Source organism: Diadema setosum, chromosome 19 (genome assembly GCF_964275005.1).
Source record: "Diadema setosum chromosome 19, eeDiaSeto1, whole genome shotgun sequence".
Classification (NCBI taxonomy): Eukaryota; Metazoa; Echinodermata; class Echinoidea; order Diadematoida; family Diadematidae; genus Diadema; species Diadema setosum.
The window spans coordinates 10,503,203-10,634,345 of record NC_092703.1 but is presented as its reverse complement, the minus strand read 5'-3'; the positions used below and the strand labels follow the sequence as shown (position 1 = coordinate 10,634,345).

The 131,143-nt window shown below is 38.3% G+C and overlaps 6 protein-coding genes across 6 annotated transcripts; 3 read left to right on the top strand and 3 right to left on the bottom strand.

Moving 5' to 3' along the window:
* The first annotated feature begins 1,968 nt into the window (after positions 1-1,968).
* Positions 1,969-20,092, top strand: LOC140243140 (tyrosine--tRNA ligase, cytoplasmic-like). The gene is made up of 13 exons (XM_072322868.1): positions 1,969-2,054; positions 2,961-3,110; positions 5,261-5,436; positions 7,199-7,409; positions 8,300-8,351; positions 9,448-9,488; positions 11,073-11,211; positions 11,672-11,757; positions 12,390-12,525; positions 13,606-13,700; positions 14,818-15,011; positions 15,590-15,728; positions 17,202-20,092. Exons 1-13 carry the CDS (start codon positions 2,007-2,009, stop codon positions 17,310-17,312), a joined length of 1,578 nt encoding a protein of 525 aa, XP_072178969.1. The 5' UTR covers positions 1,969-2,006; the 3' UTR covers positions 17,313-20,092.
* A 1,356-nt stretch (positions 20,093-21,448) lies between these two features.
* LOC140243008 (centrosomal protein 43-like) lies at positions 21,449-40,560 on the top strand. The gene is made up of 14 exons (XM_072322750.1): positions 21,449-21,579; positions 22,503-22,611; positions 23,932-24,020; positions 25,127-25,282; positions 26,020-26,040; positions 29,456-29,512; positions 30,227-30,297; positions 32,998-33,059; positions 34,019-34,119; positions 35,354-35,541; positions 36,270-36,421; positions 37,997-38,147; positions 39,397-39,520; positions 40,318-40,560. Exons 1-14 carry the CDS (start codon positions 21,499-21,501, stop codon positions 40,411-40,413), a joined length of 1,458 nt encoding a protein of 485 aa, XP_072178851.1. The 5' UTR covers positions 21,449-21,498; the 3' UTR covers positions 40,414-40,560.
* A 4,054-nt stretch (positions 40,561-44,614) lies between these two features.
* LOC140242549 (importin subunit alpha-5-like) lies at positions 44,615-48,407 on the bottom strand. Its single transcript, XM_072322290.1, has 3 exons — positions 48,031-48,407; positions 47,098-47,285; positions 44,615-46,296 (listed from the first exon to the last, which is right to left on the bottom strand). The coding sequence occupies exons 1-3, from the start codon at positions 48,180-48,182 to the stop codon at positions 46,205-46,207; spliced, it is 432 nt and encodes a 143-aa protein (XP_072178391.1). The 5' UTR covers positions 48,183-48,407; the 3' UTR covers positions 44,615-46,204.
* A 7,784-nt stretch (positions 48,408-56,191) lies between these two features.
* Positions 56,192-63,497, bottom strand: LOC140243007 (uncharacterized). Its single transcript, XM_072322748.1, has 6 exons — positions 63,489-63,497; positions 59,240-59,437; positions 58,424-58,555; positions 57,888-57,976; positions 57,054-57,150; positions 56,192-56,362 (listed from the first exon to the last, which is right to left on the bottom strand). Exons 1-6 carry the CDS (start codon positions 63,495-63,497, stop codon positions 56,192-56,194), a joined length of 696 nt encoding a protein of 231 aa, XP_072178849.1.
* A 1,607-nt stretch (positions 63,498-65,104) lies between these two features.
* LOC140242778 (xaa-Pro aminopeptidase 1-like) lies at positions 65,105-89,054 on the top strand. Its single transcript, XM_072322537.1, has 21 exons — positions 65,105-65,164; positions 67,625-67,688; positions 68,672-68,776; positions 70,079-70,210; positions 71,214-71,384; positions 72,502-72,630; positions 75,094-75,175; positions 76,016-76,116; positions 77,803-77,954; positions 78,725-78,811; positions 79,513-79,578; positions 80,316-80,386; positions 81,015-81,092; positions 81,802-81,873; positions 83,458-83,554; positions 84,011-84,080; positions 84,934-85,038; positions 85,644-85,709; positions 86,841-86,938; positions 87,525-87,623; positions 88,842-89,054. The coding sequence occupies exons 1-21, from the start codon at positions 65,105-65,107 to the stop codon at positions 89,052-89,054; spliced, it is 2,118 nt and encodes a 705-aa protein (XP_072178638.1).
* A 3,378-nt stretch (positions 89,055-92,432) lies between these two features.
* LOC140243003 (adhesion G-protein coupled receptor G6-like) lies at positions 92,433-126,538 on the bottom strand. The gene is made up of 24 exons (XM_072322743.1): positions 126,312-126,538; positions 123,621-123,692; positions 122,957-123,034; positions 121,047-121,124; positions 119,177-119,248; positions 117,677-117,840; positions 116,136-116,218; positions 114,446-114,635; positions 113,249-113,329; positions 108,183-108,414; positions 107,459-107,562; positions 107,088-107,325; positions 105,202-105,361; positions 104,503-104,649; positions 102,525-102,716; positions 101,413-101,459; positions 100,492-100,594; positions 99,232-99,359; positions 98,579-98,608; positions 96,313-96,587; positions 95,612-95,681; positions 94,768-95,168; positions 94,253-94,366; positions 92,433-93,761 (listed from the first exon to the last, which is right to left on the bottom strand). Exons 1-24 carry the CDS (start codon positions 126,536-126,538, stop codon positions 93,700-93,702), a joined length of 3,348 nt encoding a protein of 1,115 aa, XP_072178844.1. The 3' UTR covers positions 92,433-93,699.
* Between the last annotated feature and the right edge of the window lie 4,605 nt (positions 126,539-131,143).

The window sequence follows — 131,143 nt, the reverse complement described above, 5'->3', positions numbered from 1 at the left end:
AGCATTTGACTGGGGAAACAATCCTTATCGGGAACACCCAGATAGATAGTAAGGCTGTGCCTGTATCTGCAGATTTTCCTCTGTACTTTGGAGGGTGCTCTTATCCCCGAGAAATCTTGTAAGTATTCACATCTGTATTCACCTGTATCTTGTCGGGCCTCTCTCACTGGATGAAAGACTGGAATACAGTGGAAAGTACTGCACTGCACTTTTGTGTAAAATTTTTATACTTTATAGAGTCTAATATTTTAGAATCTATGTCAAACTTGAAAACCTTGATTTCCTTTACGACAGTATTGACTGCTACTAAGTACTAATTGAGAAACTTATTCTAGTCTACAGTCTACAGAGTATGCGAATCTGTTGTAGGTCCTAAATCACTTCTAAATAAAATAAATATCAAAGGAAAGAAAAGATAGCGTGATGGCAGTATTGGAGCTACGTCAGACGTGTACCGTGCGTACGGGGGGGGGGGGGTTGCATAAAATTATGCATAAATTTATCAGACTCTTCATAGAAATAATGTAAGAATGGAGATTCGAGTGTTGATTGCAGAGCTGCTTGCATGCTTTGCACCATTCGACCCGTGAAGTACTCGAGGTCAGCTTTTTGTAACTGATTGTTTATGATGGCATGTACCGTATGCTGGAAGTTGACCTTAACAACAGCTTAGAGAAACAACTTGCAAACAGTAGGATCCTACCGAGTAAATTTTACTGGTATTGCATTTATCTACTGGCAGAAAGGTGATCATCATGGTCTCAAAGGCATTTCAAATCACCCTGTGAATAGCGTTTCAAATCTGTGTTTCTAAACACGTTTGAAAACATGCAGTTGCATATTATCGCCTAGCCTGACCAGACACCGTGCGAAACATGGCGTCCCTGTGCACCAGCACGTGTACAATCATATTCATAGTTAATTATCACCCCAAAATGCCTCAAACACATTTTTGTTGGGATTATGATTCTGCCTCAGAAAAATCTTAGATAAAATGCAACTGAAGTGATTAGATTCTTCTACTTGTATAACTTAGCTGTATACAGCACTAATCCATGATTAAGTAAAGTAAGATGAATTTGCACTGTGGCACCCTGTGCTGAAGATGGTGCAAGAATATGGGGTAGATTTTATGTTCGGAAACTTTTCTTTTCCTGAAATGGGTAGAAATATTCTCTTCAATAGCTCATTGAAAACTTGTTAATTTTTTTTTTCTTAGTGACATTTCCCTGACTTCTAAATAAATAGATCTCTATACTCAAAACACTCTTTGTTTTAATTTTTTAGTTAATGCTCAGTGGCTAAGTACTTAAGATGACCATGGTTTTTGCGAATTTGACATCCCTAATTTGAATCCAGTGGCAGCAGCAACTGTGCCCAATATCCATAGGCAAGGCACTCAATTCCTCATTGCCTGGGTTCCAGTCATTCTGAATCGACAAGATTTCATGCAGCTACAGATAGTCCCATGGTTGCTTGCTTGCAATATCATATTTAAGCATTCGATTGCATTCTAAGCACCCGCACAAAATAATTTCAAAACTGACCACATTTGAAAATGTAGCACAGGCCTGCAAGAATAGAATTGCCTGTCAACAAATGTGTGCATCAAAGCATTCAACTCCAGTGGAGGTTCTTTGGTTATGTGTGTACTTACATAGGGTAGATCAGTGAAAAAACAAAACAAAACAAAAACAACAACAACAACAAACACTCCACAAAGCATGAGTTATTACAGCAATCTCTACATATCAGAAACTGGCGAGCTTTCCGATTGGATGTTCTCCCCACACCACCAGGCTTTAATTGGGATGCAGGTTGCTGACCAGAATGTCGGTCTAGAATTGACCCGGTCATATGTGTCCTTTACCAATTTCTAACTTCTCTTTACAACTTCTCTAACTTGCCCATCTCTAACGTTTTTCTTCTCATTTCTGTATGTAATAAACAGGTCAAAGCTGAGCTCAAAGAGTCAGATAAAGAGAGAGAGGAACAACTAAAGAGAGATGGCATCTCCTGAAGAAAGGTTGGAACTCATCACGAGGAATCTGCAGGTGAGATGAACGATGATATTATGACATTTGCTCCTGCGACAATTGCTCCGGTCTTAGTTTCTCCAAGGACTTATGGTTAGGGTAAGGGTTGTGTTAGGGTTCTACTGTAGGTTTCGTTTGATGTGAGGATTAAGATTGAGGTTAAGGTTAGGGTTATGTTGGAGGTAGAATCTATGTTTCGCTTAGTGTGAAGATATTTCATGGGAGCAATTGTTGCATAGTGAGCAAATGTCATGGAACCAAGATGAATGGCATGCTTGCAAGAGTTATTCTTTGTACACCTGTTAATAGGAGAAATGGGCAGTCGAGTTTGCCTCAAATTCACTGCAAATTAGCATGCATTGATATAATATGCAGTAATATGAGCTGTCATCTTCACGATATACCATGCATTTGTAGTGTGATATTTATTTTCCTGCCTTGTGTAGTGTATGGCTTACCGCTCAGAGCCTACAATTTGTAAATGGAAAAAAAAAATCAACTGTTGCCATCAATTTTGTTTTGCCCGCTATATTCCCAGCTAATGAAGCTACACATGTATGTCCGCAAACTTTCAGAAATCACAAACCTGAGAAAAACTGGAAACTGATAGTTTTACATGTGTTGCACATTGTGTTGTACAAGGAACACCCGATAATGGATTTGTATACATATTACACCCAAGCAAGATTTGTTGTTGTTGTTTTTTTAACCCGTTGAGGACAAGTCCCTAATATACTCGGGCAGGGGTCTATGAAAAATGTGTGTTGTAGCAAAATCAGCCCGTCCCCAATGGGTTAAAGCATACAGCTGTTTTAAAAATATATGAAATTCATTGTATCGTGTCTTCATGCAAGCCAGCACACACAGAAATGCACACATACACACTTGCTTACTCTTGCATTCTTCCATTCTTGGTCTGTGCAGGAGACACTTGGCCGCGACAAACTAGAGCAGCTGGTGAAAGAAGGCAAGGACATCTCAGTCTACTGGGGCACTGCTACGACAGGCAAGCCTCATGTCGCCTACTTCGTTCCCATGAGCAAAATCGCTGACTTCCTGAAAGCGGGCTGCCAGGTAAGAATAGCTATGGTTTGGGAGTGTTATCTTTAAACAAGATGAGGTTTTAATCTTGAGATTCTCACTTGTCATGCAGCAGACAGTGGAGGTACAGCTGAGCATTGACATTTATCCCCCTCTCTCCACACATTGCAAGGTGAGATAATCATCCTACATCTGAACAAGCTACCAACTCTTACTCTTCGTATTGTTCATATGTGTGGATGTGATATTAATTGCTCAAGGTATTATTCTCCTCTTCTTGATTAGACACCCAAACGTGCCAAAATTGTCAGGCAGGGACTAGGGGAAATTTCCCCAGTGAGGGGCTTTCTCCCGCAAAATCTTTGTGACTAGTGTGAACACAGAATCTGATAGCATTATATATAATTTTATTATAATGTATCTGTAGACAAGTAGTGTTTACATGTATATTCACTGTTAATGATTTCTACCATAGAAAATGCATAGTACTTGCAACTTGACCTCTGTGGCATTTTTATACTGGTGGTCTTGATAGCGTTGATTGTAAAGAAATTAAATTACAGTGTGGAGTCTAGGCCTAGCTTTATTCCTGGATACCAGAAGTCTTGTGAGATAGTGATATGGTCCATTCCCATCTATTTACAGTGGAGTTTATCAAAATCATGCTGAGAAGAATGCTGTTTCCTCTCATCTCCATCTGTCAATACACTTCTGGTGCTTCCCCGTTAAAAGTCTTGGGATTTTTAGCATACCAGAAAGTTATTGATAATACTATGTTGTGTTCCTATCTTTTCCATGAGCATACTTCAAACGGTGCTCTCTCTTCACCACATTTGTACAAGAGTAAACTAGCAGAATCTTTATGGAATAAAATTACAGTGTGAAGTCTAGGCCTAGCTTTACTCCTGGATACCAGAAGTCTTGTGTGATAAGGATATGGTCCATTCCCATGTATCATCAGTGGGTTTATCAAAATCCTGCTGAGAAAAATGCTGTTTGTCCTCATGTGCATCTACGAATACATTTTATTGCTTCCCCGTCAGAAATCTTGGGATTTTACCAGAAAGGTTATGGATGCGTTATCTTCTCCATGAGCATATAGTGTACCTTAAACGATGCACTCTTTTTGTACAAGAGTAGCAGAATCTTCATGGTACACACATCAAGTAGATGGTGATGCTTCCCTTTCATTTTAGCAAGGGGAGATCTGTGTTGTGTACAGTGAAACTCGCATAAGTCGATCTTCTCGGGACTGAGCAAAACATATCGACTTAGGCGATTTTCGACTTGTGCGTAAGTCGAAAAATATCGACTTAACAACAGTTACACCACACGTACATTATGTATAAATGTACATGTATGTTGTCTACTCTGGAGCTAGAGCTGGACAGGTGTGCCGCAGCACGGGTTGCCCGGCAGGGCCGCGGCTAACTTTGCGTGGACAGTGCATTAGTATTGGCACAGGTCCGATTACTTTACACCCTTGTTAAACTTTGGGGAAGTGAATATATGAACGATATTTGAGCAGTGATTGATTCCAGTTTACCATACCGTGGCTTGAAATGCGTGTAGAGTTGTAATTCTGATTTACCCGTGCCCGTAACTTTCCCCCGACTTTCCGCTTTGAAAACTCGGCAGCTTCATCCATCCACTGCACAGCGCAGACTGCAAACATACACAGACTATACACAGCCCAGTCGCTGTACGCACAACTATACACAGCCCAGTCGCTACAGGTACGTACGTAGCGCGACGGGGCTGTTAGTACATGTGTACCAGCGGACCTCCAAACACGAAGAGAGTTCAACAATCGCATGCGATCGCTTTGGATTTTGATACTTTAGATCATTTTTTGTCACCTGTCTGGTCGGGCTAGGTCTTATGTAAACAAAAACTGACGTCTCGTGATTTTGATAGTGATTTATTGCACAATAAAATCTTATTCGACTTAAGCACAGTGAATTTTATGGTTTTTTCGTGAAAGTGTTCTTGGAATTTCATCGACTTAGGCGAGTATTCGACTTACAAAATTCGACTTGTGAGTGAATTAATACACGTAAGTCAATGGGGAAAAATCGGGACTTTTTAAAATCATCGACTTGCGCGATTATTCGACATATGCGATGTCGACTTAGGCGAGTTTAACTGTATATGCAAGCTTTTCTTTTCTTCCTTCGTGACAGGTCACCGTTTTGCTGGCAGATCTCCACGGTTACCTCGACAACATGAAGGCCCCGTGGGACCTCCTGGCGCTGCGTACGAAGTACTACGAGAGAGTTATCAAGGCAATGCTGGAGTCTATCTCCGTGCCAATCGACAAACTCAAGTTTGTGCGCGGCACCGACTACCAGCTGAGCAGGTGAGATGGCAGGGGTGGGATGCAGTCTGTGAACAGTTTACAGTTGCCTCCTCTTTGATGGGACACTTGGTTACAGTAGGGATTGCTTCACCAGGATTCCCTGAGTAGTAGATGCTCTTGAACGTCAGTGGCTGACAGGGTCTGTAGCAGGGTCAATGCATTTTTCTGTCTACAGTGCTCTTTGAAAGGCAGTAAACAAAGGGTTGATGCAGTACAGTAACTGTGTACAGTTGCTGTTTTTTTATTGGATACTGATTAGCATTATATAATTAACCCTTCACAGGGCTTCTCTCAATGGGAGATGCACCAGATAGGCTGATATGTTAATATCTGTAGCATGGTTACATGTTTATCGTTATAGCTCTATCTCTTTTTTTTTTTTCTGTAACTCCTTGTCTTTCTCTCTGCAATATGGTCTATGAAAGATATTTAACATTGTGTTGACAGAGTCTTTAATCTCTGTTTTGTGAACCAAACGATTTTTCATTGATATGACAATGTCTCCAATTTGAAAACCAAATACAGTTGAACCTCTCGTATCCGGACAAGTAGGGACCGGGGCTCATCCGGATAAGGGATTTGGCCGGATACGGGAGACTCAATGCTTTATACATGTACATGCATATACATACACATGTACTAATGTAGCCCATTGTAGTACCACATGTAGTAATGTGTATACTGCAACCTTTTCATTGTTACACTCAGTAACCAGACCCCAAAATAGAGGTGTATGTTAATGTTGGAAGTAATATGTAATTCATGTGTGTTTGTGTAGGAGTTCTCAAGGAGTTGGGAATCCCCCTTTCCTCCCGTAATTATTTAAAAAAAAAAAAAAAAAATCACGGCGAGATTGCGTCCGTATAATAGAGAGATCCGGATAAAGGGAGGCCGAATAAGAGAGGTTCAACTGTAGAAACATACACTATGTGACTGGCCTGAATGATGTAGGATATATCACGACTCAAAGAATTAAATGAACACATGTAACATTCTCGGGCAATAAAATGCACTCAAGTTTCATTGCTGCCACGAAACAAGGAGCACATTTTCAAATGTAGTGACCAAAGTGTCCCTTTAAATCTATTTTTAAAAGTGGTGTTTGTTTCCCATTAGTGTGAAAATTAAGATATTCATACTGGGATAATACTGTAAATGCTGTTATTTTTGCAAGGGTTCAATTTTCACAAATTTTGTGAATCACTGCTGGGCCAAGAATTTGACAATATGACAAAATATCACCACAAGATTGAATATTATTTGTATTTTTGTACAATTATAATTGCCTTGGTGTCAAATCACGAAAACTATGTCTCGCCAAAACTTCAGTTGTGAAAATATCTGTACGAGAAAATAACAACTTGTACAGTAATGCAATAATGCTTAGTGGTTAGAGAGCTGTGAGAAGCCACGTGTTTGAAGTGATGAAATGGCATTCATCCAAACCATCTTTCGGGGCTGAGCAAAGTTCTGAATGAGAAAAACGCTTTCTGATCAGACACATGACTTGCAGTACTCGTATGATGCTTTTTTTTCAGCAGGAAAATTTAAAGTCTTTCTTTTAATACATGATAATAACTTTGACTGATGAGAGTATGTCTTTCTACATTTTGATGTCTTCCACCAATAACCTGTGTGGTCGTATATTTGTCCTTTGGCAGTTCAGCAGAGCACAAAATTCACACAAAAAATTCCCATGCTGCAAATAATTTGCACTGTCAGTAACGCACAAGGGTGCTATACATGCAATTCCCACTCACAGGGAGTATACTCTCGACGTCTACCGCCTCTCCTCTGTGGTCACCGAGCACGATGCCAAGAAGGCCGGAGCTGAAGTGGTCAAGCAGGTTGACCATCCTCTCCTGAGCGGTCTGCTTTACCCTGGTCTGCAAGCACTGGACGAGGAGTACCTCAAGGTCGACTGCCAGTTTGGCGGAGTTGACCAGAGGAAGATCTTCACTTTTGCCGAAAAGGTGAAGATTTTACGATTCTATGCTAATCGTGAATTTTACATGTAAAAAAATAACCGGTTGAGGACGGTTTGATTTTGCTACAACACGCATTTCTCACAGACACCTGCCCGAGTATACTCGGGACTCGTCCTCAACAGGTTAAGCTATACAGGAATCAGATCAAATTATCTTTATTTCACAGAGTGCTAACTCACCATCCTCATACATATGACACTTTCTCACTGTAAGCGTCAACATTCTTCATTGAAATGCTTAAACTGCCCTTTTTCAGAAAAGGTTTGAATGTGCTTGCCTTTGTAGATTTTCATGTATTTAAATGTAAACTGAAAAGACTCTATGGCATGGAAAGCCTTAATGAAATCATTGCAAAGTCTCTATTACTAAAGTACTCTATTGTTAACACTTGTGGAGGTCCTTGTAACGATTGTTGCTAAAGGCATCTGAACTCCTATTATGCTACAGAATTATAAGATTTGTGTTTTGTGATATATGTCCATGTCATGATGGTAGTCATCAAAGATTTGGTATCCTTTGACCCATGTCACAGTGGCTGTGAAATTTTGAGGACCATCAGAGCACTTTAGCTTTATTGTTACCTTTGTTCACAATATGTACAATATCAGCTGTGCTTTGGAATGATAAATTGTGCAGAAACAGAACGCACTCTGTCCCTGCATGCAAATGTCACAGAACAAGAGTGAAGTTTATTCTTCTCTCTTCTTTTGTCTGTCTTACGTTTCCCAGAATCCTACAATGACCAAAACAAACAAACAAAGACCTGTGCCAAACAAAGGCTGAGTTGTCTGTGTTTAATATTTGTTGTGTGATTAAGAATACTTGTACCTCATATACAATACAACAAAAACACACCTAACTCTTCTCTAATACAGTATCTTCCACAACTTGGCTATGCCAAGAGGATACACCTCATGAACCCAATGGGTGAGAAAATATTCCCTTCATCTTTCAGTTGGTGTTGGTGGTGTTAGTTGTGTCATCTCGTTCACTCATCAGATCCTTGTAGTATCTTTAGCTCAAATACATGAAGCTTCAAGTTAGTTTTCAGAATACCAGCAGGAAGAATTTAATGTAGATTTGGGTGTGTGTGGTGTGTTTGTTTGTTTGTGTGTGTTTGCTCACATTTTTTTTTAATTTTTTTTTTTTAGAGGGATCATATAGTTTTGGTTGAGACCTAATTTCAGGTTTCTAACATTTTTTGGTGAGATAATGAGAAGCCTCTTATGAAATATGAAAGAGCATGTAATTCTATGAGGAATTCAACATTTATTTGATGAAAATTGGTTTTGAAATGGCTGAGATATCCAAAAAAGAGCGACCCACACTTTATTGCGATTGCTTTGTTTTACTTTGTTTTTGGATGTTTCAGTCATTCCAAGCCCGATTTTCATCAAATAAACTTTGAATTCCTCTTAAAATGGTATGCTCTGTTCTATGTCATAAGTATTTTCTTGGTATCTCGCAAAAAGTTAAAAGCCCAATTCTCATCTCCACTAATACTGTACCATCACTTAATGTGTGTATGTGTATCAGATGAGAGCAGGCATTGATAGTAGCAGTGAGGAGATCGTTGGTTCTAATCCAACCTGAGTATATATGCCCATGATTTTTCATCTGGGCTACTACTTAAACACTGAATAATCAGTGCTTAATTACGTCATTGTCAATGAAGTCCAGTTTATTACTCAGTTGCAATGCCAAAAAAAAAAAAAATTGCAATGGCAGCCACATTGCTCTAGATAAATCTAGGAGGCAGTAGTAAAACGGGGTGAACGACACGCTGCTACATCTACAATACAAGGAGAGAAGACTATATGCAGTAAAGAAAGAAGGCCAAAATCTTGAATTCAAAGGGAAAAAAAAAATGGCCAGTGTCACATTCCACTGCTTTTAAGTAAATGTGGCTGCCATAGCCACTGGGATTGCATGTCGGTTTAACACAAAGACTTAATAGGTATATTGATGTAATTGTGGTTGGTACACAGTTTTCACTCTGATTGCGAATGTGATCACTTTACAGTTCCCGGTTTGACTGGCACAAAGATGAGCTCTTCCGAAGAGGTGAGTCTTTAATCTGATGTGTGACACGGGTTCGTTTGTTTGTCTATTTGTTTTTGTACTGGAACCAAGATGCCTAACTATCTATTACTTCTCCTTTTTTTTTTTTTTCCAGTACCGGTATTTTGTGCTGTTCAAAAGTAATGCAGGGTTCATTGAAAATACTGAACTTTCCAAATTGTATTACTTCACACATTTATTGTAGGAAAGGTAGATATACTGTGTGTCCCCCCCCCCCCCCCCACACTTTTTAACCCTCAAAATGCTGCAATGCTGTTTACGAGTTTGGCATTCCAGCTGGAAGCCTAATCCTCATTTTAGCATAGTGCCACTCGGTATTGATATTGATATTGTCTCTGGTAGAAAGAGTAATCTAAGATGAACTAACTGGTAGAGGCATAATCAAAACCGGACATACAATGTATTTTAAGATGAGCAAGTTGCGGTGTTGTAAAATCTCACGTTTCATCAGATGGTATTGAATGTTGGTTGCAACCAATTGCAAAATGTCATGCAAATCTTGATGTGACCAATGATTTTGCATCCAATAATTCAGCACCCACAAATCCTTGTCCTGGGCCTGAAGTAATAATTGATGGGTTATTGTAACAGCAACAAAACAAAGTTTATACAGGGAATATGTGGTTACTGCAAATATCACTGATTAAAAGAAACATTTGAAACTTTGAGATTTATTTCGAGTTGATTTTAATTGAAAAAATTCACATATGTCTGTATCATTCGTTCTGCCAAGTAACATATTCTATTAAACATTGTCAAGCATTGTCCTCCCTCATGTTCAGGTTGAAAAGGGGAGTACTGTATTCACCGAATATTTCGTGAGGTTTTATTTTTGTGAATTTCAAGAGTCGGGTGCTATTCGCGAATTTAAAGACATGCAGAAATATTTACTCTGATCCCAACATGAATGTAACATGCGCGCATACGTTTCGCGTTCAGTACTGTAATCCACGATCGCGAATTTAACCTCTTGCGAAATCGTGTCCCAATTTGCAAAAAATTAGTGTCGCTAAATATATGGCGTATATAGTGCATCAGCGGCATATGATGCATCATGTATTGACAAGATTTCAGGTATTATTTCATTTTCTCAATTTTATTTCTTTGCTCATAGCTTTGTGAGCTTTGAGTGGTCAACTGTTGTGCCTGTATAAGCTGTTATTTTTGCAAGGGTTTGATTTTAGCAATTTTGAAATTGCGGTTGACCCGCGAATTTAACAACATGCAAAAATGTCGCCATGCACTGGAGTAATAGTGCACTTACGAAAGCATCAGTCTCCATACGCGAAAAGAACATCTTGCGAAAATGTCTGTGATCTCCTCTTTTGCAAAAATATCTGAATTTCAATACCTTGTTATGAAATCAGTGTGATTGTTCGTACTTTAATTTTCTCTAGAGACCCCCCCCCCCCAAGCTTATATTTTTTTATTCCATTTCAATAGAATTCATGACCGTATTCTAGGTTTGGATTTTTAAGGTACCATCAATCATGATCATTTCCAAAGTCACAACGAGCTACATGTAACTGTCATTTGTCCCTTGTCCCTCTCGTTGTTCCTTGCAAGGATTCCAAAATTGATCTTCTTGATGATGCTGCAGCTGTGAAGAGGAAAATCAAGAAGGCGTTCTGTGAGCCGGGCAACATCGAAAACAACGGAGTGCTGTCCTTTGTTAAATTTGTGCTCTTGCCAAACATCAAGACAGGTATGACTTTGTTATATAGTGGTGTGATGATTTTATATAAGTCCAAGGTCCATACATGTATTTTTCTTGGAGAAACTCTGTACGTTTAATGATTCTCATTTAAAAATAACTGAAATTACTAACTTGTGTCATCATTTATGTGGTCAAATATATGGTTATGTTATGTGCAGTAGTTTTAGCATTTTCATTTGCAGGGTAGGTGACATGGCACAATGAATGAATTCCTTTGACTTTAGCTCATTAGCCAATCATAATTATGAAGTGACTTTGTCAGCCATCTTCAGTTGACATGTAAACATTTCCAATTGCAATGTAAAATCTGTAGGTAGTCAATATTGTACTATAAGGACATAAACATCACTATCTTGTGCTTGACCATGTGAAAGTAACTATCATTTTTAAACTAAAATATGAATGTTCGTCCTCATCATTTTGTTTCTGATCCGTCGTTTTTATGCAGACTTTGTCGTCGAGAGAAGCGAAGAACATGGAGGAAATGTTAGCTTTTCGACTTACGAGGGTCTGGAAGAGGCTTTTGCCAAAGGAGTAAGTGGAAGTGGTCGTGAAATTTGACACCGTGCTAACATCACTCTTTTTCTTTCGCATTACACTGATAAGTTAGATTAATAGCTCAAGGATATGAATACTACCATGAATTGTATTATCTTTGTGTTTTAAAGCAAAAGATCATATTCAGTTTTGACATAATTCTATTTATGCCATTTGTGCAGTCTGTAGTCTAGCATACCAAGTTTGGAAGATCATCACTGGAGAGCAGATTTGTCTCTGATTACCTTTGGCAGACAAGCATTTTTAGAAAGTGTTGGCATCTTGAGATTGTGAGCAAATACGTCTCCTTGTGTTTGGGTGTATTACAACTTGGATGATATCTATTTTACTTTAAGTAATTAATAACTTTTCCTTCATTAATAACTTTCACTTGAATTTTACGTAGGCATGAGTGTGTTCTCCTCAAGTGTTTCCTGTGAAGATGTATTTGTGGTATTGATAAAATTTTGACGTTGATATGCTTTCATTCTTATGATAAAAAAGAATGAATTAAATGTACACAAAGATTTTGAAAAAAAAAGTGATTAGGGAAAAAATATAAATAATTTATTAAATCTTTGGTATGCTGATTATTTTTGGAGTGTCCCTTTGGTTGCTTACTCTTACAGGATGTCCATCCCGGTGACCTGAAGGTGGCAGTGACCAGAGAACTCAACAAACTCATGGACCCCATCAGGAAGAAGTTTGACACGCCGGAGATGAAGAAGCTGACGGCACAGGCCTATCCTCCGCCTCCAAAGAAGAGTAAGAACTTGTATTCCTGGCTACTGTTCTAGGATACTTGATTTTCATTGGTCTTTGTTAACCTGTTCTTAAGCAGTTGGGATCCAGTAGAGAGAAAAGAAGTGGGGTGGGGTGGGGGGGGGGGGGGGGTTGGGAGCCAGGATCCCAATTACAGGTACTGGATTCCAATTGCTGTAAGTCCTGAAACCTTTATTTGCATTTTTGGATGAATACTGCCAAATAGGTATAGATTGACATAGACAGTGAAATAAATAGGTGGACAGATGAATGGAATAATGCATAAGTGTGGATGCATTGATAGGGACTGGGAGCATATCAGGACCATTACCCCCCCCCCCCCCCCCCCCCCAGCTAAATACTGGTTTAAGGTTATAGTAAAGATTATGGTTAGCATGAGGTTTTGGGATAGAATTTGGGTTAGGGCTAGGATTAGGTTCAGGATGAGGATTATGGTTAGGGTCAGGGGAAGTGTCTGAGGTAATTGTCCAGAGGGTAATTGTCCTAGAACCAGAGAGAGGGAGAGAGAGAGAGAGAGACAGTGGTATTGTTCCTGTCAGTTATGCCTTCAAATTAATTTATAGTGAGAGACGATATTTTTGAGACGATATTTTTGAGACGATATGTGTGAAGTGATGATATGGCATTTATCCAAACCATCTTTCGGGACTGAGCAAAGTTTCTGCTGAGTAAACTGCCGTCTGATCTCACATGTCAATTGGCTCACGTTGCTTCCCCCATTAATAGTTAATTTTGGATGGTGTAATGAGTGGCTGGAGTAGAATTGTTTCCTCTCTTAGAAATTCTGATGCATCCTACTGCTACTACTACTACTACTACTACTACTATTAAAGCAAATATTTGAATTCTCTGTTCTTTACCCAACTTACTTCGGCCTTACTCCTTACAACTTTATCATGGATATGTGGGAACCCAGTCACATGTGTCTCTGATAGTCAAACTAAAGGCCCTGGGGATATCAATCTAAAATTTTGTCAGACTACACTACGCATTTTTGTATCTGATTAAAGAGGACTAATGTTGGTAATGATGGGTATCTTCAATTTGGTTCCTCTTCCACAGAGGGGGGTAACAAGGGTGCGACGAGCCAGGCCGAGGAGGAAATCATCCCATCGAGGCTGGACTTGAGGGTCGGCAAGATCCTCTCGGCTGAAAAGGTGAAGATTCTTTCTTTTTTTCACCCCATTCCATAACTTCTTTATGTGTCCCTGCACCAAGAAATCATAACAGTCTTTGCTAAATTGCTCTCTCTGAAATGGATGCAGTAAGAAAATGTTATATCCTATACTTTGAATCAGTGTAAAGCTGAAATGATAAGGTGGAGTGTAGTTGTAGCTGCCAAATCATTGACAAAAAAAAAGAAGTGATTTCAGTTGCATTTTGTAGTCATGGCAATATTATTGCATGATCTAATTTGCATATGGTCACATTAGGAATAGCACTGTTTGTGAAACCTCACAAGTTTTTGAAATTCCATGACTGTTTTATGAAATTTTCATGCCACTTTTGTCTTCCCTCCCATTTGATGTCATTCTATGAATAAAAAGTAATTTTAACTATGGAGTGGAATTGAAGTATCTTGAAAAATTCTCAAATCAAATTTGTCACTATGACAATGAATATATTGTGTTGTCACACTTTAGGGCAGTAGTCTGTTGATTATTCTGCCATGACGCATTGTCTTTGTAAAAATCATTTTCATTATTTAGCAGATTGTAGACACGGTCATACTGGGCAAAACTGTAGTAGTCCTCCAAGTTTGGCCAGTCTGAATGCAAACTTCTCAAAAACTTTTGAGAAACTTCCCACTAAAACTTGGGAAATTTCTGGAACCCCCTGCAAATCTTCTGGAAGTTAGTGCAGTCTGAGTGCACGCAGCTGAAACTTTGCAAAGTTTGTCATGTGACCAGTCCACTTCTCATCTGCAGTGCCTCCAAAACCATCAGACGGCGTGTGCTGTCTTCTTTGTTGTACATGCGCACAAGTGACCCAAATTTTGAGAATTTATCAAGAACTGAAACTTCAAGAAGTTTGGCTGCCAATTTGAATGGACAAGCAAACTTTGTGAAGTGTTCTCAAAGTTGAACATCTTCAAGTTTTGCCAGTGTGATCTCGGCTGTTGTGAAGGTTCCAAATCACCCAGAACAGTGAAAAACTAACAAGTAGACATGTACATTACATGTACCAACCAACAAAACTTTGCCAAATGTCAGGGATGGCGATATGTTCGGTGTAGACAGAAAGCTGTGACAGTATTTCCTTGTTGTTTGATAGCACCCAGATGCAGATTCTCTCTACATAGAGCAGATTGATGTTGGGGAGGAGAACCCGAGGACGGTGGTCAGCGGCCTGGCGGGCGTCGTCCCCTTGGAGAGCCTGGTCGATCGCACGGTAGTGATGTTATGCAACCTCAAGCCCCAGAAGATGAGGGGTGTGGAGTCGCAGGCCATGCTTATGTGCGCGTGCAGGTAGGTTTGATGCCAGAAGTTTGGCTCTGTTACATTGAAAAGGAAATTTCATCCTGATATGTTGCTTTTGTTAAAAAACATGTCAGACAGAAAAATCAGAGAGTACATTAGTCATTATGAATGAGGGGATTGTTGGATGTAGGATTGTTTTGTCATGCAAAGGTGCATTATGTTGGTAAGGTGACAAGACCATGTATTTCAAATTTTGGCGAAAATCACTCTTTAGATTAAATGTCAGATAATTATTTAAGCGATATCCTGTGCAAATCCTACTTTTCTTACCCCCAAAATGAAGCCACAACAGCATGTCAAAGGAAAGGATATTCCATTTGTTAAAGTTCTTTTGATAGCTTGTTTTTTTTTTTGCTCTCCTGAACATTTTACATTTTTTTAGATATGAGGTTTTGTTACTCCGACAGTAATTAGTTATCTGAAGTAGTGCCCAATGCTGTGCACAATTTTGTAGAACTGTTGTAATTTGAAAATTCTCTAGCCTTTTCCAACATTGAGCTCAAAATCCTTTGGGGGAAGATAATCTGTTTTATCTCTCCTTACTCGCTTACATCTTTCAAATGCAGAGAAGAGCCAAGGCAGATTGAACCACTTTGCCCTCCAGAGGGCAGCGCTCCCGGGGAGCGAGTTTTCTTTGAGGGGTACGAGACAAACACACCGGATGAGGAACTGAAACCCAAGAAGAAAATCTTTGAGAAAATCCAGGTGAGAGATTACTGACTTTTTTATGCCTCCGCAACGAAGTGGCCGGAGGCATTATGTTTTCGGGTCGTCCGTCCGTCCGTCCGTCCGTCCGTCCGTCCGTCCGTACGTCCGTCCGTCCCGTTTTGTTTTTGTCGATATCTCAAGAACCATGTGGTGGTTTTACATCAAACTTGGTATGAGGGTATATCCTTAGGGGATAATACTTTGTGTGGATTTTAGGGTCACAGGGTCAAAGGTCAAAGGTCACAGGTTATTTTGTGAAAAAAAAAATTGAAATTTCATGTTTTTCTCCATATCTTACAAATGGTTCAAGGTATCTTCATGGAACCTAGTATATATGCTTGTACCGATGGGCAGTGATTATCTAGGGAAGTTGGGGGTCATGGGTCAAAGGTCAGGGGGTCAAAGGTCAAGGTCAACTCCTCAAAATATCACTACTTTCCTTAAAATGCTATATGCCTGAAGGTTTTTTTTTTTAACTTGATGTATGGCATGTATTACCCAATATATATTTTGGGGGAAGTTTCTTGCCAAAAGGTCAAAGGTCAAAAGGTAAAAGGTCAAGTGGAAGTGCTAAATTGCACTTTTTCCTCCATATCTTGAAAGTAACTCTAGGTATCATCATGAAACTTACATATTTATGCATGTTCAACCTAACAGTGATTCTCTTTGGAACTGTGAGGTCAAAGGTCAAAGGCCAGGTTTAGATAATGCTATTTTCCCATTTGATACTGAAATTATACTTTTTCTCAATACCTTCAAAATTACTCAATGCATAGACTTATAAAAGGGTCAAAAGTCAAGTAAAAATCATCAGTTCCCCAAATACCTGCACTCTGACATTTTAATCATTCATCCAATTGAACCTAGTTCTAGGAAAGTGAACATTCAGCACATTTGTGTCAAACCTGTCATTTTAATATTTTGCCAATTGTGTGAAACTGTCATCACACATTGTCAAGACATTGTACTATAGACCTGTACGTGTATTAGGAGAACCATGCATTATGGCGGAGGCATATCAGTAGCCGTAGCGATATATCTAGTTTGGTAATGAAGAGCATTTCCATCAATGTTCCAGTGATTTCCTTTGAGCCAATAGCGCAAATTTTTGAATTTCGAAATTAATTAAGCTCTGAAAATAAAAGTGTACTTCAGAACTGGTATTAAATGATATGGACAAACAATTTACATCGTAGCAAACCATCTTTATGACAGTGTGCTTTTTGCAGAAGTATGCAATAACAAGTGCCATTGTTCATTACTTTTTCTTTCCAACTAGAGACACATCAAAACTTCTCTTGAGGTTATACAGCAAGGTTTATGATTATGTTTTTATTTTGTGTATCATATTCCTCCATTTTACTCATGCTGTCTCGAGATGCATCACACTGCAAAATCACTTTGTCTCCATTCTTCAATGTTTAATCTTTCTCTGCTGGTTTCTTCTTTCCCCTGGTGAAAAATACACAGGTTGACCTCAAGACTTCGGATGATGGCACAGCGGTGTGGCAAGACAAGCCGTTCCAGACCAAGCTGGGCTTTGTCAGAGCACCGACCCTCAAGAATGCAACAATACGCTAGAGAAAAACATCTCAATTCCGATACTGTGTAATGTAATTAGAATGAAGAGCTTGCTTTGTGGATTCCAGTGCATTGAAGCTCTTGAGGAAACAGAAGAATCTTAAGCTGTAAGGCTTGTAAAAATTATCCAATTCTATGTGGGTTACCGGTATTTCTGCTGTCGCTCAATACTTAATATATTTATATTTTCATTTTCATTGCATTTGGTCATTTCTGTACGAGCCCCATTTTTGGCGGGATTGATTTATTGACGGATGAATTACTCACAAAGGCATCTTAACCCGTTGAAGACGGACAGATTTTGCTACAACACACATTTCCCATAGACTCCGGACCGAGTATACTCGGGACTCGTCCTCAACGGGTTGAGAGACTAAAACATGCATTCATTCATGTTGGAAATGGAGTTAGTTCCTTTGAAAGTAACACAAGGCTGCAAGAAATCAAGTTTTGAAATTTGTGTCGAGTGCACATTGTAAGGGTGAATTTGAGGTACTGTAAAAGCTTTTATTTTCTCAAATGAGGAGATCGCGGACGTTTTTGCGAGATGTTGATTTGCAAATTGACACAGATGGTATCATAAACTCCCGGGCGTAAAGTGCACTATTAACCAAGCTCATGGCAACATTTTTGTGTGTTGAATATGCAGTCCAACAGTGATTCTCAAAATTCACGAATATTAAACCCTCCAGTGAAAATACCAGCTTTATAGGCACCCTATATAGTAATGTGTGTCTGCAAAATTTGAACCACCATGCAGCAACTGCAACTCTATGCACTTTTTTTTTTTAAGCACAAGGGAGAGGACAGAAATATTCATCATAATTTTGTCTTACTATTGGAGCAAGATTGGCAACTCTTTCTCTGCAGAGGGATTGTATTCAGGCAGCTTTGATGCTTGGTTTTGCACTTTTGACAGTTAGTGTGTAATTACTCTCAGTGTACCATGGTAACATTATATTCTGGAGGGCACTTCAGCCCACATCTCGTTAGACACTGCTGCCATGCTGGTTTGAGTCCAGCAGCCACAGCTCTCGTGCCTCTAGGCCGGGCACTTTGTCTTTATTACCTAGTCCTTCAGAGGGAACTGAAAGTCCTCGGTCCATTGGTTGGTTGGTTGGCTTCTTATGAGCATTCATTGCTCTCTTTGCGGTCACAAAAAGCATATATATTAAAATCAATCTGTCAGTCAATAATACTGGAGACCTTGTGCCGTCACTTAAATTTCCAAGCTATATATCTTTTAACTGATGCGTGGTATGACAAGAACAAGAATGTGTAGATTCTCTCTTGTCACTTTCCAGCATAACGAGCATGCAGAAAGAGACAGACACTTATTCACACACACAAAAAACTCAAACAAACAAACAAACAAGCAAATGCCTCAACATAATGATGAAGAGTGAACAAATCAACATTGTAGATAACTGACATACTTCTGTTTCTTGTCCAGGGTGTCTTTTGGTAAGCTTGAGGTGACGGTGAGAAATATCTGAAGGTCATGATGTGCTGTGAACATTTTTTTTTTTTTGTTCTACCTGTTTTCTTCATCATTTTAGCGCTTTAATTTTCAGTTACTCCAGACAAGTTATTTTTTGTTTTGTCTTTTTGTGTGTGTGAGTGTGTTGGTGTTGGTGTTGGTGTTTGGTTTGGTTTGGTTTTGTTTTTGTTTTTTTGGCGGGGGAGGGGGGAGGAGGGGTGATGGAAGGGAACTGTTGGCTAAAGCCACTTTATATTAACTTCAACTTGATTTACATTTTTTTATCCTTGGGATTATGCTCGTAATGGCACTGGAGAAATCAATTACCATGGTATGTAGATTAACCTGAATGTAAATATGTAGAAAATATTCAAAAAAAGGACCAACACATTTGATGTGCTACAAAGGTGAATGATATGTTAGGACCTATGATCAAACAATGATCATGTGATCACAGATATATGATGAGGAACTCATGTTTGTTTCATGGTTACATTTCATTTATACAGTCAACCTCGCCTAAGTCGAATCTATTTGGACTGAAGAAATAGCTTTGACTTAGAGAAAATTCGGCTCATGAGGGATTAAGATCAATAGACTATAAAGAAAAGAGGACTTGAAAAGACCTTGGATTTATGCCATTATTTGACTTTTGTTAGGTTGACTTGAGCAAGGTTGACTGTACATGTATATTGAAATTATCTAATGTTAAGTCAATCACAAAGTTTGAATATTAAAATGTTGTGCAATATTCCCCCATCCCAGGATTCTATGGGTGATTTGGTATAATGCTTAAGTAAACACAGAGACACATTCTCTTTTTCATTTTCCTCACAAAATCATAGGAAAGTCTGAGTGATATCTGATAAGGGGCTAAGACTATTGTATGGTATGAATGCTACATATTGTACATACCAGGAGTGTGTACCACCATGCAACTTTGAAGCTGCCCAAAGCTGAAAGAAACAAGAAGTCAGAGTTCTGTGAATTTCGAGGCAAAAACCTTTGGGATAGAACATAAACATAAAAACATGCGATTAGAATGTTTTTTGATTAGAATAGATTATATAAAGGAAAATTATGTTCTCAGAGAAAGATATTGGGGAAAAAAATCAACTTTATTATGTGGTGAATTGAGATAAATACTGTGCATGATCGATAGAATGTTACAGGGTTCCAAGATGTGACATTTACATGTTGCACATTGTGTATCTATCATGTAGAGATGTTAAAATCTCGAAAATAAGATGACCAAGTGAAATGAAAATATCAAAATACACAATAGCTGTGTGCTCTCAAATTGATTTATTGTCTATGTGTGAATTTGTGTACAGTATTGTCTTTTCTGTATCTGTTGGTCTTAATATTGGTAAGCCAGACCTCTCTATGGTGTACAATGACTTACTGAACACAGTGTCTATTAGTTTGTCTGTCTGTTAGTTTGTTTGTCCGTGTCTGTGTTGCGGATGTTGAATAAGTGAGATGTACATGTGTAATGTGCAACGAGTGTGATAATGAGCATTGTGCATACTAAGATGATTCAATGATCGTAGGTTGAGAAATGGACAAGACATAGAAGGATCAAGTACAAGAAGATATGGACAGACATTCACGTCTTAACGTAAAACATGCAGATGCTTTTAGATGAAAAATCTTGCTGAGGTACCAACTGCTGTTTAAAGAAAACAAATACAAAGAGAAGAGTATAGAACACTTAGAGTTTATGCAAGCAGGTTGAAGTGTCATTGGATGGTGTTGCCATGTGATGTTTGGGTTTTGTTTGTTTGTTTTTTGTTGTTCTGGTGCATGTGTGTGGATGTGCGGGGGGATGAAAAGGAGGATGGAGGTGAAAAAAAAAGTAGGCATTGAGAATACTTGAATAGGAAACACCAAATCAAACAATAATTAAACACAAATATACAGGAAGAAATCTAATAAGTTTTGTTTTGTTGTGTTGTGTTTTGTTTTGCAACAGCAGGTGTGTATCTCTGCGTGATTAATTAAAGTTAGATTGTGATACTGCTTCACATAGCATCACATACTTAGTACTTGACAATATCAAAACACAAACATACAAAACATAATGTAAGCCTATTGTGCAAATATATGGAAATATGAAATGCATGCATACACTGTGAAATGAGTAATGGTGTACTTTGTATATATGCCAGGAATTGAGGAAAGAGAAACTCAGAGCTTTGAAATGGAACTGTGAACTATTGAATTGCACTGTCCTTCAAATGCATAAAAAAGAAGAAAAAAATTAACAAAACAAATTAAACATGTAAGCTGAGTCATAAAAGATGTCTGTATATAATTGTAAAAATATGTGACGTGTGGGTAAACACACAAAGGTTTTGAGACTACGTTTATTTCGAAGATAAGCGTGTAATTTTTTCAGACCCAGCACCACTTAATGCTAGTGTCAAAACATGATATTTATGGTACCTGCACGCTGGCTACATTCTGAAAAAGGCCCGAAAACGTTTTATTGCTATAGTTTGGGCTGCCATGACAGCAGAAAACCGGGGATAGATGCATGTAACCACTGCAGTAGCTGATTTATTACAATCTATGAAACAGAAAAACACCCAACAAAACCCACCTGAAACCCAAGACTAGACTGTTATTCGCCGCTATTTAGCGCTTACGGAGATTGTGAATGGAGAAGAACACTCTGTGAGTCAATACCAAATTTTCTCCAAAATGTCTGCAGACGAAGACACAGAACTGAGAGATCTCGTTGCTCAAACCCTCGAGAATAATGGCGTTTTGGGAAAAATACGAGTAAGTCTTCATTCTGTCCAATATGACACGGCAGTGCAGTGAATGATGTTACACCGGCAACTGTGTGCTGTATCCATGTATGTGTGAGATGTTGCCAGTCCCATACGTTCAATAATGTGTTAAGTGAATAGACACTAACGTTAGACTCTACGTTCCAAAGTTTTATATTGCAGATCTATTTGTAATAACTCATAACGTCACAACTTACATTTGTAGATAAATTTAGGGGCCAATTTAGGTACCCCTGCCGTGTCCTGACTTGACCCATTGACGGCATTATCGCGAAATAGGTCCCCACTTCATTTACCGCCATCATTTCGTCATAGCCGGGCCGGGGACTTCTTTCATTAAATTACAACCTCCATAGACTTTGCAAATACAAATTTGTGTAGGTCTGTTGTATAGACTAGTGGAAACGCACACGCGGAATTAACAGAACGAGGGGGACCCATATTATCATGATTTGGCCCCCATTGACAATGCACTGCGAAATCAAAATGTTTAAATTTGTGTCTAAACTCTTCTAGTCTAGATCCCCGTAGATGGTAAAATCCAGCATAAAAAAAGACTGGCTTAGCTAGATCTACTCTTTCTTTTTGGATAGCAGCATCACAGCAGCTTTGTGAAAAAAAAAATCAAAACATTTGATTTTGCAAAAGGAAAAGAGGAAAAAATGTCTTCATTCCAGGATATTCTTTTTTTTTTTTTTTTTTGTTGTTGCAAAGACTACTGTTGGAAAGTAACTCAAATACCAGGATTTGCCCGGTAACTGAGAATTGCATGCAATTACCGCAATGTATCATTTAATATGATGCCATGTGATAATCCTCATTTCCTTTTATATTCAGCAAAAAGCTTACTGAGACTAGAATTTGGATATACACGTACATGTATATAAACATCATCTTTTCTTTGTATCTCAGGCAGAGCTCAGAGCCAGCGTGTTCCTAGCACTTGAGGAGCAGGATGCGGGGAAGAAGAACTCGCCATTTGCGAATGAAAATCTGAAGAAGTTCTTGGCTACAAAAGAAGGTACAAATGTAATCCAATTCAAATTTTCACACAACATACACTGTACCAGGGTAACCCTGCAAAAAATGTGCTCTTTGCTATTTATACCTACATGTGTATTTCCACCATTGTAATTTTCCTTGAGATACCACCATTCCCTTATTTGTAACAGTGAGCTCTTGTATCAATATGTTGTTTGTAGACAAAGACAACCCACTAAGTTTTTATCTTGTCAAGAGTGAGGCAATTATTCACATGTTTCATTTATAGTACACCTCATTTGGACGCAGACACAAATTAGATGATTTCCTTCAAGTGAGAATGTTTAATATTACTGTAAAACACAATATATTCGCGGCATGAAAATTTCGAAAATTGGAGCTGATGGCCTTTCTGACAGCATGAAATTTTGTGCGCCTTGCCACTTGCATCCAATGCATATTGTGTGGCCAAGAACTTCCATGTGCATTTTAATTTCGCGAATGTTGCCGCTCGCGAAATTTGCGAAATTAAAATGCACACGAAAACTCCTGGTTTTACAGTACATGGTTGTGTGTATCAGCATAAACCAAAATCTTCCTCTTATGTCCAATACTCTGAGATGAAAATGTCACATGCAGCACAACACTGTCAGCATGCTGTAAACATTTACGAGCCTCAACAGATGTATTATGGATGTACAGCATTCTCTACTTTTTAACATATTAACTGTTGCTTGACTCATAGAATTTGTAGCTTTGGGATGTTAGAGATTGAGTGAGAATTGTACATAACTCCATTGTAAGCTGAAGTTATGCAAATGAGTGGATCATGTGCGATGATAGAATATCAGAGCCCAGATCAGAGAGCCCTAGAATTTCCACAGATGTTGCTGTGATACTTTGGATGACAAGAGATACTAATTAATACTCAAATGCAATTTCTTGTGGATGAGGAATGATTGAATATGCAGTCTAGAGATAAGAAGACTTTTCACAGATGCTGCTGTACTATGATTGAAAAAGGTTTTTTTTTTCTCTCTCTCTCTCTCTCTCTCTCTCTCTCTCTCTCTCTCTAGTATATGTACCAGTAATGAAATGTGTGTCTCAAAGTTTTGACATTTTGGTGTTTGCACATTTGTTAAAGAAGCTTTACATATCTATGTGCATGTGTTTCAGTGCATGTACTTGTAATTGCTATCAGCTATTGCATCTGAATATGGGCTATCTAGCCTTCTTCTCAGTTGGAAATGAAACAAACAAAAATTACTGTACACTGTAGTAAACAGTTTATGTGTGTGTGAGATATGGGTTTAAGCCGATTATTCATTCTGTCATTCTTTCTTTTATCTACAAATGGTAGGTTTCCAAACAGCTGCCTTGGTGAAGGAATTCCTAGAATACTTTAATCTTGATTTTACTGCAGCTGTCTTCAACCCTGAAACAAACATTGTAAGTATGCATCTGAAACATTGTAGGCTTCTCACTCAGATTTGTATGCTAAAACCCGCAAATCAGAAAAGAGTAGTTTCTGCTCTGTGGTTTGTATTTAAGGTATCCCAAGGAATTCATGTTGTTGGTAAATTGCCATCACTCTGTTCCATAAACTTTTCTTTTATGTTATGTTGAATATTAAAGGTTATTGTCAGGATGACTGTATGTTTAGCTTCACTCTGAGTATCTACCCCTGTAGGCTATCTAGAATGTGATTTTCATGTAGGGGGCCTAAGACCTGTTCGAGAAAATGTCCCCAACAGCAAGATTCCAATTGAGCCAAGGAAAAAAAAAACAAACAAACAAACAAGCAGCAGTTTCAGATGATGAAATACTATTGCTGTGATCTCACTTGTCTCCACATTTAAAGAAAAGGCATGTTGTCTCATAACATCTGATGGTCGATGATTGTTTAAACAAACAAACAAAACAAAAACTAATAAACAAACAAACAGAAAAAATAAAAGTACACACGCACCTACACTGGGGGCCTGTCGATGATGAGTGGTGTTAAAAGTCACTGTGTGACAATGTAGTCTTCACTGAAACGAGCTATGAACCCAGTTTACAGGAGAAATGATTCTTCTTTCATAATGTATGAAAATGTGCATGTGTGATGTTAATAGCCATACATATGTGTGTTGCCCTCTCATGATTAAGACTTGTCATCCAACATAGGGCGTTTGCAGGGGACAAAGGAGGCTGTGCTTTAAACTATGTGTAAATTCTCCATTTGAAGCATCCACACAGTCTAGAAAACTTGAGGAGAAAAACTCCTCAAGAGGTGTTATCCCAGACCCAAAACAAGTGTTCACATCCCCAAATTTATGGAGAAAACCCCTCATTCAATGTTCTCCTAAGCTCAGAACAAGCACTCACATCCAAAATCTGTGGAGAACACCCCTGAAGAGGTGTTCTTTTTGAGGTGTTCTTTTAGACTCAAAACAATATCACACCTATAAATTTCTTAAAAGGAGAAAACCTGTCAAGAGGTGCTGTCACAGACTTGCGAACCAGTATGAATGCACTATTAAACTTTCAGCTCAACTCATTCCTACATCTAGGGTGAGGCCTATGAGGGGAGGGATGCCCTGGCAGCAGAACTGAACATCAAGGGGGAGGACAAGGCGCGGGGGAAGCCGCTGCTCTGCGAAGTCCTCCGAAGGAGCCAGGATGGTGGCGAGCCCCAGGGCAGACCGAGGGCTGGGTCAGAGGCGGAGGTGAGTTGTGTAGTCTGGATGTTGGGCATACTCAGAATGGGTTGATATTGGTGCCATGGCAATGGGCCGACATCCTAGGAGCATTTATGTGCATGGGATATAATATATTAGTTTAAATTGTTACACAGTACAGTTGTAGGCTCTTGCTATGAAATGTGCGATATCACACCCAGTAACAAGAATGCAGATACATTTTCAACAATTGCACTGCAAACAGAACTACAAACATAAGCATGAAATATTTTGCATTATGAATATTTTCTGTGAATTTTGTGTCTGGCTGAACTATTAAAATCACAGCACAGAAAATATAAGGTGGTAATATTATGTTTGTATAGAAATACTCCCATCTACAAAGTTCTAAACATGTGGAGCTCACTGAAAAAGATCCAGGATGAAACATTTTTCTCTCATACCTGTAAGTTTTCACTTTTCGGTAGCTTATGATATTCAAGTTAAGTTGAAATAAAGTTTACTTGATTATCTATAGTACATCAGATTGTATGATGCTTAAAAAACAGATGTACGCATGATGCTGTTTGAAAAAGACAAAGCAGTGTTCACCTCTTGGTATACCAAAGTCCCAATTGTAATGGTGCAAAATGCCAGAAGTGTATTTATAAGTTAAGGCATCAGTCCTTTATTCAGATCAGGTGAAATGTTACAAAATGCTGGAGTTTATGTCATGTTGGTAAATGATCTATTATACAAGCATCAATAATCTCTTGTTTTTGCAGGATGACTTTGTGATTCCAAAGGTAGACCAATATTTCATGTTTGCCTTTGGCCCATAGTGCATTTTGCCACATCATTTTTTTTTTCTTTCACTGGACATTTAGTTGCATACATTTGCAATTTGCATAATATGATACACTTTGCATAATCCCATCTGCAAATATGCATGCTTCCCTGCTCATGTTATGCTTAAAGTTCAGGCTGCTCAGTGAAGCTCCATTCGAATTTTCAAGTCGAGATATAGTCGAACCAAACAAGGAGGAATAAATTATTTACAGAAATGCTGAAAAGGATCATGTTTTAGATCCCTAGTCTTGAGAAGTTTGTGTGATTTGGCAAAATCTTTCTCCTATTTATGTTGATTTTAATAGGTTAAAATTGATGTGAAAGCTAGTGGAGTTTCTTTCCAAGCTAATGTGAGGCATGTACTATGTAGCGCATTGTCTTCCATCCTTTTGAAGTGAATTGAAATACTGCCTTTTAATTTAAAGCTAAAACTGAAGCAGATGTAAGAGTTTTTGAAATATTTTTTAGGCACAAGGTGTCATGAATCTTGATTTAGCGATTTGGTGTATGATGCATGCTTCAACATTTCAATGGTGAAGCAGTTTTGATGATGCCCTGTCAAATTCATGTATGTTGTTTGTTGTTTGTTTGTTTGTTTGTTTGTTTGTTTTTTTAGTTAAAGTAAAAATCCTTGATAAGTTGAATTTCAGAGACTCGCTCACCTGTTTCATCAATAATAAATTTATAAGAACCACAGAATAATAATGAAATAAAACGTACCATCAAAATTGTGATGATGATCAATCACATCCAAATACACATCATTTTCAATCATATTAGGATCTTCACATCAACACTTTATGCAGTGGATACCATTTCATTTCATCATCTTTTTGTTTCACAGCAATTACAGATGTATTTCTGCACAATTGACACTACTGTATTCTTCATTCCAACCATATTCATTATTCATGGCACTACAAAAGACCTATTCCCACAGAGATAAAAAGTCAAGACCCTCATGATAAAGAAATCAATCAGGTGATAAGTTCTACAACTGTACCTCTAAAGCAGAGCGAGAGTTGTCATCCATACCAAACATTCAGTCCCTGCGATCTTGCAATCCTCTTAGAAGTAAATGTATTTAAAAATGTAATGGATGAAAAGCCACTGTTTGTTTTTTGTTTTTGTTTTTGTTTTTTGTTTTTGCTGTCAATGCGCATCGGTTGATTATCAAAAATATTTTTGCTTGTGATTGCAGCTTGATAGGGCATCACCTTGCTTGTGACTTGGTCAGTTTTGTATTTTTAGTGATGCAAGCAAATGTACGTGTATGTGAAATTGCTCTTTTTATGCATGCATTGTAATGTTTCTTAAATTTTTCCGCCTCACAATTTGTTTCGCTGCAACGCCATGCCTACATGTAAAGCAGAGTGATCCGCAAGTCGCAGTATACACTGTATTTGGTCAAGATGAATGTCACATAGGCAGCCTGCACTGTGGATGCAAAAATTGCATGCATGTGTGTTGTATTATGCCAGTTTAAAAATACATGCATGAGATCCTATGCGGCTTGCAGTAGGAGCTTAATGTTTGTCCTCCTTGTGCTTTACAATGCACCTGTTTGCGTAGAAACCGTCAAGACGGGAAGTCTTCCCACCCCCGGTAAGGCTGATGCTGCCATCTCCTTTAACCTTTGAATTGAACCTCTGCAGACCATAGTAACATTAAACGTGTGATGTAGTAGAGTGGCCTACAGTAATCGTAATGATACATGTAGGTTTGTTGTGATGTGGAATTTCATTTCATATGATTCAATAACCTTTGAGCTTTTTGAAAGTTTGACGCTAAGGTCTAACATATCTTGCCAAATGAAACTGAGAGCCCTGCAACATCAAAGAGGTGGAAACCTTTTCTTGTATTTTCATTACAAAAGCATTAAATGGCATAATCATGATAAATTTACTTTTCTGACACAACCTCTTAGTTTAGTGAAATAATCTGTATCATGAGTAGTTTAACAGAGGTAACTAGATAAATGTAAACATTGAGTGTATTAATTGCTCGCCTTTTGCAGCACACTAAAAATTCGATGTTGAGGATACTGATTTGATAAGTTTGTCTGTCAAAAAAAAAAAAATCCTGATTCAATACTCAATAGGCAATGATTCAATACTCAATAGGCAAGCAAAAGATCACTCATAAGCCTGCTCTCACCATTAAACACAGCTCACTAGTGCTTAACCCTTTTTATGCCAGGAACTTTGGACAATGTGTACAAGGCTGTGGGGCTTTATGTGCCAATCATGATTCAAAATCACACGTAGAGTTAATTGTCTGTTGAGTTTTAGGGAAGTACAAACCCAATTGCCTTTTGGGCAGCTATAGTTACATTCAGATGGTGATCCTTAAGCTTGAGGATAAGCTGACGTCGAGGATAAGCTCTATGGGGTGCCAAGTGTTGCACAGTTGATTCATCATGAAATTGACTGCACGACAAACGACATCAACTGTGCGAGACTTGGCTCCCCATAAAGCATATCCTGGGAGTTTAGGTTGTCCTCAAAGTTTGGGATCACAGTCTGAACATAACTTGTGTAACACCCACTGTAGGGGCAACTGCAAGGAATTAATTTTTGCATGTCAGAGGTATGGGGTTCTTGCCCAAATACCAGTTTCTTTTGAGGGCAAGTGGGAAAGTGTATAGGTTTTCTGAATGTCTTTAATATGCCTGTTTTTACTCGTTCTGATGGATGATTTTGTGATTATTTGTTGTAATTCATTTTCACACCCTGTGTAGCTTGAACGTAGACTTCGAGAAACTTTAGCTACATGTACATACAGCTGTATGCGAAAGTTATGCTATGGACTAACTGAGAATTTCACTTTGTGTGACCTGCACGGTAACATGGGTGATGTAAAGCTGTTGGATTTGACTCCGGAGTGCAAAAACTTTACCTGTGAGAAAAGTGGCATTTGCATTCATGAGTTGTATTCAAATTCAATTCTTCCACAAAGTCTACAGCAAATAGCTGCGATATTTCTTTAAAAATTAAGACCGTTGGTACAGGAGAGATGCTTAACTCCTTATATAGGAGATAGCAGCTGTTAAAACGCTCACATAATATATTTAAGCAAGCCGAAACTGACTTCCCTTAGAAAAAAATACAAGAATCTTCCTATCTGTGATTCATCATAAATCTTACCATTGCATTTAACATGTACCTTTATGTTTTCTGTTGCACATTGTTAGTGTAAATTTATCAACATCAGCTACAGTATTGCTTGACAGAAACTGACTGTTCATTTGCTTTGATGTGTGAGTGTGAGTATGCTTGACATAACAGAAATGGTTCAATTTCTAATTCACTGATATATTGTGTAATCATCGCATTTTTTGCTAACATTTTCTTGTGTGTTTCTCTCAAACAGGACCTAACAGCTGCTCAGATCGCAGATGCCAGAGACAAATTCGAAAAATACGACAAGGTGAGAAAGTTTGCCGGATAAGTTACACTGCAAGGATGCATTGTCTTTATTCAGAGATTTCACAGCAAAGTCATTCCTGTAGTATGTCTTTTGAATAATAGCAACAAGTGAGCCAAATGTTGTACTCGTTAAAGGGGTGGTATAGTTTGGGTTGAGATGAGGGATTCAATTTTATTTTTTTATTTTTTTTTTTTAATGAGAAAAATAGAAACCCCAGAGCATAAAGTTCTAAGAGGAATTCAAAGTTTATTTGATGAAAATTTGGTTTGAAATAGCTGAGATATCAAAAGCACAAAAGTGGTCCAAGGTGGGTCCTACCTTTTTATGAGGACCTCTGTGGCTTTGGATATCTCAACCATTTCAAAGCCAATTGTCATCAAATAAACTTGAAATTTTTCTTAGAATTGGATGCCCTTTAATATTTCACAAGAGGTTTATCATCTCAAAAAAAAAAAAAAAAAAAAAGGACACCTGAAGACCCATCTCAACCAAAACTATACCATCCCTTTAACTTCATCAGTAAGAACAGCTCTTTGTCCTGCCAATATTTACATATCTTGTATTTGTATCATGCCATGTATATACACTGTACATATGCATCTAAAGAGCACCACAAAAGATAATAATATTTGGATAACATGATGAATGACAATGCATTCTGCACCATCTTCACAATAATTTGTGCGTGTATGTTTTGTTCGTCACTTTCCCCAGGATAAAAGTGGATCCATCGACAAGAATGAGCTGCGGAGTCTGTTTGTGGACATGTTCCCCACCTTCCACAGGTTAGCATGTAGTTCTAGGTGTAAACACTGAATGTCAAACACTGAAATAAAGACCTAGATGAAGGCAGTAAGGGAAGGGGGGTGAAGGATATTGGCATTACTGCAGAGTCTTTTTCCTTTGACTACGGAAGGCTTTCTGAAAACTTGACTATGTCTGCATGCTTGCCAAGAGAAGAGAATATAAAGCCCCCATTCAGGAATTATTTTCACCTTCCGAGATGCATGTAACAAACAGATAACTTGCTGATTCTTTTTTGCTACCTCTGTGTTTTTTTCGCGTGTGAATTTTGGTAGCTGCGCAGTAGCAGCCAGATCTACAGCAGATGCAAGATGTACCAAAGTTTATCAACCCCTATTTAATACATGTATGTGTCCATGCCTTAATTGCCAAGCTTTTTCATCAGCATTCTCCAATCCATCCAACATTGGCCTACTGTAGGTTTAAATTATCAAGCCCAAGCTGTTTCCGCCGAGGCAGGAGTACTGTCCATCAGATTGTCAACCTTACCGCTGACATTGAGGAAGCCTTCGAAAAGGGCTACAAGGCAGGCGTGATCTTGGTGGACCTTACAGCTGCTTACGACACGGTATGGCACCAGGATCTTACCCTGAAGCTACTTCGCACCATTCCTGACCGACATCGTGTGCGGTTCATCTGCACTGTCATCTCTAACCGCAGCTTTATACTGAAGACAAGCGATGGGCAGGTCAGCCGATTGCGCCGTCTCAAAAATGGGGTCCCCCAGGGCTCAGTTCTGGCTCCAACACTCTTCAACATCTACCTCAGTGATCTCCCCTCAACCTCATCGTCCAAGTACGCCTATGCAGATGACCTTGCACTCCTGTACTCTGGCAGAAACTGGAAGACGGTTGAGAATACACTGTCAAATGACATGGATGCTTTCTCCAAGTACCTGAGGACATGGAGACTAAGACTGAGCCACGCAAAAACCACTGCGACACCCTTTACCTTGAACACAAAGGAAGCTCACAGACAGCTTACAGTCAAGCTGGATGGCTCAACACTCCCGAATAACCCCACCCTGACTTACCTCAGGGTGAAACTGGATAGGCAACTCACCTTCAAACTGCACATCGAGGCACTACGTGGCAAAGTGACATCAAAGAACAACCTTCTACACCGCCTTGCTGGTTCTTCCTGGGGAGCCCACACAAGCACTCTCCGAACAGGTGCCCTCGCACTCGTCTATAGTGCTGCAGAATATGCTGCCCCAGCATGGTGTGGGAGTTCCCATGTCAACAAACTGGATGCTACTCTCAACGACACTATGAGAATAGTCAACGGTTGCCTACGACCAACCCCAGTGAAATACCTCCCTGTCCTCTCTGGAATTGCCCCACCTGCACTCCGTAGAGAACACCACATGGCCATTCTGGTGAAGAAGGCTCTTCCAGACACCTCACACCTCCTACATGCTCGCGTCACCAGAGCCCAAAACCTCACCCGCCAACGCCTACGCTCTCGTCGACCCTTCAGCCGTCATGTAAAATCACTAGCAACCACTTCAACCTTATGGAGAAATGGCAACATGATTAGCAAGAGACGACAAAGCCCACACAGTTCACCATCCCCCCTGGCATAATCATCCCACCAGGAGCTGATCTCCCTCGTAGAGAGTGGGTCACCCTGAACCGCCTCCGCACTGGAGTAGGTCGCTTCGGGGCCAACATGCATCGCTGGGGCCTCAGTTCCTCAGCAGCTTGTCTGTGTGGTGCACCTGAGCAGACAGCGGACCACATCCTGCTGGAATGTACCAAGCTCGGACCACCTCTAGGATCCCACACTAACCTGACCAACCCATGCCCAGCAACTGTGGAATGGCTGCGGCACCTCCAAGACGTAGCATAGCAGCAGGTCTCATACGCAAGAGAGAACCCCTATTTGATAGATGTATGTGTCCATGCCTTAATTGCCAAGCTTTTTCATCAGCATTCTCCAATCCATCCAACATTGGCCTACTGTAGGTTTAAATTATCAAGCCCACTCAGGTGTAGCAATGTGCCTATGTTCAAGAGGAAGGCTATGCTGACACAATAAGGGATTAAAAGGATTAGGTAATCCCTATACATTGGCTGTTAGTTCCCACACATCTGTGCTAACTTGCTAAAGAAAGCCCTTCAGCATGGATGCCAGTCAGTGAACAGAGCACAAAATCACAGAAAAGCACTGTGAGCACCATGCTGTTTCCATGTTTAACTAGACTCTGTCTCCCAGTCAGATAATGTCAAACCTGTCTCTGGCAGCCACCCAAGGGAGACAAAAAAGTGGCCATTATAGACAGGTGGCCACTATAGACAGGTTCTTTAACCTGCTTTTGCCCTCAGACGGAATTGTTTTTAGTGATCGTATACGGCAGGTGGTCGCTAAGACAGGTTTGACTGTATGTTGTGACATGGTTGCTATCAGATTCAATATGCTTGTTTCAGATATGAATGATATTATACAAACAGGAGGATTATAAAGCTTTGTGATTTTAAACTGGGATTCAAATACAAAATCTTTTTACCCCGTCCCTCCAAACATTTACTTCTCTTTATTCCCACATGATTGAATGTGCAGAACATGGAAAACGACTGAAGGAGTAAAGAATACCGTAAAGTGATATTTCTGGTGCAAAGAGATTGATAGAGGTACAACTGAATTTATGAGAGAACTATCCATTTTTTGTTGTTTGATAGGAACATGCTGGAACGATACGTCAATGATGAGTTTCGCGCAGGAGACCGAGATTTCAGTAGTGGTATGTATTCTCACAAATGATTTTAAAGCTGTTATTTGCATGGTGCTTTAATTTTCGCAGATTTTGCAGAGCACTGTTGGCAGGGCCGTAGTATGGACAACATGCAAAAATATTGCCACTTGATGCACTCAGTTGTATACTATTGTACATGCACACTAATGTTGCGGAGTGAACAGACAGGCATTAGTGTACTTGTGATAGCCTTCGTGTCAAATCGGGAAAATGACATCTCACCAAAATGTCTTTGACTTCCTCATTAGAGAAAATATCTACTCAAAAATAAACAGCTTTTGCAGTATGTTACTATTTTTTATCTGTCTGACACATGAGCTTTGAAAATAACTATTTTTTTTTTCCATGACAACCAATGCTTGTAGACTTCTCATAATGGTCTTCTACAAGTTTGCTGAAAATTTTCTGGAGTTCGGTATCGCGACATTACAAAGTGGACCAAGTTTGGATTCCAGCAGCTAAGATGCAGTTATGCTCTTTAATGACGGTAATAATTTGAATGATTATAGAAACTGGGGGTATAAACCATTCCCACTCTATTTTGATAATCAGTTCACAGGGAGGCACACAAATTTGTAGTGTGATTGCACATTTCTGAAGAAATCTTATATATCATTTTGGATATTGTGGTGTGATTTTGATCTTAAAGTTTTTCCAGGTATACCTGTGCACAAAACCACAATTGCTGTGAAATCAAAGTTGTATAAATGTGTGATGGCTTGTAAGAAGAAACATTCTTCTATCATTAGGCACATTCTAAATATATGGGTTGGAGGACAACTATCCCTGGATATATCCCTGGCAGTACTACTGATGTCCTGGTACTACCCTCCAGGACAATTATCCCTAGAACAAAATGTTCCTGGACAAGTTTCCCCCTAAACAAATACCCAATGACACCCCTTTCTCCCAAGTGATCTTTGTGTTTTTCGCCGTCCACATTTCAGTCATTGACTTTGACGAGTTCCTGGCCATGTACCGGAGACTGTTTGTCACATGTCGCAGCGTGGTGTCACATGACATCAACGACATCGTACCATCCTCAAAGGTAAGCATCTAGTGTGAAGGTTCTTGCCTGGTTTAATGCAACTCATTTATTCACATTTATGAGAAAGGGCGTGTAGATATGAAGAATCCGAGTGCAAAATGAGTTATTACTCCACTCTTGTTAATTTTAGGTTATGATGAAAGCTGCTGAAAAAGCAGAGAAAATAACAAGAAAGTATGGAATATTTTTAATCATAACTTCAAGAATATCCCTTGTTAAGTAAGAAGCGAGCTGTCATTGGATAGGATTTATTCTGCTCTATCTGATAGTGGACTTGCATTGTGTACTTTAAATGTAAAATATATAAAATATAAAATCAGAAAAAGAGAAAGGAAAAATTCAAACCTGCTGAAGCCAGGAAGCTCAGAGTCTCCATTTTTATTTTTTCATGTCAATTCAATATTTTTTTTACCCTTCATTCAAATTTCCTCTCAGAAACATATTCCTTGTCACTCTGTTCAGGTATATCAAAGGCTGTATGCTGTCCTGCTACAGCTATGTCTTTATATTTCTTTCTTTTTAAGACAAATCATTTCTTTTGATAACAATGTCTGTGTTGGCTTTATTTCTACATTTATGTATGGTTAAATGCCTTCACACAAATAGTGCTTTTGTCGCAGGTTCTCCTTTAGTAAAATCTCTTGTTTGTTTAAAAGTTGTAGGAGTCCATTTGTTTGGTTTTGTTTTTTCGTCTATCTTTGGTGTGATATACTTCAGTTGTTATATGTTATCTGTGCCATATATTTGAAGAATAAGTGTGTGAAGGAGAACAATAAAAAGAATGGAAATGAAATTGCTTTGTGGCAGTTCAGCAAATAGAGCTGTAATATCAAAGCTGAAAGCCTAAATTCTGCACTCTGAACTATGAACAATTTTGAGTAGTAACAACACGTGTATAAGCTGTTATTTTTGCAAGGGTTTAATTTTCATTAATTTTGCGAATGGCTGTTGGACCACGAATTTCACAGCATGTGAAAATATCTCCAGCTGACAGGCATTAGAGCACTTTCATGTATGATAGCTTGGTTGTCACAATTGCAAAAACAGCATCTCACAAAAATGTCCATGACCTCCTCATTTGCAAAAAATATCTGTACACAAAAATAACAGCTTATACAGTTTGACTAATCACTTGATTTTTAGTGATATCCTCTCATTGGAGAATGGACAATCCATGTCTACATGCTGGTCCTTATCATGAATCTATTTGTGTCCCATCTGACACCTCATCCAGCCAAGCCTGGTGCCTGCCACTGAGACCAAGAAGAAAGAGGACAGCATCAAGAAGGCGGATGATGACATCTTCTCCCCTTTGGGCAATAGAGGGCAGGCTTCAGCATCCAAAGGAGGCAGTCTCAGCGACGACGGCGATGCATTCTTCGACGATCCCTTACCTTCAGGCAACAAGGCATTTGGAACGAGGTACTGAAGCCAACAGGAGCAAGTGTCTTTGCATTTGTGCAGAGTCTGCTAGTAAATGATAGTCTTCCTGCCCACACTTGCTATTGTTCTACCTTGAATTTTTGACAGCTGGGGCCTGTTTCATAAAGAGTTGCGATTGATCTTACACTCAAATTATTGAGCATAACTCGTTGAATCGAGCATAAGCTCAATATTGAACATAAGTCCTGTTTCATAAAGACACTTCCCCGTGATTTCAAGAAAAATCAAGCATAACTTTCAGTAGATTGAGCGTTACTAGCGATCAATCGCAAAGTTGTTTGTGAAACACAATATGCCATTGATTTTAACTTGCACTCACTCTTTAAGAAAGAGGCCCCTTGTCATGGAGAAGAAAGATTTGCCTTGGCATTGGTCTTCCTTCTCATTAAAAGATTTCACTTTGAGGAAGTCAGTATTGTTTGTATATACGATGTCATTATAGAGTACAGTATGTGTGGTTTTGTGGACTCTGACTTTTTGATGAAACTTTTCATAATACAGTGCACTCCCATCATAATGAACATGGTTATAACAAAACTCTTGTTACAATGAAGTAAAAATTCAGTTCCTAAAATAATTACATACAATATCTAAATGTACTATACTGTTCGGATATAACAAAATTTTGATATAATGAATGAAACCGCCTGTCCTAAGGACTTCATTATAACAGGAGCCCACCGGACTCTTCATTTTCTTCAATGCAGGAATTCCAAGCAAGCCCCACCCTCATCTCCGCCCCTCAGCCCATCCAAGGCAGGAGCCCTGAGTTCACTCAGCAATGCCCCGCCCCTTGTTGGGAGTGGCCTGGGATCACTGACAGGAGCTCCACCAGTCAGCCCTGTCGGAGGTGCCAAAGGTCAGCATACATATTCATGGAAGATTCCCAGTTGTGGATTGCTAGTTTGGCACCAGTTTCTATCATAGGCTTATTTCTCTGTACATCAGTCATTTAGCACAGCCAGATTATTTTGACATTTTTCATTTTGTCAAGCTGACGTTTGCAATCAATCTCAACTCCATTAACAATAGATATGAATAAATGCATCAGTCCACTTATGCCATCTGTTTAATTGGATGGTTGTTCATTTTGCTGTTTTAACTGGCAGTCACCTGTCGAATCATTTGGTTTTACTTAGAAAATGAGGTGTAGGGTAGGAGATGGTCACATAATGTACCAGCCCTTCCAAACAACCTGCTCTTTGATAGAAATACCATGCTGAGTAATGATTTCATTATTCTCATTATAGACCCTCCTATAAAATTCAGCATCAAAGGAGAATGTTACTGTGCACTAGCAGTAGCAGGGGATGAGGAAATCAGGGAATAGATAGTAGAAATAGGATAATGCCTTTGCAGGTATTAACTCATGTCAGATCGTATCAGGGCAGTTTAGGGTTAGAGTTTGGGATAGCGTTAGGATTAGGATTATGGTTAGGGTCAGGAGAAGGGTCTGAGGTAAATGTCCAGGAGGTAATTTCCCCAGAACCATGCCAGATGATGCCAATGAGAGCCCCAAATATTATTCAAATCATGGTTGGCATCAAGTCAAGGATAAATCAAGTTAAACAATGGAGAAAAGAAAGAACAAACACTGAGAACATTTGTCAAGCATCTACTCATCTGAGTGTTCCATCGTATAAGATTAACTATTTTTTTATTTTGATACAGATAACGAAACATCTCATTGCAACTGATCGACAAATTGCCCTTCATTGACATAAATAATAATTCATCAACATCAGCGAAATGCAATTTGTCAGTCAGTTGCAATAAAAACCACTCGCCACAGGAATTCATTACTTTGAAGAAACGTGATGTTAAAGGACAAGTCCACCTTCATATATATGTGGATTGAGTGAATGCAGCAATATTTTAGTAGAAGACATCAGTGGACGTTTGAAGACAATTGGACAATCCGTTCAAAAGTTATGAATTTTTGAAATTTCTGCGCAGTCACTGCTGGAAAAGAAGACTACTATATAGCTTGTGATGTCACATGTGTACAATGATATAAAGGAAATATAAAAATTCAACATAATTTCACTTTTCTTGAATAATAAAAGGACACTTGACTTCCCTCTTCCAGAAGGCAAGGGGAATAATTTTACCATAGCATACGTCAGTGACAAGTCAAGGAAATGTACCCTTTTTTCAAAAAATAAAATTTTGTGAAATTCTGTTTTCCTTATATTGTTCTACGCACATGACATCATACACTGTAGTAGTCTTCTCACCCAGCAGTGACTGCACAGGTACTTGAAAAATTCATAACTTTCATAAAAATTCATAAATTTCATAACTTTCGAACGGATTGTCTGATTTTATCCAAACTCTCACTGATGTGTTCTATTAATATTGCTGCAGTCACTCGATCCACATGTATATGAAGGTGGACTTGTCCTTTTATGAGCATCTGGTCTCTTGATTGCAGGTTCCCGCAGCCCAGACTGGGGCGATCTGGAGGAGATCGACAACAAGATCTCCAAGCTTGGCTTTGATCTCTCTCAGAAGAGCGAGGCATCGAACAAGGGCAAACCACTGCAGAGCGATGCCAGCCAGGACTATGAGGATGACTTTCAGAGGTGAGACTTTTGGTGTCTGTCCAGCAAAGTGCAGTGAGTTTGCTTAGTCGGTAGGGTGTCTGCCTCACGATCCAAAGGACCTCAGTTCAATTCCCAGGTCCCACTGAGCAATGTTGTGTGTAATCATACCCTCCCTTCTAGTAAGAGGCAAAACACTCTGTCCCTCGGATAAGGACATAACATGGAGGTCCTGTGTGTGACAGATTCACAACTGATGCATGTAAAAGATCCAGCGTCATTTATTTATTACAAAAAGCAGGGTATTTTACCCGATGATGTGGTCCCGCCTTACATCCAACGGGACCCCATGGAAGACCAGCTATTGCAGATGAATATGGGCTATCCAGCCAACTTGTCAGGTGGAAATGAAACAAACATCACTGACTGGCATGGTCACCCTTGTCCTTATGCATGCACACATAATGCCTTTACAATCATTCAGTCACTTGTGACCACTGTTTTTGACTGAATTGTTAGTTTAGAGACAGAGGGTGTTAACTCCATGAACATTGTACAGCAGTATGGCCCTTCTGGTTGTCAAAAGGTGATGTAGTTACTCATCATAAGTTTGGTATGTGGATTAGGTAATTTCATATCAACATGAACTTCAGGCTGCATTCACTGGGAAATGGCTGCATAGACTGTCCTCAGTGTAAGTACAGGAAATGCATATTTCATGGGGTGATAGGTCATGGAGACAAGTTTATTGGACTAGCTTAAAAGATCTACATCTGTATTGTCACATATTACATTGTGGATCTTTAGGAATAGCTTAATACATGTAGGTCTACATGTGTAATTGTCATATTTCACACAGTAGATATGTCAGAGCTTCAGGATGGTCATTTTTTTTTTTTTTTTGGTGGTACAGGTAGTGAAACTATTGTCCTGTAACTTTGCCTCGCAAGCTGTGTTAAAGTGCATTATATGTGCACAAGGAGTACTGTAAAAGTGGAAATTTTTGCGGTGTTGAAATTTTAGTGCATTTTGCGCAACCAGAAACTAGCTCGAAAATAAAGGCACGCAAATATTTTTGCTTGCCATATGTTCCAGTAGTTGATGTCTTGATTCCGCGGAATTAAAAACAAGCGAATCTCTTCTTACTCAGCCGAGCGCGAAAAATTAGTCGTGTGAAAATATCTACTTTTACAGTATTGTATTACATATTTCTTCTTCTTACCCCTGACGGATGTATAAAACACCCAGACACCAAGATCATGTTTCTCGCCATAAAATAATCTAACAGCAGCTCACAGGATAGTCCGAGCCAGACGCCGAGGGGGACGAGCAGCCAGAGAACGAACAGCATCACGGAGGAGATCTCGGAGGAAATCTCAGGAGATGACAGCTTTCTTGCCAGCAGTCAAGAGAATGTGAGTTCATACTTCAGATGGTCTTTGTTCCACATGATGCATGGTAAAACCCAAAATGCCAGTGGCAATTTGCAAAAATTTCATGCTGTGAAAAAGCCATCAGCTCTAATTTGCAAAAATCTCATGCCGGGAACTTTTTTTGCTTTACAGTGCACTCAACATATGCCAGAGGTCATGTTGAATTTGAAGGGTTTTTTTGCAAAATGTTGCTTCCTCCATTCTTGTTAGGTTGAGATATTTGCAGTTTGATTTTTTTTTTTTTAATTAATAAGCAAAGAGAATGATAAGAAAATGCCAATATTTTTAGTCATAACTACAAGAATATTCTTGTTCTGTTACCAGTGAGGTATCACTAGAATGATTTTATTTAGCTATATCTAATTATAGTCTAACTTTAAGATGCGTAAAATTAGCACTTGGCCTAATTTGCAATTAAACTCTTTATTTGTTCATAAAGCCAAGTGTTCCAAGAGGTTTATTGCGAAAGCATTGACTAAACTACGTTTCTAAATATCCCATGTCATGAGTGACAGCAGTGCCAAGGTTTGATGTCAAATTCATACTTTGCTATCACAGAGCAAAGGAGCTGTCTCTATGGGGTATTTTTTTTTTCTTTTTCTTAATGTAGGTGAAATGTATAAAATATTGATAAAAGGGTCAGACAGTCCAAAAGCTGGTTTTGTATTACTACTCACATAAATGACCAACTGGACAATTTTAAAGAGCCTTTGGGATGACCATGTTGAAGGTTGCAAGATCCTAAGACAATTCACCTCTCTCTTTGTCCACATCTCCAGTTCGATGATCAGACTTCGGATCGCACTGTCTCGCAGCTGAGCCAAAGCGGACCTTTCGACTACATGGAGGAGGTTCGGCCGCCCGCCGAATTATGACAGGTGCCGGAAGGGAGCCCTAGTGAGGCCAGCCCCCGCAGCAGCAGTCTCTACGGTTGGCCAGTGTGATGGCTGCGGTGTATCAAGAACCAACTTGCATCAAGGTGTGGTTTTAGGGGCCATGGCTAGAAGTGATGGGACTTTTGCACTGAGTGAACAGCACCACCATGTGCCCCAAGCGAGTGCATGAACATTGTGAATTTACATCCAAGCACCCATGATTCCACGATATATAGATAATTTTTTAAAATAATTCCGATGAGATACAGTTGTTGCGATAGATGCGGGTCGTGTTATTTCAGCAAAACTTGCGCTCCGTGATGTGGATATGTCATGTTTGCTTATATGTCATGTTTGCACATATGTCATGTTTGCACAGGATTATGGTAAGGGTTTGGTCAACCTTCATGGCATTTTAGGTGGAAGTGGAGAGTAGTCCTACTCAGGCTTAGAATACCTTGATAATGTAAAGGAAGTTGGGTTAGTCAAATGTCTATGGTAACCATAGTTAGATTAGCGCACAAGCTTGAATTATCTCCCACAATCTTATTTTATGAATGAGAACGCTTGCCGTAAACTACTTTTTAGATGAATTATATACAAACCCAATATGCTCTTAATTCCATTCTCCATGCATACAATACAAACAAGACTATGGTGAATAGAAATCTTATATGTGATCTATGACCAGAAAGGGTCATATTGATCTTCTTAAAGTTTATTTACATTAGATACTTATCAAACCATTATGTCCACATGATGTAGTGTTGTATCTTTAAATCATGTTTTTACTGTTCAATTTTTTATTGCTATAATTGTTTCATATTGTTGAATAAACAAAATTCTCCTCTATTTGGGCCCCTGGATAAATTTCTAAATTCATACCCGGTTCTAAAATTGGCAACACATTTAAGAAAATAAAAATGTCTTCATATGGCAAGCTACTGTAAATTTCCTTCTGATGTTGTCTAGATGTAATGAATCTAATAAGTTTTATCCAATCCCTTTCCAGTATAAGATATGCAGTAAAAATTGAAAGCTGCCAATTTGAGGATGGTTAGATGATAAATTCTGTGGCCAAATTTGATTAGATGGGTTAAGTCGCAGGCTGGTGCCAATTTGATGATGATATATCTGCAGCCAAATTCTCCTAGTGTTTGTTATGCTCACTCACAAGTTGATGAGCCGAGGAGAAGCGTTCTGCATACATGGCTAGATAGTACTACATGTTGCAAGCTATATAGCAGTTAGGGACCAACATATATTAAAGTATGGTGAACGAGAAAAAAAGGACGATAATCATAAACAAGGTGATTTATACATTTCTGGAAAGCTTACGTCTCTAGGAATATGAATTATTGACTTTCAGAAGGTAAAAACGTCTCCAGAACGATGAAGAGATGGTGTTTTGAGACTCTTTTTAGACCACCAGAACCCGATCTGACGGCGAAATTTTGGTGACCAAAATTATGACGTCACGAAATGTGTGCTGTGCTACCACTCCATCCACACAGTGGGCTCTGTCTATGGAGGGCCGTTGCGAACGTGGTTCGTTTGTGGCATACGTATGGAGAGGCAGTGTGCCCGTTTCCATGTACGCCCCAAACGAGTTGTGTCCGCGGCGGCCTTCCATATCCGTCGCCTCTCCCTCGCTTCTTCTGCCACTCCGACTTTGCCACTGTCACTATCAGTGTCATTGTCACTCTCATCACTAAATTCACTCTCGATGTCAAACTCAAAGTCTTTCCGTACAATATAAGGTAACAATTGGACGTTTTAATGTCTCAGCCGAGAAAGCAGAGGCGACTAAATACAGGTCAGATATTGCATCCGCTCACCACGAAATACGTGCTTTATGAACGGCGGCCTCGATATCCCGCTGCACTCGTAAAGGGTTTTGTTCATTTCGTGACGTCATATTTTAGGGCTCGAAAAAGACGGCTGTTCTGGAGCGAATATCGGTGAAGCAAATCAGTCAGTTTAAACTCACAATTTCTCAGTGGGGCGAATATCTTTTAATAAGTCACATTAAAAATCTTTTTTAGGAGACATTTCCCTCTGCTTTGACACCTTCTCTTATATGATTTTCTCGATTTTAATGTCTCGTTCACCATACTTTAAGCAAAAACCATTTATGTCTGGAACAACACTGATGCGGGCATTACCATCTGTGTGTATGATGCATAAATCATCTTTAAAGTTAGTGTGTATTCATATTTATGAAACCATGGTGACCGTTGGCTGTAGAATATACGTACATGTGCTAACACTGCTTTGCATGAATTTCCATCCAGCATCCAGACTGTGTGATAAGAATTCCTTTATACCTGTCTAAACATTTTGCAATCAAATGTGAGCTCAGAAGGGTTTGATATGCACGGAAGTAAAGATATTTATATGTATTTGATTTATTCACATGATTTCTATGAATGCTTCACCATTGTGTCTTCCACGATATTACATACATGGTTTCCGGTATCTGGAACTCACAACAACATGGATTGAAAATTACATTTGTTCCTAAAGCCTTCTTGTCCCCTTTGTAGATCCCTTTTGATGATTTGCGCAAATGATGTGTTTGGTGACCTCATTTTGCGTGACCATACTAAGGAAAAATTGCTCATGTGTGAACATCATGCAACCACTGGATGGACAGTTTTAGAACTCTTCTATTCTTCTAGTCAGTGACACTAAAACACTGCCTTTAGAGAGCATTACTGTGGCCACCTGTAGGCTTAAACCTGAAACGTCAAGAGTGAAAGTTTGTGGTCCTGTCTAGTGAACCACAGTAACTATTTTAAAAGGCTGTCCATTTTTTATGTACTTTGGTTTTCATTACTCGACTGTAAAATTAGAACTCCACAAGAACTTGTATAAATGGTATGCTGTAAAGATGGGCTTATGACATAAACTATGGCAAGTGTGATTGTAACCTTGCATCATTAAACTCCACACACAAAATCATTCACAAGGGTTGATTTTCCAGTGTGCCTGAAAATATGCTTCGTGGGGTTTTGGGTGGTTTCTGACAGAATCACTATCCCTGTACTTAATTTTAAGGTTTGAGTAAGAAGTGACATATTCTAAATATATGTTTTTTAACTCGTTCCATACTGAATTCTGAAATTCCCATATACTTAATACACAGGCCACCAGGTTCCCGTATGGAACGGGTTAATCTGTCTCAAGTTTGTTTTTAATATGTAAAAGTATTTTTTTTTTTAAATCTATAAGAACTTTAGAAGCTGTCAGCAGTAGCTTTGATACTTTGATGTAGATATGAATACAATGTTATTAATTGGTGCATGATGTTTTAGGTGAATCTGATAATACTTTCACAGTGGTTACAGAGTTCTAAATCTTTTTTTTTTTTTCTCTTTCTTTCTTTTTTGTTCAACACATAATGATTGACTCAGTACACTTGAATGAACCCTTAACTCCCTTCTCTCAAAGGTATACGACACATTTGGTTTTCTGCCATGTATTAGAATGGGTCAGGAACATTTAGCATTTGAATGAGTTGTTAATCCTAAGAATCTTTTCTTCATGGATTTGACCTTGATTATTTAAGTAAAAAAAAAACAAAACATAATCCAGCGACACTAATTGATATTATGATAGCAAGGTTCCAGGTGCCCCCATTCCAAATTACTGATGACTGATGGGACACAAACGTTAGGCTGTTGATAATATTGAACCTTTATTAGCTGTGGTTGAGTTGATCTCTGTCTGGAGATAAAAATGCCACAGCCGATGCTGTTAAATGTATAGTGTGCTTGATTAGAGCTAACAAGGAATCAGCTATGCAGATGTTGCATTGGGGTGTTAGGTGATATACCCGGTAGTTTTCTTTCCAATACAACATATGCTTGCCAAATTTAAGTATTTACTGTACACTAATTTCACATAAAAAAAAAGGAAAATGTTTGTGTCTTTGTCTTTTCTTTCTGAAGACTTCAGTAAAGATACTTGGAGAAGTGTACTTTATGTGCCAAACAACCATATCTCCTCATTCACAATTTTTTTTTTTTTTTTTTTTTTTTTTTTTAAATGTAACATCAAAGCTCTTTGTCTTATTTACCTGTATTCTGGGGTGCAGATTCTACCATTTTAATAAACTGAAATTTGATAAACTGAAATTAAACTGTTGTGATAGACACTCTTCAAACGTACCCCCCCCCCCCCCCACTGTACCACACCCAGCATCCCTACACAGTGGGTAAACATGAAAAACTAAAGCAATCATCCAGACATTGGTGGAAATTATTTCTCGTTTAATGTCATGTACAAATCATCATCTTCTTCTCCTTGTAAAGATCATAATTGAATGAATTAATGTTGAATTTTTTTTATTGCATTTTTAAAAAGATACAATATTTATAATTATTTATCTTTTTTTTTCTTTTTTTCTTTTTTTTTTTTTTTTGGGGGGGAGGGCTCAAATTGGACCCAACCACCTCTCACCCTATCAATATGAATTATTATTATTATTTTTATTTATTTATTATTATTCTCTTTACTGCATTTTGATATGCATGTAAGTAGGTAGCACACAAACATTTTCTTTGTTGCTCATTACAATCTAAGGGCCTTGATAATATGTGACTCGTCTGCCCTTGACCACTTACATACAGAAGATTTCATTCATTTAGATATGTTAGAAGCGCAATAAAGGAAAATAACTGTTGCAAAAGACATGCAAAAGAATACACTTATTACAACAAAGAGAATCTTCACCTACATTTATGACTGTCTGTATTTATTGTCTGCACACAATACAGTGTAAGCACGAATGATCGTACATGTATTAAATATTGGCGAGTTCTTAATCTTTCTTCAGTTCGTTGCCTTTACCAGTTATCGTGAGTGTTGTGAGTAGATATACAAGGAAATCTGTTTGTATGATATTTGGATTTCTTTGGTCAGCAGGATTGACTGCAGTTTTTTACTTTCTTCTCTTCCCCTACACCTATAGATCATTTTACTTGAATAAAACATATATACATACAAGTAATATTAATAATAACACACATGTCGACATTTGCGCATAGTCGACATACATTTTCTCCGCTCCTGTGCCTGCCGACAAAACTTTACAGTTGTCGCAATCCACACGTACTGGCCGGTCATTCATTTCACCAACAGTATTGCACAATTTTGTTTTACTGTCCTACTAATACTTTCGAATGGCCTTTGATCCTGTGTTTTACAGATTAGCTTTGCAATGTACATGTACATCAGAGTTTTCGAGGCAGGCTCTACATATGAACTGCATTTATAACAACAGATTTGCGAAGTTCATGTAGCAAGAAGACGAGCACCCAAATGACCACTGCATCTAAGTATAAGCTCATCGTTTTAATTGTTTATCTAACTGCAAACGCGATCAAAATCAAGAGTCATAGAAAACGCCATAACTCGTGATTATTCGCGGATGGTTTAGACCTCCCGCAGCCTATAATACAATAACGAAAATTCGGTTCATTTCTGTAAAGCTCAAAACAAACACAAAGTAAAATTATTCTTGACAAGATGATCTTACATCAGAACATAGTCTCTCATGGACCTATAATCCTAGTTGCAAAGTCCAAGCACAATTTGGAATAAGCAATTCAACTGTACCATCAAGTTCTGTTTTAAAGGAAGATTCTTTCCTCTCTCTTTATAATGTAATGTAATGAGTTTGCAAGACCACATTCAATGCCACGACCAAATACGCAGTGCTGAATATTGCTTGGCGCTGCCCGACATCTCATACTATTGTTGGTGTACACAATTATTTGCACTTTTTTCATGGGAAATAAGTCTTTAAAAGAGTCTCGATCCTCGATCTGGTTTCCTCGCCCTTTGCTCCTTCCTTCAGAGCAGTCAGCTTTTCCACTCCTGGAAATAAAAATGAAGATATTTGGTTATAAATCCACATTTATCCACAGAGTAAAAGATGGAAAAGAAAGTGTGACAATCATTACGACGGTAACATGTGTCCAATTTTCAAAACAGTCTCTCTTCTCTTCTTGGTGAACATAAACTGCAACTAAATTAGAGAGTGTTGTGTTAATAAGCACTGAAGCAAAGATTGTATAGAATTATTAGAATAGAATTAATGAATGGACGTAATCATACTCGTGTTGTCGGTTCACGAAGTAGTATAACATTTATATAAACCTTTCACTTTATACAAAGGCGTGCGCAGATACGGCCAATATTTCGATATTCTCTCGCAAAGTGCTATTTTGTGATCGCCGATTAACGATCAACGCGATTTAATCTTTGATGTTACTCCTATAAGGCAGTCAGATTTCCTTTGTATAGCATTTCGTGTTGGCGGCATGAATATAAATACATAGAGACGGTGGTTCTAATTATTTCATAATGAACCATTTTTGTACCACTGCAGTAGGCATAATATGACGGCAGCATTGTAAATTATGTAGAACTTAATAGCAGCTGGTCTATCACAACCAAGAGTTGAAAATGGGGGAAATGGCTCTTCTGTTGTTGTTGTTGTTTTTTAAGAGTCTTAATATGCGATTTTCACTGCAATATCGGCTTTAGAAAGCTAAAATGATAAACGTGTATGAGAACCTCGATTTTTCCCAAGGAGGTACTAGGTGAGCCCCTAGTACCTCCCAGGGACCGCCCCTCTTCGAAAAACGTTTCGGGGTTTCTTCCTCCGTGATTTACCTGCACTCTTCTGGACCATCTGGGCGTGGGCATTCCCCGTTCCCGACCTCGTGGCGTCCTCCTGACCTATTCTAAGTATTCTCTCCATAGCATGCAGCCACGCCCCACTAAAACTCTCCTGCTCCAATAATAGTTCCCGATCCAGAACTTGGCAGAGACCGGCCACACCTCCTTGTGCAACGAGATATCTGGAATTTTAAGTTTGGATTTGATTACATACATTTTAGTTTGATTTCTGCATTTTACAAACAGTGCAAACTAAAATAATAACACAATGCACAATTGAAAAGAAGAAATATTGTAATCACGTGAGTCGGTAAAGACAAAGTACTTGTATATTCAGCCCGCTTTGATTACACTGTGTACTATCCTTTTTTCTAATTGTAACATATTATATGATTCATCGACACTTGCTAAAATGATTTCAAATTGAAAGATGCAGAGAATCGCTGTCCATAGCAATTGTTTGACAGTAATGAAAATTCAACCGTATGGAAATTATACGTGTGGAAAGTTTACTTGATAAATTTACTGTGTTTTAATGGAGCAAACTTTGGATTACATTGTACTTCGTTGCATATTCACCTATGTTTTTTTTAAAGAAAGAGAATAGATGAGTAGCTAGAACGTGGAATTATAGGACATTTTGGTTTCACTCTTTGAAATGTTTTGAGCTGATTTTCACACAGAAGAATAATGTTGGGTGTGATGAGTTGTGCCTTCTTCTGTGGGAATATCGGCCGATTCTTTATACAGTGGACTCCCGTTATAACGAAGTCCTCGGTACCGGCAGTTTTCTTTCTTTGTATCGAAATTTCGTTATAGCCGAACATGTTGCGGTTATGAGAATTTTTAATTCGTTGTAACGGGAATTTCGTTATAACCGTGTTCGTTATAACGGGAGTGCACTGTAATGTAATCGACTAGACCTACCGCACATGGTCTGCCGTTCCCTTGTTGATGATGTTAGTGATAATTCGGAGAGTTTCGCACAGCGTCTTCGGGCCAGCTATACCGTGCAATTTGATGGCATGCGGAACTACTTTAGAATCAATGAGAGCCTGCAGGAGTGAACAAGCGAACATGACTTGAACAAGTAGAAAGGAATTCAGAGATATAGTTCAGCACTGCTCTTAACCAGAAAGCAACGCTTTTAAATGTTTAAACTGTTCTATATTATTTCTCACCTTGGATAACTTTATAGCAAACATCAGTGATGATGATGATGAAACAGCATTTATATAGCGCCGTTTATGACTGTGTAGAAACATTCAAAGGCACCCGGCTCCCACAATGTGTCACACATCATCATTCACAAAGTTCACAAAGTATTGAGGTTGTTGCAATTCCGAAGCGGCACTGTGCACGGAATGGTAATCATACACTTCATAGTCCGATACATGTGAATAACACATAGGCTATTATTTTGCAGCTAGCGAGGACATTTAAGGAAAAATATATATATATCTGTATAATGTTTGAATGTTCACAATAAACAACACTGATCACACATCAGCTGAATTTGTGGTTCACGTTTACTGTGACTGACCAAACACGGTCTCCATGTTGTTAGCTTCTGCTTAACATAGCGATACATTACGGAGTCGTGTGCATACATTACTGGGTCGCGTGCATACATGGTATGGTATCCTTAAAACAACAAAACAAATTGAAACAAATAACACTTGCGATACTACATTCCTCCTCACCTTGGATAGAATGTTAAACCTTATTACAAAAAAAAAAAGAATTTAGCTAAGGAGCAACTGACTGTTATTAGTGACTCCTTAATTGCCAGAATGTACTCAACAAATTTAGTTACCAAAACCCAAATAATTTTTCTTTGTAATTAATGGCAAAACACTTTCAACAATAAACCAAAACTGCTGATCAAAACATCCAACCTGTCATTATTTTTCTTTTTATGTGTGTTCATTACCAAATATGTATTTTGAATACATATACACCATAAATAATATATACTTTTTTTTAACTTCTTGAGTTTCACTGAACTGTGTTTTCTTCCTTTAAATCTTAGTAACAATGCACTATACAAAAATCAGCCTCATGCAAACTCAAGGCTGCATAAACAGGTTTCTTTCAAAACTCCAAATAAAACATATCACCAGCTAACTTTCGCTTATGTTTTCTTCACCATAAAATTACAGTGGGACCTTTATCTTTTCACTCATAGTTCTCTGCTACTTCTACTTCCTTTTTTTTTTTTTTTATCATACAAAACAGGTATTTGTCATCTAATCTACTGAACTTTCAAAACACAGATGAAATTTCTTTGTCAAGTTGACAAATGTAACCTGAGAACCATGAACACTGGAAAACTATGTAAAACCGTTTGGCACATAACAATCCATATATCATTCACTAGTATAATGATGGAAACCCACAAGATATGAAAATCCATGCATGTACAATACATCTGGTCTCTGATATGAGTGACTGACAGAAAGAATACATGGCTGTACTGCCAATAAACTTTTCATCTGCATGTATCACAGTACGCAAAAAAATTACAGTATGGGTACACCTTCTGAAAAAAATAACAAAACGCAATGTGAAAGGTGGTTAGGTTATTATCATCACCATGAGTGGACTAACACCCAGCTGCTTTATAACTGTGTGAAGAAAAAATAAACTTGCATAGTTGCTTTATGCACATCTTAATATCCATTCAGTGAAACACATTACTCTTTTTCAATATTATACTGTCCATTATAACTTTTACAATAATGTGGTCTGTCAATCAAAAAAAATTTGACTATATGTTCTGGTAAACATACTTCAAAAAAATAAAAATAGTTGGTCACACAATGTCATCCGAATTGTGATTTTCGTGACATACGTTGTATATACTTTTATACAAAGTATGATTGTGGAGTAACATAAAAATCAAACAAAGTTAAAAATCATCTCGTTATGTGTCTGCCACTCTTAGACACTTTCAAAATCATCAAAAAAAAAAAACAATTTGAATAAGCAGTAGAATACACTTTTGTCTTTTTAGTGTCAATTTTGTATCATCAGGTAAGCGTTATTTCACTTTTTGACAAAAAGTCAATACACAAAATCACGAAAGCGTAATGGAGGACGGCGCTCGCGACGTGGATTGCGCCGTGGTACAGCAGGTGGTGAATGACCTGCTGGCAATGGGACATCACGTGCGTTTGGAGCAATATCTGTTTCGATGTCATCATCATCATCATCATGACGATTGGAAGGGACTGGACCGCTATACAGCTTGAAACGCGAACAGTTGCGTGTGATGTAATGATTGGCACAACGAACTGTAATGCGAGATCCACGCTTTCTCACAACTTTGTATGGCTGCGGAAGATATGGCGACTGGTGCTTTGGAACCATTCCATCTCTACGAACAAGCACCGTATCGCCAACAGCGATTTGAGACGTTTGAGTCTTGCCGCGGCTGTCTGCATAGTTCTTCATACGTTGTTTCTTGTCTCCATCGCGATCGCGAACAGAAGCATCGAGGTCAGTGCGATGCTGTTGGGATGGTGCTTCTGGAAGACGCGTGCGTAGCGGTCGTCCGAAGAGAAGGGTCGCTGGGGGGACCCCTGTAGTAGAGTGTGGTGTTGCACGATAGTTACGCAAGAACTTGTATATTTCTTGCTTCCAACATTTGCGTTCCGCGATAGCACAGCGATAGACTTTCTTGAGTGTCTTCATGAATCGTTCGACCTCACCATTTGCTTGAGGCCAACGCGGTGTAACTTTCCTGTGTCTGAACCCCAAATAGTGGGCAAACTGGCTGAATTCCGCTCCATTGAAGGGTGGGCCGTTATCAGTACGGACCACAGTGGGAACTCCAAAGCTTGAGAAGATCCGGTCAAGTTTCGGAATGACCAGACTTGCTGCAGTAGAGGAAACAATCTCTACCTCAACGAAACGCGAGTAATCATCAATGACGACCAACATATGGTCACCGCTAGGAAGGTCGGCGAAGTCTACGCTGACTTCTGTCCAAGGTTGTTGCGGAAGCTCAGTCATTCTAAGTGGTTCCTTGGCATGCTCAACTGTATTCATCTGACAAGACAAACAATCGCGAACTGTGTGTTCAGTCATACGATCTATGGAAGGGAACCACACCTTCTCACGCAACAGAGCCTTTGTCTTGGTTATGCCTTGATGGCCCTCGTGTGCTATGTCAATGATACGCTGTCGAAGAGAGCGTGGGATGACAATACGATGATCACGAAGAAGCATGCTACCGCCATCCGATACTGTGAGTTGATCTCGTACTTCATGCAGGCTTCTATATTCAGACTGTAATGACGCATCTGCAGACGCTGCAAGGTCATTCCAGCTGTCCTTCTGGATAGCTCGAATACAGTTCTGAAGGACATCATCTGTGCTTGTTGCAGATACTAAGTCCTCATACGTGACCGTCTTGGGAATCGCGTGTGCTGCAATGAACGAGACTTGTTGTTCAGCGATTTCTTCTTCTGCTGATGATCCTGTGCTCTGGGCGATACGTGGGTGACGCGACATATAGTCGGCTGGGTTCAATTTTTCCAGGATGGTATTGGACCTGGAAGTTGTACGCTTGGAGCCGCAGTAACCAGCGTTCTATGCGTATGGGTGGCTTTGAATTGGCGTTGTTGAACATTGCTAACAGTGGCTTGTGATCTGTGGTAACAACAAATGATCCACCGTACAGATAGATGTGGAAGTGTCTGACAGCCCATGTTATGGCAAGTGCCTCCCATTCTGTTTGCGAATAGCGTTGCTCTGTTGGCGTCAATGACCGACTAGCCAGTGCGATAGGGATGACCGACTATGTTCGCGAGTCATGCTGGACGAGAATGGCCCCAAGGCCAAGGGGGCCTGCATCCACGATAACCTCTGTGGGATTTGCTGGGTTGAAATAGCCCATAGTACAATGTTTGGAGACAAGTTCCTTGATGCGATTGAAGGCTGATGTTTGAGATGGTCCCCAAGACCATGGCACGTCAGCCTTTGTTAGTTGTCGTAGAGGAGCAGAGATGGACGCAAGGTCTGGAATGAAACGAGCACAGTATGTCACCATGCCTAGAAAACTGCGCACCTCTGAGACGTTCTGTGGCTCTGTGACAGCGTTGATTGCGTCAACCTTTCGCGGATCAGGGCTGATACCATTGGCTGTGAAGACATGCCCAAAGTACACTACGCGATCTGTACTAAAGACACACTTAGCGGGGTTGAGAGTCAAGTTCACCTTGCGAAGACGTTGCATGACAGCATCAAGTCGTGCGTCATGTTCTGCTTGACTGCGACCGAAAACAAGGAGATCATCACTGATATTCAGCACACCTGGTAGGTCCTGAAAAGTAGACTGTATTGCGTGCTGAAAAACCTCGGCCGCCGAACAAAGACCGAAATTGAGACGTTTGTACCGGAACAGCCCAACATGTGTAGAAAAGACTGTGTACTGACGCGACTCTTCATCAAGCTCTATCTGGTGATAACCTGAATTTAAGTCTAACGTGCTGAATGTTGTTGCTCCATTGAGGGCTGCGATAAGATCGTCAACAGTTGGAATGACGTGACGTTCGCGTTTGATGGCGGTGTTGACATTTCGCATATCAACGCAGATGCGAATGGCCTCGCTATTACGCTTGGGTACGACTGTGATGGGCGAGACCCACGGCGTTGGTGAGTTCTCGACCTTCTCGATGATATCGTTCTCCAACAATCGATCAAGCTCCTGTACCACTTTATCGCGCATGTGGAACGGGATTCGACGATGAGGAATGGCTGTAGGAGTTACTGATGTGTCCGCCTGTATGTGATAGCGATAATTGTTCAGGTTGCCTATGCCAGTAAAACGATCTGGATAGACCGACTTAGGCGAAGCTGATGACGTGGCATATGCGAGTTCTACAAGACCGAGTGCAGTGGCCGTTGCAAAGTTCAATAGCGTGTCACCATCGTGGGAGGTAACATAAACTTCAGTGGTGGCAGATGACGACTTGTAGCTGATCGTAGCTGTGAAGGTACCTTTAACATGAAGAGGAGTGGAATTACCATATCCATACACAGGAATAGAATGCGCAACCAAAGGTGGCTGCGGCCTGAGCTGTGCGAATGTCCGCTGAGACATCATCATGACTGATGCTCCTGTATCGATGACAGCACTGATGGGGGTGTCGTTGACGTGTACAGTTACAGTCGGTTTAGGCAGTGGCTTTGCCTCGATATGAAACTGGTAGTGTTCATACTGGCCTGTACTGGCATGACTGGGAGGTTCTGGGTCTGTTGTCATGGATGGGGGGTTTGTATCACTGCTGATAGTGGTAGTAGCTTGGACATGCTTAGCAACGTTACCTTTGCTCTTCTTACTAGTCAAACAGTACTTAGCAAAATGATTTTGCTTACCACACGCATGACATGTCTGGCCCTTGGCTGGACAAGGCTTGTTCCGGTGTGGAAACACGCCTCCACAGTTGCGGCATGTGCAGTGTTCAGTCTTTGCTGCATGTTGTTGTTGTGACTGTCTCTGGTGGTGCACTGGGCGAGTACGACTACGAGTCCCGACTGCTTGGACGGTTGTAGCGGTAGCTTCTGCACCTTCCATTACTGCAGCATGGCGATCTGCTTGCTCATATGCCCGTGCTGTACTAAGGAGTTTGTCCAAGGAAATTGTATCACGCAATGCATGTCGGCGTAGCTTTTGTGACCGACATCCAAGAATAATCTGCGACTTAATTTCAGCATTGTGGTCGGCAAATTCACATGAAACTGCAAGTTTTTGTAATCTGTGGCAATACTGATCAACAGTCTCATCTTCAGTTTGTCTACACTGCCTGAACACAAAACGTTCATATTCAATGTTTACAGATGGACAGAAATGCTTTCCTTGTGCTGCTTTGGCTGATGCATAGTCCTCACCTGTATCAGGTAACGTGTCAAAAATATCTGAAACCTCCGGCCCAGCGTAGTGGAGGAGAAGCGCTCGTTGCTGCTTGGCATCTTTCACAGCAAATGCCGTGAACAAATTATCCAGTATTTTGACGTACTTTGCCCATCGTTTTCCAACAGTTGCCGGCTCATCGTGCACAGAAAATCGCTCAAACTGTCGGAGATTCATCCTCACTCTGCTCGTCGCCAATATAATGTTTGAATGTTCACAATAAACAACACTGATCACACATCAGCTGACTTTGTGGTTCACGTTTACTGTGACTGACCAAACACGGTCTCCATGTTGTTAGCTTCTGCTTAACATAGCGATACATTACGGAGTCGTGTGCATACATTACTGGGTCGCGTGCATACATGGTATGGTATCCTTAAAACAACAAAACAAATTGAAACAAATAACACTTGCGATACTACAATCTGAAATTAAGTGTTACTTTGTAGTAGATATAGATGACAATAGTATTACATGTATATTCCACCCAATCTCTTTGATTCCACCCTATATCCATACTCAAGTCTTCTATCTTTGTCTCATGAACACACAGATACACAGAGAGATGGAGATACACACAGACATACGCGCGCGCGCACACACACACACACTCACACACAGATACGCACACACACACACACACACACACACACTTCATGGCTTTGGTGCAACCGACCAGGGTGTAAACACCAGTGTATCCAGTCCTTGGAAATCGGAGATAGTGATACACCGTTTAATAGTTCGACTCCGAAATCGGTTACGGAATGAAAATACTACAAGAAGAAACGCTCGCGCATCAAAGTTGTGGATAATAGTTAAAAGCGTACAGTAATCATGCACGCCATGGGCATTAACCTGAATTTGTGTCGGAGATCCGCCTGTGAGGTTAGCCAGTGTCTTGGCTGTCAGGGTTGATAGGACGTCACGTTTTCCTCGGTCAGCCAGGAGACGGGGGCAGCTCGAGAGAAAACCGCTCTTTATTACCGCCTACCACAAAAGATCATGAGAAGAGGAAACGGTATGGACGATGGAAAATGACTGATAGACGATGCAATTTTGACTCCATTAACAATGGCGCAGTTCCGGTTGAATTGGTGCTACAGATTTCCAACGTTTTTTTTTTTTTTTTTTTTTTTGACGATGGTTTTTAGAGATACTGAGAAACCTAATGAAGTATGAAAGAGCATAATAATTCTAAGAGGAATTCAAAGTTTATCTAATTAAAATTGGTTTTGAAATGGCCGAGATATTCCAAAACAAAGTGAACCTAAAAAAGGTGGAACACACCTGATATCAGGATCCCTTAGTTTTACTCTCTTTTTTTTTTTTTTTTGACATCTCAGCCATTTCAAGACCAATTTTCATCAAATGAACTTTGAAGTCCTAGTAGATTGTTTGCTTAACATTTTCATCAAGTGGTTTCTTTAAGTATCTTGCAAAAATGTAAAGGTTAAATCCTCACCTCAACCAATACTATACGTATCATCCCTTTTACTGTTACCCTTGCTGGTGTATTCACATAATTCTGGGTGCAATTAGGAGGTTCAGATCTACCAATGAAGAGCAAGACTTTAGATCAAGGGATTCTAAGCTATACAATTTTTAAAGCTAGATTGTTATCTGCTGTGTACGTACCATAGACTGTTCTTCACTGCCGGATGCAAGTTGACATATCAATTCTAAGGCAGCTTGTGCTTCAGGCAGGTCCTCAGAGCTAAATTAAGAATGTAAGAGCTGAATTAAGAATTGAATACACACAAACAGGGGTAAAAAAAAAGATAGACAAATCACTGCTTGCAAACGTTGATTGAACATCAAATCAAGTGAAATATCAAAATTTCTTCCATGATTGTGGACATTTAGAAAACAAACGCAATATGGATAATTATAACTACTAAAGTGACGATTAAAAAAAAAATAATGATCGATAGAAGTTTGCTACCATTGTAAAACAACAAAAAGCAATTGGACGTAATATCAGTGAAATATTCGATCAATACTTAAACGTAGGCCTACTACAGTAGATGCTATAACTGGAGTGTTGTTCCACTAAGATCACAGAAATGACTTTTTTTATGGCTCGATCACTGCATTAAAGGCGATGAACGCAAACTAAAATACGAGGGAGACGAAATCTACGTCATCAAAGGAACTCGACTGCATTGCTTACGTCACAACGTCAAGAAGACGCGCGAAGAGGGATGCGTCAGCGAACTGTTCCACGTGTCTCTGGCCGTCTTTCTCTGCTATGAGGGCGAGAGTGCGGCACGAGGTGACGATTATGTCCTCTTCGTCGCTCGACGCCGCTCGACAAAGGGGGCTTATGAAAGGTTCAATCTGTAAAAAAATATGTTCAGGAAATTGTTAAGGAAAGGAGAATTGTAGTTCACCTGGACTTCATCGGGTCCTCAAATAAGTTGACAACAATTCGTGTGGACATCAGTTGCAAACTGTACAACCAACACTCAAAAGTGACACACTGCTGAATTCATGGTCAAGCTAACTTCGAAAGTTTGAAGAAAAGTCATTATGAAACAATATGTGTTTCATGAACACTTGAGAAACTTCAAGATTACCTTTTTTTTTCATGTGTTCTTTTACTTTTCACTGTTCGATTTGTGTTTTGTTTTTGGTTTTATTTTTTTTTTTTTCGTTTGATTAAAGTCACTTGAGGTTTATCTTTTTTAAAACTTTTGTACATACTTCTTGTCGTCATAATACACCATCTACATTCATGAATGTCCCACCGGGTGCATTTTGAAAGCTGAAGGCAATTCATCGCTATATACCATGTGCATTTTCATTCATGTAGAGAGAATGAAATATATCAGTGTAAAAAATCTCAATAGTTCAGGTAAAGTACAATCCGCGCTCTCACTCAGTGACTTTCACATCAAAAAGGTTGGAGCTGAATTTGGGATTTCAAGATTACGATCACAAAGAACGAATATAAGTTTATAAGAAAGTGACGGGGAGAAAAACAGCATCTCAAAACATACTAATAGCATAACGTTGTAAGGACTCCTACCTTGTCAAAGTCCGGGAATGGGTCAAAGCGACAGAAGTTATATAACAGATGTACCACCAGCTGCAACAGGTGTTCATCCTCACTTTCTTCAATGATGCTGTGAAATAGAAATGAAATAAAAAAGATATTGTTGCTATCAATGTTATGATTAAATGTCTTTTAATTATTCTTATCATTCCTACGTGAAAACTACAAGTTGTAATTAAGTCTGGCGGTGTTTGATATTTCGAAGGTTCTGTAATCAGGGAAGTGAAATAAGAGTTGTTATTTAGAAGGCTCGATCGAAAAGCCGAAAGTGAAATAAAGTTCGTTTATCCGAAAATAATAAAAAAAAAAGTGCTTACAAACAAACTTTTTGAATTACGAATCTTATTTCGTTTTCGGATTAGCGAACCTTCGGAATAGCGAACTTTTTTTTCTTCATCTTCTGGTTCGCGAACGTTTGGAATGAAGAACCTTATTTCATTTTCGGATTAACGAACCTTCAGAATAAAAAACTGTAGGGCTAAAGTAGAAGGGATAGTCTGCACTCGTCGTAATGGCATACGTGTGCGTATTTAATTTTATTTCGTTGTCCGTACTGTTAAGCTATTCATTGTTTTGTTCATTTATTCATTCATTCTTTTATTCATTTATTTACTCTGGAGTGTCGCACATCATTACCATATACATGAATCATTATGTATTTGTTTGTATTTCTGGCCATCCGTTAACCGAATCTGGCATGAATTCATGTGGTGCACAAAAAAAAAAAAAAAAAAAAAAGGTTACTGCATTATCCACTGTTTATATTGAATAGAAATTCAGCCTGTTTTCGCAATCTGTTCACCTCACCTTTGCAGCGGTTCTAATATATCTGAGTTTAGGACCAGGTCTCTTCCCTGCGTTCCCTCGTCCGTGATATTGCCGAAAATTGCGAGAGTCTGCATGAAAAAAGGAAGAAAAATGGTGAAATAGCTTTTTAGCCTAGACTCTACATAAAGGTTCGGAAGGGGACAAAGGTAGTGACCCGCTCCTGTAGATCTCATCGTTCATAATAATTCATGGCACGTTTTCTTTCTGTCCAACGAACTCTCATAAGCAGAATTAATGTTTCCATGAAATTTCAATGACTGATAAAGATATTTGTTTGGAGTAGAAAGGCTCATTTCATTTCATTCCATTTCAAAAGCGAACAACAGCACTGGAGGACAATGAAAGAATGATGCTCCTCCTGGCCCAATGACAGTTTCTTTTTTTAAGAGGGCTCAAGGTTAGCCTTCGTGTATGTATGTATACCACGGCATGTATGGCATATACTGCATGTAGTTTCGGCCTCACTGGTACATAGGGCATCTCGCATCTTTCATTACGTTGCCATGGTAACTCACAACATCCAGGACGATGTCGTTGTCGGAGGATAGGACTGGTATGAGGAGTGGGATGATTCCAGCCTCGACAGCCTGCTCAGTCTGCTCCCAGCTGCCAGATGTGATGTGGATGAACATATCCAGGGATCTTAGCTGTGCATGGCAAATGCACAAACATGAGCAAACCAAACATGAGCAAGTGATAAAAAAAGGGGGGGGGGGTGGGGTGGTGGGGGAGTGGGATGTATTAAATTTGGTCTCGAGTTTAAAGGAAACCAAAGTGCAAAATAAAGATGTGGATGGATAGAGTGAAAGTTCGGTGAGGAGACTACTACACTTCATGACTTTGGAGTATGACCAAAAATCTTGTACGGTTGATAAAAGTCAATAATCTGTTCTGCTTTATCTTATGTGCTCGGGAGCGTACATATACGGTCTGTGAGACCTTAGACTTAAATTCTGAACCTTTGGATTCCGAATTATGCGATTTCAAACTCATACCATATAATCCGCTGACTTATTACACATGACATTTGATTTCACTTAAACCGGCACACTGGTATTCTGCTTACTAAAATAAAGTTGCATTACAAGAGTTCTCATATACTAATAATAACTAATAATGTAGAATTAGGCGAAAAAGTGTAAATAATGTTGAGTATCAGCTAAAAAACGTGTAAATCATCGAAGACAGCACGCCCCTTACCCCGGTTTTAACTGTTAAATTTTACACTTCCATTTCTACAAAATGTATAGGATCTATCAATAACATTAGTGTGGAATAGTTTGAAACGCAAAAAGTGGCATATGGATTTTATTACACTGTATCATATTTACCAATATATCTTCATCACCTGTCGTTGCGATGATTTCCATCAATCTCGGAATCATTTGACAGAGGCCATCGATTCTCTCATCGGCAGCATCCTCGTCCTCTGCCCCTGTGACATAACTGTCCAATTCCTCCAAGGTGAGAAGCAGAACGTCTGTGTTTGTGGTGTCCAGTCGTTTCGCAAATTTTTGCAAAGTAGAGTCCTTTTGAAGAAGGGAAAGAAAAGATTTATTCATTTACAGTTGACATCATAATTATTAATACCCTTGAACATTTCTTGTGCTTTTATTTCCAAAATGTGAATGATGGAATGATAGTATACGTCGGTATGGCTTTGATGCATATATAGTTATTATCTACCGATTAAAGTCAATTTGGGTTTAACTTCATTTGCATACCAACAGAAATCTTGACATTTCCATCTTTTTGGCTGTCCTTAATTATTCGATTATTTGGGGGAATGTACGAATTCTAAATGGGAACATGGTGACATCCAGTGCATAGAATGCTGTTATTACAAACAAAAAATGATTTGGGATCAATACTGATGATTTATTTTCGATTTTGTAAAGTCTGGAAAGTTTTGAGAGTATAGATTCCTTACTTTTCTTTTGTTATACAAATGAGATGAAACTGGAAGTAAAATGCTTTGGAGTATGACAATGTAAGGTATCAAACTGATGTTCGAGTGCCACCACAATAATGTATCATTTTGTCAGAAATTGGAATAATTGAGAAAAAAAAAAGAATAGGCGTATGAATAATTTGCAGACAACTGTATTATTTATGTTTATATCTTATTTGTATCTATATAAATAATTTGTCTGATAATTGCTCAGGTGAAATGTAATGATTGTTTGCAGGGGATCCAATAAGCCTCTTGTGTGCTTTTTATGATCCCTCCATTCAAAATGTATAAATCGTATCAGGGAGGTGAGACACCTCCCTGATCGTATCAAGGCAATTGTATTCTGATTTCTGTGCTTTTTTTTAATGGAAATAAATGAATGAATCTCTCTTTCTCTCTCTCTCTCTCTCTCTATATATATATATATACATATACATATATATATATATATATATATATATATATATACATATATATATATATATATATATATATATACATATATATATATATATATATATATATATATATTAATACAATGTTTGTAAATAATACATTAGTGGAATAACCAGATCAAGAGTTGCTTGGTTGAGAGAAACCAGACCAAATGTTAACAGAAAAAGAACGTAAATGATGTCAGAATATTTGAAGCGAGTTAAAGGTGAATAGGGAAATGAGAATGATAAGAACGAAAGTTATTAATGTGTCGGTAATTGAATATGATTATTACATTACTATTCCACTGGCCTGGTTTAATTTCATAATTTCAATAGATACGCTTGAGAGGGCGTAATTGTGACAGCAATCATTCACGGTGTGTTTAGAGGAAAACTTATTTGAATAGCATTACTACCCAAAAATACTTATTAGCATTGCACTGTATCATCATTTTATTTTGTATTATGAATTCGTTGAGATATATTGTCACCTAATCTTTGAACATCACTAACATCCTGTGCCTTATAGGAGCCAGAAAAACCCAAAAGAGACAAAATACATAACGTTTGCTCACACATTTTTTTTTCCCAACACAGCAGCTGCGTAACTTTCACAAGCATCAATTATTTTCACATCTTATGACGTTTCGTCCATACACACAATGTTGCTTGTTACGGTTAGACAATGTTAATCTTATTCAACAAGGGTAGTCTCTTTTGTGTTTGCAACTGCTCTCCTGATGTATAGGCCTTGATATTTTTATCAACCCAACCTCTTTAAATCATTTTTATAAGGCAGGCAAAAGTGTTGGTGAAACATTTTGTCCAAGCAAATACACACGGGGCAGAATTTGATCTTATGTTTAATGTCTTGAGTATACCTACAGCAGGCCGACTGCATAGGCCCTATGTATACAGCGCATGTATTGTAGAAATAATTGGAAGCTCTATTTGACTAACCTTCTAATATCCAACTTCAAGGGCACTTGTACGACATCTCGAGTACCATATGGATTGAGAGCCACTTTATAACTTCACACGGACAACACATTCAAAATGCTTATTACAACACAGTTTGGGAATATAGGTACGTACCATTTTATAGCACCTGCGATCACGACTCAGCTGGAAATCCTTCACTTAATAACAACATTCCCAGAACTCAGTTTTGTCCGGACGAATCTTCCCCGTAGGTTTAGCCTACGTCTCAGTGTTTTCACTCTTCTTTTCTAGCTGCCAAACCATTCCACATAATTGGCGACACCACAACCACCTCGTCATTGAAATAAAAAAAAAAAAAATGTACTGTTGACCTTCGCTACATCTTTGTTCCTGAATATGACGCTTATCAATCTGATAACTAGTTGCAATAACATAGTTACTTATTAATCAACTTTATTCAAGTACCCTTTGTTTTCAATATGTAGTGGAAAATCACATACATTTGCACATGCATATCTTCACGTTCTATAAACTAATTCACTGTGTAAATTAATTCTCTATAGGGCTCATGCATTATATGTATATCACAAAAGTGTGGGAGGTCGTGATGATTATGTTAACATTCAAGCCTTTTGTGACATGATACAAATCAACAGAACAGGGTAAGGTGCCTTCAAGGAGTCAAAGGTGCGTTGAACCAAGCTAATGTATTATTGTTCACATCATTACTTGCGTTTAGTTTTAAGTTTTAAGCTGGCTTTCTCCAGAGCGTGGACACACACATACGCACACTCACACACACACACACACACACTTTATCGGACCTTAAACCAATCCATTCCCTTAAAATATGACTAGTTGTATGGGGAAAATTATATTTGCCGATGAATCATCGTGAGGTACCAATCCGTAATACCCTCTAATATATTATGTCTAGTCGGACTCTGTTAATAATCAACTCAAATCACACAAACCGAAGAGCGTACCAACAAACAAAATGGTCGACAACATCACGGCAAAAGGGAACGTAGGTTAAAACACACATCAGCATCATTCTCCCAATGTTTGTACTACTTCGCGGTCGAGCAGATGTTAGATTTGAAAATATTCCGACAAACCATTTGCGAATTATCGGTTTGTTTCATACCATGTTCTAAATGCTGATTGACTTGCAGGAATGCACTCTCATAATATTTGTTAATTGTTGCTGCCTGTATCATACTAAGGGTCTCTGTATAGGTTGTTTCTTTTCCTAATACGAAGTCTATTGAAATGTTGTGTCAATAGTTCTGTGATATAGGGTCAGGTCCATCTGTTTAACGAGATATGCAGATTCTGGTATAAGATTGGTCCCCAGAGCGTGCGTGAGGTATACTAGTATACTAGTAAATCGTGCGCGCGGGCGCACCCGTGGAAATGCTTATCGAAGCGCCAATTTTTCGTAGTGGTATGGCGTGAGAACGAATGACACAAGGATTCAAATTTGGAATATTTCTGGGACTAATCTACCATAAGAGAAATTCGAATATGGACAACGTGAGCTTGTTCGTGATACTCATCGCCCTTAGTGGTAAGATCTTTTACATTAAACTTCATTCTTGTTCCTTTTTTGGGAATGCTCAGACATTGTGTCCGTGTAGGATATATGCCCTATATATATAATGCTGGGGGTTGCATACATGCATTTTGCATCATAACTGGGCGTGATGGGTCCGGTACATACCAGTGATAAATAATGTACTTTATAAGAGATACACACATACAACATGTACACTGTGACTCATGTTTAAGTTTTACAAGCTTAATTTTAGTCTGATGCACGACAAATATCAAGTGGTATATAGATGAAGGAAGCAGTGATATGTGTTGACAGGAATCTTCTTTTTTATGTCTGTTTTCTTAAAAAAAAAAAAAAGTCATTTCAACAATGATCTATGTGCTACATCAATATCATTTCCTAAATGATTCTTGTCACGAACAATGATTAGACCCCTATAATGGTCCTATAATCAGAGAAAGCAACAAATCAATACTTTGAGCGGTAAAATTGTACTAGATTAAAATGCCACTGGTAAAAATAAAACAAAACACAAAACTTCAACGGTAATCATATCAGAAGTAGATATGGAGAGGAATATGCCATTAGCTAACGTCAAACATTCATGGGTGAAAATTTGTAACAAATAGAACAGCCTATTATATTGATAGCAGTTAAAATATTGCATTTGACTGTAGTTACGTTTTTACCACTGACATTTTTACTACTTCTTCCTCTGACTTTTTTTTAAACTAATAGCAACTTCACTTCTGATATAACAAACAGTTTAAATCGAACCGTAAAGGTACTGTTTACCATTTGGAGCAGTGATTTAAAACACACACACACACACACACCCAAAAAAAAAAAAACAGTTTGTGTTATCACATTGATGCATATGTATAGGTCATTTGTATCACAAAAGATCCTACAATATACATGATACAAAAATTTTGCAATAAAGCCTAAAATAAGAAGATATCACTATTTTTCTCAGTAAACCATAACTGTAGATGGTTTAGTCTAGAAACTTTATTTCAACTATTGGTCACATTTTTGTGTATTTGACAATACTTAATATTGACTATAAATTACTGATTAAATTTTTTACATTGGTTGTTTCTGTCCCTAACTCACAGTTTCGACTATTTTGCAAAACTAAAACGGTTTTTGGTTCATCTGCAAATCGTAGATAATGCCTTTAATCATTACTTTGAGGCACATAATCACTCGCAGTGACCGTCTTCCCGTTTTAATACTCAGGGACGGTGATTGACGTCGTGAGTGCAAGAAGTCATCCCGCCAGAAGAAATCGACGAGCTGCTCTCGACTTGAGGAATTGCGAGCTGTCCACACCGGTAAATTATTGTTCATAATAATATGTTGGCATACATTAATGTTTTATATATATATATATATATATATATATATATATAATGTATATACATATACATATACATATTTGTTTATTATATATATAATTATATATATATATATATATATATATATATATATATATAATATGTATGTATGAAGAAACAAACTGAAAATGCATTTTTGGCCAATAAAGCATAAGTTTATTCGACTCAAATTTTTAACGTCCCACGCCTTCTTCAGGAGTCTGGAAGAAGGCATGGAACGCGGAAATTTGAATGGAATAAACTTCTGCTTTGTTGGCCAAAAATGCATTGACAGTTTGTAGCTTCATGTCTTCTTGGAGCCAATACGTAAAATCTCAATATAATATAATATCATATATATATATATATATATATATATATATATACATTATTCGTGCGTGTGTGTAAGTCTGTCTGTTTGAGTGGGTTTGTGTGTGTGTGTTGTTTATTTTACAAATACGAAGTATTGTGTCTTTCCTGTGTAGTAGCCTGATTTTTTCACATTGATTACTTCTTCTTTTACGCTGACACATTTTGTTTTCAGTAAACTGGTTGTGATGTGTGCACACTGCACTGTCGATATGCGACCTGTCTTGTTTCTACCATTTTTTTACTCCAACAAGTTTACATAAGCATTAATTTCTTTGAGGAAGCAAATCTATGTGTGTGTGTGTGTGTGTGTGTGTGTGTGTGTGTGTGTGTGTGTTTAATTGCATCTATTTTTGTGAAACAGGGATATGCCCCAAAGGTCACATTTACAAACGTAAATTAGAGAAAGCGAGAAAATCATATATAGACTTACAGTTCTGTCTTTGGTTTGTTTACAGATGTATATTAAATCCTTCCTTTGCTTTTTTTTCTGTTAACAGTACGAACCTCCAGGATCGTTCGATTCATTCCCTCGTCTACAGGAGCTCAGACGCCAGATGAGCCTGCCTAAATTCCAGTACGAGGCGTACATTATACCGGGCTACGATTCACATGGCGTAAGTACTTCCAGTCCAATAAAAGCTTCATTTGCATGTATCATTAAAATTTTGTTTCTTAACATGTACATATTAACGGTATTAATTTGAAGTAGTGTTTACCCGTTTATTACAAAGAGGCAAGTTTGACTTTCTCTTGTGAGGAAACACACACACACACATATACGCGTCTATGGTTGAAACCGAGGACCTGATTTACCCATAAGAATTTTACCGCATATCCGAGGATCTGTGTGTCAGTACGACTCTTGTCAACCGAGGACTCATTCGTTTACACTGTCTTACCATCCAACCGAGGAATATTATTGCAATACTTCTAATCGATGACCTATAAATAATGTACCCCTATACATGCAAAAACCACACAAAAGCAGACCGTTTGGAATGGTCTGCGTACCGAGGACGCCCTCGGTTCTCTGCGTGTCCTTGGGTGTAAATGTAAAGTTCGTATGTGCGTCCTCGTTTTACACCATGGGTAGGCCTAAGTGCACACACACAAACACGCACACACACACACACACACACACACACACACATTGGTATACTGAATGAAACGATACTATGTGTGTTAAATGTGTCAACTTCGAGGATCACGTCTTTTAATAGAAAAGACTCACGTTGTAAACTCTGCAAAGATTAGGACACTCTGGTATTGTGAATAAGATTTCTCACTTTCAAACGGAGGTCCCGACTTTGAGGCCTACCAAGTAGTGGGGTAGATATGAAGCAAAAAATTGGTCGAGATGCTCACATCCGGCGGAAAGTATAAAATTTTGCATGTAACGGTATTTTGGGGCGCTGATTTCAAAAATTGCCGGATCCAAGAGATCTGACCACGCGGTCAGCCGCCATTTTGAATTCCAATATGGCCGCCATCACAAAACATATTTAAACATCCCTATCTTCAGTTCTAAATGACCTGTGGCACCAAAATTTGATACACAAGAGTGTTATGACATGCTGAATTTGATGACAGATAAATTTGAAGTGTCTGACAAACATAGAATGGCCGCCATTTTGAATATCAAGATGGTCGCCTTGACGAAAAGTTCGATATCCCTATCTCAAGTTCTAAGTGATGAGTGACGCGGAAATTAGCTGCAAACAGGTATTTTTACATGCTGAGTTAAAAAATGGAATAATGTGATGTGTCTGACAAACGCAATGCCCGCTATTTTGAATTCCAATATGGCTGCCAAGACAAACATCATGACTAACATTCACGGGCATGCCCAAAAGTGCAGCAAAAATAAAGCATAATGCACCTTTCACTGACGTCACAATGTAAATACAACAGCGCGCACTCAATCAATTACAAACGCGCGCTCAATCAGGCAGCCTAATTTACAAACCCGAGATAGAAATTTTCCACACTACAACATGGCAACTATGTAGGAAAATTCAAATTGGTTGCCGTGCAGCTTATCAGACATATCAAATAAGTCTGTTATTGAAGTCGTCATATCACCATGCTTTTATGTATCAAATTTCAATGGCCTATGTTATTCAGAACTGAAGATAGGGATCTTTAAGTGTTTTTGTAACGGCGGCCATATTGGAATTCAAAATCGCGGCCGACCCAGTCATCAGATCTCTTGGATCCGGCAATTTTGAAATCAGCACCCAAAAATACTTTTATATGCAAAATTTCATACTTTCCGCCGGATGTGAGCATCTTTTTCACACATCTGCCCCACTAAAGTGCTTATTTCCTGAGGCGAGATGTTGTATATTCTATAATAGTGTCTATTTTCTTGAGCGCATTACAGGGACAACGCTAATTATCATTACACTGTATAAATTATCATTATATACATAATTATTATTTACCTATGATGTTTGTCCCGATTCTGGTGTATAAATGGGTACAGGCAATGTTGAGGGAATAATACTAATAAAGTCCTCTTGGTAAGCAGTGCTAACACTAAAAAGGCTACAAAGATCATTTTGTAATTATCATGACACTGTTGAAGGTCCTGTTTACCTTTGGGAACAGTGATTCAAAAAATGTTCAAGATATCACATTTGATGCATATGTGTAGGTCTGTAGTATCACAAAACATCCTACCATATAACATTTTTGCAATAAAACCTGAAATATAAGAAGATATCAGTATTTTTCTCATTAAACCATAACTGTAGATGGTTTGGTCTGGAAACATTTTCATCTTAACTGTTGCTCACATTTTGTGTATCGATTATACGGATTCGAATTTTTACAGTGGTTGTTTCTATCCCTAACTCACATTTAAGAACTATTTCAAAGCACTAAATGCTAGGTTTTTGTTTCTTCTGCAAATGGTAAATTATGCCTTTGAGGTAACCGTTTTGAAAACTGATATACACACATTGTGAAAGTGTTGTTCAATTTTCCTTATATGTCTATCTTAAGAAAACAAAAACTTTTAACCTTTGTATCTTTCACAAATATATATACAATATGGATCCAACATGAAACAGAGCGAGTACCCAGCCGATCCGGATAGGCGTATCTACTGGATGTCGGGATTCAACGGTACCGGCGGTGAGTATAACAATCTGATCTTTCACTCCCGTCTTCGTTATTATTTGTATTTTGTTTTACCTGTCTATACGACACGTGTTTATATTATGTTCAATAATATTGGCCATTTTCAAACAGCTTTGCTGAGGATAAAACTGAGTTGCTAAATTTGGTACTACATTGTTCCTGCGAATACGCTTAACGGGCGTGGTAAATGTTGTATTCCTTTGTGTCTTACGTTTCCTTGAACTATTATTATGTGTTTATTATTTTTTTTTTCTAATTTCATGTGCCCGTTGGTGTGGTTTTGAAATATAGGTCACAATGTTATTTGTCATTTTCCACCTATAATAATATCATCTACAATAAAGTTGGCAATCTTTTTGAGCTTCTGTATATCGTCAGTTTCTTTCTTTAATTATTCTCTGTTTCAAAACGCATAAAAATCAATGCATGCAGACCAGTTTACATAAAGGATAATTCTCCATTTTGGTTGACATCAAAATCAGTCGATTGGTCTCGACTGGCAATCACTTCAGCAAAACATACAAACAACCAAACAAACAAGCAAAACAATGAAAAACACTTAACAATTCTACTCAAGAGGATGGTGCGACAACGCACCAAAAGCCGGAGATTTTTGTAAAAAGAAACAAAAAGAAGAAGTATAATTACTTTGATGGCTGCACCAAATGCCAGAGATTAAAAAAAAAAAAAAAAAACTTTTCTTTGATTGACTTATATAAAGAAATAATTGCAAGATTTATAATCGGAACCGCATGTGATATGCGTATGGGGATCCTGACGTGTGGGCTTAATTCTGTAGAGGAATATGTTCTCAGTGACAGTTTCAGTGTCTCTTCACCCATTCAGTTTGATTGCATCATTGCAATGGCATGTCATAAAAAACAAACAAACAAACAAAAAACAAAAAAGTCCATTATCAATGTTTATATTGTCTCATTTTGTTTTGTTTGTCTTCCTCATTTTTTCTTTGCAAACAGGTTATGCCATAGTGACTCAGCTGAGAGCTGCCATCTGGACTGAGCCACGGTTTGAGTACCTCGCCAGGCAGCAGCTCATTTGTGATTGGGAGATCATGATTCTGGGTGAGTCCAAGACTGCATCCATTTCATTTATTTCATTTCCAACAAATATAATAACAGTAAAAACATTGACATATACACAAATACAGAATATCAGTACAACTCTGAAAGGAAATACGGTTGAGTGTTGAAGTACAATAAGCGCTGTGACTCTTATGTCAATACGACAACAACAACAAAAAAATAGGGGACTGTTGAAAAGCAGGGCCCGTAATTTACAGTCTTCTCATAGCGGTAGTATACCGACTGGGGGTCGAGTCAGGGGTAAAACAAACAAACAATCAAACGACAATAACATAGAACAACAACACCACAGCAAAGGATGTCCAAAGTAATCAGATGGGGGTTAAAATGTTGAAGATGTGGTAGATGAGCATAAAGAAAGATTGTTAAGAGGGAAATATGTCAAATGGATAAATATCACAGGCAAAATGGTCGAAGTTATACTTTATCAGAGATACAAGTGTCATCGATTTAAGGAAATGATAATTACAATGATATAAGTAGCCGAACTCTCAGAAAGTAAAGTGTTAGAGGGAAAAATACCATTTAGTAGATCCTTCACTTTTTTTCACACGTGGTGCATTATTTTTTGGCGTTTTCACTTCAAAATGTTAACCCCTGAAATCTCTACTCTAGATATTGTGTGTAATGTAATAATCATACTACTAACGGTCTTTTGACCAGGAAAGCCTCTTCACTGTTATCACTGTTCTTCCAGAGTACACTGCCATCGATATTACACAAGCATTGCCAGGTACCCAATTTTAGATCCGAGTCGACACGGACATCGTAGGTATGGGTGCTGTTCGTTATTCCGAAGGTTCGCTATTCCGAAGGTTCGTTATTCCGAAGGGTCGTTAATCCGAAACACGCAAATTCCCTATACCTAGAGGTTCGTTAATCCGAAAATGAAATAGGGTCCGTTAATCCGACAATTTGTGGCGTTATTCCGAAGGTTCGTTACTCCGAAGATTGGTTAATCCGAAAATGAAATTCGGAACAATGAACCTTCGGAATAACGAATCTTAGGAATAAAGAGCCTTCGGAATAACGAATCTTAGGAATAAAGAGCCTTCGGAATAACGAACCTTCGGAATAACGAGCTGTAACCGTAGGTACCACAAACAACTTGTCGAAGGACGAAAGCACATGGCAGGAATCAAACCCGGGACCTCCATTCTTAAGTCAAGATTTATATCCACCGTACCACACTACTCCACTCTTACTCCTTACACTTAAACTTCTCATCGTGTGATTTCTCTCTCTGAAATGGTCATTCCACCATTTTGTTCCCCTATCCAGGAGATTCCAACTACCTGACGCCTTGGGAGTGGTTGATCCGGGACGACAAGAACCTGGAAATCGGCGAGCTGCCGGGCGCTGGGATGGACATTGGCTCTCGAGTGGGCTACGATCCGCTTCTCATGCCTTACCGTGAGTCAGCCCAACCGACCTTCGTGGTAGTGTCAATAATGGCTGTTGCCATGGTGTCGTCACGGAAACATGAAAAGTTTTGCTGAGTTCGTCCCACCCTCCCCTTACTCCACCCCATCCCCAACATGCACACATTTACACATATTGAAGTGAACATTTTCTTCAATTTGTCTCCCTCTAACTGCTAACAAATGACAATTTGTAAGATCGCAACTGCCGATATGTAAATCAAATAAAACATGTCGGGAAAAAAAAAAAAAGGAATCACGGGAGACAAATACAAGAAAATTCCCACCTCAACCTTCGCCCCTCTACTTAATATTCTCTTGCTTTCATTTACACATCACCATTTTCACATACCAGATACAATAAATTTTAAAAGCTGAAATAGTCAACGAAATGAATATCACACGTAGGAATTACTATTACTGACACCGTTGACAGTTGTAATTCCAAGAAAAACAGTCGGGAGGATGTGAATGTAACTTTTTACTTATTCTATGCGGGAGTAAAGAACAGATATCTGATGCTTATGGCACAAGAAGATAGGTCAAATTTCTCTGACATGACCTACAAGAAAGCTTCAACATCGTCTAATTGTATGTCTCCTTCAATGGTATATCAATGGCTATATAAAAATGACAGACGTACTGAAAGAAAAGAAATAAAACGCTAACTTTCACGTACCATAGAATTAACATTGTAATTGGATTGGAAAGAAAATAACTTCGGAAAAGATAAAATCATGAAAGCAATAGAAGAAAAGACCAACCACTTAGTTCTGTATATAGGTTCAAAGTCAAAGTGTTATGACTGGAGGTCGCAAAGACAGAAACATAAGGAGTAGATGATTGGTAGTAGTCTAATGAAGTTTGGAAGAGACTATACGAGTAAGAGAGCACACCAGCTATTAAGCTCTCGAGTGAAGAAAAAGATAATTTCTTCATTGTTTTATTTTGCACTGTATTCATTCGTTACCTTGATTGATTTCCATGATTTACAGGAGACTGGTATAAACTGGAAGAGACAAACTTTCTAGAGGAGCGCTCCATGAACCTCTTCAAGACCGAACCGGACGAGAACCTTGTCGACCTGTCGTGGATAACCCTAGAAGGGGAGAAGGATCCCTACCCTGGGGAGAAGCTCTTTGTTCAAGACCAGGTTGTGTATACAGGTAGGCACCATCCCAACTACCATCGAAACTTCATGAAGAGTTTGATTGCAAAAAGGTGTTAAGCGCCATTTTGAAACATTTAGAGTAAGTCCATCATCAGACAGATCACAATAAAATCTTTCCAGTCATACCTTACTTGTTACATATCACGAATAATAATCTTAAAGTTATATGATTATGATTAAGAATGTTATACATTTGCGGATCATTTTCTTTATCATTTTGCAACTTTAAAATCTCAAATATCTCAAATAGACACAAACGGAGATAAATTGTTTTTACAATCGCTTTCAAACTCTTCACATGGTGCAAACAAAATAGCAAGCATGTGCTAATTGTCAAGTATAAATTTATTTCACTATTTAATGCTGAGGCCAGCGCATTAGAAGAGATCTCCACCTCCTATACCCTGAAACTAAACATATATAACATTGGGATCATGTATTTTTTAACGTTTAAAATGTATTTGAATCTTTTTTCTTCCAATCTGTGTCTACGTTGCTAAGCTATTACGCTTCATCCATGGGACTTTGATTTCATATTCGTCTCTGAATTGCCTGTAAACAACGCGTGTTGTTTTGTATGACTCCCCACCCCACCCTCTCTTTGCTATATACTCGTACAGTCGTAATTTAATTTCTTCGCTTCCTTTCGTTTCCAGTATAGTGTAAGCGGACTTATTTCGTTAATCCTGGAAAATTTACCGTTCATCCACCAATCTCACTTTACGGTTTTCCTTCTTGCTAATTCATTTCTGTTGCAGGCCATTAATCTCTGTCTATCTGTAATTCAAAGTGTGTTACGTTTAACATAGTTTCTCTTTAGCTACCGTTTTCTTACGGAATTACTATCACAGGATCTCATATGAGTTGTGGCCGGGTAGCCCGCGGGCCACTTAAAAAACTGGTGTCGGGTCACCAAATTTATGTTTTGGTGGCCCGATCGGGCAACTACGATTAAAAATGGATCATTACTTTCGCATTTATTTCGGGCCACTACATATCTTTTTCAGCCCAGCAAAACTTCAAATGTAAATATTTTAATGGCCCGAACCGGAAAAAAAGTTGGTGTCGAGCCCAGGCTATTGTATAGTCTTCCTCCGTTCGTTTCGTCCCAGGTTATACGTGGCAGCAGAAGATATTTCAGGAAATGACGGACAATCCGGAAAACTTCCGGAACGTCCGGGACATCATGGCGTCCAGAGGCGTGGACCTTCTCATTGTGAACGGACTCGATGAAATCGCATGTATGACAATATTGTAATGTATCAGATGATTGTACGTTCTGCTCGACTCAAAACATCAAGATCATCAAGATCAACGTAGTTGAAAAGAACACATGGAAAGACGCATACATACATACACACAGACACACACAATCATAAACATGCATATATAAATATATATGTAATAATAATTATATACAGGCTTTTGTACGTGTGCATATACATATGATAATGTTCGGTTTTTTTTTTAATAATGTTCGTTTTAGCAGTAAAATATTCAAAGCGCTAATGACCACGTGAAGTGGAGTCATCATGCATAAGAATAAAATACTGTAATGAAGCAACTGTTAAAAACTTAGATCGTTAATTAGTCATATGTTAAAATTGATGTTGTAGTCTGCATATTCAAATAATCGAACCCGTCACCTAGCTCACCGTATTTTTGTCTTCAAGATAAAATGTTACAGCTTTAAAAACTGACTTTATCACAATCAGTGGGATAGTATCACTGTCATCAACATATTTCATCAACACAAATTTATTTATAAAAGAGAAGATCCATCAATGGTGAAAAATTATAGACCCATCTCATTGTTACCTGTAATATCGAAAATTGTAGAAAAAGTAGTTTACAAGCGTCTCTACTCGTTCATGATTGAAAATGAAATATTAAATTCGAATCAGTTTGGTTTTAGGAAAGGATTTTCTACCGATTATGCTATAATCAAATCTGTCGACAATATTATTGATGCGCTTACTAAAAAAGAGCACATAATTGGAGTTTTTATGGATCTTAGTAAAGCATTTGACACTATTGATCATGACAATTTACTTGAAAAATTACATAATTATGGCGTGAGAGGGATTACTTTGTCGTGGTTCAGAAGTAATCTAAGTCATCGAAAACAATATGTTGCATTTAAATCCAGTCACTCATTATATTCTAACGTGTCATGTGGTGTCCCTCAGGGATCTATCCTCGGGCCCCTACTTTTTTTGATTTACATTTAATGATATTATCAATTCCTCTCCTCGTTTAAACTTCATCTTATTTGCAGACGACACCAACGTTTTTTATCCCACAAGGACATTGTAACACTGGTTGATACACTAAATGTGGAATTAAGCAACATCTCGAAATGGTTTAGAAGTAACAAGCTTTCACTGAATATTGATAAGACATGTTTTATACACTTTCATACGCTTCAATCCCAACCCACCCTTCCTCAAAGTATTTCTATTGATGATACAAACATTGCTGAGAAACATTCAACCAAGTTTCTAGGAGTGACCCTAGATAACAATCTAACTTGGAATACTCATGTCCAGAATATTACAACAGCAATATCTAAAGCAACTGGTGTTTTAAGGAGAATAAAATACTTAATTAATGATCAAACTTTAATAATGTTATATTTCTACCATATGGAAAGTACTGCAATATTGTATGGGGCAACTGTAGCAAAACTAAATTGAATACAATTTTTCTTCTCCAGAAAAAGACTCTTCGTATATGCACACATTAAAATTTCTTGGCTCACAGTGATCCCGTATTCTATCACCTAAAAACTCTAAAGGCCCATGATATACATTCATACCTCAGTAACTGCCATATTTATGTATAAACACATTCGAAATTTATTACCACTTTTTCATAATAACCCTAGTAACCAATGACCATATTCACTCATACCCTGCCCGTCGTTTCCATGATTTTCATTTAAGTAATCCAAAGCTTTTACTTGCTCAAAGTCGATCAGACACCAAGGTCCGAATACATGGAACACAACAGTGTGCATCCTTGCTTTCATTCAAAGCAAACTTAAAGAAACACATTTTATTACAGTATACTTCCAATACGAACTAAAAACAAATAATTTATATGACTAATGTTGGTCTCCCGATAGCAATATCGCATATCGTTCCCTCTTCCAGCAAACCAATTCTATTATCCTAAATTCCAGCCTATCTGCACTTTCAAGCACTTGCACGCACATTCACCACCATCACACATCAGTTTATTTTCCCCTGCTATCTTCGCAGCAGAATTTGTATTATTACGACTCTAGTACGTCCCTACCTTTTCCTCGGGCCGGCCATCTTTTCAAGCAAAGCTTACAATGGCGGCCCTCTGCGTAATCGCTTCTTAAATACAATTGTTATTGTAATCCCATTTGCATAGACATGCATACTGTATATTATATCATTAATTTTCTTTTATATCCTTGTTTATGCAAGTCGAACGACTCTGTTTTAAATATACTTTGTATGTTTCCCACATGTTCATTATTACGTAATTTATGTATATTGATTTGCAGAAAATAAAGTATCATTCAAACAAAAAACAAACATAATTGTTAATGTATGTTGTAGCAGTTAACTCAACAACTAACACACAATTAATAGATCCAAACATAAAACCTTAATTGCAATGATTTTGTATTACCAATCTAACTGAAAATAAAGTTATTTTTCTTTTTTCAGGGCTTTTCAATATTCGAGGTGAAGATGTTCCATTTAATCCTCTCTTCATCTCGTATGCTGCCATCGGACTCACCTATATCAAGTATGCTCAGAGTGCACACACGTTACAGTTCTCTAACAATATTTATGTTCTTGAGCTAGAACTAGTCTTACAATTAAGGTTATTCGGCGTCTTCTTCATCATTCGTTCATTAGTTTCCATCAATAGCTTTAAAAAGCTAGCAGTTTTTCATCAGATATTGTATCGAGATGACATTCAATATTTGAATGAAATGTGCTATTATTTCAACTAGAGAACAACCCTTTTGGTTTATCATGCTTTTTCAAGCAACCTCAACACTTTGATGATCTACGTGATAGTTGCAATTGCTCATATTGAAAGCTTTATGAAAGTAAATTGTAGAGTTACATACAAAACCAAACACGTTGACTTGTCATTTCATGTAATTCCGAACAAAGTTGCAATTTCACCTGATAAACTGTTCAACACGGCCATTGGGCCTGCATCTATCGCGTGAGCTGTCATGGCTACAGACATGACAGGGAGCCAGGTTCTCTCCTGAGCCTCCTCCGTCCCCTCTCGCTCCACCCCAGTCTCCCCCCCCCCCCTGTTCCATTCCCTCCCTCTCCCATCTTCTTCTATCTCCTTCCCCTCCTCCTCCCCCTTTTTCTCTCCCTACCCCTCCAACATTTCCCATCCCCTTTTCTTCTCCTTCTCCTCCCCGTAACATTCCTTCTACTCCTTCTCCTCCTCCTCCCTGTATTCGCCCCTCTGCATTCTCCCCCCATTCCCTTCCTTCTCCCTCCCTTCTCCCCTCCCTCCTCCCCCTTCCCTTCTCCTCTTTTTCTTATACCCATCCCATTCGTTGTGTTCCACAAAATCTGAGATCTAATGTCTTCAAATCATCGCTCCCCCTACCAGTCTCTACATTTTTGACGCGGGCAGTCGGCTTGAAAACGATCAGAACGAGTACAATCCCGTGCGCCAACACCTTGAGCTCGACACGACCCGATGCACCGGCTGTGAGTATACTCTTACATGGTGACAATCTTCTGGCGTTTGATACTCAGAACTTTTTTATGTTCTCCAGCGCTGCCAAGGAGGTACTGGTTCGCCTAGTACCTTTTTACACACATATATTTCTTTAATTCATTTCAATTCAATTCAATTCAATTCAATTCAATTCAATTCAATTCAATTCAATTCAATTCAATTCAATTCAATTCAATTCAATTCAATTCAATCCAATCCAATTCAGATGAATTTATTCATAGTTTTCTGCGTTGATTATAGGCCTATACAAATGAAATACAGTCATTTCCTTTTTTCTACACAATAGGGCATACAGTGTATACATCCGAAAATACAGTGAAATTTACACGCGTACAATAAAGCTGTTAAGAGATTGAAGAAAAGAATAAGAAAACACGTCGATTGGGAGTAATCAAAACAAGTGATCTGATTGAATTATGGTATGGTACATATTGTATTGGGAATGGGAGTGCAGAAGACTGTCGTCAAATAAGCATAAATTTAACACACACGTAATTATGCACATATTAAAATGTATAATCTAACTGCGTATAATCCCATATAAATATGCGTGTGTTGTGAACAGGATACTTTATATAATAATTCAACCATATTGTGTCTGTGGGTTTATTTTTCTATGTACAGTGTTTGAAGGATGTGTATAAAATACATGAAATACATAAATGAATTGTTTGAAAAGATTTTATTTTCTGCATTTCATATTTTCTTTCAGAATAACAAAAATAACAAAGGCAGGTTCAATTACACAAATACAATTCTGAAAATTATTGACATATTACATAGTAAGTCATATTTTGTATGTAAAGACACATATGATGCAGAGGGCCGCCGTTATAAGCCGTGCTTGAACAGACGGACAGCCAGAGTTAAATTACCATTTTTTATTGTAGTACTTGAACACTAATACAGATGGGCCATGTTAAAGTGCGTGTAAATCCAGTTTTATACAATTACTTGGTAAACAGGAGTGGTGCCTGTGAGTGCGTGTGCAGGTGATGAAGCGCGAAAGTGTTGATGGTCAGCACTTCTAAGAAAATGATTGGATATGTTATAATATGGGCGAAGGGTCAAGCAGCAAAGTAAAAGAAAAGGAAAGGGGGTGGACCAAATATTGCCTTGTTGTTGAGTATAAGAGGTACATGTTTAATGATTACTGTACCGTATGATATTGTGCCAAGAAATATTTCTTTGTATTTGCCTTAATGCCTAAATGTTTACTTGTGAGCACTCGACGACTGTGTGTGTTTTCGCTTTTATGTGTGTAGGATGTTTATTGTTCGTTTTTTCGTTTTGTATTAATTTTTTCCTTGATTGAAGTTAATCAAACTATGTGATTGTTTTAGGCATGCTGTATATTTTATTATATTTTGCTTCACTCCTTACTGGATGGGAGAAATAAAACTGAGTTGAATTGAATTGAATTGAATTGAATTGAATTGATATATAAATATATACAAAATACATTATTAAATACCTTCTCCCGTTAACACCCGATTGTGTGTATGTGTTTGTATATCTGTGTGTAATAGGATGTTTATTCATACATAAAATATATAAATAAATGTTTGCCCCTTACAGCGCGTATGTGTGCGTATGTGTTTGCATTTCTGTGATTGGGATGTTTATTTATACATAGAATTATGTTCGCCCCTTAGCGCCCGACTGTATCACCGTCAGAGACGTGACAGCCTTCTACGATGATCTTGAGCAAACCAACAATCTTGTCTTCAGCCAGAAGATCTGGTTCAGCAATGACACCAACACCTTCGTCTACGAGTCCATCATGAGGAAAGTCGGCAACGACGATGTGAGCTCACTCCCCTTTTTTGTTTTATCTATCTATCTATCTATCTATCATTTATTTATCTATCTGTCTATCTACATATATATCTATCTATATCTGTTTGTCTGTCTATCTATCTATCTATCTATCTATCTATCTATCTATCTAACTGTCTATCTATATATCTCTATCTATCTATATCTCTGTCTTAGCTGTTTCTCTCTCTAATTTTACAATGGAAACTGCAATCAAAATTCAACATGGCTTTGATGAGATCATAACTATGATTCGGTGATACCAGCATAAACGGTGGAAGTTTCATTGCAACTCACGACAATATGTATAAGATGAGGTGTCATACAGTGTCATATGTTATATCGCCTCCCAAATAGCGATTTAAGTGTCTTGTTCAAGAATCTTTGCTAAATTTTCTCCTTTATAAGATGCTCATACATCCTTATAATTATGGTCTATTTATTTCAATATCTATAGCTGTTATCGGAGTCAACGTCATTATAGAAGCCTGAGTAGGCGTTTTTATTATTTATTCAAGTAAAGTGGCGTCCATGTACATTTTTAATGAGTGTGAACCCCAATGGTAGTTTCGAAGTGACTTTGTGTGCACATGTAAATTTGTATTTCAGTTCGCAACGTGAATGTGAGTGTGTGCGCTTCTCTGTGTCCTTGTGTGTATGTGTGTGTGTGTGGGTGGATTCATTTGGCTTTTTGTATATATTTTTACTTAAGAAAGATACAACAGTCTTTTATCTTTTTAAATATTTCCATTTATGCAGAGGAAGTACCTGATGGAACCGTCTCCCATTCTGCTCATGAAGGCAGTGAAGAACAGTAAGGAGCGGGAAAATATGGAGGAGGCCTTTGTAAGTACCCCATGCTAGTTTGCACCCTAAAGTCTGGTGCTCTGATGGGGGTATTTCATGAAGGGTTTTGTGTCAGATGGTTTTTTTTTTTTTTTTTTTTTGACAAACTGTTATGAGCTACTGAAATCCTTGCATCTGAATGGCTGAAACCAAATATGAACGACAAATTTGTCGAGACAAAACGCTTCATGCAATGCCCCCCCCCCCCCAAGCAGAAATCGCTGAGCATTTTCTTCGCATTGTTTACGCAGAGATTTTTACTGAATTTCTGGTTTTACAATTTACAGGAACAATGATCATACTGATACATTCAGTTTCGCATTCTACCAAAGCTCTTGCTGAAAGATTAACGGTAAAAGTCTGTAAATGTGTATTGTCAATAAACGCTGATCGGAAATGCATTAATAATATTCTTCGAGTGAAAGATGTTTCGTTGACGCAAATATCACTTACATAAACTAATCAAATTCAAGTCTTTTTTTTTTCTTCTATTTGTGTTTGCAAAGTGTTTGCTTGTGGTACTGGAAGTCATTGCGAGACTTATATGTTTTATTACTTAACCATAGAAAATGACTTAAGGGGGCATCAGGTTTGATGAAAGTGTACGCTGACTAGATTGATCTATTAATTTGATGTCATTTTCACCCAAGCTACATCTTTCTTTACCAGTCTTTGTTCCTGTTTTTTTCTTTGCTGTTTAGGTCGTTGATTCAGTGAATATGATAGAAATGATATATTGGATGAGCGCTAGACTGCATACTATGGATGTAAGTATCTCACGATTTTGCAGATGTAAATAATAAGGATAATAATAATGATAATAATACTACTACTACTACTACTACTACTACTACTAATAATAATAATAATAATAATAATAATAATAATAATAATAATAATAGGGGATATTTACAATGCCCTTTACCACTCAGTGTGAGTGCTCAAATGCATGGAAAAAAAATGTAAACATCGCCTTTAGTAAGTTCTGCACATTTCATAACAAAATTGATTATAGTCTATGCCCAAAACAATTCAAAGCCGTTTCAGGCTCTGCGACAATCATTAATTTATTTTATCAAATATTATACATTTGCATAAAAGCAGTAATCATTGCACTTTTTGAGACTAATGGTGTGCATTTCATACCATAAATTCTTCGAACATTTTATTTCGCTCTCCGTATAAAATCAGATATTTTGTTGTTATAAGAATATACATGTTCCTTATTTAAATATAGATGTTGAAAAGTAGCTTTAAAAAAGAAAGAGAGAAAAAAAAAGAAAAGAAAAAGGTTGAAAGAAAGAAAGAAAGAAAGAAAGAAAGAAAAAGATGAACTTCGAAGACTAGTGCAATAATCAATAGTAATTCCAAGATGGCGGTGGAGGAGTGTTATTGTCACACGCCATGTGGAGAAGTAATACCCTACATAATGAAGTACATTGTAATTGAAACAAATTATTCTATCTCCTCCATCTCCTCCTCTCACCCCCATTTCTAAATGGAGGATCCCACTGTGGGTGATATCAACACGTTGACTGAATGGATGGTGTCAGAGCGGACCGAAACACTGCGAGAGTGAGTGGACATAGAAACACTTTGATTGATGAATTTTCATTTCATGTCGGCTTTTTATTCGCCACTTTTCCCACAGCAACACTGACATGACTGAAGTTCCTGTATATTTTCTCTCTGTTTTGGTGTATGCATGTTTCTTGATTGAACAGAATTATATTTCTAGCTTTGATTTGACCTAATACAATGATGAAATGAGATTGCTGCTTTGTTTGATTTTGACGACTCGTTTTCTCTTTATTTCTTTACTCAATGTCCATGTTGCTTCTAATCAAACGATTTTGTATGAAACGATGAATAATTTAGATGTTTACGTATTCATTGTCAGGGGATAATGTTTTTCAAGCCTTCATATTGTGCTAGTTAGTTAATTAATTGGTTGTTTGTTGCGACGAATAAACTTAGAGAAATAATGAATTTTAATGGAAGGACTTTCTTAAACTTGTCACATAATTCCCGGTCACATCTGTCAGAGCAAAATATATTTTATACCAGTCACACTCTTCCGGCCATTTCTTCTAAAAACTGATGTTTGTATACAAATTTGTCATCTACTTGATCATGTTGGTTCTTGTATTCATTCTTTACTTATATTCGTGTATGTATGTACCTGTGTATGTTCATGACTCAGAGTACAGACGTCCTATATGTATCCAAGCTACGAGACCATAGCGGCTATCGGACCCAACACTGCGGACTACTATTACCAGTAAGTACGAATTGCTACTATCATTATGGTGACTATTACTCTTTATGATAATGTGATACTGATAATGATAATGTTAGAATAATGGTAGTGCAATATCATTTTAAATGATACATTAGCACTTGTAGGACTCTGTGATGTTAATCTCTATTATCATTTAAGTGGTATGGTAACAGGGAATGAAGCGTGAGGGTCTAATACTATTCATGTGTGTAACAGAAAGAGGGGTGCGGAACTGATCACTCTAACCGGTCCGCTTTTTTTAAGTGGAACGGGGTTATGTATTCACCATGCATTCCATACTGTTCATTGTGCCACTACTGATGAGTTTACCCCATAGTAGGTCCGTTAAACCTGTTAGGACCAGTGCCCAAGCATCCTGTAGAATCCTTATGGTATAGTTATCAATATCATGACTCGGTGTGGTTTTTTTTTCACACTAGATCGCATTTTCACTCTTTGTTCTAGCACCAATCTAGATCCAATATTGTATGTGATATCATTTATAATTTTGTGCTGCCCATTTTTTTTTTCTTCCTGGTATTCGATTGGGCATGTTTCTTTCTGAACCCAGTCAAGCACATCTTAACCGGTGATTCTGTCATCCGCTGGATCCTTACTACCCCGAGTAGGCCTACTGAAAAATTTCGATTTCTCTGTCTGTAATGCTTTGAGTGCAATAACATCTTATGTGTTTCTTTATCCTTAACAGTCCCAAGGAGGAGGAGGATGTACCTATCACAACAGGGCAGATGTTTCTTTATGACATTGGCGCACAGTACAGGTAAGATAACGTAACTTAAAGGATAAGTCCACCTTCATGTACATATGGATTGAGTGAATGCAACAATATTAGTAGAGCACATCAGTGAAAGTTTGGGGAAAATCGGACAATCCGTTCAACAGTTATGAATTTTTAGAGTATCTGCGTAGTTACTGCTGGATGAGAAGACTACTACAGTGTATGATGTCACGTGCGTACAACGATATAAGGAAAATAAAAAGAGAATTTCACAAAACTTTACTTTTTGAATAAAGTGCACATTTCTTTGACTTGTTACTGACGTATGTTAAGGGTGATATTATTCCTCCTGCCTTCTGAAAGAGAGAAGTGGAGTATTCTTGTGTTATGCGAAAAAAAAGTGAAAATATGTTGAATTTTCTTTAGTCTTTCTTTATGTCGTTGTACACATGTGACATCACAAGCTATAGTAGTCTTCTCATCCAGCCGTGACTGAGCAGAAACTTCAAAAATTCATAACTTTTGAACGCATTGTCCGATTTTCCTCAAACTCTCACTGATGTACTCCACTAATATTGCTGCATTCACTCAACCCACATGTCTATGAAGGTGAACTTGTCCTTTCATGGTTTTCCCGTGCGTTCAAGATGACTCACTGTTGTAAGTTTCACACATATAGCGATGTATATGAGTGCCGGTTACGGGCTCGACATCCACGACTCATACAGCCCGCGAGTCATACAACCCACGGGTCATACAGCCCAAGAGTCATGCAGCCCACGAACTTGATACTAAGTGAGCTAGGTCCATGAGCTCGCGACATCAAGTAAAATAGGCCCACGAGCTATACGGTCCACCAGCTCGACACTATAGGCAAATAGGGTCCATGAGATCGAAACTAGGCTAAAAAGGCCCACGAGACATTACAATACGGGGCTGTATGCAGTGTGGGTCTCATGGGCCTTTTTTGCCCAGTGTCAAGCTCGTGGGTGTCGAGCTCGTTGGATAATATCATCTGTACGATAGCCTATCCACTCACCATGCATCCCATACAAAGTAGTAGTGCATATAGAACTGATGGAGAGGAAGATAGGTTAGTCATTGTTGCTTCAACTCCCTTCACAATATAGGTTTTTGTATAAAAGGCTACCTCATAGGCATGTGTGTATGAAATTGGTGCGCAATTGGCTCACTGGCATAAAAAGGGTTAACGCTGTCTGTTATGTGACAGTGAGATCTGAGAGGTAAGGGGAACACGTTGATTGATATCATTCCTCAACCTTTAAAAGGGCCTAACACAATTTTCATGATTTCCTGAATATCATCCAAAACGTTGACTGGGCCAACTCATTCTTTGGATGCGTTTGTCGAACCGTGTCGATAATAATGTCGAATGTGTATGTCGAGATGCAAGATCTGTAGTTGATCCACTAAATCGTTGTACATATTTTTCATTGAGAAATACGAAAATAAATTGAAATCGAAACTTAAGTATAGTCGATACTGAGTATCGGTGCACTATGTAGTCATCATTTAAATGTTAACAATCAAAAAGATGTGAATGCTTTCCCAGAACCGGCAACTGTTTGGGATTTGTTCGTGTATGTTTTCTAACGTTTCTCACAGGGAAGGAACAACTACTTTGACCCGGACGTTTTTCTTTGACCTCGAGTATGACCTCCCATTAAACTACAAACACGTCCAACCCAGCGACTTCCAAAGAGTAAGAAGAATACATATACAATAAGCCATGTAATAACGCTTTCCTAAACTATTGCCCTCTCAGATCTGCCCTCCCTTTAAACTCCTAGGTTTGTTTTGTACCGGTGTGGTAATTTCAAAAGAAACGTTCTCTTCCTTGAGTCTAGTCGAAATGATTACTGACTATCACGGAAGTAGGAGATGAAAAAAATATGAGTGAACAAAGATTAGATGCTTTTTAACATGTTTAATGTGCAAAGTAAATAGCGTTTTTGACGGAAATGACGAAACGGTGAGGTGACCAAAAAAGCTTTTTATTCTTGTTCTCACTAGTTAACCTTTCAAGATTTCAAATATTTTTTCATAAAGTAATTAGATTATCTTTTTTATGTAAGCACGCGTTAATTTAACCATGGAATGACATATCTTTTAGAGAATAGATTTAATTTGTGATAATTCGTGATCTCTTTCCTCTAAGGAAATTTACACCCGTGTACTGATGGGCCACATCGATCTTGCGATGGCGTCTTTTCGATCAAATGTTTATGGTAAGCTTATAAAATTGATCATTGACATGTTGAAGATGTTATGAAAATAGTATATTCATCATATATTTAATCAAATACTTAGGGGAGATAATTATGATATACGCGATATGATGCATTAACTGTAAATATGTATATATGTATAAAAATATTATATACATATTGACATACATGATGTTTATAAGCATAATATACAAAGACATACTTGTTCAGGCGATCATGACTGCCAGAAATGATATGATCGTAGTCACGAACGATGTTGTTTAAAGGCATCACTAGCTGAAGAAGTTCATATACAATAAGTCATAAAAAGTAGTTTCTGTTCTGCCATTGATGTACTATTAGATTAGCTGTACTTGACTTAACGGATATATTGCAATTATTATTATGTAACGCGTTTCAAACCTATACGACAATAATTGATTTTTGAACGTCGAGTTCTATGATTATGGACTATATTATTAGCATGCAGCACACGGGAATCTACTAATTGTTGCAGCGAATCTGTTTGTTGTTGATATTTCGAACACGCTTTTTACCGTCTGGTCCTATATTTACCGAGGTTGCCTCGTTAGTGTACAACGAGAGGTCTTCCACAGGGCCTTGCTATTATCATAAACTTCAAACCGTATTATCGGGCGGCCAATTACCAGCTTTTGTGGAAAACAAGATCGTGTCGAACAATGATGGTGCCCTGGATTCGAATCCGGAACCTCCTTTGTACGAGTATGACGTACAATGGGCGGTTCCCCACTTACAAAGCTTAGGAAGTTGTAATTGACTAACGAATTAAAAGCTTCTATGAACCTTCACACCGTTAAACTTTGCATGCTCACGTTGCTTTGCGTCTATTTAGGACGAGATCTAGACGCTCTCGCCCGCCAGCCCCTGTGGGACTACGGTCTGGACTATTTTCACTCCACCGGTTACGGGGTTGGCCAGTACCTCTTGGCCCACGAAGGTACATCTCAGTTTGTATTGGTTTGTTTGTTTGTTTGTTTGTTTGTTTGTTAGATCCTTTTCACTTTTGCTGCTCTTGTTGTCGTTCTTGTTGTTGTTTTATTGTGTTTGTTTGTTTGTTATTCATTTACCGTATTTGTTGTAATGGTTCAGCTCTGATGTTCTTTGAGCAACTCATTCCCATTCATGAGTCCATAGCACTGAGGAGTTTCATCGCAAAATGGGTTAAGCGCCACTTTTCAACATTTCAAAGTAAATCCATCATCAGACAGAGCAACATGAAATCTTCCCATTGTACGTCACTTGTAACACAATAAGGAATATTCTTGAACTTATTCAGTTGTTACAAAAAATATCCGGTATCTTATTATTTTCCGTGTTTTTTTTTAAGCATCTTTAATCGCAAATATCTCAACTTAACAGGAATGGAGTTAGCTTGTGAAGAAAGTGAAGAAAATGAAAACAGTGGAAAGTTTTCGGACGAGAGTTCACACTGTGTGCAAATAACTTGACTGTTGATCTTGTGTTCGATTCAATTAGCATTATGACCGTTTAGATGTCTATTCCTGCATCGACCGTATCTTTACCTATTATTGGTTTTGACAGCGCCAGTGAATATTGGTGACTACACGCTCGACGAGGTGTTTTACCCCAACATGATAATTTCCAACGGTAAGTTTAAAGGTCCAGTTTACCTTTGGGAGCAGTGATTTCATAAATGTTCAAGATATCACATTTGATGCATATGTGTAGGTCTGTTGTATCATAAAACATCCTACCATATGAAATATTTGCAATGAAACCTAAAATATAAGGAGATATCAGGGTTTTTCTCAATAAACCGTAACTGTATACGGTTTAGTCTGGAAACATTTTTATTATAACTATTGTTCACATTTTGTGTATTTAACAACACTTAACATCGATTATACGGATTCAAATTTTGACAGTGGTTGTTTCTATCCCTAACTCACATTTTAGAACTATTTTAGAGCACTAATGCTTTCATCTGCAAATGGTAAATTATGCCTTTAAAAGCATCGTCTCTATCTTGTGTAATAATTTTACGGGTTTTCACGATGTCTTTTTTTTTTCTTTCTCTCGATTGTAGCTGGAATGGAAATCAAGTCAAGGATTCTGCTCAATTCTTGATAGGATGATATTGTGATGAAAATATTTAGAAAACCACTGGGTTTGTGAAATAATTAAATGAATTCAACCTATTGCCTTTTCTGATAATGGTAAGGGGGGCCGTGGATAGTTAAAATCACATATCGAAAAAAAAAAAACCAACAACAACAACAACCTTTCCGGGATTTTAATACTTATAACAATTCAGTTCTTGCCAAAGAATCAAAACAGGCTAAAGAACTACGCACCTTTGAGAAGCGATCAATAGACCTCATACAAGTTGAAAAAATACTATTTTCTTTCCCCTGTCTGATTGCTAATAGCGCAATTCGAAATCTCTTCCGGGCTGCTGATTTAACCATTTTCTTTCAGTACGGATGACAAGTTCATACACTGACGACAAAGCTTGACTTTCCAAAACAACAAAATCTCCATGGAAACAACGGAAATATTACACAATCATGTATCGGCGCAACATAGACACCTTGACGTATTTTGATCATAGTTATCGTCCTTATTTCTCCTTAATCGTACATAGTTCCGTCTTGCCTGTATTACCTACCCTGTCTGTTGTCCACAGTTTAAGCTGCAGCAACCATGGCAACTTCGAACGTTGAACATCAGTTGTAGTAGAGTTTATTTTTTATCGCATAAATGTACTGCCCTATCTAGGTCCTGGATATTACTACCTGGATCCTGACCTGAACTCGGACAACGACTTCGGCGTGCGACTTACGAACGTGATGAGAGTCGTGGAGGCGCAGAAGGAAGTAAGTTAGACTTTTCAACATTATGAGAAGTTTGCTGGATTCTTCTTTTCTTTCAAACAGAGGACAGATCGTCTTTGATTTTGAGAGAAATTTTCGATTGCTATGTATAAATTGTAATACATGTAGCAGGCATGGTTCTATTCGCCGGCCAATGACAAATATTCATACGTTTTCATAACTTTTCCACATTCATAATTAGAGCAATTCAATCTGTGAAAATAACAAAATCATGTTCTGTGGAAATTGAAGATCTTAAGTGATGAGGAAAGTACATGTTTAAAAAAGTAACAACAAACTAACACAAAATCCAAGCAAATGTTATGGACATTGCAATCAATAGATATCTTTGCTGTTTATCGTTTTCCGTAGTTTGTATCAGACAGTAGTTTAGAACTATCAATGACATGTGGAAAGAAATTGCTGTAATATAATATTCTATTAGTAGAAACACTCGGGTCGAATCAGGGAATCCTGTGCAAGTCTGCACGTTAGAGGGCGTGATTCCTATCCCCTATACTATCTAATGAAGATCTCTACTCCTCCTCCTCACGAATGTTCTTTGTTTGTTTGTGTCCTTGTCCAATAGTTCTCGCAGGAGGGCGTCCAGTATCTGGAGTTTGAGATGATGTCTTACGTACCATTCGAACCGAGGCTGATTAAGTTTGAATATCTCACACGCAAGCAGGTAACGTTAAAGGCATTATTTACCATTTGCAGATGAAACAAAAACCCAGTTTTAAGGCTTAAAAATAGTTTTAAAATGTGAGTTAGGGATAGAAACAACCAATGTAAAAATGTTAAGCAGTACATCGGCCAGTGTCAAGTATAGTTAGATATAAAATGTGAACAATAATAATGATGAAAATTGTTTTAATAATAAACCGTCTACAGTTATGGTTTACTGAGGAAATAGTGATATCTCCGTATATTTTCACTTCAATTCAAAAGTTTATTTATTTCCATCAAAGAAAAAAAAAACATGATTCAAAGCAGTATAAGTACATGATTAATGATTCAAATCGGTATTTCAGGCGCTATCGCCAAATGTTTATACGCCAGGATGTTTTGTTATACAACTGACTTACACATGAGTAATTATGCATCACATGTGATAACTGGAACATTTTTTAATCACTGCTCCCAGTGATAAACAATACATTTAACTATAATGTAATCATAACTATTATTTCTCTTTTTTTGTTGTTGTTGGGGTGCATTTATAGGCTTATGCACGTTTTTACTTATCTTTTTTTACTTATCTTTCGCACAAAAGATATCAAGGTGAAGTCACATCACAATGATAATTCTATCTCCGTTCTGCTGGTCTACTTCAGCAAAGAACGAACGTATAATAGTTTTTTTTTTTTTTAAACCTATATGCGCGCAGAGGTGACTAGTGTTGTGTGTAGAATCTTCAAAGTACGGAAATTAAAAAATAATGGTAATGATGATGATGATCATAAAATAACAGTCATAATAATTACAACAATAACAACAGTAATATCTTATATGGGAATTATAAGGCGACAAATCCATCTAACAGTTAGATGATCTGGGCGCAACCATGCATGTGCAAGATATGGACATAGGAGAAAGAAAATGACAAAGTGATGTCAAGGAAACCAGAGTTTCGGGAACGTAGATGTCTAGAGGGATTGTATTTTCATGAAAAAAAAAAAGAAGAATGTATTTCAATTGAAATATTCATGTCAGGTCAACCTTGTGTTCAAATCAGAGACCTGATCTCTACCTGATCTCTATATGTTTGTTTATTTAGTTGTATCTTTTTCAATGACTTGTGACATTGCAAATGTAATTTCCATATTGTGATTTCTTTACTTGTTTCCAATATGTTTTGAATAACTGTATTACCTTTTGGAGTATTGACTTTTTTTCCCTACAGATTGACTGGTACAATTCGTACAACGAATTAGTTCGGGAAAAACTGGAAGGTAAACTCTCTGCCAGCGCGCGGGAATGGATGCTGTCCCGAACTCGCTTCCAGAAGTATCACTTCGAGTATATAGGCGGAGCTTCCACCGTCTCCATGGAAACGACTGTCTTCGTGATCACGATATGCTCGTGTCTGTTTCAGATGCTCACAAGATACGCGTAGTGCTGCATGGTCGATGTGTGTGTGTATAATGCAGTATAATGCGTAGCCAAATTTCGAATAAACACAATGGCCCGAATTCACGAAGGTAGTATACAAATGAAACCATGGTTTAAACCATGGACAAAAACCATGGAGCGCCAAGTGTCGCATGGAATATTTCGTTACGAAATCAGTCATTTCGTCGATGAAATGATTATTTTGTAACGAAATGACAACATTTTGTAACTAAATGAACATTTCGTCCACGAAATGATATAATTTCGTTAACGAAACGGTCATTTTTTTATTTTTGTCGACGAAATGACCAATTTCGTAACGACATATTTCGTGCGACACTTGGCGCTCCATAGTTTTTGTCCATGGTTTTTAAACTATGGATTAATTTGTACCACCATCGTGAATTCGGGCCAGTTGTGTATAAAAATCCGAGGAGTACATCCCCCTTCCCCCCCCCCCCCAAAAAAAAATCAACAGGGAATTTCAATGGGAGACGGGTATCACTCCTTATCATTCAACAGCGGGCGCAAGGACCAGTTTAAAGTAACCCGAAGCATAAGTGCACTTGATAAACACAAAGGATCACGGTGAAATATGCAGCGATAGTAAGTCTACGTACTGGTATACCAAATTGTGATGAGAAATCCGATGGAATCCCATTTTCTTTGCTCATTTTTCCTGCGAGAAATATTTTTGTAACATACACTGTACTCTGTTTGCTTCATAGATTTCAAACTGCGTAGATTTCTCTCTGTAGTATATCATGGGATTGCATATTATAAGTTTCAGCATGTAGGGCCTATAGATGAAAAGTATAGGCTTATATTTTGGGCTCAAAGGAAGCCATCAACAGATTATAAATCCTATGTATGAATCTTCATCCAATATGCTAAAATTACACAAAGCGAAGACCAATGACTTTAATAGTCACAGAATGTCGTGACAAGACGAAATTATAAGGCTTCAAAGGCGTCATTCCCCTCCCTCCCCTCCCCCGTTCTCTAACGCTTAGATTTTCTTAGTTGAATTTTTTATAGTCTTAAAGAAACAAAAGCCGAGCAATAGTAATAAGCAAACTCCAGCTTGGAGGACGGAAGACGGACAGTGATAATAATAATAATAATAATAATAATAATAATAATAATAATAATAATAATAATGAGAAGAAGAAGAAGAAGAAGGAGAAGAAGAAGAAGAAGAAAAAGCATTATGAGAGTCGAAAATACCACTTTGCATGAAACAAGGGAATTTAAATTGGATTAACCGCGATATGTAAAAGGAAAACAAATATGAAGCAGCTGACCAGGGAAATTAGTTCATCAATGTTGTACAAAAGTACCAACTGTTGATTGTTTTTATCTGAAAAATGTAGCCAAGGGAATTATTGTCACCCTTGTCATAGTCTGTAGTCTAAACGTAGGAGATAAGTATGCAAAATTTAATTTGATTTAATTATTTTGATCTGCGAAATGATGTGATATAATTTGTGAAAAGATTAAAAATTTATCACGGAAAATTTAGACGCCATCAATTTCATCACAATAACATTATTCTTTTTTCTTTTGAAATAGAAATGAATAATTTTGGTTTGATCTTAATCAGCATTAAAGAAACTGTGTTTGGAGTTGTATGAATTTGCCATATATGTATTTGTATATATCTGCACAGTCTGATTTGATTACAAAGTGTATATCATCACGATGCATATACTTTACATACGAAGACTACTAACAGTCGTCTTTTAAGTTTGTTTTTATCACAATAAATTGGATTGAAGGCCTACTGGTGTCAGGAGCGATGAAGTGTTGGCGTGTGAATGTGTGCGTGTTGGCGTGTCTCTCTGTGTGTTTAATTTCAAAGGTAAGTCTTTTATTTAGATTTAAGTACAGGACTGTAATCTCTGAAAATATGTATAATAAAATCTTTGTCTTTACACACACACACACACACTCACACACGTACACACACACACACACACATACGCACACATACACACACACACACACACACACATATATATATATATATATATATATATATATATATATATATATATATGCAAAACGTACAACCAGGAAAATCAATGTAATGTGGCTCTTGTGAATTTGATTAGCATTGAATTTTCATTTGGTATTCATGTATCAGATTCAGGAGTTTTTCCTACTCGCTCTGTCACCACGATTGCCCACGTTTGTATGGAAAACCAGCATTTGTTTCTCTTTCAATTCCCGACCAACATCAACAAGAGCTTAATACAGATGCAAACCAAAGTCTCTTTTTTTTTCACATGAAAAAGGATAATGATAAAAAAGAAGAATGATCAGCAAGTGTTAATAAATAATTTATTACGCGAGATGCTTTGTCCCAAGTTTACAAGATATCACAATAATGCATCGTTTCGCAACATAAAACACACTTTGGAAAACAAGAAGCCCTAAACCGACATGAAACAAGAAGCCATGACATGAGAACATATGTCCACGTAACGTTTGAGTTCTAGATATTATCAATGTCCTTAGCATGCTCAGTGGCCATCTTGTTGATGAATTCTGGTTCATGCTATATTGAAGAAATCGTTTAATACTAAAATATTGGACACCACACCTCATTAGTCAATATCATTTGTCTGCATGATTATTATTGTTTGAAAACTACGTTATGTTTAGGGTTTCGAGATGGATTTGAGAACTTTGATTCAGAAAAGTTCTGATGCTGGGGATGATGAATGTACAGCTGTAAATTCGTCTACCTTTCTATAAGTTAGTGAGTAACGAAATCGGAAAGGTAAACGACAGAGCCCCTCCCAGGGCCCTGCTGCATAAAACCCTTACCGCTGGACTTACCGCTCCTTTCTAGCGGTAAGTCTTCAAATTAACGGTAAATTTTATAATCCTTGATGCTGATTGGCTGTGACGCCTAATTTTGACGGTAGTTACCATTGAAATTCAACGGTAAGTTTTATGCAACGGGCCCAAGATGGGATTGAGGAATAATGTTCACTTGTGTATAGACATTTGTGATTAACGCTTCAGGAATGTTTATTTGAGTATGAAGACTTCATCATCACGACTACATTTAATAATTTCACCAAAGAAAGAAAAAGAAAAAAAGCAAACAGTCTGGGAATTAATTTGCTTGATCGTGAAACCTTTACGTATATACTGTATATACACGTATTATATCATATAGTATGCCAGGATGCGATGCGCACCACCTACATTACATAGTAGGGACTACATCGTCTTAGAGCATTGTAGAGTGTGCATCAAACAATGATTACGTACACACTTTTCCTATTTGTGTTTCAGGTCACAATGAACATATGGGGACAGCATGTGATAACCATACAACTTTCTCTTTGTTTGTATTCAAGAAGCTTTATTACAGTTTCATTTTTAATTTCAGCTTTCTGAAGTAACTGATATGTACATGAGAATAGAAAAGAGATATATTACACGGCGTTGAAGAATGTCGCCGTTTAAGAGAATGACATATTCTAAACGCTTTGATAGCTCTCAATAACTATTGCACAGTGGAGAGATTCTATAAACGGCGATGAGCACAGGACGAATTTGAAAAGAACATAGCCAATGGCTGACGCGAATTTAAGTCACGTGTTCATGTATCTCGTGCAATATTAATATATATTAGGCCATATCGTCAATGCGGGTTGTGACCGCCAAACCCCGTTTTGTATGCCCTGGGTCCTGGTTTTGTTTGGTGCTTTTTACCAGTCATGCATAATAACATTATTATGCATCTTCAAGGCAAAAACTGTCGCACAGCGTCGGTGCATTTCTTTCTGTGCCAATGAGTCCACAATGTGCACAAATTGCACACGTATAACTATAGACAGCAAACTAACGTGGCACGAAGTGGGTTAAACACCAGAGCGAGGTGCTCAAAGTTATAGTTCAGTTATTTATGCAAAACATGGTTTTTTTTTTTGTATCACATATACATGAAAATGAAGCGGGTACATTTATCATTTTTGATCGCCGATACGTTACAAGCATGATCAGTCGTGTGTGCCAAGCTGATTTCGATACACAGATTGTTTTCACCCTTTCACACACAAACAAAAACACTGATGCTCTTTACTCCTCATAAAATTTTATCTTGTTCAAATGTGAGAGCAAGATATTTTTTTTCCTCCGTAGTTTTGCATTCGTTATGTACGATTAGTCACCATCGCCGGGATTCATCAATTTTAGCCTCTTCATTTTCAATGACTCCATGGTATGCCTTATACAAATTGCTATATTTGACAATCAATAAATCAAATTTATATCTTTGCTTGCTGTCAACCCTGGCTATTTCCATCCACGTCTGCTGTGCAGAAGCTGTCATAGAACATTAAAGAGCCAAACAAAACCTCATTAAACGTCTCCCTTCACGGGTCAGAGCGTCAGTTCTCTTTGAGATACAACAACAGAGAATTTGATGTCGCCACACAAACTTCAATGAAAAGGCCGGTGCGTTCCGCCGTCATATCGCGCAAGTTCTCCAACGTTGGCCCATCATATTCGTCCAGGCCAGTATCCAACTGTCTCACTCCATGCCGAAAGCATTGTGGATGTAACAACCTGCCGCTGGGGAGCCAAATGATAATGCCACGCACTGTCAAATCCTCTTTATATTTGCGTCCTCAGATTCTTGAATCCGGATAGGAATCGGGCCTGACTTGAAATGGGTTGAATTTCGGCACTCCTGGGGCATTAGAATCAAACAAGAACAGCATTAGTGAAAAGCATACCCATTTATCAGTTCAAATACATCAGCCTTCCAAAACTCCAATGCCAACAGAAGGATGTCGGTACGTCCATCCTCTCATGCCTCCCATTGCCACAAAGCATTTCTTTTTCTCAATCTAGACGTGTGTCGATCGATCATAATGACTTAAACATTTTTATTTCCTTAATCTCATTATTAATTCATCCCAAGCATCGTCACTGACGAAATCATTCTAACAATCGTCCGTTACTGTCACCATAGTCTTCTTTTTACGAAGTAGTAGCAGTAGAAGTAGTAGTAGTTGTTGTTGTTGTTGATGTTGTCGTCGTCGTCGTAGTAGTAGTAGTAGTTGTTGTTGTTGATGTTGTTGTTGTTGTCGTCGTCGTCGTCGTAGTAGTAGTTGTTGTTGTTGTTGTTGTTGTATTAATATCGTAAATTTTTGTTTCATTGCTGAAAGTTCGAATTACCTTCTTCGAAGATGATCGGTTCTTGATTGAGGTGGCCGTTGGGGCCGCCCGTCCGCTCAAGGGTCAGTCGCTTTTGAAGCTGGGCTTGTCTGCTGCTGTTACTGAACTGTTGACCTGCGAGAAAACCCCGAGCACATAAATTAACGTCATTATCACCAACATGATGCTCATGTGCAAATAAAGAATATTATCATAAATGCATTATATAGGTTCCAGGTTACCCGCACGGTACATACAGTATTCTCGTTTTAACATGATTCATATATATGTATAAAAGAGAGAGATTAGTAGCATGCAAGCTGTTCATTTGACATTTTTCATTTGAGTTCGATTTTACCTGTGCTATGTGCGTGCCACACGCGGACACCATGCGTATGCATCAATCGGTACAATAGATACATAATTATATACATGCTAGCAGGTAAAGACGGAGGGAGAGAGAGAGAGACTGGGAGAGAAACAAATAAACAAACAAACAAACAAACAAACAAACAAACAAACAAGTTGATTCTTACCAGAACTAGTTTTAGCCAGTTCTTCGAGAGTGAGGCACTGCGGACACAGGATCGTCCTCCAGCCGAGTCGGATCTCCTCGTTCAGAACGCAGTGAAAGAGGAAGATGCAGAGCCCCTGGGAGGAGTTGAAGATGGCGAAGAGATAGCTGAAGGCCAGCCCCGCCTCCCCGATCATGAAGATCGCCAGCGCCCACGTGAGCCCCAGGAGCACGGTAATGCTGAGCGAGGCGCGCAGCTGCGAAGCGCCGTCGAAGCTCTCCGACGAGGAGATGGAACGTCGACGCAGGGAACAGAGCTGGTTGGTGACCAGACAGAAGATGACGCCGTTGAAGAGGAGCATGAAGAGGGCCGGAGCCGCGAAGGTGACGTAGAACACGACGCTGCCCACCTCTAACCAACAACTGGTGGAAAAAAAAAAATCACATACACACACTCGTACTTTTACATGATGTTACAACGACTTATTGTGCAGGATCTTCCTTAATACTCGATCCAGGAAAAAAAGAAGGGAAATTGAAGGGACAGAAATCATATATGAAGAGTCCATAGGTGGGGCAAAGAAAGGGGGGGGGGGGGCAAAATCAAGAAGTTTAACGAAGAGCAAAGGAGTTACAAGTTTACAACTGACTGACAAATTACCCTTTACGTCGATGAAGTGCAATTTGTCAACCAATTCCTATAAAACAACTCGACGCAAGAATCAGTAATGTGAGGACACAAAGCTGTCGTTCACTCTTTGTTTTGTCACTTTCTTCTTGCTGGGAAAAACAGAAATCTCTCCAAACCAAACTGACCAATCGCTTGACACACTGAGAGTTAAAAGAGAAAACAGATATCAACTCACAAGTCTTGGTAGAAGTTGTAATGATCCAGGTTGACCCCGAGGGTGACTCCGACAATGACGAGCGGCAGACCTGGATATAAGAAAGCAGTAAGACGTATGACATTTGTATCAACAGCATCTTCAAGTCTTCGAATGATAACGGATGAAAAAAAAGCACAAAACACGCGCATATCAATACAAGATGAGATATTGACCCAAGAAAAAGGTATTATTGGAGCATTACTGACATTTTATTGCTGAAAATGTATCTGTATAAATTTGTTATGAACAATTTCAGATTTCTAGGAATGGAACTAGATATTCAGAATGTTGCCCATATGGCAGTAAGGCACATGTTCTGTAGTTTCAACTGATTCCCCTATACCATGAGAAATTGATGTAACTACACTTTATCAATCACTCGCAAAGACCAATATCATAGACCACTCCTTGAATTTTCAAGGATGTTTTCCTGCTCAAAGCCCATTCGGACGATTTTAGGCTTGTAGGAAGACTACAATTTCCCCACTGCATTTCCCGTGAATGTAAAAGAAACCGATAGGTATTTTTAAAGAGATTTGCCCCTATCAACAGCAGTTAGTCAGTTCTTATCAAACTAATTTGCTTCATTTTCATAAAATCTTAGCAATTTCCTCTACTATCTTTTCGAGCTGGTCCATTTTATTTACAGTTGTGATGAGGTTTGTACACTAGTGACTCACCCCAACCAATGGCGCCCATTTTCTTCATGAGGTGTGATCTGTAGCTGTCGAAGACCTTCACCAGGGCAAGGTACATGTGCCAGGCCTCGAGTCCCATCCACGCCACGGCCGTCAGGAGACCAAAATGGAGTAGCGCCCCCAAGAGTTTACAGGGCACGTCGCCCGGGTTACCGGACTCGCTGATGGCAGCATCGACGATGAAGAAAACGTTCATGAGAAGGAGGGCGACAAGGAGATTGAGCAGGACACGAGTGCGACGATCACTACGGAGTTGCCTAAGAAGGAGAGAAGGAGAATTCTCACTAAAAGTATTTAATGAGTTTAAAGTATATAATTAGGCCTACTAAAAAGACAAAAACATTGTGTTTATCAACATATTCATATTAAATAATCTCTGCTAGTGAGAAAGACGTACGAATATTTTTTTTTTTTTTTTTTTTAGAATTGAATAAAATATTATGTTCACAGTAGTCTAACAAGGTCTTGTCAATGATTTCCTGCTTGTTGCGGTCTACGAGTCAACAATGAGACAAATTTTGTCTATTCTTTTCCATGCTTACACCTTTATAATTCATATAAGTTACCCTCGCAGGGAGAAACGAATAAAACTGATATTTGGTTTGGTCAGGTAATTTTTTTACATCATTAATGATCAATACTGGTGTTTGGGGGGGGGGGGGGGAGATGATACTTGAAATAGAATGGCGCAGGAAGTCACAGTCAAGAAGAATGAGTATGCTGAAACTTAAAAGAATTAAGATGTTAAGATATTTCCTACTCTACGTGTTACTGAACACATAAACACAGGCATGCAGACGATGTTACAGACAATGACGCAGAGAGAACAAAGTATGATTCGAATAACAGTACGTATAGCTATAAAAGGCAAGCTAAGTATGTCATACAAGTTCTGTCCTAAGCATAAGAATCCCTTTCGTATTGTACATGATAGAAGTCATGTACGATGAATGAAAAAAAAAAATGGACTATCCCATCTACCCAGGATGTCCCGCTATAGTGTATACACAGTTCTCCGAGCTGAGCCCGATTATAATTTACCGCATCATTGCTGGACATCATTTTATACACCGAGGTTAAGAGGCATAATTATTGTGAAATAGTCTTGTCCTAATCCAGGCAGGAGTCGAAAACAAGATAGCCAATACACAATAGATTCCTCCAGATTGCGTATATTCCAAAAGTCGAGTGCGATAAAGAAGAGAAAGGAAGTGATTTCGAGATATAAAACATCGATGTTCTAATCACTGAAATCACAGACTGTTATCAGACAAAGATTAAGTACAGGTGAAATACATAATTTCTTTGCTATGGATTGTGGAGAGTTTCGTCTCCGAGAGAAAGACGCCCTTATCATTCTTACCCGACGAAGTGCAAATAGTTGAAGAGTTTGGTCGCAAACTGGTCTAAGCGCCATTTTCAAACATTTAAAACTAGCTCCACCATCAGATATAGCAAAATAAAACCTTTTCAGTGATACCTCACTTGTTACATAACAAGGAATATTCTTGGAGTAATGATTTAAAACATGTCATACTGATTTTTTTATTATTTTCTTTGTTTGCTTTTTTTGAGCTCTGATCGCAAATATCCCAACTTAACAAGAACGGAGTTAATTTGTTTTTGATCAAACTCTTCAAGTATTGTTAGCTGTTGGTGTCACATTAGAGAAGCAAGTCAACTTGAGAAGTGTAGAGAAGACTTTTTAAAACCTGACAGAAATCAAGTTTATGTGAAAACACAATGTAAATCAAGGCGAAGTGCGGCAGAGAGTTAGATACCTTCAATCATAATTGTCGCAGAATTGAACAGCTATATGGGTGAAATATACAGAGTGGTCTATGCCGTTGATAATCATCCTCGTATCACGATGTTTTCACAAAAGACTGCGGTGCACAGGATTTTTCCAAAACAGATTCTCTTTCTTCTTCGAAACAATGAAGGGAATTTGATGAAATACGTGAGCAATTCATTCCACGACCCACGTACTCAACCAACATTATCTACAGCTTGAGAGAAAAATTAATGATTGTAGCGGGATAGGTTTTTCCTACAGATGTCCCTAATTAGTTCATTCAGGATCGTCGGATTAGAGAGTGAAAAGCTACGAAGATAAAGGAAAATGAATCCTCGTACATCGATTGAAGAAAACGAGAAACAGGTGATGCGTTTAATGCAAACAGGGTGCGGGATTCATGCAATGGAAAGTAGGGGTAATGAGATTTGGGGAGGAGGGTCACTTTGTTACCTCTTCTTGTTGGTGGCCATCTTTACAGTCCTGGGAAATCAAGACATGGATATCTGATTGATTTAATCTCCAGGAAATAGAATCGAATTCTAGTATAAAGCAACAATGAGGAACATGATGTAGGTCTACATTCAATGAAAATGTACGCGTGAGTAACGTCATAACTATACTTCACTGAATCTTTAATTTGGAGAAAAAGCAATAGTTAAGTGCAATCCAACATCATGTTCACGTTGACTTTACTAAGAAAAGGAAATTCAGGTGAACAGACTGGGGGATTCGTCAAATAAATTGCCTAAATCATACAATTTCAGATTACTTGTGAAACTTATGTTACGGTATTTCAAATGTTCACGTTTTTTGGCGTCTTTTACTTCTCTGTGCGTAAAAGCAACATTAATGAAAATTTGCGAGTAGGCCTGCGCCAGTGGGAGACTTGTGGGGCCTTGACATTAAACTTTAAACTTTACACTTGAATGAAATCATTTCAAATTGCGTATTTTTTTTAATGAATTCTGCGTTCACAACCTGATATCTTTTCTGTATCTACACCCGAAATCATTACAGACTATTTCAGTATCAGTTCGATTGGATGATTTGAAAATGTTTGCTCAAATATAACAGCAAAGAGCCAAGACGGTTGATAATCTCACCTGATCATCATGTAAGATATAAAGGTCAGGGTAAGTCCAATGATGGACAGACCGCAGCCGACGTAGCTAATGATGGACAGCGCCCTCTGATGCCCGTCATCGTACGACGAGGTGACGCCGTAAAGATCCTGATTAGGCGAGGAAACAAAAGCAGAACTCAAAACGATAATGACTTGAAGAACATTACTTTTAATACGACCTTGCGGTGTTCTTACTTGAAGAGACACACACACTGGGGCACTGGATTATGTTTGCGATACGTTCCCTTTGCTAAAATCTCCTACAGTCTTTCAGTCCCAGATGATGACAAAAGTGCAATTAAAAGCCTTGTTCAAGTTGACTTCAAAGGGGGAATGAAACCTGATTTGATAAAAACCCGAATAAATGTAGATTGAATGAGTGCATTGATATTAGATGAACACATCAGCAGAGTTAGGAGAAATTCAGACAATCCGTTGAAACGGTATGCATTTGTAAATTTTCGGTGCAGTTTTTGCTGGGTGACGACAACAATTCTTGAAATTCTAGGCTGGTACATCTGTACCTCCTTTTTCACTGGGTGTCTTCACAAGTGTTTACAACAATACACATGAAGCATTCGATCTTATTTACTGAGAGTAACATTGCAAAGAAAAAATCATAAGATGAAATTAGTTTCTTTAAACGTGGACAGAACAAGGAAATTTAAGAACTTCAAGGTTTTGCGTGTTTACATCGAATATTGATATTGGCGGCAACCATATAAAAAGTCATCTAAGGTGAAGATGTCATCACCTCCATAGTTCTTCCGGTAATTTCCTCCAATATTGGTCTTTGGACTGCGCAGCACTGATCAATAATGCGCAACCATAACCGTTTCATCCTAATAGTCAAAATTGCTAGACAATACTATCATATACAAATTAAAGCAAAGGGTAGATTTTTATCAAAACATTGTCTTACGCCAACAACAATAACAACAACGACAACAACAATATCATCATCATCAACAGCAACAACAACAACAACAACAACAAATAGATTCATTTTCCTGTGTGAGTTTAGATACGCCGGTATGTGCACAAAATTTGATTGACAACAGAAAGAGTAGTTTGCTGTGAATTTATCACAAAAAACAAACAAAACAAAAAACAGAGTCCCGCAAGTTGTTTCTGATACCGAAACAGCAACCAAAGATACAGTAACAGAATTCAAGATTGGATTCATGTTCAGCAATTCAACATTGCAATCAAATTACGAGCAACCCGATGATGTACTGACCATGAGAAGCGCAAAGTTGGTGAGGTGGTCGCATTCACACTCCGTCCTGTTATCCTCACTCGACAAAACGCGGCAACCTTCCGACGACCATGACCCTTGACCCAGTAAGTGAAGTTCATTGGAATGCAAAAATGATAGACGACAAAGATTTACAAAAATAAATACGCTAAAAGCTAAACAGTATCACCTGACATATACGTGTGAAATATTGGTTTCCAAATTCGGTGTCATAAGCTATAATGAATGACGAGGTTTTTGTCGTTATTTCGAAGCCATTGCTAAATCTATAAAGGTCGGGATGTCAACAAACAGTGTGTGTGTAATCCTGGTACACGTGTACTGACGACAGAATCTAATTAGGCAAGCCTATTAATTAAACAAAGAAAAAATATAAATACACAATAATTCAAGCAGGTAAGACGGATACTTAACCAGACATGCTGTTTTCTAATAATTTAATGATTTCTTTTTTGCAACTGATTTACAAATTGCCCGACATCGACGTAAAGTCAGTTTCAATGAAAACATCTCGACGGAAGAATTTCATGAATTTGAATGATTTTGTTGTTGTTGTTTTTGTTTGGGTTTTTTTTTTGCGGGGGAAGGGGGAGGTGTTCTTTCAAACTCATCTAACAATCATTCATGAACACATAATTATGAGTTGCTCACAACGGCTTCCAACATGTACATAAATCTGCTTCCCATATTCAATTCAATGTTTTATTTCATTTTTTCGACAAGAACATATAAACATCACTTTTTTGTAACAGAAAATAAGGTGCGTAAAACTATGTAAGATGAAAAGAATGTACAATGATTGTAGCACCTTACGACAATTATACATTATCATAAAACTCAAGTGATTAGAAGTAAGTAAACAATATAGGTCATATAATAAAGCTATTGTACTGTGTATACTAACCAGATCCACTGGAGTTCCAGAATACACACGTGGGATTTTCCGCTCTCTGAAAGATGAACAAGTCAGAAATTTCATGTATCAAAGCAAAACTAGTTTAGACTAGATAAGCAGCGTGCTATCTGTAAACATCTATGACATACATTACTGCCGTTACACAAAATGTCAGCCGTTTTGAGTTCAAACAAACAAACAAACAAACACACAGAAGGTTATGCTTTTCATAAAGTATATGGTTGTAAAAATCCAATTCAATTCAAAGATTAGATACATTAATGGCATACAGAATGAGACAAAAGAAATGTCACTTCGTTCCACATTGCTTGCGCGATCCTAATTAACAAACTAAACAAAGCTTTATATCGATAAAATTTGTGAAAACAAAATGTAACGTCACAATTGCCAGCCACTTTGCTGTGACTACCGAGGAAAAGACGGTAGCGTAAAATGTACCATAATGAACTAACTCTGGCTACAATTCGTTATTTTGAAGCTTCGTTTTTCCGAAAGTTTGATGATCCGAAAAAAAATCGATATTCCAAAGATCGTTATTCCGATTTTTTTTTTAATATCAATCAGAAAATGAGGAAAAAAAAGTTTCGTTATTCCGAAGATTCGTTAATCCGTAAACAAAATAAGGTTCGTAATTCCGAAGGTTCGTTTGTACGCGCTTTTTTTTTTTTGTCATTTCGGATTAACGAACTTATTTCATTTTCGGATTAACCAAATTTCGCTATATCGAACCTTACAAAGTAATTTTCGGACTAAAGAGCCTTTTGAAATAACGCCATAAAAGTTTAAATAAATGAATCCTATTCCAATTTGGATTTACGAGCATCTAGGTATACAGAATTTGTGTGTTTCATAATAATGATCCTTCAGAATGATAAACCTTGTTTTGTTTTCGGATTAACGAACCTTCGGAATAATGACCTTTATTTCATTTTCGAAATAATGAATCGTCGCAATGACGAACATCACAAATACCATATTCGGACTAACCTTCGGAATAACGAACATCTGGAATAGCCTCACAAACCCTTAACGAACCCTAATTCATTTTCGGATTAACAACCATCGGAATAACGAACATCACCCCTTATTCTGATCTCACCTTTGGGCTCTGGTGGACGAATGACGTTTTTACACCATCATTCAGCCCCGTTATATCTAGATCCCCTACAGTGGCCGAGATGACGACACTGTTGAGGGCATCCCTTTCCACGTCACCGACGGACGTGTTAACCACGGCAGGCATGCTCGTCCTTTCATCACTGTAGTGTGTCTCACCGGCTTTGCGGATAACCTTCAATGCACACAACAGAACAGAATACTTATATGCCATGAAAAGTTTCATTAAAATCGGGCTCAGATATATGGAGGTTATGAAATTGTTCCAAAATAAAACAAATCGAGACAACTTTTAGCGAAATAGAGACTGATATTCAGCAATAAGAGCTTTGTGTTGACATTTCCTTTCGAGACTCCATCGAAATGGTTCTCGGTAAAGGCCCGGTCCCACTGCACTTACGGATGCAAAGAGGATGTTAAGCGTACAAAAAATCTTGTCATCCGTTGGAAAACGCTACGAATCCGCTGTGTACCCATCGCATACGTGTTTCGTCCGCTCTATCCATCGAGCATCCGTCCACTGTGAATTCATCCGCGCAAAAAGTTTTAAGCTGCTTAAAACTTTTAGAACGGATGAACTTTCCGCTGTGTACGATGTAGATCCGCGACATACGAGCAACAAACGTTGTATGTCCGTGCGGCATCCCTTAAACATCCGCTGCATCCTCTCTGCATCCTCTGGGCATCCTCGCAACTCACATCCGCTGCAGCTAAAAACGGAAAGAGGGAGGAAAGATATGGTACGTGGAACGTCTTTACATCGTTAATAGCACGGAAATAGAAAGGATGTAAGCGTATGCATCTCGTATATAAAGCATTTCGAAAGCATCCGCTCTGCATCCGCTCTGCATTCGCTCTGCATCCACTCTGCATCCGCTTTTTCCACTATGCGTCCGTTTCGCAATTATCTCCGGTAACCCCTTCGGAGCTGTCATCCCCTTCCATCCGCTTTCATCCGCTAGGCTTCCGATGAACATCCGTTTAACATCCCCGCTACATACTACCCACGTCCGTTCTATTTCCGTTCTGTTACCGCCAATTTTCGCCAATTTTGTCAATTTCTGGAGCGGATGAAAGCGGATGAAGCCATCCCCGAAATTTTGCTCGTCCGCTGTGTCCTTTCTGCATACGCTTTGTGTCCGTCGGCCAGTGGGACCGGGCCTTTACATCACGTTCGTTGTGCGCGCATGCACTTTCCTCAGAGGACGTTTGGCGACCGACTGTTACTGTGTCTTCTAGAGGTACGCGTAGGTGGATGCAAGGGATGGCATTCGACAGGACGTAAGGCGGCGATTTGTAGAGCATGTATGCACTACGTTAAAAATAAAATCATTAAAAATGAAAGAGTCTCTCATGAAACAAAGCATACTCTGCAGTTTGAATCGGTCAGCATCGATGCCATTCATGAGTTTTTCTTCACCATTCCACCGCTGTGACCTTTTCCAGACCATTGTACTATAATTTACCTACATATTCATCCATTTGCATTGTAGTACTAGTAGGCTACCTGAAATGATGCTCATTCATCTATGTATCAATTAATGTTCTTACCTATGCATTCATGTATCAAAAAATCAATGTATTTTTCTTCTATTCATTCACACGTTCATTTATTCTTCCAGTAATATCAACTTATTCATTTATTCAGTTTATCATTTATAGCTAAATATTAAAAATAGGCCCAACAACTGAAAAAGACAGGACAAATTGGCAGAGCCAAAGAGGAGGAATAGTTGAAAGAAAAAAAAAGAAATTTTATGATCACGTTTGCCCTCAGAAACATCCGCTAAACCACAACACTTGATTTGTGGGCGTTTGTCTGTGAGTTTCGACAACTTGCTGGTTATTCCCCGTCCGTCTGGCATGAAGGCAATCCCCCCCCCCCCCTCTCTATCTTATCGCTTATCGAACTTGCATAAATTTGAGAGCACACTTGTGATATTGGAGAGCAAAGCGTTTACCTCAAAATAGGTGACGTCCTTATAGATCACGAACTGAAGCCTGTTAAACATATCCTTGTAAGCTGCGAACAGAGTGGCTGGGAGCTCAACCGACGCCTGAGCCGCGGGGTTGGGCTCTGGGTCCGTTCCGTTCAGAGTGAGCACGGGCTTTACGGGTAAACACGATTACGTTAAAACAACATGAGATCGCGTGAGGAAAGAGAAAATAAAGTTTCAATGTATAGCACACCAAGAGCACACGAAGGGATGTCGCTAAAAACTTTGTGTTTCAGATTGAAAAGGGAATGAGGGGTTATATCAGGCTACGTCAGGTGCATTTTGCTTCTTCGTTTACCTATTTTTTTTTTTTTTTTTTTTTTTGTCCATGCAAATAGTGCATGGACAAGTACCGAAAAAGTTCAGGTCATTTACTTGGATACTGGCCTTTACACAGGGGAGAAAACGTACGTAAATACGATATAGAATCATGAGTCGAGATAACAATCAACAGAGGAGACAGAGGATCCATAAAATGTCTCGGCAACTTGTAAAGAAATCTGCTAAAAAACACACTATAAAAATTTTATAATATATCTCCCGATTGTTACCAGCTTAAATGGCTAAGACACACACACACACACACCCACACACACACACACACACACACACACACACACGCAAACTCATAGAGACAGAGATAGCGGAGGGGGAGTAACTAACCACAGCATGGCCGTCGTCGTCGAGAACGCTCCTCAGCGTCACGCCCTCAACGTCTCCCTCGATACGGACAACGACGAGGTCGACGCGGTCGGTGTTAGCTTCTAAGACGGCGTCCTCGAAATGAACGTTGAGGGCTAAATCATCGACCAGGTGGAGAATTCTGTCGCATGATACGAGAGAAGCGGCTAGATATCATTCTTCCATGAATCCGCCATGGTTATGGGATACATTTCACATGTTTTGTCTTAGATGGAGTTCATCAACAGGTGTAAAATCGGCAAAACGAAACGGTAGCTAAATTTCATTAATACGGGATATGAAATGAAGGAAGGTAACTTATGATTCACGTGTAGTATTGTGCACCATCGTGTTATACCAAGAATATGGAGTGGTCTTATCCCCTCGTTTCGCTTTGCACCTTCTTATATTACAAGTCTTCACTAACTTAAGTTATCTTATTCTTTTTAAGAATCAGTGCTTCCTTCACATCAGAATATGACATTAGACGTGGAAGACTAATTGAGTACCGGTAATCATTTTTAGATACAAGGGTTTGCAATTCCTAAATTGTCGACCAAAACATTACATGACTCGCTTCACGACTCTCAGCGCATTGCACAAAATGTATGTAGTATATTGCATAGATTAAAAAATAGATATTATGTTTGATGTTCAGTTCAGTTCAGTTCAGTTTTTATTTCTGCATTTCAAAATCAATACAAATCCACAAATCAACAACATACTTACATAGTCATTTACACAGCTAATATTCGTAACGTTTGGATCTTACATACATTTTTTTTTCAAGAACGAATATCATATATGAAAGGAAGCAATAAGAGATGATAAAAATGAAATGCAGGGGACCATCATCATAAGCTAAGCTTGACGAGGAAGATGGCCCCAGGTAAAGAGATACATAAAGAAAATCTTGCCACTCACTGAGTGGGGGGTAATTGTGCAAAGGGCACAACGAAGAGATACATAAAGAAAATCTTGCCACTCACTGAGTGGGAAGTAATTGTGCGAAGGGCGTGCGGTGCAGTGCGGTGTGCATTGTGTTGGGATGAATCTTGGTTTGTACGTTGAGTGTTATTTTGTGTATCAGTGTGATGAGGTGAATATTACTTCAGTTATGGCCGTGAACTCATTGTTTAGGGTGTTTGTTGACCAGGTGGTATGAATATTTATGTGTCAGAAGTATACTGGATTATGAGGGTGTTTTTTTAGTTCTCGTTTGAAAATGTTCAACGACGTACGTTGTTTTAAATTAGGGGGTAAAGAATTCCAAATATCTGGTCCATTGTGCTTTAAAGATTTTTGAGCTAAAATGATTCTGGGGTTTTCGAGATGGTAATCGGACGACTGACGTGTTGGATATGAATGAACGGTGAAATTTGGAGTGAAGAAGCCATCAAAAATTTTTGGAAGACAATTAAATGTATATTTATACATAAAAACAGCAGGTTTTAAGGCGTATTCGGGCAATTACCCCCAGAGGGCAATTACCCCCCCCCCCCCCCGGCTAAATACTGGTTAGTGGTAAGGTTTGAGGTAAAATTAGGGTTAGGGTTAGGTTTAGGGTTAGGAGTTCGGGTTAGGGTTAGGATTAAATTCATGATTAGGATTAGGATTACGGTCAGGGGAAGGGTCCGGGGTAATTGCCCAGGGGGTAGACCCGTTTTAAGGTGATGATAATCACCACTCATCTAACTTGTCTGTCATGATTGCGCCTGATATCACTGGTTTGTTTGTTTGTTTGTTTGTTTGTTTGTTTGTTTGTTTGTTGTTGTTTTTTGTTAATGAAATAATTCAAAACTTTCTTACTTTGTGTTCGATTTTAAATGACTTTTCTCTACTCTCCTTCTTGTACCATCACCACTCACCTAGCTGCACTCTCATCTCTCTGTTGACTGGCGAGCAGGATCTCCATCCCGGCACCGGTGAGGTTGGCCACCGTCTCGATCACGTTTTCCACCAGGGTTTTACTGTTGTTCCCGAAGTCGCCGGCGACCTCGACGATATTTTCCATCGTGTCGACGGCGAGATTGACGTCGTCTTCTGTCAAAGTTCCCGGCAATCGCGTCAAGGCCAGCAGTTCGAAAGAGATATTCCCTGCATTTTCTGCATTTTCGGAAAAAAAAATGACGTCAGAGACATCGTTAAGTGTAGCACTACTGGCGCCGCATACATACTCTAATGGCGATTCTAAGTAAATAAAATAGGTAAATAAAGGTCTGGTGTTTCGTCTTCTTACCAGGTGTTACAGTAGTGTTGGCTAGCATCAGCAGTGCAGTAGTTGCATTGAGACAGCCGTCTAAATCGGGATCGTTCCAAACGGCTTTGCCAGAGACTAGGGTGCTGAGAAATGAATATATCCGAAGTCGTTATACATGTTATATGAAAGCTAATCAGATTGTTAGAAGGGTTCTGGGCGTGTCTAGACTCACTTTAAGTCACCATGTGTAACGGATGATTCTGGAAAATATGCAGCTGAGTTTGACATAGGCCTAACAACAAAAGAAAAAATTAAAAGACAAATAGAACACTACCCAACGTCGGTTAGGGTGCAGTACTAGGTCACAAAATGGTATCATAGGTCGCATTAATGTGAGGCAAATCGGACGATAAGATCAAGAGTCACTAGACGTCCTCTCTAGACGGGACCTTTGCCACTATACTGTTTGTGGTGTCAATGTGTTTATGGAATCTATAAAGAATTTTTTCTAGGACATATGAGCAGCACTTGACCTATCTCTTCAGAAAATACATCTCAGCAACACAATAATGAAAACGTGAAATAAATAATGTCATTTAAAAAAAAAAATGAAGAGGGGATGGGTAATTAGATTGTCTCGCCAACACATATTTTGAGGATAAATTCTACCCCCCCCCCCTCCCGCAGATACAGCAGAATGGGTGACTGACGATTGGCTGAGATCAGCGTTATCTCGACGCGTATTTTGTTTTATACTGCTCACCACTGCCTATAGGCTAGCGTTGACGGTGAACTGACATAGCCGTAAGGACAGGCTGCATCGGCCATCTCGCGCGGAGCTGTCTCTGCCCATGTGATTTGACCGTGCTCGTCCGATAGGGTCTCTTTGGGACAGGTGGTGGAATACACGGACTGGTTCGTCGTCATCGAGCTCGTGGTTGGCCGGGACGTGGCGGCTGCAGACTGCCACGGCGTAAAGACTGGCACAGTGCTGGCTACTGGGAAAACAATATGGACGTATCTGTATTAATTTGCCTGAGCATATAGGGCCTATACAGCAGACAATTCATGTACGTATATACTGTGTACATTGTTATAAAGCCATCAGTGGTAAATCTAACATTTACAGAAAAGTTGGAGGAGTGACAATATTTAAAGTATTGATTTACCATTTTATTTTCTTTTCAGAGTGTTCAACTCACCATGCTTGACCACGCCACTCTCTAGTAGTCTTGTGTAGCGGACATCAACTTTTTTTTCTGTTTTTTTTTTTTTTTTTTTTTTTTTGGTATTCTCCGAGGTCTATATTTCCCTACTTCATAATTTGTCATTCCTTTAAATTGTAAATTTCACGTAAGAATTCATCTCAAATCAGCATCTGGGAATCTACGCCTTAGTTACAAACAGAACTTGTATGTACATTCCTCGTATTTCACATGTCTAATTGTCTTATTTGCTGTATTCGACAATTAACTAGTTCAATTTCTTGTTGTGCTTATGATTTATTTTGTTGAATGTGGAATATGGAACAAACAAACAAGCTTGCGCATATAATTATGTAATTACCATAATTAAAATGGGATGAGCTGCAAAAAGAGCTTGGATGCCCTTTTCGAGTGTGCGTTATCTTATGCAGACATAATAATCGTATCAGTGTGCAAGATTTTCTAGACAATATCGAGTAACAAAAGACGTTTTCAATGTGTTTTTCCATGATGCATTAGCATTTAGCAACTCTTAGGCCCGAATTCACGAAGGTGGTACAAATGAAACCATGGTTTAAACCATGGACAAAAACCATGGAGCGCCAAGTGTCGCATGGAATATTTCGTTACGAAATTAGTCATTTCATCGATGAAATGATTATTTTGTAACGAAATGACATCTTAAAACTAAATGAACATTTCGTCCACGAAATGATAATTTCGTTAACGAAACGGTCATTTTGTCGACAAAATGACCAATTTCGTAACGAAATATTCCATGCGACACTTGGCGCTCCATGGTTTTTGTCCATGGTTTAAACCATGGTTTCATTTGTACCACCTTCGTGAATTCGGGCCACAGAGTTTAATGATGTACACAAAGAGTAACGCAGTCAAAAAGAGGTGCACTTCTGCTTCTGTACTGTGCTTCTTCTGTGTGTACTTTTCAAATGGTAAGGACCAAAGATGACAGAGCGCCAGCTATCTAAGCACGTGCTATGTAGGGACGGAAGATAGATAAACTGGTAAATCAAAAGATGAATAGAAGGACGGATAAAGTTTGAATATGAATACGTGAATTAAATATTTGCATAGTAAGAAAACCAAGACTATATTATTGAAATATCATTGCGGAAAGTGTGCGTTGCTGATTTTTTTTTCTTTTCTTTTTGGTCATAATAGGAAGAAAAGGACGCATCGAACGGACAGAAATAAACCAAACGACAATTCATATTGACTTTTTTCATTTTAAATATACCAACTTTGGGTTATAGAAATCAAAATACAATATCAACATTAATTTACGTACAAAGAACCTAACAAATTACAAAAGCAAAAATAAATCAACGATTATAGACTGAAGTGTGATACATTGAATTATCAAAGAAAGTCTTGCATTTCTAGAGGTCACTTTGTTGCACGATGCATTCCTAAAAGATGTGTTTCACTGCTGATAGAGAACATATACTACGCCATTTTGCCTCCTGGTTCCTATATAAGTACATAGACTTACTGAAGAACTGAGAATAAAATCCATGCTGCTTACCTGAAGTAGTTAATGATATGTGAATGTGAAGGGAGTGTAGTTATCAATCATTTACATACACTGATATTTCAATACAAGCCTTGTTTTACTTTTTCTGCACATTATGTGCAGTGCATTACTATAATTGTTTTTTATCCTTTCTGAGCCAGTGAGTCAAATGTCAAGAATTTTACACATATATATAGCCTATATATGAAGTTTGTTTGCAAAAACCGATAAGTCCATATTTGCCAAAGGGAGATATTTGCGATTAAAGGTCAAGAAAAATAAAGAGAATAATAAGAAAATTGTTGCTTCTTTTGACCATGACTTCAAAAATGTACCTTTATATGTAGTGACCAATATATCATTTAAAAGGTGTTATTTTGTACTTTATGACGGAGACCGCACTTTAAAATCTTCAAAAATGGACTTATCGGTTTTTGCGAACAAACTCTTCATATGGACGAGAAATTAATCTGGCACTCTGGGGGTAAATCAGCTATAAAACTTTGTAAGGGGAAAATGATCTCGGAGGAAACTCATAATCACAATGAAATGCCAAATTCTTGAACACGGTGCATTTAAAATTAGATTCCAATAATTTCCATGAATTTACTTTTTGCATATACTTCTAAAATAATCAAATCAGACACGTCTTATTAGGCATTTTTAGCATTTTCCCCTCTAATCCAGGTAAAGTCCATGTTATATGTCTGAAAGGCACAAGGAAATAACGATGTCCCTTTCCAAACTGGCGGATGAAGCCTATCTATGTCGGCGCACAACACACGTGACGCAGTCCACCTTGTATTCGTTCTAGGCGCGTGGATGATAGTGCTTGGATTTGACATGTGAGGAGAATTGAACGTGCACGCCTGAAGTATGGAATAAGTAACGTTTGCGGCAGTAGTAAACTCTTGTGCGAAGTGTTATGTGTAGAAGGTGCTGTTGAGAACAATGTACTATATGTCTACATGAAAAAAAAAAAGAAAAGAAAAGAAAAGAAAAAGGGGGTAATGGGTGATGCCCATGTACAGGAATTGATTCACTCGATTTACAACTAGTCAAAATAAATTAGTGTATTCGCTGGTGCGTTTTGTTATGTTCTGATGTGTCAGGAGTGCTTCTCTGGGCCACAGCCAATTCATATAGTGCGTACCTAGAAAATGAATACGTTGGAAGAAAATTGGTTTTACCCCTAATAATGGTGTGATATTTCACCGTCTAGCTTATCTAGAGCTGTCCATTGCTAAAGTTGAGATTAAAACTAATATTTCCATACATTTTGTTTCTCTTTAAACGATTTTACACGCTGATGAACCTGTTTTCAAGGACCGCCTTTACTGTCTTTTCTGGTCTTTCCAATAAGCAGGTTTCGCTGACACAAATACAAACAAATGCAAACACACACAGACAGACAGACAGACACACACACACACACACAAGTGGTGGTAGGGAGGCGGGGGTAGAGTGGGTTTTAGACTGTTCCAAAGTTAAACGAGAGCATCCGATTCTCATTGATATGATCCACGAAATAGGCCTGTGAGTCATTTGTGTTATAGAATGGGCCCGTAAATTCATGAAATACAACCATTTTCCCCATCATGCGTCCGGTACACCTACTACACTATTATTACAAGACTTAAGCCATGCGTTCGGATTTTTTGCTCATTGTGGATCAGTAAAAATCAATGCATGACAATTGACCAGTCAGATTGCAGAGATTCTAAAGCCCATTTTATGATATGTGACTGTATGATTAATTATCGCCCACGGGCTGTTATCCCAGTCAAACAAAATCCTTATTAATAACAGTGTCCTCTAAATGTACCTCACGATTCAATAACATGCATGTTCGTGCACACAGGCAATTATATATATTTTTTAAGTACTCACTCTTAAGTCCTCTTATCCATATTTTCATGTGAGCGTTTATCATTTTGTCATGATGATTTCATTTGTACAAGTGGAGAAATAAACCAACCTGAAACTGGAACTATAGAGCGTGAAGTTACACCTATCGTATTAGTAGTATCTAATAATAGTTGAGACCATTGTCGTTATTGCCAGTTATTTTTGTGAAGAGTCACGTGTATTATTAATCATTCAAAAAAAAAATGACAACATAATAGTTCAGCCTGCAGCGACTTTTCTACTTTTCAGCAGTGCCGAAGTTTTTAATGTTTACGCAAAAGATTTCAGTTTTTCAAAAGTTTACTTTGAACCCTCAATATCAGGCGAACAAGGTGCAGCATAATAAACTTATTTTATGATTGTGCTGTTTTTTTTTTCTTCTTTCGCTGTGTTCAACAGAGTAAAAACGATAATTCATGCTGCAAATTATCCAGAAATTTGTGAAAGCTTCTGAGGCTGTTCAACGCAAAGGTTTTCAAGGACGTGGTATAAATACTCGCTGCTGGTCTTTCCAAATCGTTGACTGCTCGGTCGTCATTTTTAGCCTGGCGTCGTCGTATGAAATCTAATGCGAATGTGACCGGGAACACACTGAATCATTATACGGAAAGGATAGAAGATTTCGTCTTCATGAGACTGGTACTCAGAATTAAGAAATTAATGTGTGTTTGTTTTTTTTTTCCACGGGGAATCGATCGGGGTGGACTATTTAAGGTGGAAGTGGTGGTGGGGGGGGGGGGAGGCGGAGGGGATGGAGAGAGTGAAGGGTTCGGGGAGATTATGAAAGTATGAAACAATGTTTGAGCTGAAATATTTTAATGACAATCGGGGGAGGGAAGCGGGGGGGGGGGAGGAGCATTTCACAATTTTATCAATTCGGAGATAGGATAATATTACTCTTCCATTTTCCTGTTTCTTGATGCATTTAGCATTTAGAGAAAAGTATGATTATCATCATCATTATCATCATTGACTAGCACTATCATTCTCAATCATTAGTATCATTATTCTAATATCTATCGATTGGCTATGATTAAACTCAATAAAAAAAAAATCATGATGCTTTGGAGAAAAAAACACAACTACTACAAAACTTGGATGAGGGAGGAACCCGTTGAAAAGAAGGGATTGAGTAACCGATTTGAGACGGAAACAAGAGTACTGTAATAAGGAAACACGTACGTGATGGTTGCATTGTTGGAGCGGCTGTTGTCTGCTCTGAGAAATTGGGGTCGGCGGGAAACCCAGGCAGCACGTAGTTGTCTGTAGAATTAAATAAGATGGAGAGAAATAGGACGGAGAGGAAGAAATAAAAATCACACACACACACACACACACACACAATTTTGATAAACATATACTACTTGGTTGCTTTAGTGTCATACTGCTTTTACACATATAATGATAACAAATTCAATAGGATCGACCTTACAAGTGCGTGATTTTTCAACAGATACGAGTTGTTTGAGCCAGCGAATACCAGGATTTCTTAAAGATAACACTCCAAATATATAGGGGCCTAACTGATTTGAGTGCTCCCACTTCCTTGTTGGTGTTGATCTAATTTACTGAATGTGCAGTCATGGGGTAGACTAACCATAAAGTTCTTTGTATAGATTGATTAGCTCGTTTATCATAAAAGAAATGAAACCACAGAGTACTACATGATTGTAAAGTAGAATCATCACATTCAGACTATGAATGATAGAATTATATCAGAAGCACGTACTTTCTGTAATATTCCACCCAATCATAATACATGCCCGCACGCACAAACGAGCTTGAGTTCATTAGAAGTAACAGTGAGGATGTCAACAAAAAACAACGTGCGGAGCACACGGCTGAAACTATATTCCGGTGGACTATTCAATGAGTGAATAGGCCCTACCCACTTCCAAGACTAAGGGTACTACCTCTGCTGCTTAAGCATTCGAACCAGATACTTATCAAGATTAAGAGTCTGGTCTAATCCCCCGACTCAAAGGACCGAATTCACGAAGGTGATACAATTGAAACCATGGTTAAACCATGGACAATTTATGGAGCGCGAAGTGTCGCATGGCCTATTTCGTTACGAAATCAGTCATTTCGTCGACGAAATGAACATTTCGTCAACGAGTCGTAATGGTCATTTCGTTAACGAAATGAACACTTCGTCGACGAAATGATCATTTCGCTGACGAAATGACATTTCGTCGACGAAATGACTGATTTCGTAACGAAATAGGCCATGCGACACTTAGCGCTCCATACAAATTGTCCATGGTTTAAACCATGGTGTCAATTGTACCACCTTTGTGAATTCGGGCCACAAAAGCGTTTTACTATGTATGAATGTGATATGCGAAAGTGTGGGTACACTTTCCCGCCAGAACTTACCAACAACCCCTGAAGCGGGCCCGTTGCACATGTTACCTTGGCAACATGTGCGACACACAGAGTTGACGCTTCCAGTGTTGCAGTCGTTGACATTGTTGGCAACATTGTTGCGACAGGCCTGGAGTTGCTTGCAAGTCTTCTCTATCCTATAAACGCCGTTGGACACTCTTATTTCGTTCTGGCACGCATCCTGAATTGAGATAGATAATACAATAAAAACAGAACAACGCAGATTTATATCAAGGCATCAATACAACCTGTCAAGAGTTCTAGACTTTAGGGTGTTTATCTTCTTTGATCTAAAAGAAGGAGAACTTACTTAGGAGAACTTATTCCCTACTATAAAGCTATATTGGAAGAAAGAGGTTAACTAAAATGTAGAATTCTGTGACATTTTGAGCGTTGGAAGGTTTGCGTCAGAAAAGTTATGACCAGTTGAGTGCAAACAGGAGGATAAACATGGTGTTATATTCGGACAGGTGGATAAACACGGCATATTCGGACATCCCGAAAACAACTACCACACGTACGTCATGATTACGTAATTAAAGTATTGTTTTTTGTTGCCTTCATGAAATATCTCTAATAATGCATTTTCTCCAAAGATGCATTTTTTTCTTTTGACGTTACGCTCAAATCATTACTCCGAAATAATCTTGGTGCATATCAGGAGGAAATGACGTCAAAATGTAGTGGAAATCCAATAGAATGACTTTGTTCAGAGCAGAGTACTGTTCCAACAAGGAGATATTATCAAAACCTCGAGTAATTAGTCATACATCACTTGCAGAAGCACGATCAGAACTGAAAGATGCCAGTAGTGTTTATATACTTTATATTTCATATTTTGGCATTTTATATTCAGTTTTGTTGGCTTGTTTAACATCTGACTTTAAACGCAAACTTGATCAAGATTGACTTTAATCGGGCACTCTCACAAACTCTTTTACATCTTTTAAATGTTCTGCTTGTCAATTCAGTATGACTACAGTTCAAACTGCGCAGGTCATGTCAGTGATTGCCTGTTGACAGCATGTTCGTTTACTTTTGTAAGCTTCTATCGAGTGTTCATATCTTCGGCATATAACATAGCGTTTTAACAATGATAATATGTGATTATAGTTACGTGGTATCGGCTCGGAACTGTATACTTGCAACAGGAATGGCGATGCATGCTATCATCCTAATAGGATTGGCCGCAATCTGCGTCATTAATAGTGAATTTTCAACACGCTCATCTCAACAGGAAGGAGGAAGGGAGGAGGGCATCCTTTATCACTATTAACTTTTTCTCATCGTTGCCCACAACACAAGCCTTTGGCCCTTACTCGAATCCCCACCCCAGACCTCCCGTCCTCGTTTAGCAAAAGCAACCAACCGACAAAGCAAAGCAGTGTGTCACTATTATTTTTCATCCATCTCACCTACTTGGAGACTATATATTTACAAACAAACCTGACTTGATATCATAGTGGTAGGAGAAAATTGACAATTACCTCAAGAGTCTGTTTTTACATTTTAACATTTGTAACTGTCACCTTGGGTCCTCGTGGGCTCTGCATATGGGATCCAACTCGAACAAGTTGAGATCTCATGACTATAGATAGTGTGATCTTTCAAGGACAGGCCAAACGACGGTGGTAAAGACTCTAAATGGTTCGGATGAATGCCAGCGGAGCTAAAGACTTACCTCACTCGTGCTACATTCTTGCTCTGATGCCGGCTTACTGTTACAATCCTCATCGCTATCCCCTACACAGGAGTAGCACCGACCTGGAGGGATATCACGTTAGAATCATCTTGAGGTGTTAGATGATGCAGAGATGTTGTTTGCTAGTACACTCATTCTTCATCAGTTCATCAAAAGCTATAACCTAAGAAATTTCCTCCTCTTTTCGGATCGGGCATCTGTACAGAGCTCTCGAAATACGAAATTGTATATATATATATATATATATATATATATATATATATATATATAAAACTCCACTCGATTACCAATACTCACAGCAGCCAAAGTTTGACAACAAATACATGAGTGTCAACTCGACGACCTTTACATTTTCCATCTCATTTGTTACAAATTTTACCATGCTTACATGCCTGGAAAAGGGAAAATAGGCAAAATACATTGTTACTTCTCTACAAAACAAGCTGGGACTTGTTTCACACAGCTGTTCGTAAAGTTAAGCACGACTTTACGAACGACTTAGATATTGCAAGCTATTTAAGTGGTTTCTTAATCACTGTTAATTTCAATAGCTACAATTGAACTTTGCAGATGATGATTATTCTTACGTTTTAACACACGTTTTTAGTTGAAAGTATATTTTTGCCCCAACGTAGATGAAAATATTGGCATGCAGCTGTACTTTGATAAATGTAAGGGGAAAAATAATGGGCACACTCATTGGCACTTCATATTCCAGTCATTCGTAAAGTCATGCGTAACTTTACGAATATCTTTATGAAACAAGGCCCAGGTTTATCTTTGGGACTTATGCCCATGTGACTCATCTACCAGCTGAGTGCAGGAACGAAACAGGAACTAGTCCAAGAATATGCAGAAAAACAAGAACGAGAACGAGAATGAAATCAAGCACAAATAAAAGAATGCAAAGAGTAGGAGCAAGGACAAAGAAATGTCTTAAGATGTATTCCTGCATTCTGTATTTCTTCAGTAAGCGTCACACTTTTTTCCAGCAAGGGAATAATGTGTGTTTTACATTTGTATTGACTTATGCTATCACAATTAGAAGTATTCTTTCTATTATACCGAAAGCATGTATGTTTCCATTTTTTTTTTGAAAAAAAAAAGCAGAATTGTAAATTGAAATAACATCAAGCAAGAAGAGCAATTTTATAGCAACAACAAAAGCAAGAGGAAAAACCAGAACAAGTATAAAAACACTACAAGAACAAAAGCGAAGCAAGTGGAAAAGCGAGTGCAAAAAAAGAGCAAGTGCAAAAGGAAAAGGTAGAACAAGAGCAATAAAGAACACGCGCAAAAACAAGATCAATAGCGAGAACAATTTATTGCAAAAGCAGAAGCAAGATCAAGGACTAGAGCAAGAGGAAAAGCTAGAAACAAGTGCAATAAAGAAAGGGTATACAAAAACAAAATCAAGAGCAAGTTCAAAAGCAAAAGCAAGCACAAGAGCAATAAAGAGCTATAGTGCAAACGCAAGAGCAAGAATAAGAACAAGAGCTATCAACAGAGCAACAACTCACCGGATGAGCAGAAACCGGCATCCGTAACAGAGCTCCTCAAGAACTGCTGCGGCGCCGAGCAGGTGGCGCCCATGATACGATGATCGAGGTGGTCCGTGTTGTAGAGCCAGTTCCTGAACCAAGCAAGGTCGCAGTTGCACACCAATTGATTGCCGGTGAGGTCGCTGATCCAGAAGACGAAAAAAAAAAGAAAAAAAAAAAAGAAAAAGAAGAAGAAGAAGACTGACATAATACACATTTCCTGTAATTATAAGGTTCAAATGAAAGATGCAAATTTTTCTTGTGCGCGTGTGTGTTTTTGTATGTGCGTGTGTGATATTTATGAGTGCTTTCCTGTTTCATGACATATTCTTAACGTGTTTGTTTGCTTGGGTCTTGTGTGAAAACGCCCTTTAAACATTTTGCCATGTACAATTGTGGGAATCTCTGCATAGAGCTGAAAACCGTGCGATGACTGCACATTTCCAGTCAATTCCTTTGAAAAATCCCACTCTCGATTGTGTCGCCTTGAACAGCGCGAAACACATCGTGTGTATACTTGGTGGGTTGCTTGAAAGTTCAGAGCTGTCGGAGAGCCCAGTCTAGTGAGTTACCATGGTAAAATATGCTTTTTCATTCCAAAATAACAATTTATCTCCTGATCCCTCTCCCTTTCCCCTTTCTTTCACGCTGTCTTTCTGTCGCTTAGAGTGTCTCTCTCATAATATGTGTGTGTGTGTGTGTGTGGGTATATATATATATATATATATATATATATATATATATATACATGTACATATTATGTACATATATATATATATCTATATATATATATATATATATACAATGTATGTACTATATATAAACTCATCTTCGTAACAATGCTTTTTAAGTTTAAATGATGTATGTCATACTGTAAAATGCGCAGCAGAATGTTATAATTACGATAGCTGCGCAATATAAATTTATTTTATATATGCATATATAATTACTTCTTATACAAATGAGTGCCTCTCCCTGTCACAAACGAATGAGTTGTTTGGGTTTCGGCTTAGAAATATTTCCTTACACATTCACGCAGTGAAAACGTCTTTTATAGTCGAAGGAATTCACGGAGACTTCTCCTCAGTTTCGGTATGTGGGTTTGCCTCTCTATAAACGATAAAGTCTGGTAAGGTATCATCTGATATTAGACAACAATGGGACATTTATTATCTCTGTTATTATCTTCTGCGAATATGACACGGCGGGACAGGAGCTAATTGCCTCTTCCTGTGGATCCTGAATAGAGGTTAAAACCAATCATTTTTACTCCCACACAATGCTGATTTTCCGACTCTTATCACTCTCTAGAGGTGCTGAGTTTGAGAAACACTCTCATCACACACACATACACACATAGACAAATAAACACACACACACACATACGCACACACACACACACACACACACACACACTCACAAACATACGCCGTCACAAAAAAAAAAAAAAAAAAACACTAAGAGTAGTGTGTGACTTACAGTTTCTCAAGACGATCCAGTATCCGCACCGCTGAAGGGTGGATTGTATGGATGTTGTTATTGGTCAGTGTCCTGCAGAGAGCGAGAAAGCAAACGAGCGAGAAAGGGAAAAGAGAAGATAAGTAGATGGATAAATAGATTATAGATAGACATACAGGTAGATAGATAGATAGATAGAATGATTGATTAAGAGAAAGAAGAGAGAGGGAGAGAGCGCGTCTAACTGCTCAGACTTCGACAAATGATTATGTTAAAAGGGTTGTATAATTTTGGTTGAGATTTATTTATTATAAAAGGAATGCCATAATTTAGATACATTCGCTTTCAGTAGGATGCCATTATCACGATACCATGTTGATAAGAGATTCCTCTAGTGCAATGATGATTATGAAGATGATACTCATCAATGTCAATATTGTCATTCTTATTACCATGGTATAAGGAATATTAATACAAACACGACATTTATAAACATACACTTATTTTCTGGTTTTAACTCTACTGATAGTTCTGATCATCATAGTAACAGTGAGTGATAACAAAATTATGACACAATTATTCTTAATATTCTTCATAATTGTCATCATAAATGTCATCCCCATATTACATGACATGATAGCATGTGGGTAATCAATCAGCACTAATTGAGGGAACAAAGCTTTTCTTTTGTACATGTACTTGTTGCATTGCTTACGATGTTTGTCCATAATACTGGTTCACTCATAACAAGAAATGTATCCATTCATGTATTCTTACATTCCTGTCATTTCTATTGCCATTTCTAATAGAATTACAAAGCAATATATCGAATTCGTGTAAAGTCTACAAATTTCGTGCATAAATGATTGAAAGAATATTTGCTCATCGAGCTCTTTTCCCCCTTCCTTTATCTAATGTGTACCACAACATGGTACCATTTTCCATCGTTTTCTATCTAAGCTAGATTTATTTCAATTAACGCAGCAGACAAGCCTTGATGAATGTATGTTTTGACAAGCCGAGCTACGACCCGGAAAGAAGAAATAAACTTGAACCGCTCCACATCTGACTTTCTCCCCATAAAACTTGGATCTATTCAAAAGTCTCCCTTCCCCTCGTAAAAATCCGCAGATAAATTATAAAGGTGTGCTCGCAAGAGCAACATTCCAATTTAAGTAGCACGTTCATCGCTACCCGAACCATCTAGACTAGAGGCTTGGAGGGTAACGAGGTATACGAGGCGTTTGCCCTGTCCAAAAACGAGTGAATTGATGGAAATGACATTTGGGTTTGGATTTCAGCGGAATTTTAATTCGCTTTGATTCCTCATTCGCATGCAGGTGTATGTTACACTGTGTATATCATTATAACTGTCTAGGGTATCTTTTATCTAGTGATTCTGTCTCTTTTTCTTTCTTTTTTTTTAAATTTGATATTCCATAGGTTATATGATGACCCGGAGGTTTGGTAAAAACGTTTATACCATCTGCCTGTCAGACATAATACGTAGTAATAGTTGTCGTTGTAGCAGCAGTTTCTGTACTTATTGCATTCATGAGGTTTTCAGTTTCAATTTCAGTATAAGTTTCGTTTCATTTTTCCACTTCTATGGAAAAATAGTACGACAAAATAAAAAATATTCACAAGTCATGAAAATATAGACAAGACCTATCATTACAAATATATAATCATGTGAATCATATTTCATGGCATATCTTTAAAGTATACAGGTGAAGGAGACCGTTGTCGATATAAGCAATTATCGATTTTCGAGAATAAGATCAAAATGTTAAAGGTTTACGCACGACGCGCAAATTCGATTGGCTGACAACGGTGAGCAATCAACTAAAGATGAGCCAAAAACCTTCTTCTCAATTTCGAGGTAACTTACAGTGTTTTGAGGCCCGTCAGAGGCCGAAGACTTCTGACCATCACATCAGAAAGTAGGATGCGGTTTCCCGACAAGTCCCTGATGTTGGGGTGAAGAGATTAGAGAAAATGTATTATCAAGTCAAAGTCGGGACAAAGAAAATATGACTTCCACATTTACATTTACATCTTCCTTCTCTCCCCTTCGCTCTTCCTTTGTTCAAATATATATATATATATATATATATATATATATATATATATGTGTGTGTGTGTGTGTGTGTGTGTGTGTGTTATATCTATATTAAAATATATATCACATAATATATATATATATATATAAATTATATACGCTAATCCACAACGTAACACTAGCATTATGACTGCCATTGTAGTAGAAATAATGGCATACCGTAGTACAGTATATCAGCAGTATGAATGGAGTAGAAATGGTACCAGAAAGCAACAAGTGCATTGGAAATATATTAAATCACCGCGGGTAAGGCTTGTTGCACCATTTCTCCCAAATATATACCAAAAGTCTTGAACCAGGCTCACGAGCAGTACAACCGAGTTGAGTTCAAGAGCGTTTCGCTTTTAACGGATCATTACGTGTTAGGTTCGCGACCTCGATCACAGAAATCTTGATGCGGATTTCTCCGATGACAGATACCGGAATTCTTTTCACTTCCATGGCTGAATATTTCTCTCCAATACGAGCTCTTCGCCCTCCCCCCCCCCCCCCATCCGACTTTCTATTACTTTCTTTTGTACCAGTTATTATCTGAAAAACGAAAGTAGGACAGGGCTATACGTTCCACTGGGAAATTGATATCCGTGATAATATTTCGTGTATGAATCCACGGCCGCCACACTGGTGCAACTCTCGATATTATACCCAAATTTTCGTCTAGGGCATATGCGTCCTTTTACAAGTCAAGTTTTTCTCTGTTATTAATCTTTATTTATGATTTACGGACACATATCAATAAGTGCATTATACACCATGTCTGGAGACCTCGGCTGGGGGAGGGGGGGGGGGGGTAACATTATATGGTTTGAGCATTCGATATAGGTCACTGCAAACCATGTTATGATCATGTCGGTAAACGTGACGTATAATATACGTCAAAATGCTTTGACACATAATCATTATTAGTATGATTATTCAAAGACTCCTCAAAACGTGAAAGAACTTCTTCATGGTTTACAATTTATTCGTCTGCTTATGATCGTCATGCGTAATATTTATTAGATTACAGTGATGATGACAGACAGACGTTGTCCTGACGTCACAGAGATGCCACAGTTTCCCGTGGATAACGTCGCAAACTTGATGGGAACTCTATACTCCTGTGACACTAACTAGGGTGAAAAGGTCTGTAATGTACCTCGTGCCGTTGTCAATCGATATTCACACCACGCAGTTGGTGAGCTGGTAGATGGGAACGCGAATTAGAGCAGAAAGGGCTTATCAGTTACATTATGATTTTTGAAGAATTTGTTCTGGAAAGGGGGCGGCGGGTTAATATTTTGATTCCAACTGGACCTTGTCAGACGATGACATCGGAAAGGGGAAAAATGTCGATTATTACTTTGAAAATGTTTTGAAAAGAAAAAATTCCGTGATTGATAATCAGGGGTGTAAATACTGAAATGTCTAAACTACTCTTGCTTCCCTTTACCATCACTTTAGTTTGCAGTTGTATGGTACTTGAAATTGAGAAAGACAGAAGGAGGATTAAAGAGAACAGGAGAGACAAACTGGTCGTCAAATCTTTACGGATGGAGGAAGTTAATGTCCATATTCTCAACAGATTTTTCACATTTTGAAAGGATATAAAATACGGTTACTTTCGTTTAATCAACTCCACATTTAGTTGTTTTTTTTTTTTAATTCTTGAGATCACTGTGTATGCTACATTTACTTACAGGGACGTCAGGTTCCCCAGCCCGCTGAAAGCCCCATCGGCTATCTGGTCTGTCCGCAAGCTGTTGTCCTGTAGCTGACTGCAATGAAAACATCACCAGACGAGAACGATTAACATTGTCTTGACAAATCAAATCACAACCACTGATGCATTTTGGCGCGAAATCTCTGGACATATACTTTTTCGATCGTCATGGTACTGTGGGTTAAACGATGCTAATTGAACAATTAAGTATTACCTCAATATATTCTCTTTGTATGCAAGATAAGAAAAGAAGTTGCCTTCTTGACATTAAACTATACATTGATAGATAGATAAATAGATTGTATAAATGTATATACCGTCTTCATGATTTATTATCGTCTTTATGCACAAATGGGGGATCTCGGCCAGCCCGGCGTGTGACTGACCAAACCCTGTGTCACATTGTGGAAGACTGCCACCTGTGGAAGTTCCCAGGCGGGCTGGAAGAACTTGCTCAAGCAAGTGATGCTGCCCTTAACTGGATCCGCAGCTTAGATATCAACCTGTGTCTGTAAACCCTCACCCACCCCGTTGTATTGCATCGTGCGACAGAAGAAGGAGTCTTTATGCATCACTGTTATAATCATTCAAGGTATGCATTTATACCTGTGTCAGTATGCCACTGACTTGAGAATACTCACAGTGTTTTAAGATGGTGTAGACCCCGAAGAGAAGATGACGATAAGGACGTGATCAAATTTCCTTGTAGGGAACTGTCGCCAAGTAATAACACAAGCAGTGGGGTACAAAATAAAGAACGAAGAAGAACGAAGCAAATATTTAGCACAGAAATTTAGAATGAAATCATGAAATATGAAAGTACCTAAGAGGCATATCAAATAGTTACTTTACAAACTGATTTCACAGCGTTTCTTGCGTTTACACATACGTAGAACAGATTATTCTGCTTTTGCACAAAGAAATTGCCGAATTGGTCATTTGATTTGATTTGATTTGATTTGATTTGATTTATTCACAAAATGTATAATATATATTATACACAAATATGCACATTGTTAGTACATGGAATATGTTATTATACATTTTGTGTGGATCGTCATAAGTTATGAAAAGCTCGACTGGGACGTCCAGTAGGGATAACTTACACATAATGATGTATATACTCTCTAAAAAAAATCGAGTGAAAATTTTCACTCTAAAAAGAGTGAATACAAAAAAGAGTGAATTTCGAGTGAAATTGGAGTGCATTTTGAGTGAAAATGCTCATTTTCACTCATTTTGGAGTGACGTCAGGGATCACTCGAAGATTTTGGAGTGATCCCTGACGTCACTCCAAAATGAGTGAAAATGAACATTTTCACTCAAAATTCACTCCAATTTCACTCGAAATTCACTCTTTTTTGTATTCACTCTTTTAAGAGTGAATATTTTCACTCGATTTTTTTTAGAGAGTACAGAAACATTATTCTAAAAATGTATTATTCACATTCAATGAATTTGTATAGATAAGGATATGAGAGAAGGGGAGAGAAAGAAAGAAAGAAAGACAGACAGACAGACAGACAGAGAGGTAAATAAGAAGAGGGGTACTCTTACATCATGGTATACAAAATCGATAGTTCTGATAACATGAAAAGACTCGTTGTCTATACGTCAAGTACGTATGACAAAATTAAATAAGCATGTGAACATGCAGGCAAGAACCATGCAACTGGTATTGCTTAAACATATTTACAAAGAAGGGCATTCTTTACTAGACTCCTAACAGTACGTTTTGTTTGGCACATTCGTATTTCACGAGATGGAGAATTCCAGATGTCAGGACAAGCATGTCGTATGGATCGGTGATGGGCAAGGGCTGTTTTTGGATTTTCTAGGTGCACGTTTGTCGAGGTTCTGGTTAAATAACTATGAATAGCCAAGTCATTGCTATAATATCATATTCCATCTCCACGCATCGCGACATGCATGGAGTCAAGTTCCAGTGCAATTACAAATTGCAGGGTGAATGACATCGATTGATAGACCTATAACTCGATCACTATCATGTCGTTTTTAAATAGATTTGCTTAGTTAAAAACAACAACAACACGTCAAAACAAAAACAACACTATGAATGAATGAATGATTAATTTGTTCCAACATAAGATAGGTGATGTTACTTATTCCCAGGGTTCGTTAATCCGAAAATGAAATAATGTTGGTTATTCCATAAGATAGGTGATGTTGCTTATTCCCAGTGTTAATTAATCCGAAAAGTGAAATAATGTTCGCTATTCCGGAGATTCATTAATCCGAAAATATATAAAAACAGTGAAAAGGAGGGCTCTAATGAACCTTTAGAATCGCGAACCTTATTTCGTTTTCGGATAAACGAAACTTCGGAATCAAGAAACATCATTTCTCTTTCGGAATATTAATTTTAATAAACGAATCTCCTGAATAACGAACCTTGTTTCATTTTTTTTTTTTGATCAACGAACATTTGAAACAACAAATCTTCGGAAAAGCAAACTAGATTTTAAAAAATCGATGTCCATCTGCAGCAACACAGTTGAAAAAAAAAATCCTCATACATCACAAAGGCTGTTGAATATAGTAACTCATCAATCACAAATCTAGCGAAATGCCTATCAAAATTAATGATGCTCCACTCTTTGTTTCCAGTTTATTTTGAACAAATGAGTCAAATCAAAGAAACAACATTTTGGTATAATGTCATCAAAATCAGACATAGAATAAGAAAGTTAGATTATTCTCAAGTTTAGAATGTTTCTAAGAAGCATTTTGCATATATCAGCTGAGATGAAGATGTCATCCTCTCAAATATCTCTCTCGACCTGCCAAACAAAATAAAATGTATAAATCTGCATCAATTTCCCTTCTGACTTGAATTTATGAAAATGAAATTGTAATATATGCAAACAAAGGGAAACTGATCAGAAATGAATAACAATTTAGTAGTGAAAATCGAGCGAAGATGAAATTGTGTAACAGAAAAAGAACGAAAGAAAAATCTTAAACAGAACATGATATAATATATTGGATGTAAACCGAGGGAATTAAGAGTTGTGACGCAATACCAATAACATTATTATAACTTTATTGAAAATAGTGAAACCGTCAAATCCCAGAACTGTCATATTCCTTGTCCGATTTTTATGAAACATCTGCTATCAGGTTTGCCTGATTTCATTTATTCATTAACAATCAACTTGAAGATGCATTTGGGTTTTCTTTAATGCTTTTTCTTAGCGTGAATAGCCCAAAAAGTTAACTACAATATGTAATTACAATATTTTTATCGATACACCGCGTATTTCAAGAGTTCGTTTGAAGTAGCTTATAAATTGACCCTATCATGCACTCACAGGTAAGCTGTATTGGCCGGGAAGCCGGGTGGAACTTCAGTCAACTGTCGGTTACTGCAGTCCACAACCGAAGCGGGAGGGTTCTGGGACGCGAAGCAGGAGCATATCCCTGGTGTGACCTCCCCATCCGGCGAGACGGTGCAGGCCGGCAGCTGGGCCAAGATTCCCGGAAAGGTCCCGCTCATCCACAAGGTGAAGAGACAGATAATTGATGCTAAGACTGACATCTTGGGTAGTGGAATGGTGGGGCAGATGTATACTCGGTACTCTAATTATACTATTGTACGGAAACTTATCTCTTCCGATTCAGATTTTCAGCTAAAAATTATTCCATGTGTATTCCATGAATGCATACTCGTGAAGTCTCAATCAATGAACATTTGTAGACTATAGCATCTCTTTGCTCAATGTAGTTACAGATGTCCGGGCTTCCTCACACTTCCAATGTCTGTTCCTACACTATAGCTTTCCCTTCCGATAAGCCGATAGGCCTACCAGTGGCTCATTGCAATCGTTGGAAGTACCAAGAAAATGTTTCGGTGTTGAGCAATCTGCACACTAATACATCAGTGCGGACACAATCCTCTTTCCCCAATTCGCTCCAAAAAGACATCAAGGATCCATTATCCATTTACGTAAGAAAATGCAGCTGCACCAGCGTCCACTGAAAATGAAAGGCTACGCAAATATGCATTTCTCCTGGTCCAACCAGTGAGTTTCCCCGAAAGGACACCCTCCCTTTATGGCGTCCAGTGAGAGCAAAGTGTCAAATTCTTTGGTTATATTGTCGCAGTCGCAGGTCGGAGAAAATACTGACTCCACATACTGGTGGGGGTATACTTGATGCAACGTCCAAAACTTCAAGTAGCCAACAAGTCATGCTCATGCTATACATCCGGGGCCTGTGTACATCCTTTTTGCTAGTGGTTCCGCTAGAAATGCTCCCGTTACTGATGAGCCGTGAACTGTCACCGGAGAGCTGCTCTCGACTTCCCAACCCGGCCCGCTCGATTTTTGAGATTCAAGACGTACAGAGGGAGAGAGAAACCAAAGCAATTGTGACGTCATCTTCAGCCGACCAATACGTCGCGCGGATTCATCTTCTGTATTTTCACTGGGAGGAATGATATTGTTTGCTCACAGGCAAGCATGAAATCGTCGCAGGTTGCAGAAAAAAAGTGTAGTTAGTGGGGTTTTTTTCCATCTGGACCTTCGGTGCCTTTTATAAGCATCTTCGCATGTCTTTTCTATGATCTGTAAAAATAGAGATTCAAATGAAAAACGAAACATCGGTTGTAACGGGGGAAGTCCAACAGTTCCGACACCAGTAACAAAATTATTGATAATGAAAGTGATATTACATCCGATTCTAACGTTCGAAGTATTAATCAGCAGCCACATGATACATTATATACTATATTTCTGTTTCTTGTCTCACAGCAACTAGAAAATGCATAGTTAGTACGATTCCGCGAAAAAATAAACTCGACTGTAATTTTCACTTTCCATAACCGAAATGGGAAGGTTTATGTGGAAAAACTGCTTTGATTTCAATATAGTTAAGTGCAAATCAATAGAACATGTGCAGATAGGAATGATCTTACCACCTCTTCTGTAGATACTGTATAAGACATGACATTTCAACCAACATCCTTGTTTCATGAAATAAAAAACAACAGAAAAAAAATAATACAAATCTTTATGGCTTCACAGCCTTCATATACTTAATTCTATTTAGGAAACTCTTTCTGTGTTATCTTTTTATCTTTATACACTTATTTTTGGTCAGCTTGGATATGACGTGGAATTCTCCCTTTAAAAGAATGCACGTCCCTCTAAAAGAATGCACGCGTGCATGGCGCTTACCAAGCACGAAACCGTTCATGTAATAGAGGAATTGGTAATGGCTTTTGATGAATATATTACTTCCAGTGATTGATAACACATAATATAGTATATGATCCATTCACATCCACTTTGCTAGGAAACCAGAACTTGTACGTGTTAATGCTATTCTGCCATCTCACTCTGCGGCTATTATTCATCAGATTTCACAAAGAAACTCCGATTCATCTCTATAAAAACTCCCCAAACACGGAAGTGATAAAACATCGCGGTTGCTATAAAAAGGTTACTGTTGATACCACAATTACGATACTCGCTGTGTATGTGTGGCCTGAAAGAGAAACTTGTCTCATTGATATTATGACTCAATCATACCATAGTCATGACATTTACAGATTATAGGTTTTATTATCATTATTTTAATGTAATTTTAGTCCGTGCTCCACCTTGTTCTATTCAGATCATAGCAATATCAAACATCACCAAATGAACGCGGTTTCATCATATTCGAACCTAAAATAAAAAAAAAAGAAAGTCAGGGATTGTTTAAAGTTTCACACCTTGTCATGAAATAAAAGAGTAGAGATAATAGTAGTAACCTTAAAAGCAAGATGGAGAGTGATCTCAAAAGTCTTCATCAAATTTCCTGTTCTGCAAAAACATGACATGTTTCCTTCTTCCGTTAAAAGTTCTGGGGGTGTTGCATGAAGCTGTTCTTAAAGTTACGAACAACTTACGAGCAACTGGTGATCAGCTGTGATGTGCTATACTTATCAGAATTCAAATAATTCAGCACAAGAACTGATCACCAGTCGCTCCTAAGTCGTTCGTAACTTTACGAACAACTTTATGAAACACCCCGGGTCTCATTTTGTAAACGATGATAGAATAGCAACTTTTGCTAGAATGACAACTTTTCATAGCAACAGCCAATAAGGGAGATTGATTCTTGTCGTTATACATGACAATTGCTATTCCAGCAGGAGTTGCTATCATAGCATACTTTTTTTTTTTAATAAAATGGGACTCAGTTGTGTTGCAACAATAGATAGGAAAGGCATGTCGGTTGTCAAGATCCACACTTGATTACTCAAGAACATAACTTTGATTGACAAGTTGTTATCTTTCGAATACGTTTTGATGCCGCCGGTAATTCCTCCGCTATACTTGAGAGTATAGAATTTCCCAATCGACTTAAGATGTTTCTTCAAAGAGTCTTGCCAAAACAAAGGAAATCCTCTTCAGGAAATGATTGCCCCATACAGAGATGTCTCAAATTCAATTGGGTGAAAGGTTGCCCCATCATTACAAGACTTCCCGCCGTTACTTGGTATGGTCATTGAAAGCTATAAAGCTTCAGTATATGCATCTTTAATAACGGTATAAATGCACTTGGACATTGTTGGGGGAATTTTGCAAGTGCGAATTTGTCTAATCCCATGAGAATATAAAAGTGAGTCATAAAGGAGAACAAATATCATCATTTATAGGAACAATTTAACTGTGTGTTTTTAAACTGACTGCAAAGAATAGAATGGGATTTAACTTTAATCAGTCACGTGATGTGATGACGTCATTATACACCGTCCCAGTAGTTTTTTTTTTTTTATTGTGCGTGTTTTTTTTTTCTTTTAATGAAAAAAGTCATGGACTTAAGTTGGAGTGTCTTGTAGTTGTAGTGATTTGGCAGAGATGACTCTTTGTAGAGTTAATAATGACAACAAAAAAAAAGAATTATGATTCTTGTGCTTAACGACTTGATTCTATTCAGTGTGGTTTATATGTAACCCCGGATCTCTGGAATCAATTCCCTGATATAGTTAGATCAAATGCTTCTCCATTGATCAACGTTCAAGTCTCACCTAAAGGCTTACCTGCTCGTACCCTTGTAAATTTAACTGTCAATTTCGTCGCTTTCATGTTGCCATATGACTTGTTGCACTCATAAAATGCTCTAAAGCGGTCCATCTTTTTTTAAACCACTTTACCTCTATTCGGTGCAAGTAGGTATTTCGGAATTCCTAAAGTGAAAGTAAATTTGGCAGCTCTCTTTCAAATACATTGAACATGTTGAAGGCGCTTCCTCTTGTTTGAGTTCATGCATGTAGGGAGACCTTTTACATTAAATCCAAAGAGGCTGTCATAACGGCAGAAAAGCGCCGAGTGGAATCACAGGGCCTACTTCGACGCCTGTATACCAAACTCATTTAATTTCAACACCTCCTTAATCGAATGTTAAACTTGCACTTCATTGCAGCAACGTGTGTTGAGAGAAAAAACAAACAAAATCACATGCGAAATATTCACCCAATACCACCGGTGTGGGCTGATTCTGGAATATTTAATATGACCGCCTAATTATGTTCTAACATCGAGTGTGTTTTAAAGCTTGCTTTGTGAAGCGAATGTTATGAACTAGTTGGCATAACTACATCAATGTAATCATACAGAAATAAAGCCAAACAGGTCTAGATCAATGATACGACAAAACTATGGATGCCGAGCAACTGAAAATATAATGATCTTGTGAAACCAAAACCAGACCAAACCAAGATAAAAGAAGAATGATATTCACCGGGACATTGCACTCGATCAATACAGACAATTGTCTTTGAGAGATGTGAATCCTGTCCTGTATGTCAGTTCAACAATGCTTGGGGTTCGATTCAATATCAAATTAATTTACAGGAAGACAATCCACAATAGGAGAATCCATCCGCACACAGAAAGTGATTTTACAAGTTTGCACGCACTCACGCACTCAGCACACTCTTAAAACGCACATTAGACACACGCGCATTCGATAGTACAATGCACTCTACTCTGACCATGGAGATATTTTAAGTGTCTAAACTGTGTCTCTATACGGTGGTGACTCCAATGTATCACCACGTGCTTGCACTCATAAACTCATCCAAAGGCCAAACTCCATTGAATTGGTGGACTTGTGATTGGATTGCTCTTTGTTGTTGTTTTTTTTCTTTTGT

Coding starts and splice junctions, on each gene's coding strand:
- LOC140243007 (XM_072322748.1), bottom strand. Junction 58,556..59,239: donor CAGGTGATGAAGATATATTG/GTAAATATGATA, acceptor TGCCATGCACAG/CTAAGATCCCTGGATATGTT. Junction 56,363..57,053: donor CATTCCCGGACTTTGACAAG/GTAGGAGTCCTT, acceptor ATTTTTTTACAG/ATTGAACCTTTCATAAGCCC.
- LOC140242778 (XM_072322537.1), top strand. CDS start 65,105: ATGAGCCTGCCTAAATTCCAGTACGAGGCGTACATTATACCGGGCTAC. Junction 70,211..71,213: donor TCCGCTTCTCATGCCTTACC/GTGAGTCAGCCC, acceptor CATGATTTACAG/GAGACTGGTATAAACTGGAA. Junction 85,710..86,840: donor CAACATGATAATTTCCAACG/GTAAGTTTAAAG, acceptor TGCCCTATCTAG/GTCCTGGATATTACTACCTG.
- LOC140242549 (XM_072322290.1), bottom strand. CDS start 48,182: ATGTTCGCTTGTTCACTCCTGCAGGCTCTCATTGATTCTAAAGTAGTT. Junction 47,286..48,030: donor GGAACGGCAGACCATGTGCG/GTAGGTCTAGTC, acceptor TTAAAATTCCAG/ATATCTCGTTGCACAAGGAG. Junction 46,297..47,097: donor GATGGTCCAGAAGAGTGCAG/GTAAATCACGGA, acceptor TTTTATTTCCAG/GAGTGGAAAAGCTGACTGCT.
- LOC140243003 (XM_072322743.1), bottom strand. CDS start 126,538: ATGTCAGTCTTAGCATCAATTATCTGTCTCTTCACCTTGTGGATGAGC. Junction 104,650..105,201: donor ACGACGACGGCCATGCTGTG/GTTAGTTACTCC, acceptor TTACCCGTAAAG/CCCGTGCTCACTCTGAACGG. Junction 95,682..96,312: donor AATGGGCGCCATTGGTTGGG/GTGAGTCACTAG, acceptor TCTTATATCCAG/GTCTGCCGCTCGTCATTGTC.
- LOC140243140 (XM_072322868.1), top strand. CDS start 2,007: ATGGCATCTCCTGAAGAAAGGTTGGAACTCATCACGAGGAATCTGCAG. Junction 7,410..8,299: donor TCTTCACTTTTGCCGAAAAG/GTGAAGATTTTA, acceptor TCTCTAATACAG/TATCTTCCACAACTTGGCTA. Junction 15,729..17,201: donor AAATCTTTGAGAAAATCCAG/GTGAGAGATTAC, acceptor AAAAATACACAG/GTTGACCTCAAGACTTCGGA.
- LOC140243008 (XM_072322750.1), top strand. CDS start 21,499: ATGTCTGCAGACGAAGACACAGAACTGAGAGATCTCGTTGCTCAAACC. Junction 29,513..30,226: donor AATTCGAAAAATACGACAAG/GTGAGAAAGTTT, acceptor CACTTTCCCCAG/GATAAAAGTGGATCCATCGA. Junction 34,120..35,353: donor ACATCGTACCATCCTCAAAG/GTAAGCATCTAG, acceptor CACCTCATCCAG/CCAAGCCTGGTGCCTGCCAC.